Raw genomic sequence first — 144,179 nt, forward strand, 5'->3', positions numbered from 1 at the left:
GTAAGTTTTGTTCTCGTAATAGCGAGGAAAACGCTTTGTACGAAGAATTAATAACGCCCGATCGGAGAATAAACGCGGGATAATTGAGCCCATAATTCTGACAGGGTTAGCGAAGTTAACCGGAGAATAAGTTTTGACAGTGGCAGCAATAGCTACAGAATTGGTGCTGACAAGATTGTTTGTTAGAACGAGGAAGGAGAAGAAACTTCGACATTACACAGATTATATGTAAAAATATGACGATTCCAATTTTGTATAAAAATTTCGTACTACTACCACTTTTAGATCTCATGCTTGAGAAACTGGAGCATATGAATGAAATGTGAAATTATCTCCTAACATGAAACATTTTGCTTGTATAAGCCTAATAGGCATCTGATATTGGTACTTCGTGAATTATATTCTATTGTGTTATTTATGTAAAAGAGGTAGATAAAAATGATCATTTGTGCTAAAACAGTCTCGCATATTTGGCGTGTGATACAATTGCTGCAATATTAGAGAGGCCTATTTCGTCTTATCTAGCAAAAAATGGTTCAAATGGCCCTAAGCACTATGGGACTTAACATCTGAGGAAATCAGTCCCCTAGACTTAGAACTACTTAAATCTAACTAACCTAAGGACATCACACACATTCATGCCCGAGGCAGGATTCGAACCTGCGACCGTAGCAGGCGCACGGTCACAGCGGCCGCCTCTTATCTAGCAGACAGGGACAAAATAGACGTAATCAAATCGAGAAACCACATCAGTCATGGGTACTATTCATATTAACAGCTTTTTCAGTGTTAGACAAACACATTTCGAGTTTTAAATCAAACAGTGGAAAATCCGGGATGGAATGTAACAATATTATGAAAAGGAAAGTTTCCACTCACCATATAGGAGAGATGCTGAGTCGCAAATAGGCGCAACAAAAAGACTATCAGAAATAAAGCTTTCGGCCCGTAACGCCTTCATCAAAAATAGACCACACACATACGCAAACACAACTCATCGACACATGCGTTTCTGGAGATGTTCGTGCATCACGTCATGTGAGGAGTATAGGAATGAAGATGTAAGGAATGAAGCACTTGTTTAATTTTTTAACAAATCCATAATGGTTTATATGACATACAGTGGAAGATATACATTTTATGAACTGTATTCTGTGGGTCTTCTATATATCAGTTTTTAGGCTTTTAGCTTTCATTTCCCATACTCAGCAGAAATGAAATCTAAAAACCGAAATACAGACTGATTAGATCTTAGATTTAATTTTCGATACATATCGGAAGTAAAACCAAAATATCGACAGTGGACATTTATTCATGAAATATACTTTGTTGATTGTTATAAGAGTTAAAAAAGTCCAGCCTATATTCAAGCCTACTGCAGCGAAGAGTAAAGCGTGAGATTTATTTTACAATTGTTGAATGCTTCACTTCTTATACATCTGCTGTTGTACGAGGTGCATTCAAGTTCTAAGGCCTCCGATTTTTTTTCTAATCAACTACTCACCCGAAATCGATGACACTGGCGTTACTTCTCGACGTAATCGCCCTGCAGACGTACAAATTTTTCACAACGCTGACGCCATGATTCCATGGCAGCGGCGAAGGCTTCTTTAGGAGTCTGTTTTGACCACTGGAAAATCGCTGAGGCAATAGCAGCACGGCTGGTGAATGTGCGGCCACGGAGAGTGTCTTTCATTGTTGGAAAAAGCCAAAAGTCGCTAGGAGCCAGGTCAGGTGAGTAGGGAGCATGAGGAATCACTTCAAAGTTGTTATCACGAAGAAACTGTTGCGTAACGTTAGCTCGATGTGCGGGTGCGTTGTCTCGGTGAAACAGCACACGCGCAGCCCTTCCCGGACGTTTTTGTTGCAGTGCAGGAAGGAATTTGTTCTTCAAAACATTTTCGTAGGATGCACCTGTTACCGTAGTGCCCTTTGGAACGCAATGGGTAAGGTTTACGCCCTCGCTGTCCCAGAACATGGACACCATCATTTTTTCAGCACTGGCGGTTACCCGAAATTTTTTTGGTGGCGGTGAATCTGTGTGCTTCCATTGAGCTGACTGGCACTTTGTTTCTGGATTGAAAAATGGCATCCACGTCTCATCCATTGTCACAACCGACGAAAAGAAAGTCCCATTCATGCTGTCGTTGCGTGTCAACATTGCTTGGCAACATGCCACACGGGCAGCCATGTGGTCGTCCGTCAGCATTCGTGGCACCTACCTGGATGACACTTTTCGCATTTTCATGTCGTCATGCAGGATTGTGTGCACAGAACCCACAGAAATGCCAACTCTGGAGGCGATCTGTTCAACAGTCATTCGGCGATCCCCCCAAATAATTCTCTCCACTTTCTCGATCATGTCGTCAGACCTGCTTGTGTGAGCCCGAGGTTGTTTCGGTTCGTTGACACACGATGTTCTGCCTTCATTAAACTGTCGCACCCACGAACGCACTTTCTACACATCCATAACTCCATCACCACATGTCTCCTTCAACTGTCGATGAATTTCAATTGGTTTCACACCACGCAAATTCAGAAAACGAATGATTGCACGCTGTTCAAGTAAGGAAAACGTCGCCATTTTAAGTATTCAAAACAGTTCTCATTCTCGTCGCTGGTGGTAAAATTCCATCTGCCGTATGGTGCTGCCATCTCTGGGACGTATTGACAATGAACACGGCCTCATTTTAAAACAATGCACATGTTTCTATCTCTTTCCAGTCCGGAGAAAAAAAATCGGAGGCCTTAGAACTTGAACGCACCTCGTACTTATTAGATGACGTGCGCCACCGCCCTTTGTAGCCTGCCTTCTTCACACTTGAAATGAATTTCTTAAACTTACTGGGGCATCTTTTATGCTCCATACATAAATAAATTAATAAAGTATACATGAACATATTTTGTTTTATTTATTTTGATTTACCATGATGTATTTCTTGAGGTACGTATAAATTAAGCTGCAGGTGTCAGAAATGATTTATGTAATAATTGTGGGGATACAACAGCACGGAGTTTGAGGCCCTCTTAACTTCTGCCAGTGGCTAGAAACCGTATTGCAGTTAACTGGCTCGCCTCCCAGCTTACAGCCACCCTCGTGGTTGTAGTCTTCTTCCTTCAGAATGGATTCGTGACGATCAGCAGCTCCGAAATGCGTGTTTCATCCATTCATAGATAATTAAGTAAATCATCGCCTTCCCAGCTTGTTCAGTAACAGAACGTGGATGAATTTCTTACTTTCCTTTAGCCGTGTCTTTGCCCACAACGTTCTCTCGGCCTTTTTTGGTCTCGTTACCTCTAAAACAGCCAAGACAAACCCTAGATTTTCTTTCTGTGTAAAACCAAGTGGGATCCCGAAAAACTCAAAGAACTTAAGGTAAACAAACCACAACATCAGGGCTGCGCTGTGATCACTGAGTGCAATAGGTCGGGACGTGTGTAGGCTGCCAAAAAATTTGGTCGGTGCCTTAAATGTTCAGAGTGCGAACGAACGGGAAGCTGTAAATTCGAAATTGTGACTGTTAACAGCTAATAAAAGTTGTGACGTCAGTATGTGTACCGTGTTAATTGAATGAAGCGAATCTTACCTACATCGACGTTTGTAGATACACTAGCTGAAAGTATTTTACAAGCATCGAACTTTTCTGCTGTATCCACGAACCGAAGGCAATGATCAATTGGATCCACACGATGACGATAATTACTGGATGGTACGAGCTTGGATTATGGTTCAAGTATATGGACAACTCCCCGACAGCACCAGCTAAGAGAAGATTGACTTTATGACTGAGGCTCAACCCTCGGGAACTATTACTGTAAAGAGTTTTGCATTACACGGTGGGGGGCTACAGTTATAATTGTGTCAATGTTGTGTTAATTTTACATTTTCACTCTTTCAAATAATTAAAATAATTCCACTTAACGCTGAACAGCATTTCCAGTACCATCGAGAATTAAAGATTAAAATCAGTTTCGTTCTTTAAATAAATTGCTACTACAGATATCATTTTTTGCAAGCTTGTTATCTTCCTATTGTGTCCACATTACTACAGTTATTAGCAGAAATACCAAAGTTATGACTCTTCATTTCTCGTTCACTTTTATTACACATGTATTTGTGTATACTATAGATTGAGATTCTGGACGATAAAGACACCGCTGCTGTGATAAATACTCTACTTTGTTGCAAACAGGAAGAAAAGATGTATAAAAAATTAATTCAAGGGTCGTCAAAGCTCACTCATGAAAGCTTGTTGAGAGAATTGAGATAGAACGAAAAAAATATATTATCATAACTTTGTGTGTGTTGTGGCTCTATACTGTATACACTAGTAGTGGGGTAAAGAGAGTTCTGGGCCATTTTGTTTGTTTGGGTTGGTTACATTCAGGTGCAAGTATACATTCAGGGACAAATTATAAAACTCCCCTTCATCTACTATTGTGCTATTTGATTTATAACTCCTTGAGGGTTGATTTATGATCCCCTGGGGATAATTCATCATTCTGAGAAACCTCCTATTCCTCCCCCTCCCTCACCCCTCTGGGAAATCCCCAACACCATTCCCCTCGCCGATACAAGCACACTTTTCACATAAAATCGATTCACTAATTAATTAAATTGATCAATTAACTACCCCTCCCCACCTCTCCTCCCTCACTTCCCCATCCCTTCCTTTGTCTGGAAATCGGCAGAAAAAAGACTGAGTCACTGCTGGAAAGGAAGGATTTCATGACACAAAATTCTAATCAGTGTCAAACTTATATTATGTAATTCAGTTAGAATATTCTTTATTTAATCAGTTTTCAGGAGACTGGGCTCCACCATTTGGGTATAAATCACATCTGCACTCTCCACCCTCTCTTTCCATGATATAATAACTGTAAGTGTCGAGGAGTGCAATGATGTGCAGCATATAGCAGCCATTTTGGATCGCCCATGCCTTTGTCTGTTGTATGGGTACCACCAGACACCAGGTAGAGCGCCAACCGCGCATCTACATGCCATAGAGATCGAAAACCACCCATTGTCCTAATTACAATTCCCAATACTTAATACCACCGACCACTCAGCACCCAGGAAACTATCTCCACTCCCTCTCAAGTGTTAATTCATGAAGTAACACCTGTGCCTCAAACCCGTAGACAAAGGTAACTGCCTACCCACCCAAGGGTCCTTCATTTGTTCTTGTGGCCCCTGAACAGAGCATCAGGTGCCAATATACTTTTGATGGGAAACTGCAGACTCGCTTTCTGTCTCTGTCTCTCCCAAGTGGTTACTTCCTATTTGTCCGAACACAGTTGTGAACCAGCATGTCCAAGCATCCAGAGGTTTCCATTCCTCAACAGAATATTGTGTTCCTATTGGCTAAATCTGAGGAAAAGGGAGAGCTGGTGCATTTGCGATGTCAAATATGGTTGGAAATAGTCCATTTGCACTACCCTATCAACTTAATTGCTTGACAGTTTACGGGTTTTAAATAGATTGCTTAACAGTAGGAGGACCACATGCAGGCTACTACCTATAAGGACCAGCAGAGCCAAATTGGCCTCATTCTTGTTTATTGCTTATAAGGTCAGCTTAGTTTTGTTGCATGGTCATACTGTGACTGATAATGGAACGTAACACAAGTATATAGGTTTTTATTTTGTTAATGAAATAAATACATTGTGTGCGTGTGTGTGTGTGTGTGTGTGTGTGTGTGTGTGTGTGTGAGTATGGATGATGGATGTCACACACCCACACTCTTCACAGAGTTCATTACTGTTCACTGCTGCAATGATTGCACTGCACTCCTCTACTTTTCTCACATTTGTTACATACTGCTTTCTCACAATGTGAACAAACAAAAGCAGTGGGACCTTTGCTTGAGGTACAAATGTTACACTTATCTCTATTTGTTGCCCTTGTGGTCCATCTTTAGTGTCTGAACAATTGTGTTCCAGCTCTTTATTTCTTACTGATACATACTGCACAAATCAAAAGTATACTTCCGCCTGCTAAGTCGCTTATAAGTAACTCCCTTATGCAACACCCAGGAATTGATGGCAGCCAAAACAAGCATGTTGTAAAATACATGCACTGGCCAACGTCTTGTATTGGTTGTTGTGGAGTACATTCTCGCCATTTCCGCCACAATGTCGACCCCAAATTTTATTTCATTGTAAAATTGCATTGTTTCAGCAGTCTTCTTCTAACTTTCAGGCAGAGATACATGACAGTTAAGTGAACTCAATAACAAAACATTCTTTTTTTTCCCTTGATAAACTGTTAGGGCTGTTCCAGCATCATTTTTATTCCCAACAGTCAAGTGGAGCTGTTGTTTTCTCATCTTTGCAGTAGGGGCCACATCCCTTCTATTACAGTTCAAAGTACTTACTAAATTTGTGGATGCTGTCCTGATGGTTTACAAGGTTTAGCGAAGTAAAGTAACTTTCAGTAGCGAAATTCCAACTTTTGCCTAAGTATGATTCTATAAGCCCATAACAACAATTTCCCCTACAGTTTTGTCAGCTGTTAGAAGGGGATCAGCGCCAGCGTCTGGGAATCCAGTAAGTATGTATTTACTAGAAACACACACAAGTAAGTAGAATTTTATACCAAACTTGTCTGGCTTGCTTGCATATACTGTTTGAATGGGCACCTTGCTTCAGATGGCAAAAGTTGTTTATCAGCTGTAATATAAGGTTCTGCTTTATAGCACGGCGCACTGTTTTGTAGGAAAGCATTCCAGATATCTGAGACATGAGCAAATTTGTCAGCTTTGAGGCGTTCAGATCTAGTGGACTCGGTGTCAAACTCATTTCAATAACTTTGTTTCGCCCCACAGTTTGTCTGAAAAGCGGAGGACCCCATACTCTTGATCCTAGGCTTTTGAGAGGAAAACCATTTGCCCCATACACTTCTCTTGCATACATTATGGCGACAAAAACATCCAATTCTGCACGTTCACTGTCCAGGAATCGTCTTATGTTCGAGGAGGACAAGTCTCAGCTGCAGTGTAGAGCTTGATGTGGCGCATCATGGGAGCACTGAAAACTATACGCCAAGCACTAAGAAGTTTCCCGCTTTGAATTTTCCTTTTAGTGTATGATGTTGGCCCTACGCTGTCCTCCAAAATATTATGACTTTGCAGACGACATGAAAACACATCAAAAAATGACTACTTTTATAACGTGTCATGTGTTGATGTTATATATCTGTTCTTGTACTGTACATTATAAGTTACTGTTTATTATACAAGCTATTGTTAGTCTTTACTGCAATTTTACAAGCTAAGCCTCTGCACAAAGATCAGAAATATTACTGACCTGCATTAGAATCCACTAGAAGAATTTTCCACCCAGTCCCATCTGTCGCTGCTTTTTTTTTTCTCTGTAGCTTTTTGTTGCCCAGTATCAGTTTTTGACCAACTTCTAGAGGAAGCAACTCTTGTCCTAGTTATTCATCTTATAGAGCTAGAATTTAGAACATTAGAAGGCAACTGCATGTAGAAGCTTCATTTTTCCCTAAATTTTGCGGAAAACTCTCCTGGACTGTGGTTATGCCAACACTTTCGTTGTACAAATCACTTTCTTCAATTTGCAGACACTGGCAGTACTACACTTTCTTCATTGCCTGATCACTGTCAGAAAACTCAGTTTTTTTACCTAAGCTTTCATCCTGTATGTTTCTCAGTTCTTCTAGTATTTCAGCGTCTGACAGGCGCTTCGTGCATTCATAGCTGGTGATTGTCATAGGACGACTATCAGGTGCCCAGTCATAACAGACAGTAACTGAAATCCTTGCCTCACCTAACCAACGACTAGCGCTGGACTGAAAGGCAATGTTGTCATGTATGTGAACAACAAAGAGACAACAGTTTAACTAATTTCCCACACAGTATTGCAAAGAAGTAGCCTAAAAATACAGAGAAATGTTGTGAGTTGCGAATTGGTCCCACCGTTCTTCTATGTAGTAAGCTTCATATTTCACAACCTAATAATAATAGGGCACTCCAAAAAGTGCTGGTTAATTTCTCACATAACTGATGAAAAGTCACAAAATATCAAGTCAGTACAGTTTACAGTTTGCTCAGAAAACAAGCGAAAATTTCTAGAGGGGCCAATTTGGCCCCTTAGTCCTTGTAGTGCTTAAACACTCACAACCACCTTACGATGATTCTTCTTCGTAATAAAACATATTTTCAGTATTTGAGAATGACACGCAAACAATTTGCAAATCGAGTAAATAAATTTCTGTTAGAAATACACTCCTGGAAATGGAAAAAAGAACACATTGACACCGGTGTGTCAGACCCACCATACTTGCTCCGGACACTGCGAGAGGGCTGTACAAGCAATGATCACATGCACGGCACAGCGGACACACCAGGAACAGCGGTGTTGGCCGTCGAATGGCGCTAGCTGCGCAGCATTTGTGCACCGCTGCCGTCAGTGTCAGCCAGTTTGCCGTGGCATACGGAGCTCCATCGCAGTCTTTAACACTGGTAGCATGCCGCAACAGCGTGGACGTGAACCGTATGTGCAGTTGACGGACTTTGAGCGAGGGCATATAGTGGGCATGCGGGAGGCCGGGTGGACGTACCGCCGAATTGCTCAACACGTGGGGCGTGAGGTCTCCACAGTACATCGATGTTGTCGCCAGTGGTCGGCGGAAGGTGCACGTGCTCGTCGACCTGGGACCGGACCGCAGCGACGCACGGATGCACGCCAAGACCGTAGGATCCTACGCAGTGCCGTAGGGGACCGCACCGCCACTTCCCAGCAAATTAGGGACACTGTTGCTCCTGGGGTATCGGCGAGGACCATTCGCAACCGTCTCCATGAAGCTGGGCTACGGTCCCGCACACCGTTAGGCCGTCTTCCGCTCACGCCCCAACATCGTGCAGCCCGCCTCCAGTGGTGTCGCGACAGGCGTGAATGGAGGGAAGAATGGAGACGTGTCGTCTTCAGCGATGAGAGTCGCTTCTGCCTTGGTGCCAATGATGGTGGTATGCGTGTTTGGCGCCGTGCAGGTGAGCGCCACAATCAGGACTGCATATGACCGAGGCACACAGGGCCAACACCCGGCATCATGGTGTGGGGAGCGATCTCCTACACTGGCCGTACACCACTGGTGATCATCGAGGGGACACTGAATAGTGCACGGTACATCCAAACCGTCATCGAACCCATCGTTCTACCATTCCTAGACCGGCAAGGGAACTTGCTGTTCCAACAGGACAATGCACGTCCGCATGTATCCCGTGCCACCCAACATGCTCTAGAAGGTGTAAGTCAACTACCCTGGCCAGCAAGATCTCCGGATCTGTCCCCCATTGAGCATGTTTGGGACAGGATGAAGCGTCGTCTCATGCGGTCTGCACGTCCAGCATGATCGCTGGTCCAACTGAGGCGCCAGGTGGAAATGGCATGGCAAGCCGTTCCACAGGACTACATCCAGCATCTCTACGATCGTCTCCATGGGAGAATAGCAGCCTGTATTGCTGCGAAAGGTGGATATACACTGTACTAGTGCCGACATTTTGCATGCTCTGTTGCCTGTGTCTATGTGCCTGTGGTTCTGTCAGTGTGATCATGTGATGTATCTGACCCCAGGAATGTGTCAATAAAGTTTCCCCTTCCTGGGACAATGAATTCACGGTGTTCTTATTTAAATTTCCAGGAGTGTAGATCGTAGTGCTAAATGTACCCAAGGTTTTGTATACGTTTGAGAACACAAGCACCGTCCTCCATCACAACTGTTCCAGCTTACACTAAACATATCTCGAGAGCGCAAAGTGCGCGCCGTCCGCCGACTTCTGGCAGTTTGTAGATGCGAATATGGACAACCATCAGCTGTATGATGGAATGACGACAATGAAAATTTGTGCCATACCCGGACTCGAACTCGGATTTCCAGCTTATCACAAGCGGTAGCCCTACTATTTGGCTATCAGAGCACGACTCATAGCCAGACCCAAACTTCCACATGTCGGCAACCCTGTGTCTACAACTTGTACCCGTACATCCACTATACCTGTACGCATGTCCAAAGGAACTTTCATTCAGTTTCTGAATCACAGAGGCACTGCAATATCGTATCTATGCATTCTACTTCAGCTACTCCAGACGCTTGCTGCTAACAAGGGAACCTCCCCATCGTACCCCCCTCAGATTTAGTTGTAAGTTGGCACAGTGGATAGGTCTTGAAAAACTGAACACAGATCAATAGAGAAAACAGGAAGAAATTGTGTGGAACTATGAAAAAAATAAGTAAAACATACAAACTGAGTAGTCCATGCGCAAGATAGGCAACATCAAGGAGACATGAAGGAGATTGTGAGCTCAGGAGCGCCGTGGTCCCGTGGTTTTAGGGCAAGGAAGCGAAGGACATTGAGTTTACGGAGACATCCTACCTTCGGATGTCTGATATGGGGCAGCCAAGTGAGCTTGTTGTGAAAAAGAAGACCCAGGAAACGAAACTGTGGGACCACAGGCAATCGTTGTGCATCGAGATAGAGCTCTCGATCAAGGTTGATCGTAGTACGGCGACAGAAGTGGACCACCCGCGATTTTAGAGGAGAGAATTGGAACCCATGTGAGAGGGTCCATGCAGAGGCACGCCATATAGCTCCCTGGAGCTGCCGCTCTGCAGATGCCATCGAAAAGGAACTAAGCCAAATGCAGAAATCATTCACATACAGGGCAGGGGCGACCAAAGGACCGACAGAGGCCACAAGTCCATCGATAGCAATGAGGAAAAGAAGGACACTCAAGACAGAACCCTGTGGGATGCCCGTCTCCTGGGTCTGTGGAGACCTCAATGAACGAACGGACAGATCATAACTTTTCGAAAATAAAGAAAGTAAAATATTCAATCGAGGGAAGACTTGAACTAAGGACCTCTCGCTCCGCAGTTACTCATGCTAACCACGGGACCACGGCGCTCTTGGGCTCAGATTATCCTTGTGTTGCCTATCTTGCGCATGGACTACTCAGTTTGTATATTTTACTAATTTTTTTCATAGTTCCACACAACTTCTTCCTGTTTTCTCGATTGACCTGTGTTCAGTTTTTCAAGGCCTATCCATTGTGCCAACTTATAACTAAATCTGAGGGGGGTGCGATGGGGAGGTTCCCTTGTAAGCATTTTACATAATTAACGTTTTCAATGACAGTTTAAGGGAGTTCTAGTTCCATTAATGTTCAATAGATTTAGTTGCATTAAGGTGAACTACCAACTCCACTGGTCTTCCACCTGCTTACAGACAACCCCATCACCTATGAACATCTCACATCTAGAATAAATACACTGAAAGCAGGTAGTACAATGCAAGGTACATCACACCAGTATTAACGGTTACCCATCAACGCCAATCACACACGTTGATCAAGCAAAAAAGTTTTCTTTATACATCCATACATACATTAATCCACCCTATGTTTCTGGGTGAAATACGTCATCTTTCCCAAACATTTTTTTCTGTCACATATTCGAATGGAGATACCATCCTCTAAAATCTTAGCAACATTCACATGATGTTTTTGCTGCTCAGATCAGTAACATAACGTGAACTGATGTGGACTCACAATATTGGCAGACAATGACTATGCAGATGAAGATGGTATCTGTTGTTTCAGACACATCCGAAAGAACAGATACTACTGGTGATCTTGCAGCTCTCGAAGAATGAAATTAGATTGGAATTCATATCTTTAGCTGCTTAAAGCGTTGATAAATATCAACGGGGACAGTTGAAAATGTCGGGACTCGAACCCGGGATCTCCTGTTTACATGGCAATCACTGTATCCAACTGAGCCACCGAGGACACGGAGGGCAGTGTGACTGCAGGGACTTATCTCTGGCACACTCCCAGTCACACCCACACTTCCAACTTTCTGTCCACACACTACATTTGTAGTGCCACTGCCCACTATACTCATCACTCGTGGCAGTCAATCTACCGATTCCTGTAAGAGTTCGGGCAATATGAGTGCATCCGCACTGAAGAAGATCACTGGCCGGTAAGTCTTATCTTTATCAAGATGGTATCTGTTGTTTCGGACGTGTCCTAGTTAGAAGTGAGGGTCTCACGGAGAGCGTGCCAGATACAAGTCCCAGCAGTCAGACAGCCCTCTGTGTCCTCGGTGGCCCAGTCGGATATAGCGTCAGCCATGTAAGCAGGAGATCCTGGGTTCAAGTCCTGGTCGGGGCACACATTTTCAACTGTCCCGTTTGATATTTATCAATCCCTGTAAGCAACTAAAGTTCTGGATTTCACTGAAATGACTATGTAGTGTCGAGCTGTCAAATCAATGGTACTCTTCACCAGTACATGTTGTAGGGAAGCAGCCTACTCACGCCGTATAAAATTCTCATCATTCTTTCCACTGTGTGCCAGCCTAGTCTGCTGTAACTAGCTCTGACGTCATAAATGTTGCGCAATACTTTAAAAATCAAGTCAATAACCTGAAACGTTTCTAGCATGTCAGGAGTAATACTAAATCAATATGTGTTGAATGTCAGTTCTATAACTTTAACCATTTTCGAAATTTGGACGTTTTTCTGTAAAAATCATTGGCGCAACAGAAAAGAGCTAGAGACTTAAAATTTTATATTTAGATTCCTTTTTCATAATAATGTAGTAGAAACAGTCTTCTGGATCTCACAAATTAAGATTTTAGTAGAAATTCATGATTTTCGGGTTTTTGTCTTAAAAATTAAGGAAGCAAGATAAGTTAAGTAGGCTAATAAATATTTAAGTAGAAGGGAGATCCGCTGTAATCATAAAGATGTGAGAAGTTTCAATTGAATAACTATAAAACTATAGCGATAGCGTATCTCCAAAGGGCAAGTTCAGAGCTCGTCTACTGTGTGTAGTGTAATTAAATTAATTCTCTCGCCCAAAATATTTTACTTAGCCACGTCAGACTGTTATTATGATCACTTACCTGTGTGCTGAATGCACATTTAGATTGAGAGCTTCATCGGCCATCAGCAAAGGAAGCGATGATTTATTCAATAACTGAAAGTGGTGCATTACTAGCCCAGCGGCTAGTTGGGAGAGCCGATTTGATCAGGCGTTCCCTTAGCAGTCCGCACCGCGGCTTTATATATAAGAACGTTGCGCGAGAAAAAAAGGCCCCATTTCTCTCCAGACGCTGAATAGCACACCACCTGTGTCGGGAGCCGCGTCGCGTCGGTAGCATTGCTATAAACAGCTTCGGATGCCGTAATAAGTTACTCGGGATACGCGTAGCCATGAAATAATTTTCGAGTGAAGTGTTAATTCTGGGATGACTTTAATGATCTATTTTCAGCTTGCGTATGTCGTATTTTCACGTGCCGCCGCGGGACAAACATTCTACCATTATTTAGCGTGGCGTTTGATGAACATTATCATCAAATTATGGCGAGCATTCACTTAAACATTTAATTTGGACAGTTATAGTTGCATCAGCGCATTAGACTCTGAACTGCTCTGGTAGTTGGATTGTGTGGAATTCTTTTCTTTTGATCTGTGACTTTCAGAATATAGCGAACGTTTTTACAGGATCGTTTTTGATTATGAATCCCAGACAATCTCCTAATTCCTCAGAGCTACAAGCTGTAGCTATAAAGTGTATTTCTCAGATGAAGTGGGCACTAGGAATTCTAATTACAGGCTTCACGTTTTGCTAATCACTTTCTGGTTGTCAATATTGTAGTTAGAGAGCCAGTGTTGAGAACGGCAAAAGACAGTATAAATAATAGGAACATTTATATAACAATTAATTCCACCCGCCGCCCCACATATGGTTAAACGGCAGGGAAATGCATCTTTTCTGCAGTTACATTACATTCTATTATTAACAACAATAAACTCAACCAGCCGCCCCACAATGTCATTTAACTACAAACGAGTCTATGCACGTTGATGCCAGGAGAGCAGCTGATAATGACCTCAAAATCATAGTGGAAATTGGAAATGTATAGTGGGGAACAAAGGTGGGGCTCGTTCAAATAAACTGGGGGAAGCTATGCAGCAAACTGACATACATATCACGGGACAGCTGATGGCTAAGCACAAGATATTTTGTCTCGGCACTCACATCTTCAACAGCAACAGTATTAGTGCACCAATAACTTCTCGAGAGTCATCAGAGGTCTTATTTCTAAAACAACTAAATGCCTTGAAGAAGCATGGTCTGCAGGAAGTGGTATGTATTGTAGTGGAACAGAAGTAGATTTGTCGTATTGTTTTGCTTAAGGTATTGGGAGCATTGAGATGGAGATCTGCTGTTGGTGATTTCGGTCACTCAAGCATTCTAAAATCAACGAAAGGTCATTGCAAGATGCTATATCTACTCCATCAGGTTTTGCTTGCAATAAATGTGGAATTCAAAACGTACAAAAACAATTATTTGTTAAATACTATCACATTGTTTCCAAATGTCGGTCAGTGTTATTTAGGCATAATGACGCTGTGTGTGTGGTATTCCATCTCAACATTAACAAATGTTCCATTAAAACTAGAGTATTCCGTGCCTTATACCTGCATATAGACTCCATCTCAATTTTGAAATGTAACCGGCTCACAACGAAAATACAGCCTATCCAATGCAGTCATGGAATCAGCTACCAAACGTTTGTCTGGGCTATTTGAGTAGTGACGCAGTGTATGGTGCTCCCTCGCACCATTAACAAATGTGCTATTAAAACTACATCTTCCATGCCATATATGTGCGTATAAAGCCCCTTCTGATTTCGCATTGTAATTTGCTTAGGAAGAAAAAAAGAACAAGTAATCCAGCAGTGCAATGAAATGGAATACAGGATACGTGTTACTTGATCTCCAAACGTCTGTCAGTGCTTTTTAAGTACAGTGATGCTATCTGTGCTATTCCCTCCCACCATTAAGAAATATTCCATTAAAACTGGAGACTTCCAAGTCATAAACATGCATATAAACTCCATTTTAATTTCGAAATGTAATTTCAACAAAAAGACAAAAATACCGACTAATCCTACAGTGCATTGGTTCAAAAACTGGCTCTGAGCACTATGGGACTTAACATGTATGGTCATCAGTCCCCTAGTACTTCGAACTACTTAAACCTAACTAACCTAAGGACAGCAGAGAACACCCAGTCATCGCGAGGCAGAGAAAATCCCTGACCCCGCCGGGAATCGAACCCGGGAACCGGGGCGTGGGAAGCGAGAGCGCTACTGCACGACCACGAGCTGCGGACATGGCAGTGCATTGGAATCAGATGTGTTTAACATAGGTCGCAAACGACTGTCTGGGCTATTTAAGCACAGAGATGCTGTGTAGGGTACTCTCTTCCATAATTAATAAATGTTCCATTAAAATTATAGTCTTCCCCACCGTATACATCCGATTTTTGAAATGCACTTCCGTATCGCTAACATTGAGACAGGTTGAAACTCAAAAAGTTCCTTTCTATAGTTATAAATCAGAGTTTAAAAACCAAGTGCTTTTTAGTGGAGGGTTGCTCCTATCACATTCCTATAGAAGCAGAAGCGTCTGCGACATAGTCACTGCTGGAGAGACATGATGAATCACACACATTTCCAATGCGGTGGCGACAAGGTGTTTGAAATTCTGAGAAAATAAGCATAAACTATAGGAAACAGAAATGGAAGGATTGGTAGCTACTGTGATATTCCAGACAGCGGCTCCATCAGAAAAGCAATTTTTGACGTTAGCCATTTTCTGTCTATATGGTTTTATCGTAGATCACGTAACTAATGAGGACGTATTGAATAGGATTGTGGAGAAGAGAAGTTTGTGGCACAACTTGACCATAAGAAGGGATCGGTTGGTAGGACATGTTCTGAGGCATCAAGGGATCACCAATTTAGTATTGGAGGGCAGCGTGGAGGGTAAAAATCGTAGAGGGAGACCAAGAGATGAACACACTAAACAGATACAGAAGGATGTAGGTTGCAGTAGGTACTGGGAGATGAAGAAGCTTGCACAGGATAGAGTAGCATGGAGAGCTGCATCAAACCAGTCTCAGGACTGAAGACCACAACAACAACATGGTTTTATCGTGGGTCTTCAGATGCTTTCAAGCTACAATATTTTATATGTGGTGGAATTTAACAGTTCAGCTGTTACAACGGCAGATAGAGTTATAACTTTTTCTAGCGAGAAGCTCTTAGATTAAGCATGATATTTCTGATATACGTCCAACCTCGATACCGCTACCCCTGAAATGTCTAAGAAATATACTTTCTGGTACGGCTTGTCACTGTTTCTTCAAAAGTATGACCATTATCGAGGACCTTCCTATCGCATTCCCACAGAAATGGGAAGATTCTGTGATACAGTCACTGCCAGGAAGGCGGATTTCCAGACGAAGTCGTAAATAAATGTTTGAAATTCTGAGAAAATAAGCATAAATAATAGGAAAAAGAATTGTAAGAACTGGCAGCTACTGCTATATTACAGACATCTGCTCCACCAGAACAGCAATTTCTAACGTCAACTATTTCCAGCTTATATGGTTTGGTTGTGGGTCTTTATGCTTTCTTGCTGTTATTACCTAGTATTCCAATAGATATCACATTGTCACCCCCTGTAGGAAACATGGTTTCCTAGCCCTGACAGAGATGAACTTGAGAAATTACCATGTTGATAGCTGCCAAAGCCACCATACACATCTGAAAGTGTACACCATTTGGACTCCTCCTTCTACCAAGAAATTGAAGGCTGCTGGACACTTTAGAGCAGAACAAGCAGAGATGATGAATCAAAGATGTTGGATGTTCGTAGGTTATGAAGTTGTTTGTAAGCAGGTGGGAAGATCTGTGTTAGTTGACCTGAATGAAAATAAATCTGTTGCATATTAATAGGATGATGGTCGAAGTAGAGAGGATGTAAAGTGTAGACTGGTAATGGCAAGGAAAGCGTTTCTGAAGAAGGGAAATTAGTTAACATCAAGTATTGATTTAAGTGTCAGGAAGTCGTTTCCGAAAGTATTTGTGTGGAGTGTAGCCATGTATGGAAGTGAAACATGGACGATAAATAGTTTAGACAAGAAGAGAATAGAAGCTTTCGAAATGTGGTGCTACAGAAGAACGCTGAAGATTAGATGGGTAGATCACATAACTAATGAAGAGGTATTGAATAGAATTGGGGAGAAGAGGAGTTTGTGGCACAACTTGACTAGAAGAAGGGATCGGTTGGTAGAACATGTTTTGAGGCATCAAGGAATCACCAATTAAGTACTGGAGGGCAGTGTGGAGGGTAAAAATCGTAGAGGGAGACCAAGAGATGAATACACTAAGCAGATTGAGAAGGACGTAGGCTGCAGTATGTACTGGGAGATGAAGAAGCTTGTACAGGATAGAGAAGCGTGGAGAGCTGCATCAAACCAGTCTCAGGACTGAAGACCACAACAACAACAATTAATAGGACTATAAATCGCATACACTGTCATCGGAAGCGTTAACTGCCGTAAAATGTCTAGCACTAAGCGTCTGGACTGAGCTGAAGTAGAATCATATGTCTGGCTCAGATTCATTTGTTGGAATCTTAAGGGACTCAATCCAAACACTATGAATAAAAGTCGGTGACCTAAAGCAGAAGAATGTATCAGGCTCATATTCATCTGCATGGATTCATCTGCTCACTAAGATGTGATGGTGTAGGTGGTGGGTGACTGCAAATCCTGTCAGTATGTCACCTAGAAACTATTGCATTATAATTCGAATCGAGGTGTAAGTGGTGCTAAGATGACTGCTGTTGCTGGGGAAAACATTCACATTGATTTGGTTTGGGTGGTATTTATTGGTTTATTTATTTATTTTTATTTATTTATTTATTGTTCCGTGGGACCAAATTAAGGAGAAGTCTCCATGGTCATGGAACGAGTCAATACATGAAATAATAACATGACATTAGAAACAGATAAAATGAAATATAAAAAAGCATATTCAGGTGACAAGCCGTAAGTTTAAATAAAGAAAATCAACAATGTAACACTGGAATTTGCTTAATTTTTTAGCTCTTCCGGGAGCTCCTCGACAGAATAGAAGGAGTGAGCCATGAGGAAACTCTTCAGTCTAGACTTAAAAGAGTTTGGGCTACTGCTAAGATTCTTGTGGTAGCTTATTGAAAATGGATGCAGCAGAATACTGCACTCCTTTCTGCGCAAGAGTCAAGGAAGTGAATTCCACATGCAGTTTGGATTTCTGCCTAGTATTAACTGAGTGAAAGCTGCTAACTCTTGGGAATACGCTAATATTGCTAATAACAAACGACATTAAAGAAAATATATACTGTGAGGGCAATGTCAGAATTCCCAGACTATTGAATAGGGGTCGACAAGAGGTTCTCGAACTTACACCACATATAGCTCGAACAGCTCGTTTTTGAGCCAAAAATACCCTTTTTGAATCAGAAGAATTACCCCAAAAAATAATACCATACGACATAAGCGTATGAAAATATGTGAAGTAGACTACTTTTCGTGTTGAAGTGTCACTTATTTCAGATACTGTTCTAATGGTAAATAAAGCAGCATTTGTTTCTGAACAAGATCCTGGACATGGGCTTTCCACAACAGCTTACTATCTATCCGAACGCCTAGGAACTTGAACTGTTCCGTCTCGCTTATAATATGCCCATTCTGTCTGATCAAAATATCGGTTCTTGTTGAATTGTGAGTTATAAACTGTAAAAACTGAGTCTTACTGTGATTTAGCATCAAATTATTTTCCATAAGCCACGAACTTATTTCATGAACTACATTATTTGACACTGTTTCAACATTACACACAAGATCCTTCACTACCAAGCTGGTGTCATCAGCAAACAGAAATATTTTTGAATCACCTGTAATACTAGAAGGCATATCATTTATATAAATAAGAAACAGCAGTGGCCCTAGCACCGACCTTGGGGAACGCCCCACTTAACAGTGCGCCATTGGGACTGAACATCACTACCACTCTCAATATTGCGGAGAATTACCTTCTGCTTTCTGTTCTTAAAGTAAGAGGCGAACCAATTGTAAGCTACTCCCCTTACTCCATAATGGTCCAACTTCTGCAGTAATATTTTGTGGTCAACACAGTCAAAAGCCTTCGTTAAATCAAAGAAAACACCTAGCGTTCGCAACCTTTTATTTAATCCGTCCAAAACCTCACAGAGAAAAGAGAATATAGCATTTTCAGTTGTTAAACCATTTCTAAAACCAAACTGAACATTTGACAGCAAATTATGAGAATTTAAATGCTCCAGTAACCATGTATATACAACCTTCTCAATAACTTTAGCAAACTCCGATGGCATAGAAATAGGTCTATAATTGACAATACTATCCCTGTCTCCCTTTTTATGAAGTGGCTTCACTACCGAGTACTTTAATCGGTCAGGAAGCTGACCACTCCTAAAGGAAAAGTTACAGATATGGCTAAGTACTGGGCTAACATACATAGAACAATACTTCAGTATTCTGCTAGATACCCCGTCATATCCATGAGAGTTCTTGGTCTTTAGTGATTTAATTATTAACTCAATCTCCCTCTTGTCAGTATCATGGAGGAGCATTTCAGGTAACAGTCTTGGAACACTTTTTTCTAAGAGCGCTATATGATTCCCTGTTGGGACTAGGTTTCTATTTAGTTCACCTGCTATATTCAGAAAGTGATTATTAAATACTGTACATATATGCGACTTATCAGTAACACGGACATTCCCACTACGCACTAATTCTATATCCCCGACCTGTCTCTGCAGACCAGCCACTTCCTTTACGACTGACCATATGGTTTTAATTTTATCCTGAGACTTAGCTATTCTATCTGCACACCACATACTTTTTGCCTTCCTAATAACATTTTTAAGCACCTTACAATACTGTTTGTAATGGGCTGCTGCATTTAGATTCTGACTGTTTCTAACGTTTTGATATAATTGCCACTTTGTTCTACAAGTTATTCTTATCCCTCTAGTCAGCCACCCAGGCTGCCTGTTTGTGCTAGTACCCTGATTTGAACGTTCTAACGGAAAGCAACTTTCAAAGAGCACGAGAAAAGTCTTGAGAAAAGCATTATATTTATCGTCTACTGTATCAGTGCTATAAACATCTTGCCACTCTTGTTCCTTGATAAGGTTTACAAAGGCCTCTACAGCAACTGGATCAGCTTTCCTATACAGCTGATGACTATATTTAACACGTGTTGCAGCACAAAAATCTTTTAGAGTTAAAATTTGTGCATCATGATCTGGAAGGCCATTCACCTTTTTGCTAACAGAATGTCCTTCTAGTAATGAGGAATGAACAAAAATGTTGTCTATGGTTGTTCTACTGTTCCCTTGCACTCTCGTTGGAAATAATACGGTTTGCATAAGATTATATGAATTAAGGACGTCTACCAGCATCCTCTTCCTTGCACAATCACTTATAAAATTAATATTGAAGTCACCACATATAACTAACTTTTTGTATTTCCTATAAAGTGAACCAAGAACCTCCTCTAGCTTTAGCAAAAATGTTGTGAAATCGGAGTCTGGGGATCTATAAATAACAACAGTTAGAAGTTTAGCTCCATTAAATTTAACCACACCTGCACAACATTCAAACACCTTTTCAGTGCAGTACTTTGAAACATCAATGGACTCAAATGGGATGCCGTTTTTCACATACATGGCTACTCCCCCACACCGCAAAGAGCTCCTTGAAAAGCTGCCAGCCAACCTGTATCCTGGTAAAGGAAGCCTCTGAATTATCTCCTTATTTAAGAAGTGTTCAGATATACCAATAATTTCAGAGTCAACATCTATAAGCAATTCACTAACTTTATCTCTATTACCTTGTATATTTTGATGAAATATACTAATTCCCTCATTACTCAGATACCTAACCTTTGTCAAAACTGGTTCCTTTGTTAGAGAGACTTCCCTTAAGCAGAAATACCTATCAGCTGACTTCAATCTAAAAAAGGTGCAGCTCTAACACCCACTATTGCAGGAATTTTCCCATGAGTGATCCCACCAACCCCACCTATGCTGTCACCTATAAGCTTTGCTAACCTTCCCTTCCCATACCTGTTGAGGTGCAGGCCATGTCTAGTGAAACCCGTCCTGCTGATAGACACCACCGACACCACTGAAATGTGACCCATGCTTTCTGTCATCAGCGCACCCTCAAGTCTCATGTTATTATGCCTGACAGCTGTATTAAGATGAGGCCGATCGTGATGCTGAAACAGTTCCACGAAATGCACATTCGTGTTGCCAGTCTGAGTGGCTATCTTTTCCAGGTCACCATCTGTGTCATACTCCCCATCCCTATCAATACTATTACCAGCCCCACCCACAATCACTACCTGATACACTTTAGTAAAATCCCTACATAACCCCCCCCCCCCCTATGTTAACAGTCACCTGAGCCAATCCTGCATTAGGCTTCACAATGCTAGTGATCTGGTACTCACTCCCCAGCACTTCCTGCAACTGCTGGCCTACACCTCTACCATGAGAACTATCTAACAGCAGAACCTTATTCTTCCTCTTCGACTTTGCAACTGTTCTAGCCACCGTAACTACTGAGGTCTGCTGCATACTTCCTACATCTACAGCTACTAGAGATTCCTCTCCACTAGACTCTGACAGTTGGTCATATCTATTGTAAACACCAATAGTAAAACTATCTGAAAATCTTCTTCTCCTACCAGATCTCTTGCCAACAGCCAGCTCCCATTCCCCAACCCCCTTCTCCCTCCTCATCCTATCTAGCTCCTCCTGTGAGTTTTTCAACTGCACCTGAAGGTTGCTCTTGGTGTACAATAGTTGGATAAGCATGTAAGTACTGGGTTTGCTTCTAAATAAATTACTAGGCACTGCACATATGCATACTACCTATGTGGATATACTCTGTGTGCTGGCATAAGCTGTCGCGAGCACACCAGTCGGTAAAGGCGTAGCGTGAAGATCGATAGTAGGTGCTGAATGAAGTGCGCCAATCATGAGAGAGGCCACAGGCACACCGACAAGCAACACGCCGCCAACGCCCTCTCAACAGCATTTGCGTAGGCCGCCGCCGTTGATTGGAGGACCTCACTGACTCACACTCCAGTTTGGCGTGTGTCAGTCCATTCGCAGAGAGGGTCACAGGCTACTATATTACACAGCGACCAGAATTGTGACTATAGCAGGATTACTGATATTGTCTGTAAGAGGTCTATTACTGAGGAGCTTGTACCACAAACCACGGATTCTAATCAAGTTAAGTATCCAGTACAAATAAATAAACAACCATGTCAATCCACATGTCCATTTTTGTTGTAGACAGAGGATAGCTGCCACTTTGCTTCCTTGGTACAAGACTCTAGACTCTTCTCTAGACAAAAGTACAGTATCATGGTCGGTCCACTAACGAACAACATGTGGGGGTAAAAAAATGAGCACTGCTGTGATTAAGTTCGGATTCTCCCCCAACACTTTCAATAGGTCTCAATTATGAGTGCGCATGTGTGGCTGTTGCAACAATGCAAATTATTCAATGGATAGTTTATTGGAAACTCTGTGATATTGTTGGACTCGTATTTTGCAGGTATTCTCCACCTTAAAAAAGGTGATGTATTTCTCACGAAACGCTATGCTATTGCTGAAGGCTGTAGATACCATTACAATGTCGTATTTCTAGCGCAGTAGGCATGGGAAACCGATAAAGGAGATTAGGACACATACAGGGGCACATTTATAGACAGTCAGTCGATATCGATGATTTGTAGATTTATGATTCTGCATTTCTTTGTGCAGTCCACGTATACTCTGCATGGTTGTGACTTTCCTCTTGTACCTTAGTGTGCTATTTTTCTCGTTGTGATAGCTAAAGGAACAGTGCTGTCGGCATGTGAAGGGACTTCGACAGAATTGGCATAAGTCCATGACACGACGGGGAACAACCTCTTTCTTACTCGCCGAAATCAAACAGATTCAAATGCCATATATCGGAGGCTGGAAGATTCGTGGGAATATATCAGGTAAGCGATACTGTGACGAAAGAGGAGTTGAGAGGTGAGCTCTATATCGATTTTTCCAAGTGTTGTGGGCAAACATATTACAACCTTTAACATACGTCTCGTAAAGTGACTGCAATGAGAAAATTAGGGGCTGTGCCTATAAATAGATAGAGTGACATCTTAATAGATAGACTAAATTTCTATCTACATCTATATGCTTACTTCGCAAGGCATTACACGGTATGTGGGGAGGGGGGGGTACGCTATATCACTATTAGTCATTTCCATTCCTATTCTATCTACATCTACCTCCACTCGCAGACAGACCAAGGGAAAATGGTCATATACACATGTATGAACGCTAATTTCTTGTATGTTATCTTCCTGGTCCTTACGTTGAAATGTATATTGGTGGCAGTAGAATCGTTCATCAGTGCTTCAAGTGCTGGTTCTCTAGATTTTCTCAGTAGTATTCATTACAAAAACGTCACCTTTCCTTCAGGGTTTCTCATTTGAGTTCGTGAAGAATCCAGACACTAATTTGGCAGGAACCAATAGGAATACTTCTACAGAGTTGTATTCTGAGGGAAACCCAGATCTGTAGGCTCATACACGTTTGACGGTGGCGGTGGTGGCTATTTTTGGCATGCAATCCGGTGATGGCAGTGGGGATGGGTGCAAAGATATCACAGAGATAGGGAAGAGACTGAATCATCCTGCAGCCTCTGTAGACCAGCGTCTCATTGTGAATAGTTCGGGAGCAGTATAGCAAAATTCTAGGTGACTTACTGCCACCAGCTTGACAAGGCAATCGATAGACAGAATATTATTGTCGTTTGCGAGGATACATGGGGGACTTACCTGTAGATTAATGTAGCCTCTCAGTAGCTGCCCCACTGCCCCTATAGCTGAAAATGTTCGTTATAGGATTGTATCTCCTAATAAAGAAAAGGAGAAGCCTAGTAGTACTTTTCAAATGTCCACACGAAATCATTTCGCATATTCATTTACAGAATTTGATTCCAATCGTTAAAGACGAGGCCTCATTACAGATCAAAAATGTTTATGCAGGTTCCTCTTACTCACATTTGACGTATAATTTTTAATTACATTCCTCCAAAAGGATGAGAATCATGAATTAATTAGCATACAAAGTAATTTTTCCTATGGCATACCAACAAATTGTCCACAACAACAACAGAATGAGGATAATAGTTCGTTAAGTTACATTGACACGTTTACGAATGTTACTTGTTAAGCCTATTACTTATTCTAATAGTCACTGCTCATGTCCTCGAATAATCCCAAGGCTAGTTCAAAACAACAACCTTAGAGCACACAGTGTAGAGAATAATAAAATCCTGAAGCAAGTTATATAGTGCCTAAGTCTGAACTCCAAAACAAACGAGAATCGTAATTACGGAATTGTGCGCGTTTCATCCTTAGGGGTATAGACGCACGCTAGAACATTATATGATTTTGGTTATTTGATTGTTATTTGAATTTCCCTATGTCAAATTATTCCTTCTTAAATAGATGTAACAATGACTGTCAGGCTTCGTTTACCAAATTACTGACGTGAGCAGTACCTATTAAAATATACAGAACCAATTTATGCTTACACTATGGGAATCCCTGACCTTTACGTGTGGCGTCCAAATTCATTATTAAAATTTTGATATTAAACATTACACAATTCTTAGCTATGGCAGTTACATATTTGTTATTTTCAGAAAGTTTCTCCCATCAATAGTATGTTAACAAATTCTAGAAACTTATAGTGGTTTGCTCACAGTATAAGCTAAAGGTCTGAGCTGGTTGCAACCCTTAATTAATTATACCTCCTGAATTAATTAGGTTTGAGCTGAAATAAACATGTATTTCAAATGAGAAAAAAATTGTCTACTGTTTAGAGATAACGTACTTTCCTGAATCGATGTATTAGCTCACTAGATTTTTATGTATGACTTCTAGATCGAAAACATTGAAATACAACAACCTTTGAAATATATCATTTCCAGTAAGACTAATTAATACAAAAGTTCAGAACAGTGAACTGCATAATTTAAATAAATAAGTTCCACAGGGGAAATTAATTTACATTAGTTTGTAAATTCGTGTAACGTGTGCTCAGATAAAGGATTGTGTGATCAAGATTTTTGGGAAGAATAAGAGCAGGAAATGAAGCAAAACCGAGTATAGATCCTAGCTATTGTAACTATAAATCTGAAATACAAGGTAGGATGAATGAAATAGACATTTACAAAACTTATCTTAGTGGTATATTTCTTTCCAAAAGGTGGATCAATACAAATGGTATTAGTTAAACTTCTCAGGTGTGAGTATATAAAAATTAACAGTCTTACTCAATAATCTTTTATTTCTGAACTTGTATTTGTAACTCTTTTTCAGTCTATGGTTTCGTTTCTTCTTCTTTATCCTGATGATCTTCAGTTTCTTGGTCTAATGTGAGACGTTGCTGAGCTTCCACATCCTTTTCAGAGACACCTTCTTTCATTTCTTTGGCCATAGACTTTGGGAAATTCCACTCTTGTACTTTGGATGATGATGTGAGAATGTGTATCAAACCAGGAACTAAAAGGATGCCTGCTGATATAAGGAAAACTTTCTTCCACTGGTCAGATGATTGCTGCAACAAATTGTTGTTCATGTTAGCAAAATATTTATTCCTGATAAATGTCTTAATGCACCTTCTTGCAGGAGACTAAATATCACGAATATTCGAATGGTACTGATACGAGAGAGATAGAGGGAGAGAGAGAGAGAGAGAGAGAGAGAGAGAGAGAGAGAGAGAGAGAGATGTGAGAGGTGTTCAATAAATAATGCAACATACTTTTTCTGAAAACAGTTTGTTTTTATTTGGGATCCAATACACCATACTATTCCTCGCTCTTTCGGCTACGAAACCCTATTTTTGAACATGATCTCTGTTCAATGTGAAGGCCTTATGCCACCTTACTAGGAGGGCCTTGTGTGGCCAAACGTTATCACTTTACTGGTCGACGTCAGAGCCAACGTCTTGCCGCATCAATAACATCCCCATCATCCACATACTGCTTCCCACAGAGTGCATCCTTCATTGGGCCAAACTGATGGAAGTGGGAAGCTGCAAGATCCAGGCCGCTGGAGGAATGAGGAAGAACAGTCTAATGAAGTTTCGTGAGCTCCTCTCAGGTGAGCAGACTTGCATGAGGCCGTGCATTATCATGTAAGAGGAGAAGCTCATTTGCATTTTTTAGGTGACGAACCTGCTAAAGTTGTTTCTTCAATTTCCTGAGGGTAGCACAGTGCACTTTGGAGTTGATCATTGTACCATGAGGGAGGACGTGAAACAGACGAACCCCTTCAGTCCCAGAAGACCGTCGCTGTGACTTCACCAGCTGGCGCTGCAGCTTTGAACGTTTTCTTCAGAGGAGAGGTGGTGTGGCGCATTCCATGAAATGGCGTTTTGTTTCTGGTTCAAAGTGATGAACCCCTGTTTCATCGCCTGCGCCGATTTTCGACAAAAATTGTCACAACGAGCCTCGTAAGTCACAGGCAACACTTTACACATCGTCCTTCATTGCTCTCTATGGTCTTCTGTTAGGCAGTGAAGAACACAATGTGCACACGCCTTTAAGTACCCAAACTGGTGGACGAGTGTGTCAGTACTACCAACAGAGACGTCCAATTGTGCAGCAAGGTTTGACTGTGATGTGTCGATCACCTCGAATAAGATTATCCACACATTCCTACACTGGAGCAGTAACAGCTCTGTACAGCCGGCCAGCACACACTACTGACTTGTTGCGATGATTACATGCACCTCGTCCAACAATTCACCATTCTTTAGTTCACTCCCGGGTCTCTGTAGACATTCTGCAAGAGCCTATGAATACCTCCTATGCTCTGGTTTCCCGCTAAAAGAAACTCAACGAGAGCTCTCTGCTTGGAACGCATCTCCGTTACAGACGCCGTTTTGAAGGCTACATACAGCGCCACCATCTATCTGAATTATGTGAGGCTATAGGGGCTGGAGCGGGAATATTTCACGGTATCCCACTACGCATTCCGCGTTCTTTCACCCGAGATTGGCCGAGGAAAACAAAATGTGTTGCATTACTCACTGAAGGCCCATCGTGTAATGGTTATGATACATTGTTAAAAATTGAATTTAAACCGAACTAAGCCGGTATTGCATGCCGCACTTACCGAAAAAACTGTCAGTTCCAGACTTGTTTGTTTGGGCTGTGATGTAGATTTGTGTATGATATGCGTGTCATGTAATAGTGGCTTTTAGTTTAGCATCTAGCATATTTAGTGCAACCCATGTGCAGTCTAACCCTTTCGATCATGGCGTCCTCACATAAGGACATGCTAAATAAATGCTTAGTGTATTAAAATTCGTAAAATTTTAGCATTTGTAGTTGTTGTGCTCATATTTTCACAAGCACGGAATTTATTTGAGACAAGTGTCGACATCTCCTGTCCATCTGTGGCACCACAAAACGAAACTGAATGTGCACAGTCACATAGACGCTTCCCAGTAATCTTTGTGCCTCCCACAGCTGGTTAATATCTTATGAATTTAGGTTTAAAAAATTATTTGTTCATAGGAAGGTAGATTCTTGAAGGTGAAACCTAAAGGTGCCTTTCACAACGAAAGGTAAGTGACATATGTATAACTTTATACATGTCTCCAAATGAGAATATTGTGACTGAAAGGTTGTAATAGCATAGAAATTTAGGACATCATTACGCTGTCTTTTTTTAGTCATCTTACGGTGATTTCACAATGCCCTGTGTCCAAGACAGACGAAGGCCACTTACAGAAGAAGAAGCTATAGAGATCCTTAATTCACCTGAAATTGACAATTTCTTCGATGAGCCTGGCTATAATTTTGAACAAGAGGACAATGATGGAGGCAATGTTAGACGTTTTATATCATACGGTATGTTGTAAGCTGAGTAGCCTAGACGCAAAGCCCGCTAACTGCATGATAAGTGACACTGAGATAATCACGAAAAACTCTTCCCATTCGAACGACAATGCACTGGCAGCAAGAATGTTATTATTGCGTACAAATTTGTTACAACGCTGCCAACCTAAAGCTGAATAAGAAAAATATCCATTCTAATCGTAGCAGACAGAAAGGTAGCTTTGAATGTCCAGATGTCTGATGTCTGCTCACATGCTTTGTATCCGGACGTGGCAGAGCGCCACGCCTATTGGGCATTTAGCAGCCTTCTCTCCTGAGAACAACATGCAGTTAGCTGCTTTTGAAACCAAACATGATTTTCGAATGCCATTTTCGATGGTTTGTAGCCGGTTTTGCAACCTGAAAGTGGACGCATGTTTGCTCGTGGAGTTGATATTGCATGTGCAAATGCATGGATTGAGTACAAGCAAAATGCATCAGAAACAGGTGTTTCTAAAAAAAAAAGACCCTTGATTTGCTTCACTTTAAAGCAAGTGTGGCCAAAGTATTGACAAAAATAAATAAACTAGCTGCCAGGAAAAGGGGGGTGTCTCTCTAGTGACAATCCAAGTTCTTCAAAACGAGCCAACGTGGGAGTTCGTCCAGATGCTGAAGTTCGTTTGGACAGCTGGCATCTTCCAGTGGTCAGTAACAAAAAATCATTTGACAGGTGCTAGAAACCAGGTTGCAAAGGCAAAACACAAATTTTATTGTGTAAAATGTAACATTCACTTATGTTTGGATAGAAAAAAATGTTTGACTATCATTCTTCACTAGTGTAAAATCATGGTTTAAGTATATAATCATTAAGTAAGCTTTATGTAATTTGTGTATTTTAGTGAAATAAAATCAAACAAAATATTTTAACTTTTCGCCTTATACTGCACCCAATTGAACACAATGTTCTCATTTGGATACTAGTTGTATCTCCCCTTGGGGGGCACTTCAGAATATTTTATACATCTGAAAAATCATAATTTAATTCGACGAACTGGATAGCAAAGCCACGATTTTTTATCAGGAAATACATAATTTGTGACCAAAAGGGCTAATATAAATTATTTAGTCTATCCCTTTAATTTAGAATGTGCTTGATTGCATTTTTCCCTTAAGCAATATTCTTTGCACAGCTTACAGATCCTATTTACTTCTGTTTCATACAGAATTCAAATATTTTGTAGAACAAAGTGAATGTTTTAATTCTAATTTGTGATACATGTATATGTAAAAGTTGACAATGCCGAAAAACAACATAAAGCATGCTGTAAGGAGTACGCTTTATACCAGAGAACTGTCACTCAGATTAGCAACAGCTACTTTCTCTAATGTGTTCATCTAGTGTGCATTGTCGATAACATGAGAATTACTAACCAGAATATAATTGACTACTATGCTTCACTAATGTTCACTAAGAAACAATAATTTAATGACATTGCCAAATCATACTTTTAGAAATGATAGAAGATTCAAAGGAGAGAAACACATAATTCAATATAAGGTATTCATATAATAAGAAAAGCTTCAAAAGAGGTTGTCAGCTGCTGCAAAAAAGTCCTTCTATAGTATGAAACATTGAACAGTTTTTTCTAAAAGGAATTGCATAATGCACTACAATACTACCAACCCTGTATATCCATAGAGTATAATAATTAAGAAAGCAAAATCAGATTAATTTTAGCTCAAATGGATGCAAGCACGTCCCTTGTACCAAGTGAAATAAGTGCAAGTGACTATTTAACATACGATTAGTGCAGATGGAGACAATGTTATAAGAGCTGTGTAAAACATCAACCTGCAAAAAACAATGATAGAACTCCAGTCTGATCATAGTTTTATGGTGGCCATTCACATGAGTGGTCAATTGGTTAGTGTTCATGACAGTATAAGAGATGCTCAGTGATGGTAGTGAAAATGGTGAATGACATGTCTCCCTTCATTATTGCCTCTTGGAATAGACTGTGATCATAAATATGATGGATTTACAGATAGTAGCATATATATGGAACAGGTTTCCATATTGTCTTCGACTTGTATATATGCCTTGTGGCAAGGATTTGGAAAATACAGTGATATAATGAAAAGAACACAGTATTTAGGTTATGTGGTCAGCAGAATCCTGGTCTGGGAGTTATGAAAATGAATCTCACCATCATATATCTGATCTCAGATTACAACTGAAGGTAGCTGAAGTGATGGTTGTGAGTGTGGTTTAGTTGTTCAATTTGAGTTCAGGGTAAGGTAATAGGTGAAATACTGGTTAATAACAGATGTAACACACACAGATCTCAAGCTGCAGGGAAGGATTATGCATGTACATGTGTATGCACATTGTGGCTTTAAGGGTGGAGGGGGAGTATGATTTCTCATCACTTTCATTTTCCTCTTGTTGCTTAACACTTGATGTACACAGGCAAAAACTGCCTATAAACACACAATTCTACATGTCTGTGCAGAATTTTACATAATCACAACAACTTTAAAAAGAAGAGCTAACAAAAAATGACTTCAACCTCAAATTAAATACTTAGATATCATTGCTTACTGGCCACAGTATATGGAGAAAACTGTGGATCATCTGTCGCTAACTTCTACAGTTTGTGTTTAGTTCACTATTTACTGCAAAACATTGAAAAGATATGGAAATATGACAGAGAAATGTTTCAAATGAAGTAGTCATGCAAAACTAAACCTGTGTATATTTTTGATCTCTTAGACAGACCTTACTCTATCATCTTGGATAGCACTATAAATATGTTTCTTTTCTGGTTTTCTTTATTAGTTACTAAATAAGAAATAACAGAACTCATAAACTTTTTCGTTATTCTATCCTAGATTTACCTTTGTTTAGTACACACACACTCACACACTCACACACACACACACACACACACACACACATACACACACACGAACTTGCATGCAGTATATTGTCACTGTTCGACAGCAACTATGAGGTGTGTGGTTCTTTTAACTCCTTTCATTATTTGTACTCAAACTAAGCCTTTCCAGTACTGTCCTTACTATCAACATTGACTCAATACAATTTTTTTATAGAGTCTCATGGATTTCAAAACATTAATGTGCCAAGATGCAGAGAAACAATACACATATATCTGTACATAAACTAAACTATTGCCGCAAGTTTTTAGCAAATTACACAGGTGTTCAGTGTGGCTGCCCTATTTGGTGCTACAAACCATTCAAGTATTTTTACACCTGCTGTAAGACATCACCTAGGATCACTGTGAATATCATTTATGTGTTTGATAATCCCTCCCCACAGCTGTTCAAAATCAAGTAGCATTAAAGCAATGAACCCATAGCCTTTCATGTAACTCTATGGGAAAAGTCATAGTGATTAAGGTTAACTGGCTATGCAGAACTGAAGAGGACAAGTGAGGCGAAACTGTAAGTGTGTCTAATCCTATATTGCTAAAATTTGCCATTCAGGTGATCATGTAGAACACATCAAGTTAGAAGCTCATGATCCATGCATTTCATTGATTCGTTAGGCTCCTTTTCAATGACTTGTTCATGTTGAACTGCTCGGACAACCTAACTTTTCCACTGTAAACAAGTAACCAATTAAACGATTTGTTTTAGACCTGTCCTGAAATTTTCACTGAACTTCTCATTACGATTATATCACATTTAGTGAATTCAAGATGCAAAATGCACATATGGCTTCTCTTGTAATCCCACTGAATGCCTTAATAGATTTGTTGATTTAAGTATGCAGACATCCCGTGAGATCGCTAGGTGCAGTGCAGAAGGGTACATTCGCTGGTGCCATATCACATTGAAAAACAGCTTCATCAGTTTTAAGCGCTGCTGTGGACCACCATAATCTCACTTGTCACAACCAGCCATTGTTTACAACAAGCCCCCTGATGTATCCACTTGTGCTGACTCTGCATGCCTGGACTGTTATTTCATGCTTCATTGTTATCCCCCCACTGGCATTTGGCTAGCACATGGACTTCCACCTCTGCCTAATGTGGTACTGTCCTCATTCACTGTTCGCCCAATAACTGTGTTTTCAGTGAACAAAATGACAACACATGGGTGCACTGAGAGTGTGGCTCATATTACAGTTCTTCTTTGTTGAACCTATATGCCGAGCTCTCCTGTTGTCATATGTGAATTATTCAACACACATTCAGAGTACTGTGTTGGCCACGAGGTAGCCAGCTTCAGAAGTTTCTTGTTAAGTGTATTTACAGAAGTGTCAGGAACTATTACTTTCTGTGATTTATTTGTAAATAATTTGTGCTTAATAAAATCTGTGTTGTTGAAGACTTATAATAGTTACCATGAATGGCAAGCTCTGATACTACTGCCCTCTAATGATGTGCACTGCAACTAACTCAGGTAAATATTATGAAACTTCATATCAATTCCAAAGAAAGCAGGTGCTGACAGGTTTGAAAATTATCTAACTATCAATTTAATAAGTCATGGTTGCAAAATACTAACACGACTATTTTTCATATGAATGGAATAACTGGTAGAAGCTAACCTCAGGGAAGATCAGTTTGGACTCTGTAGAATTGTATGAACATGCGAGGCAAGTCTGACCCTATGACTTACCTTAGAAAATAGGTTAAGGAAAGGCAAACCTACTTTTATAGCAATTCTAGACGAAGAGAAAGCTTTTGACAATGTGGACTGGAATATTCTCGTTCAAACTTCGAAGGTGGCAGGGGTAAAATACAGGGAGTGAAAGGTTATTTACAGTTTGTACAGAAACCATATGGCAGTTATAAGAGCCATGGGGCATGAAAGGGATACAGTGGGTGAGAAGGGCGTGAGAAATGGTTGTAGCCTAACTCTGATATCATTCAATCTATATATTGAGCAAGCAGTAAAGGAAACAAAAGAAAAATTTGGAGCAGGAATTACATAAAATCCAGGGAGAAGAAATATTTGCCAATGACATTGTAATTCGGTCAGAGGCAGCAAAGGACTTTTAAGAGCAGTAGAATGAAATGGACAGTGTCTTGAAAGGAGGATATAAGATGAACATCAACAAAAGCAAAACGAGGATAATGGAATATAATCGAATTAAGTCAAGTGATGCTGAGGGAATTAGATTAGGAGATGAGATACTTAAAGTAGTGGATAAAATTTGCTATTTGGGCAGCAAAAAATTAGAGAAGATATAAAATGTAGACTGGAGATGGCAAGGAAAGCGTTTCTGAAGAAGAAAAATTTGTTAATATCGAGTATAGATTTAAGTATGAGGAAGTCTTTCTTGAAAGTATTTGTATGGAGTGTAGCCATGTATGGAAGTGAAACATTGACGACAAATAGGTTACACTAGAAGAAAATAAAATCTTTTGAAATCTGATGTCACAGATGAATGCTGAAGATTAGGTGGTTAGATCATGTAACTAATGAGGAGGTATTGATTAGACTTAGGGAGAAGAGGAACTTCTACCACAACATGACTAGAAGAAGGCATCAGTTGGTAGGACACGTTATGATGCATCAAGGGATCACGAATTGAGTATTGGAGGGAAGTGTGCAGGGTAAAAATTGTACAGGGAGACCAAGTGATGAATACACTAAGCAGATTCAGAAGAATGTAGGTTGCAGTAGTTACATGGAGATGGAGAGGCTTGTACAGGATAGAGTAGCATGGAGAGCTGATCAGAGCAGTCTTTGGACTGAAGATCAACAACAATATCTTGCAGTAGTTTGTCAGTAATTTTCCAGAACCCCTGATGAAGTTTACAACTTTAATATTAGTAGCTTAACATCAGTGAATATATTCACTACAAGGCACCATTATCAATTTTATCTGTTGCCCATTGACTTTCACATATGCCAGTATTAAATTCCTGTCACAGCAAGGCCACTCAGAGGTTTAAAATTAATGTCACCTCATGTAAAAGCTCTTTTCATTAAACAAAGTCTTCAGAAAAATATGTGTGTTGTGCTCAAAATAAATGAAGCTTACTTTGTCTCATCAATATTACATTTCATTCCTGTGGCTCACAAATTACATTTTCCATTGTCAGCATGTTTACCTTGAGCAGAAAGTTGTGTCAGATATTTCTGGGCACTGATTCCTCTATTGACACATGGTTACTACACCACAAAATTTAAGTTTCAATAGTATCATTAAATATCAGCTAACTGAAGTTATCAAACATTAGCAAGAACGGTATAACTTACATTTTTGTATGTCAAAACACCAACAAGAGCAGCAGATAAAAATCCTGGAGTCACACAAACCATATTACCAATGCCCATGAGTACACCTGATGGAAGAAGAACAAAGTAAAATTTCAGTAGTAGACACTTCAATTACAAGAAGGAAACTTACACAAGATTTGAGACAAATTATCAAAATTCGGAATAAATTATTCAACAAAAATTGCTGTTTTACCCTTTTTTCAAACAATTATGAAATTGTAGTACAAAACATGTATGTAAGAGTATTAATATCGTTTGTGAAGCTCTCTGATACAATAAAATAGTTTAGACCATCAAATAATATGAATATATTTACTTTCTCTGAGTTTTCTATTAGTTTAATCCTAAATATAGCAAACAATTTAAAATCACCAGACAATGTGATACATGGTATTTTTTGCAACATAATAAAGTAACTGATAGTATCATTTACTACTTAAAATATTGCACAAGAGTGTATATCTCACAGATATTTTCCTGAAATACTTAAACTGTCTAGCACAGTTCTGATGTATAAAGAGGAGATAAAGAGTCTTCTTCAAGCTTCAGACCAAATTCAACATTTCCTAATATAATGTAATATTTCATTTATGATGATCTGTGGTTAAAGTCTGAGAATAATTAATAAAGCATAATAGGATTTTAAGAAATGAATGTCAACTGTTGGTGCTATAAACTCTGTAATTAATTATGTCCTTAAAATGATCATGGACAGTGGCTTTTCACATTATGTGATCTAAGCAAGGCTTTAAATTATGTAGAACATTATACTTACACAAACTAGTGTTTCATTTCATTAGAGACTAAATTCTACAGCTTTCAAAACTCTATCTTTTAAATGATAAACAAATTGTCTGTATAAATAATTAAGGATCTAGTGCAGAATAAACTGGTGTAAAATTCTGGATGGAAGAACAACAGTTTGGAACAGATAAATTGCTATTAAACACCTAGTGAAGGCGTTGAGTCAGAGACAGGGACAGTGAAACAGAATGTTGAAATATTTGAGCTTTCGCACAAAGTCCACTTTAGCAGTAATAATATACATTCACAAAAGATTAATTCTCACTGTCTCCAAGCACTGAGGCCTGCATTGACTATAGCAAATACTCTGAAACTGTACAATGTTTCTCTTGCACGTATCTTTCATTGTTGTTGTCAAATATTCTCAGTATGGTATCACTATTAAGATATTGTCTGCCTGTGTGCTGTGCAGTTGTGTTCAGACAGTTAGTGTTTATGTAGCAGATTGCACTTTTCACCTCGGAAATGCCACAGTCGGGTAATTTTCTCTACTCAGGGAGTCTGTTTGCACATTTTCAGTTACTCCTCACTGCTTTGTTTGTATTTTTGCGATTTTATTCAGATTCTTTGCACAGTACAATATGGATAAAGACAGGGCTTGATATGAGCAAACACAAGGAGAACTGGCTGTTCTCCAGAAATGGTTGGTGGCTATGTTGACCACTGTCAACAGGCTTCTGGATGCTGCTCGAAGCTACAGTGACATCAGGGCATTGATGTCGAGACCTGCGACACCCTTCGTAACATTGGAATCCCTTGGTGACCTTGTTGTCACTGCCTCTTCCGACAGGCAACATCTGACCAATTTGTCTTCACTCGAGAGTTAGTGGTGGACAGTGGTGGGTTTGGGTGTCACTTAATGGAAGGCAAAAGACGGAATGGACTGCAGTGATAGCTTCTTACACATTAGCAACAGATACAAGGTGCTACCTGGTGTTGATAATACTTCTGAGAGCACAAAATTCCTTTCTTATTGGGTCAGAGGCCGATTTTCCTACCCAGTCCGGACAAGTGCAGAGGCTGAATATGTCAGTCACTGGGAGCTCCAATTTTAGGTGGGTAATGGAGCTGCCCAGGCACACAGCATGCAGGGCAGGACAGAATGCCAGTGCGCGCTCGGTATGTTTGCAGGAGGGCCTCGACTGTGAGGTGAAAAAGGCTGTGCCTGTGACTATCGAGTGCACTGGGTGCAACCAGCTGCAAATAATTGAACATGTGGGCACTAATGTTGCTTGATGTGTGGTTTATGAGGTCATCCTCGCTTCCTTGCAGCAGATGGGTGATTTGGTGAAGACAGGTAGCATTGCAAATGAGGTGCAGGCTAAGCTGTTAGTTGCCTAGTACCAAGGGTCAAAGGGAAAATGAGCATAAGGAGAGCAATGAGAGAGGCGTTCAACGAGTTTGAAAACAAAATTTTGCCAAGCGATCTGAGTAAGAGGTTCTGGTCTTATATAAAATCAGTAAGCATTTGGAAATCCTATATTCATTCACTCAGTGACTACACTGGTACGGAAACTGAAGACAACAGAGAGCATGCAGAACTAATGAATTCGGTCATCCAGAATTGTTTCAGCATGGTCCCTCCTTTTAATTACCGTACGAACTTCGAAATGGCAGACTCTGAGATAACCGACCACGGAACACGAAAGCAACTGCAATCGCTCAGTTGCGGAAAGGCATCAGGACCAAATGTGAGACATGTAAGATTCTATAAAGATTATTCAGAAGAACATCCTCTCTTTCTAGCGGCAGTTTATTGGAGAGCGCTGAGTCAATGAAGGGTATCTAGCGATTGGAAAAACGTGCAGGTCATTCCCCTTTTCAGGAAGGGTCGTAGGACAGATGCACATAGTTATTGGCCTATATTGTTGACATCAATCTGTTGTAGAATTATGGAACATGTTTTATGTTATGAAATTACGATGTTTTCGGAGAACGAAAGTCTCCTCCATAAAAATCAACATGCATGCCACAAACAGAAATCTTGCGAAACTCAACTCTCTCTCTCTTCCTCCATGAGACCTATAGCAATGTAGAGAACAGAGCTCTAAATTCAAATGGAGAAAAATCATTCTCGGGCTGGAAAAAGATTTGTGCGAGGTTCTTGCAGGGCTAAATTTTAGGGCCTTATCTTTTTCTGCTGTTCATAAATGATTTACCTTTAAGCATTGATGTTCATTCCGTTTTATTCGCAGATGACACCTCGCTTTTAATTGAAAATGACAATTTAGAACAAATTCATGATACTATGGAAAATATAATGGGACACCTAGAATTATGGTTTCAGTAAAATGGACTGAAACGCAATGTCACAAAAACATAATTAGTGTAGTTCAGTGCTAAAACGTAATCATCATCTCCCATAAAATAGTGCATGGCGAGCAGGAAGTGACTGAAGCAAGTTATGTAAAATTTCTGCGTCTAAATCTTGACAAAAATTTAAATTGGAAGGCTTATGTAGACTTCTTAGCAAACAAACTAAACAGCCTATCTTAAGCGAGGAATGTCTTATCTGGTTCTACACTTATGGGCGCCAGGAAGATAGTCTACCACAGCTACTGTGAATTGGATACGGAATAACTTTCTGGGGAAATTCTATGAACAGCCCAAGATTACTTACACTTTAAAAGAGAATCACAAGAAACTGTGTTTAGTCCAAAAAAAGAACGTCATGTCGCCCATTATTAAAAAATTAAAAATACAAACCACCTCATCTCTGGAGATCTACGAAATTTTTATTTTCATATATAAAAGTCAAAAGTCACTTGACAATTTTCATTTCAACCACAATTAAAGTACTCATCACAGACGCAGTTTCAAACTTGCCTATCATAATTTAAAACTTTACACTCAAACACCATTGTACATGGGATTAAAAATGTACAATAAATTAAATAACACAAACCTGTTAAATATGGAGTTGTTATTAAAAACACTAGTGGAAAAACATTAACACTGGATTGAAGAATTCACATAGGACAGTTTCGCAATTTGAAAAGAAAAGAAACAATAAAGATTATGTACTATATAATAAATTGTTAATGTATTGAATAAATTGTATTGCAAGCTGCAGTAAATTGTATTGCAAGCTTGTTCAGCGAGTGGATCAAGCGATTTCAGAAAATAGTCAACAAAGGGCAATTTAGAACAAGCGAAGAGGAATATTGTCTTCAGGCATTGTTGTCCTTCATGACAATGTTATATTTGTTCTTGTTAAATTGTTCATGTGCAAAAATTCAGAAATGCCTGCTTCATCTACATGTACATCTACGTGATTATTCTGCTATTCACAATAAAGTGCTTGGCAGAGGGTTGAATGAACCACCTTCAGGCTGTCTCTCTACCATTCCACTCTCGAACGGCACACGGGAAAAACGAGCACTTAAATTTTTCTGTGCGAGCCCTGTTTTCTCTTATTTTATCGTGATGATCATTTCTCCCTATGTGGGTGAGTGCCAACAGAATGTTTTCGCAATCGGAGGAGAAAACTGATGATTGAAATTTCATGAGGAGATCCCGTCGCAACGAAAAGCGCCTTTGTTTTTAATGATTGCCACTCCAATTCACGTATCATGTCTGTGACACTATCTCCCCTATTTCGCGATAATACAAAACAACCTGCCCTTCTTTGTACTTTTACGATTGCATCCGTCATTCCCACTCGAAGCGGATCCCACACCGCACAACAATACTCCAGAATAGGGCGGACAAGCGTGGTGTAAGCAGTCTCTTCAGTAGACCTGTTGCACCTTCTAAGTGTCCTGCCAATGAATCGCAGTCTTTGGTTTGCTCTACACACAATATTATCTCTGTGATCGTTCCAATTTATGTTATTTGTAATTGTAATCCCTAGGTATTTAGCTTAAATATGTTAATTATTATAACCTAACTTTTTTCAACTAATTTGATGTGTCTCCAGCACAAAAATCTTTGATTCGTAACTCTGCGCTATGAGACAAATAAACAACATTCTGCATTAGGGTTGATGCCGTGTTCCTTGACTTCAGGAAGATATTTGACACTGACCCACACTGCTGTTTAGTCAATAAAATTCGTGCTTACCGAGTATGGGGCAGATTTGTGTCTGGGTTATAGGACCGTTTTTGTTTTCAACGTATGTAAATGATCTGGTACAAACGTCAGAAGCTCCTGAAGACTGTTTGCTGATGATAAAGTGTCTATAAGAATGTAGCAATGGCAGAAGACAGTATCTATTTGCAGGACGACCTCCAGGGGATTGATGAATGATGCAGGCGCTGGCAGTTGACAATGAACGTAAATAAATATAGCATAGTACCACTATAATAGTGCAGACAAATTGGTAAAAAGCAATATTTACCGTAAAATACTAAGGAGTAGCTGTCCAGAGCAATCTTAAGTGGAATGACCATACCAAACAAATTGTAGGAAAAGTGGGTGACAGACTGACAGTCATAGGAAGAATCTTAAGCAAGTGTGCCTCATTCACGAAGGAAGTGGCTTAGAAGGCCCATGTTCGCCCGGTTCTTGAGTATTATTCATCCATATGTGACCCTTACCAGGTAGGACTGATAGAAGAGATAGAGAAGATCCAACAAAGAGCGGTGGATTTCGTCACGAACCTTTAGTCGGTGCGAAAGAGTTACAGACATGCTCAACAAACTCCTGTGGCAGACGCTACAAGAGAGGCGTTGTGCATCATGGAGAGGTTTACTATTGAAATTTCGAGACCACACTTTCTGGGAAGACGCACACAACATAGTACTTCGTCCCACATACATCCTACGAAATTATCATGACGAGAAAATTCGAGAAATTAGAGCTAATGCAAAGGGTTACCTACAATTATTCTTCCCATGCGTCATTCGTGAGTGGAACATGGCGAGCGGGATCAGTTAGTGGTACCAGAAGTACCCTCCACCACACACCGTTAGGTGGCTGGCGGACTATGATATAGGTGTAGAAATCTGTACCCTTTGACATGCTTCACTACATTCAGTGATGCTTCATCATCAAATGGTTGTTTCCTGAAAGTTATTCAGATAACTGAATACTTAAAGCAAAGAAAACTTGAAAGTAAATACTACCTGTAACTTTGGCTATGAATGTACTCTGGGAACTGGTAATGAAACTGCATCTGCAACTACTTCTTTGAGTAGAACAGGCATCGCACATAAGCAGACAAAAAGTGTAGATAATTTTACATAAATTTACTCTCTATTATCTGATGACATATTCTTCTGGGTAATTCATTTGTAGACAATAAATTGTAAGCGAAAAGTAAGGAAAATGTGTGTAGAAAATAACTGACATCTCGACGTCTCCCCAACTTATGGCAGCTAGGAACTCTGCACTTGCAATTCATGACTTTAGTCTTCCTCCTGTTTTCCCTTCTTTTACAAAAGTGTGTTAAGATAAGTCAGTAGTTCACTTCACATTTGACTGATAGGAGGGAAGAGTTTATGTTAGCTCATGCAGCTCTCATAATGAAGTTTCTTCTAACTGGGTGCACATTCCACAGGGTCCAATTGTGTGACCTCTCTTGTTCTTGCCATTATGAAAGATCTTCCATCCTACACTGACAAAGCAGAAATAGTGCTCATCACTGATTATGCAAGATTCATAAGCAACCTAAATAGAACCACAGCAAAGGAGCGAGTAATAAAAAAAATGTAAAGTTTTATTGTCTGTCTGCTGAGAATATAGAAAACTGATTGTTCAGAATTCCTGCATACTGATTACATCTTGGAAATCACATATTGTAGTTCTTGTCAACAGCCTGAATTCAGCAACATCTGAGCTGTGTGTACTTGTTGACTTTGGTTATGAAAGCTTTAGAAAAATAGCTTACTTTGTGTTCCTCCTGTTCATCGAAGTCTTATGGAGTAATTTTATGTGGCAAATCCACACAAGCGCGAAGTATTCATTGCACAATAATGTGGTGTAAGGATAATGTCTGGTGGAGGCAAATACACTACTGGCCATTAAAATTGCTACACCACGAAGATGACGTGCTACAGGCGCGAAATTTAACCGACAGGAAGAAGATACTGTGATATGCAAATGATTAGCTTTTCAGAGCATTCACACAAGGTTGGCGCCGGTGGCGACACCTACAACGTGCTGACATGAGGAAAGTTTCCAACCAGGCGTTGCCTGGTGAAACGTTGTTGTGATGCCTCGTGTAAGGAGGACAAATGTATATCATCACGTTTCCGACTTTGATAAAGGTCGGATTGTACTCTATCGCGATTACGGTTTATCGTATCGCGACATTGCCGCTCGTGTTGGTCGAGATCCAATGACTGTTAGCAGAATATGGAATCGGTGGGTTCAGGAGGGTAATACGGAACGCCGTGCTGGATCCCAACGGCCTCGTATCACTAGCAGTCGAGATGACAGCCATCTTATCCGCATGGCTCTAACGAATGGTGCAGCCACGTCTCGATCCGATCGATCTGAGTCAACAGATGGGGACGTTTGCAAGACAACAACCATCTGCACGAACAGTTCGACGACGTTTGCAGCAGCATGGACTATCAGCTCGGAGACCATGGCTGCGGTTTCCCTTGACACTGCATCACAGGCAGGAGTGCCTGCTATGGTGTACTCAACGACGAACCTGGGTGCATGAATGGCAAAACGTCATTTTTTCGGATGAATCCAGGTTCTGTTTACAGCATCATGATGGTCGCATCCGTGTTTGGCGACATCGCAGTGAACGCACATTGGAAGTGTGTATTCGTCATCGCCATACTGGCGTATCACCCGGCGTGATGGTATGGAATGCCATTGGTTACACGTCTCGGTCACCTCTTGTTCGCATTGACGGTACTTTGAACAGTGGACGTTAGATTTCAGATGTATTACGACCCGTGGCTCTACCCTTCATTCGATCCCTACGAAACCCTACATTTCAGCAGGATAATGCACGACCGCATGTGCAGGTCCTGTACAGGCCTTTCTGGATACAAAAAATGTTCGACTGCTGCCCTGTCCAGCACATTCTCCAGGTCTCTCACCCATTGAAAACGTCTGGTCAATGGTGGCCGAGCAACTGGCTTGTCACAATACGCCAGTCACTACTCTTCATGAATTGTGGTATCGTGTTGAAGCTGCATGGGCAGCTGTACGTGTACACGCCATCCAAGCTCTGTTTGACTCAATGCCTAGGCGTATCAAGGCCGTTATTACGGCCAGAGGTGGTTGTTCAGGGTACTGATTTCTCAGGATCTATGCACCCAAACTGCATGAAAATGTAATCATATATCAGTTCTAGTATAATTTATTCGTCCAATGAATACCCGTTTATCATCTGCATTTCTTCTTGGTGTAACGATTTTAATGGCCAGTAGTGTATGTACAAAAACTAGGTGCTAGCAGAGCTTCACAAAACTTTTATTCTTTCATGAAACTTGTTGTGAAAGATAAGGCACAATTTGATATAAAGTATAATTTGATATTAAGAGTAGCATCCATAAAATAATAATAATAATAACAAATGTAAGTTCACTACCCACATCTTATCTTACTCTTGCACAAAAAGATGCAAACTATACAGCCATTAAAATATGAACACCTCCCTTGTGAGTTAACAAAGCTGGTAAATAATGAAGTTTTTAAAGTAAACTGATTTCATTTCTTCCCACTTCTGAGTAGATAGTATCTATGTGACTACTCGATTTATGAAATTTTTAGATTAAAATTTTTAAAATCTAGTTATATAAAGCATTCAGATGTTACTTTTTTTTACAGAAAGAAGGCTGTTAATATGTACCACAAAAAGATGAGTTGCTACAGGTACAAACCACAGAATATGAAAAAAAGAAACTAATGTCCAGCCAATGGATAACTGTTGTACTTCATCAATAACCATTATAGTCATTTAAAATATCAGACAAACAGTGGTCGATACTGTTCATCCTCTATTTGGGTAGAAAATAGAAAGAGGCCGTTTCATACAACAGCTATGAAATCCAGATCAATGCCATACTTACAAACACTATAAAATTTTAAGGTAGTATTATCACATTATGTGACCATATTCCAGAACTTCATGACCTCATTCATGAGACCGATGCTGCAGGAAGAGATTTCAGTGTTTTTATCTATACCAATAAGGTTAAATTCTTAGCATTTAACTAGAAACCTGTATCTTCATAAGGGCAAGAATAATGTTGTGTAATAATAAGTTAAATGGTAAGCTAAGACAATGAATGGTCAGATACTTTATGTAGCCCTTTTGTCTGCACAATGTGGAGGTGAGGACCTTCACAATACATTTTCTGTATCACTTAAGCAGTGCTGTGTATTCCTTGTAATGACTGCCTCTATAATGAAGAAAGCCTTTGATAATATAGAGCAGAAAATTATTTTCATTACAGAATGTCATAAAATCATGTGTTTGGTCCATATTCTAGATGGAAAGGAGTTGTAAGAAAGGTTTAATTCAACAAGACTGCCATGACTTAAAATGCATCAGTATGTCTACAGAAATTTCAACAGCAAGTCAACCAATGACGATGTCTGAAGATAGAAATCTGGTCTAATAAGGGAATGCTAACTTTGCAAAACTGAGCTGAATGTGCATGAAGAGAAGAAGTAGATGAACGGTTGTTGTACGTGAGAATGCAGCATTCTATACTAAGTAACAGTCTTCTTACTATTTTTTCGTCATTAACTGTTAGAGCAGGCAGAATCAAGAATATACCAGATTAAATATTGGTAATGAACATTGTGCATTATGATAGGACCTACAGAATATGATGTACAAATGAATAACATTTGTAGCAGTTAAATATATTATCATGTATACTTACTGGAGAAATTTGGACTGAGGTCAATGTATGTAGCTAAAGCACCATTTGGTTCAGCTCCACTCATGGCAAGAGCTGCTGTTAGACAAATAGTGGCCATAATTGAGTTACAACCAGAGAAGGCCAACCCCAGCATGAAGATGCCTTGCAGAGTATTCACTGGCAACAGAGAAATATAAGAAAGGTAAATACAAACGAATAGCTCACTGTTTAATAAAAAAACTCAGTAAGGTATAATATAAATTACTCACTATTTAACTTCAAGTTCAGACAATGATAGTATACATCTATTGCAAACTTTTACAGATTTAAAATGAACAAAGTGTGTTTGATTCAGTTTGAAGTTAACTAGGTACGAAGAAACATTTATTCATTCAGAGATATACAGTGTACAAGTCTTTATTTATGCTTTTCATGCGTGAACAGAAATTGCACTATCAAGAAATGAGAGGAGATCAGTAATTTTTGAGAACATTTCTTATGGAGAACATCGATTTTTCTTTGTACTTTAAAATGAACTTAAACAGTCTCGACCGCAAGAAACCTTTGTTTTTGTGGTTACCAGTTTCGGTCAGTTTCTGACAATCTTTCGAGCTCATATTATGATAGTAGGCGATGGCAGTGAACGTAGCATGCGTTACGAACTCTACGAAAGTCAACTGCGGTTATGCCCATCTATTTAAACGACATGACTGTGTCAAACAGCACACAATTAATGCTGTATCCGAACACTACATATTTGTTTTTCTTACTTATCCGCGTTAACTTACATTTTTCTACGTTTTGATCTAGCTGCCATTCATCACACCAACTAGAAATTTTGTCTAAGTCATCTTGTACCCTCCTACAGTCACTCGACTTCGACACGTTACTGTACAGCACAGCTTCATCAGCAAAAAATCGCCAGTTGCTGCCCACCTGGTCCGTTAAATTATTTGTGTATGTAGATCAGGGCTTAAGAACTGGCCGGTTTTGAGCGCGAGTACTCGCGTCTGCTCAGGCACGTGCTCGCGAGCAGGTGCAAGGTCGCTGAGCAGGGCCGGAGGGGGGGGAGGGAGGGGAAATGCGCGCGCACGTTTGAATAGGGCCGCAGCGTGCCTATTGAATTCGCGCCAACTGTGTAACGTTTAAAGTACTGCGATCAGCTCTAACAGTCGCTTCGCTGGTTAAGAATCATGTCAAGTCGCCGTTGTGTAACCCCAACCATGCTTTCGCAGTTCAACCCCCATTGCGAGGAATTGTATCTGTTTACAGAAAAAGAGGGTGTTGCAAAATGTTTAGTATGTCACAAAACACTGAATTCTTTTAGGAAATTTAATTTGCAGCGACATTATATGTCGTACCACGCGAAAGACTACGGAAGTGGAAAATGTGATGGACCAGATCGTGCACAAGAAGTTATTAAACTTAAAAGGAAGCTATCCGAAGAAGATCTGGACGACGAAGAAAAATCAACTGAGGCAGAGTTAGTTACAAAATTGCTTTGCTTTTTGCAAAATCCCTGCGCCCCTTCATTGATGGCGATTTAATAAAAGAATGAATGGTAGTTGCAGCGGAACATTTTTGTCCATCTCAAGTTGAACAGTTTCGGATTGTGCCATTATCTAACATGACCATTATGCGTCGCATACAGGACATGGCAGACGACGTCCAGAGCCAGCTTGCAATTATCTGTAAAGATTTTATGGCGTATTCCCTAGCTCTGGACGAAAGTGTTGATATCACTGGAACAGCGCAGCTTGCCATATTTATTATTAAGATCTTCAGGTGAGGGAGGAGCTCCTCGATGTAGTAGCCATGAAGAACACTACAACTGGAGGTCATATTTTAAGTAATGTTGAAGAAAGTGTTGAAAATATAGGATTGTCGTGGAATTCTTTAGTTTCAGTGTCTACAGACGGTGCACCAGCGATGACAGGGAAAAAATCAGGTTTCGTTGCACTGTTGAAGGAGAAAATGCAAAAACTGACCGTGCCGAATGAAATGAGGGGCGTTCACTGTGTGATCCACCAGGAAAACTTATATGCAGAGAGTATCACTCTAAAAAATGTGATGAGTGTTGTTGTTCGTACAACCTTTTTTTTTTAAAAAAAAAAAAAAAAGAAGAGATGGGGCCCCTCCACGCCCGCACCAACGTGGTGGTGACCAAACCAAAAGTTCTACTGTCACATCCGTAAACATGTTAGTTATCTAGTAAGTGGATCACAGGATGCTGGGCTGTGATGTTGTCCGTGCGTCTGGGTAAGACTACGCATTAACACGGTCCATCAGGTGATAGATAGTGGACGAAACGTGAGTGAGGGTAGCGATTTGAAGATCAGAGGGAAAAAAGTGCCATGGCTCGTGCCGTGGAAAAAAAAACCTCTGCGACAGTGGGATGGGTAGTAAGAGCAGTAGTGGCTTACTAGCTGCGATAGCTCATGCAAGGTTGGATTTGTTAGTATAGGTATCATGCATCATTACCGTGACAAGCGATGGCGATGTGTCCCAGTTGCTGTAGCTGCTACATTCCTGGAACAATCAAGACCGTTATACAGTAGTGGGAGATCGGCCATAGATCATCTCACTGTGTGGGGGATGTGTGGTGCTTGTTTGCATGCAGTGTACGGTACGGCTTCCCTGTGTGGTGCCACTTATTCGACAGTGTATTTCAGCTGGATATCCAGTAATGGCGTCTGATTAACAGGGGCTCGCCTGTGCCGTTATGTTTGCGTATGCTTGGCCATAGATGTTATGTCCTTACAAGTATGTCTTTTGGTCTTTTATGTTTCCATCTATGGTTGTGGTCGTAGTTCCCCAGATTCAGAATAAACGGGTTCTGCGGAAGTCTGGAGTTTCTGTATAGTCTTGTGGTGAGTTTGTGGATTACCTCCGTGAGAGTCTCAAGTCGGTATTCCCGGTGAAGGTCCGCTATGCGTGTGTATCGTGGAGCATTGCTTATGATTTTGAGTACTTTGTTTTGTATGAGCTGCAGACGGCGCAGGCGTGTAGGCGCAGCATATCCCCAGACAGGAGCTGCGTACGTCATCAGGGGTCGGATAAGTGTCATGTACATGGACCTCGACACCCTTCTGTTCAGTGTGCTACGCCTGTTGAGCATAGGATAGAGCTGTTTGAGCCTCGCGCTAGCTCGGTTGGTCATGTGTTGTATGTGGTCCCCCCAGAGTAATTTCCGGTCCAGCCAGACACCGAGGTATTTGACTTCCTCGCGGAAACGTATTGGACGTTCATGTAGAGTTATTGGTCTGCAGTAGCAGTGTTTGCGCAGTTGCTTCGGTCTTCTAGTGAACAGAACGGCTTCGCACTTGTCGACGTTTACTCTAACACGCCATTTCTCCAACCAAGGCTCGGCCACTCTAAGTGCAGTCTATAGGCGTGACGTAATGTTTGATGGTTTCCAGTCTTGCGCAAGGATGGCTGTGTCATCCGCGTAGATTGCCATCATTGTGTTGTGTGTGGTTGGGAGATCGTTTATGTAGAGGTTAAACAGTAGGGGCCCTAGGATGCTTCCCTGGGGTACTCCCGTGTGTATACCGTGTCGTGTTGATTGTTTTCCCTGCACGTCAGTGTTGAAACTCCTATCTGTGAGGTATGAGTGTATTACACGCAGCAGCCCGTCGGGGAATCCCGCGTCGCTGAGTTTGCGGATGAGGCCGTTGTGCCATAGACGGTCGAAAGCCTATTCGATGTCCAGGAACACCGCCCCTGTAGCTTTGTTTATGTTGAAGCCATATGTTATATGTTCAACGACCCGCAGGAGTTGTTGTGTTGTGGAGTGGTGATTCCTGAAGCCGAATTGCTCCGGTCTCAGGATGTCATTTGTTATGCAGTGCCTAGTGATGCGTTTGAGAATCACCTTCTCAACAATCTTATTGAGCGAGCTCAGAAGGCTGATGGGTCGGTAATTTTGTGGGAGGCTGTGGTCTTTCCCCGGCATCCTGAACATCAGGACCTTGGCCGTCTTCCAAAAGGCGGGGAAGTGTTGGTGTTTTAGTATGGCATTCGTTATGTGTGTTAGGTACTCAGTTGCTTTATCCGTGAACTCCTGGAGGACACGGTTTTGAATGCCATCATGACCAGGGACTTTCCTAGCAGCGGAATGCATTATAGCCCAGGAGACTTCGGCTTTGCTAGCATGTCGAATGTCGTTGTGCGATGGTTGGCCTAGAATGCGTGTAACCTCTTGGTCAGTAGCAAGTGTGAATACTGGATCTGATGGTACCAGGTTCGGTGTGAATGACGCTGCGAGTGTTCGGGCCATTATTTCTGCTTTCTCTTCCGCTGAGTATGCAGGTCCGTCAGGCCCTTGAAGCGTTGGGGTGTATATTTTCTCCCTGGTGAAGTGTCGGGCTAGTTGCCACACGCCAGATCGTGCGGTGTCCAGCCCTTCGAGTTTTTGGTTCCACTGTTGTGTTCTATGTGTTTGTATTCTATCGTGTATGATGCCCTGTAGTCTGTTAATGTGCCGTTTGAAGTACGGACGCCTGGTGCGCTGCCATTGTCTCCTGAGGCGATTCCTCATTGAGATTAGGCCCAGGATTTCCTGGGCCAGGGCCGCACTGCGTTGTTGTGAGGTGCGATTAGGTATGGTGCCTGCCATTGCGTCCTGGACGGCGTTAGTGAGGGTTTCTATTGCCTCGTCAATTTGTACTGTTTCGTTAATTTCGTGTATAGGTGGGATGTGGGTATCGAGCGTTTGCTTGAACAATGTCCAATTCGCTCGCCCGTAGTCCAACATCTTGCGTTGTTCCATGTGCTGCAGTGTTTCCTCATTGTATAGTATTACAGGTTGGTGGTTTGAGGGCAGATCGTTTTCAACGGCAACGTTGAGTGTCGCTGTAATGCCCTTGATGAGGGCCATGTCTATCACGTCTGGTCTGTGTCCCCTCTGATAGGGAATGTGCGTCGGTTCAGTCGGCGCTAGTATAATGTAGTTTCTGCCTAGTGAATGTTCGTACAGTTTTTTGCCGTTGGATTTCGTATGCGTGAATTCCATTCTGGGTGTTTTGCGTTCAGATCTCCAGCGACTATTACTCGCGGTGAAATTTTGAGTAGTGTGCTGCTATCGCGTGTTGAAATGCTTACAGGGCTGTTGTGTACCGATATCAGTGTGGTGTAGGCTCCGTTGAACTTGACTCTGACGGCCGTAGCCTCGATTTTTTCCAGTTCAGAGAGCTCTATGTTTGTGTGCTCAATGTCTTTGTGTATGACGATTGCAGTTCCACCTGCCACGGCGTCGCCCGGTCGGTCGGTACGATAGACACAATAGCCAGGAAAGTTTAATTGTTTGTGCGGTTTAAGTTTAGTCTCGCTCAGTAGCGCGACAAGGATTCCCTTGCGCTCCATGAACGCGCCAAATTCTGCCCTTTTGTTGTGGATCGAGTCTGCATTCCAGAACAGGATCTGTGATAGTGTGTGCGGGTCTGCGTTATGGGCCGGGTGTGGCATATTATTCATGTAAGAGCGTGAAAGAGTGTTGTGATGGCAGTGTGTATGACAGCCCAGTATTGCCCGGGTTCGGCGCTCATGAGCTGGGTGATGAGTGTAGTGACGGCCGTCAGCACCTTGGTAAGGATTTTAACGGTCATGGGTCGGGGGAATAGTGTTTCCAGTATTCCCCCAGGTGGTGTGTTGGTGTTGGGTGTGGCAGCCTGAGGTGCTGTTGTGGAGTTAGCGGCCGCTTGTGCGGGTATTGGTGTGTTGTTAGGAGCGGCATTTGTGCTTTGTTACAGAGGTTATGGCGCCTGTGTTACTTCTGTGGTGAGGGGGATGGTAGTGTGAGTTACAGTCTCGGTGTCTTGTTGACTGTTTTCCTGTGTGTTGCTGTTCTGTTGTTGCTGCGTGGCCTGTTGTGGTGATTTCGTGTTCCCCGCCCTGTGTTTGCGTGTACGTCTATTCCTCCCCTGGGCTTGGGGTTCGGGGAGTTCTTGTGTGGATGTGTTTTCCTGTATATGGTGCGTTTCTTCGCAGCACGTGATTTCCGGGAGTGGGGTCGTGTTGTGTGGGGACATAGGTGTTGGTACCGATGCTTGTTGGGTTCCAGGTGTGTCCTGTGGTTGTTGTGTGGCTGTTGCAGCGGTTGTTTCACGTGTGTGTGTAGGGCGCTGAGGTTCCGCAGCCTGTGCCGTTCCGCCAGGGCGTGCAACCGTGGCAAACGTCACGCCGTTCCTTACTGGGTTCGGCGCTGGCCTTGGGCGTGGTTGTTCGTACAACCAATTTTATAAGGAAGCATGGGCTACAACACAGGCAATTTAAAAGATTTCTTGAGCATGTAGAAAGCCAGCACGGTAGCCTGCCTTATTACAGCGAGGTCCGCTGGCTTAGTCGTGGCGAATTACGAGGGCAGTTCAATAAGTAATGCAACACTTTTTTTTCTGAAACAGGGGTTGTTTTATTCAGCATTGAAATACACCAGGTTATTCCCCAATCTTTTAGCTACACAACACTATTTTTCAACGTAATCTCCATTCAATGCTACGGCCTTACGCCACCTTGAAATGAGGGCCTGTATGCCTGCACGGTACCATTCCACTGGTCGATGTCGGAGCCAACGTCGTTCTGCATCAATAACTTCTTCATCATCCGCGTAGTGCCTCCCACGGATTGCGTCCTTCATTGGGCCAAACATATGGAAATCCGACGGTGCGAGATCGGGGCTGTAGGGTGCATGAGGAAGAACAGTCCACTGAAGTTTTGTGAGCTCGTCTCGGGTGCGAAGACTTGTGTGAGGTCTTGCGTTGTCATGAAGAAGGAGAAGTTCGTTCAGATTTTTGTGCCTACGAACACGCTGAAGTCGTTTCTTCAATTTCTGAAGAGTAGCACAATACACTTCAGAGTTGATCGTTTGACCATGGGGAAGGACATCGAACAGAATTACCCCTTCAGCGTCCCAGAAGACTGTAACCATGACATTACCGGCTGAGGGTATGGCTTTAAACTTTTTCTTGGTAGGGGAGTGGGTGTGGCGCCACTCCATTGATTGCCGTTTTGTTTCAGGTTCGAAGTGATGAACCCATGTTTCATCGCCTGTAACAATCTTTGACAAGAAATTGTCACCCTCAGCCACATGACGAGCAAGCAATTCCACACGGATGGTTCTCCTTTGCTCTTTATGGTGTTCGGTTAGACAACGAGGGACCCAGCGGGAACAAACCTTTGAATATCCCAACTGGTGAACAATTGTGACAGCACTACCAACAGAGATGTCAAGTTGAGCACTGAGTTGTTTGATGGTGATCCGTCGATCATCTCGAACGAGTGTGTTCGCACGTTCCGTCATTGCAGGAGTCACAGCTGTGCACGGTCGGCCCGCACGCGGGAGATCAGACAGTCTTGCTTGACCTTGCGGCGATTATGACACAAGCTTTGCTCAACGACTCACCGTGCTTTTGTCCACTGCCAGATCACCGTAGACATTCTGCAAGCGCCTATGAATATCTGAGATGCCCTGGTTTTCCGCCAAAAGAAACTCGATCACTGCCCGTTGTTTGCAACGCACATCCGTTACAGACGCCATTTTAACAGCTCCGTACAGCGCTGCCACCTGTCGGAAGCCAATGAAACTATACGAGACGAAGCGGGAATGTTTGAAAATATTCCACAAGAAATTTCCAGTTTTTTCAACCAAAATTGGCCGAGAAAAAAAATGTGTTGCATTACTTATTGAACTGTCCTCGTATTAAATCGATTTTTTTGCCTATTAGATGAGATAAATATGTTCATGGAAATAAATAACATGTGTGTTCCTGAATTGAAAGAGCCTTCGTGGAAATGTGATCTCGCGTTCTTAGCAGATTTAACTAGCCGTCTGAATGCTTTGAACATTTCACTACAAGGTAAAGATCTGCTAATTACTCGTTTGATAGATCGAATACGAGCTTTTAAAATGAAATTGACACTTTGGGTGAGTCAGCTGGAAACCGGAAATCTAGCTCATTTTCCTAAATTATCATCCATGCAAGATGTTCACAAAGACTGTGAACGTTATTCACATAGTTTAGTTGCCCTTAAGGAAGAATTTGATCAACGCTTTCAAGATCTGACAGCACTAGAGAGTCATTTTTATCTGTTCTTCTCTCCATATTCAGCGAATATTGAAGAGATTCGTCCTAAGCTGCAACTAGAAATTATTGACCTGCAGTGTGACAGAGAATACAGAGACAACTTTCAGAACAACAAAAACATTTTGGAATTCTACAGACACTTCCCTCAGAATAGATTTCCTCGCTTGCACAAACTGGCGGCTACAATAATATCAAAGATCGGTTCCACGTATGTTTGTCAACAACTGTTCTCTGCAATGAAATGTAACAAGACGCGCCTGAGAAACGCATTGTCTGATTGAAATTTAAACTGCACGCTGCGCTTACAATGCACAAGAACAATTACTCCAAACATAGACGCAATTGTAAAGGGCAAAAAGTACAAGATAACAGAGAATCCCACACTTCAGTGACTCCTTTTATTGTATAACAGTTCACAAATTAATACGAATGTAGAGGCATACAACACTAAGCTAATAAAATTATGTGGCACGTGTACATTCTCCTTTATTTGTTTCATTTGTCGCAGTAATAATTCGTGAGTGACATGCCTGCAGGTGGCCGCGGATTTACATTGACTGGCGGCAGCTGTTGTGTGCCTCACGTGACTCTCCCCACTCTCATACTTCCCTGGGGCACTCCTATCGATAATCTCGTCTCTGGTGAACACTCGCCGTCTAGCAAATCATACTGTGTTCTATAACTTTAGAGGTCTTCGAACCGTTTACATATCTTGGGACCTATTCCAGATGCTCGTTCTTTCCTTAACAGCCTGCAATGGGGCACCGTTTCCAACGCTTTCCAGAAATCTTGAAATGTAGATTCTGCCAATTGTGTTTCATCCGTAGTTCGCAGTACATCATGTGAGAAAACGACAAGCTGAATTTCGCAAGAGCGAAGCTTTCTAAAACTATGCCATTTCGTGGACATAAGATTCTCGGTCTCAAAAAAGTTTATTGTATTCCAACGAACAATGTGCTCAAGGATTCTGCAGCAAATCGATGTGAGGGATACTGGTCTGTAATGTTGCAGATCCTTTCTTTTTCCTTTCTCATATACAGGAGTCACCGACGCTTTTTTCCAGTCCCTTGGGACTTTGCGCTGGGCGAGAGATTCACGATAAATGCAAACTAGGTAAGGGCCCAATGTGTAGAGTACTCTTTGAAAAATCGAATTGAGATTCCATCCGGTCCTGGTGGCTTACTTATTTTCAACTCATTTAGTTGTTTCTCTTTTGCAGTGATGTTTATCGCTATGTCGTCCATACGGAAGTGAGATCGATGGTGAAACGATGATATCTTTGTACGATTTTCCTGCGTGAACGATTTCTTAAACCTGAAATTTCAAACTTCGGTTTTCGTTTTGCTATCTTCATCTGCCACACCAGACTGGCCAACAAGTGACTGGATACAAGTTTTAGACCCCCTTGGCGATTTTACATACGATCAGGATTTTCTCGGGATCTTTGCCAGATCTTTTGCTAAGTGTGACGGTGGTAGTTGTATGTTTGGCACATAGATCTTTTCACATATGCACGAATCTCTACTAACCTTTGCTTGTCATCTTTTGCGCGTTCTCCTTTGAACTGAGAGTGCAACAGCTTCTGCTTCCTCAGCGTCTTACGAATTTCTTTATTAAACCGTGGTGGGTCTTTTCTGTCCTTAATTCACTACTAGGCACATAACTCTTCAGACGTTGATTTATAGTTTGCTTAAACTTCCCTCTACGTCTATCTTACTGGAACTAAGTGCCGTCGATTTAGTGTCACGTGAGATGCTAAAAACTGCTTATCTGCTCTTTCTAGCATAAACACACCTCCCAGCCTTTTTATCTGATTTATTAACACTCGTAACTAGTTGCTATAGTGACCTTATGATCACTAATACCCGTAACTACACTGACATTGTCGATAAGGTCCGGCCTATTTGTAGCTACAAGGTCTGAGATACTTCCATTGCATGTGGGCTGCAGAACTAGCTGCTCAAGACAATTTTCAGAAAACGTGTTCAAAAGTACACATAGATCTTTTCACATATGCACGAATCTCTACTAACCTTTGCTTGTCATCTTTTGCGCGTTGACTGTTTTCCTGTGTGTTGCTGTTCTGTTGTTGCTGCGTGGCCTGTTGTGCTGATTTCGTGTTCCCCGCCCTGTGTTTGCGTATACGTCTATTCCTCCCTGCACTCCCTGCAATGAATCCATAGACATTCAAGTCTATACTCGGTAGGTTAAAGCCGCCCCCCTCTAGTATTGCATTATCTGGGTATTTGCGTGCTACTGAAGGCTGATTTTCGTAGAATGCCTTTAGCATTATCACAGCAGAATCATGTGGTCGGTAAAAACATCAAACAATTAACTTGGTATCACCTAGATCTGTTATACGCGACCAGATAACTGTCACAGTCAACTTCGACCTCAATAGACACAATATTTTTGTCAACTGCAATGAACTTTCCGTCTTCTATGGGCTCTAATCTGTCTTTCCGATATACTTTGCAAGACTCGCTAAATATCTCAGAGCTTTTCACCTAGGGTTTCAGCCTACTCGTGGTCCCGAGAATAATTTAAGTGCGAGAACTTCCCTTGGAGGCGGTAAATTCGCGAACTTTGTTGCGAATACTTCGGCTATTTACTGATAAAATTTTGGCTCTCGAAGTGTCTTTTTACTCTGAACGCAGTCTGACTTCTCTTGTTGCATATCGACTGGCGAGTGTTCATCAGAGTACCTCAAACTACCGCCTAGCTAGAAAGCCCTCATGTGCACTAGACAATTTTCTGATACCTGAGTAGCTGCTTCCTTTGGGTAATGCACCCCTAATCTACACTCCTGGAAATGGAAAAAAGAACACATTGACACCGGTGTGTCAGACCCACCATACTTGCTCCGGACACTGCGAGAGGGCTGTACAAGCAATGATCACACGCACGGCACAGCGGACACACCAGGAACCGCGGTGTTGGCCGTCGAATGGCGCTAGCTGCGCAGCATTTGTGCACCGCCGCCGTCAGTGTCAGCCAGTTTGCCGTGGCATACAGAGCTCCAGCGCAGTCTTTAACACTGGTAGCATGCCGCGACAGCGTGGACGTGAACCGTATGTGCAGTTGACGGACTTTGAGCGAGGGCGTATAGTGAGCATGCGGGAGGCCGGGTGGACGTACCGCCGAATTGCTCAACACGTGGGGCGTGAGGTCTCCACAGTACATCGATGTTGTCGCCAGTGGTCGGCGGAAGGTGCACGTGCCCGTCGACCTGGGACCGGACCGCAGCGACGCACGGATGCACGCCAAGACCGTAGGATCCTACGCAGTGCCGTAGGGGACCGCACCGCCACTTCCCAGCAAATTAGGGACACTGTTGCTCCTGGGGTATCGGCGAGGACCATTCGCAACCGTCTCCATGAAGCTGGGCTACGGTCCCGCACACCGTTAGGCCGTCTTCCGCTCACGCCCCAACATCGTGCAGCCCGCCTCCAGTGGTGTCGCGACAGGCGTGTATGGAGGGACGAATGGAGACGTGTCGTCGTCAGCGATGAGAGTCGCTTCTGCCTTGGTGCCAATGATGGTCGTATGCGTGTTTGGCGCCGTGCAGGTGAGCGCCACAATCAGGATTGCATACGACCGAGGCACACAGGGCCAACACCCGGCATCATGGTGTGGGGAGCGATCTCCTACACTGGCCGTACACCACTGGTGATCGTCGAGGGGACACTGAATAGTGCACGGTACATCCAAACCGTCATCGAACCCATCGTTCTACCATTCCTAGACCTGCAAGGGAACTTGCTGTTCCAACAGGACAATGCACGTCCGCATGTATCCCGTGCCACCCAACGTGCTCTAGAAGGTGTAAGTCAACTACCCTGGCCAGCAAGATCTCCGGATCTGTCCCCCATTGAGCATGTTTGGGACTGGATGAATCGTCGTCTCACGCGGTCTGCACGTCCAGCACGAACGCTGGTCCAACTGAGGCGCCAGGTGGAAATGGCATGGCAAGCCGTTCCACAGGACTACATCCAGCATCTCTACGATCGTCTCCATGGGAGAATAGCAGCCTGCATTGCTGCGAAGGTGGATATACACTGTACTAGTGCCGACATTGTGCATGCTCTGTTGCCTGTGTCTATGTGCCTGTGGTTCTGTCAGTGTGATCATGTGATGTATCTGACCCCAGGAATGTGTCAATAAAGTTTCCCCTTCCTGGGACAATGAATTCACGGTGTTCTTATTTCAATTTCCAGGAGTGTATTAAGGGCAGTTCTACAAATCCCCAACCGATAACGCAAGTCTAAATACCTCCAGCCAGGACTGTCACAGAGTCGACGAACCCTTTGGTTCAGACCACCCACTCGGCTGTAAACCAAAGGACCCCGGCCAATTTTGGGAACGATGTTGCAAATTGCGAGCTCTCCTTGACCCCGCCAGCAGACTTCACCATTCCGCCAGCCAGCTCTCCTTGACCCCGCCAGCAAACTTCACCATTCCTCCAGCCAACTGTATGAACTGAGGATGGCCTCAGGACTTATGTGACAGGCGTCGTCGGTGCCGGCGTGAGTCACAACTTGCAGACGACTGCACGAGCACGCTCGATAGCAGCAGGCAAGGCCACCTCAACATCTCGGACGAGGCCGCCCAACAGACATACCGAATGCACGTTGGCTTTCATTCCAGTTGTGAACGCTATCTACCTTAGTTACTCCATAAAGTGCATAACGTTGCAGCGCCCGATAACTAGTGAACCCCTCCCCCCGTGCGCTTCTCGGACCCCGCTGAAGGAGCGGCCACTTGTCCACTCACAGGATGAATTGGTGAGTCCAGGCGCCTCGAACGAAGCAAAGGTTTTATCATCCACCATCTGACCCTGCTGTGCGGAAGATGCGTCGGCAGCAGAGACAGTGGGTGAAACAAGGGGAGTCCAGATTCTCCGCCACTGGTACACCCGGGGCAGCTGGCTAAAGGTGACTGACCATAGCCAAAAGCGCATTCAGCTGTTCGCGAACTGTGGCCATCTCCTCCTGTGTCCACACACAGGATACACGCATCCTGTCCATCCTAGCAAGACTAACTGAAGAAGTAAACTATAAAAGCAAACAGATTCCTCGACATACAACTTTCTGTCCTCCTTGTATGTCACAAATGAACGTTGATGCCTCAACGAGCTGGCTGTTCAGAAGAAATGAAACCTGTGCTACAGGTTGTCTGAATTTACACTTACAAAATGCGATCTTACACCTCTTAAACAGAAGAACAACCACGAAATTTAAGAAGTATAATACGAGGAAAACACAGGAAAAGATAAACGCTTAACTTGCCGCTCCGTAGATGTATACTATCAAAGAGTTGGAGCCTCACTGACTGGTCTGCTAAACGAACGGACGCTTGTCTTCAAAACAAAACAAATGAGCAACTACCATGGTACAGACTTAATGAATTTACAATTACAAAAATGCAAGACAGAAACACTTAAACAAAAAACTTGCACGAAATTTAAGAAATATACTCGAGGAAAACGCAGGAATAAATAAACACTTAACTAGCCGCTCTGTAGATGAGTATCATACGAGAGCTGAGACCTGAGTGACTGGCTTACTAAACGAACGGACGCTTGTCTTCAAAACAAAACAAATGATCAATTACTGCGCTACAGACTGAATGAATTTGCGCTTTCAAAAACGCGAGATTAAACCCCTTAAACAAAAAAACACGCGCGAAATTTTAGAAATGTACTAGGAGTCAGAAAGGAAAAGACTACTCAAGTTCTGCAATAAATTTCAGCTAGCAATAGCGAATACTGTGTTCAAGAACCGCAGAAGGAGGAGGTATACTTGGAAAAGCCCGGGATATACGGGAAGGTTTCAGTTAGATTACATCATGGTTAAGCAGAGGTTCCGAAATCAGATACTGGACAGGAGCAGATAAAAGCTCATATCACAATTTAGTAGTGATGAAAGGAGGCTGAAGATTAAGAGACTAGTCAGAAAGCATCAGTGCACAAAGAAGTGGGATACAGACGTATTAGGGAATGAAGAAGGTAACCGCAAAGAAACCATGGGTAGCAGAAGGAATACTTCAGTTGATCGACAAGAGATGGAAGTACAAGAAAAGAAAATGTTCGGTGAAATCCAGGAATACAGAAAAACGAGTTACTTAGGAATGAAATAAATAGGAAGTCCAGGGAAGCAAAGGCGAAATGGCTGCAAGACAAATGTGAAGAAAACGAAAAAGAAGGACTGACTAAGCATACAGAAAAGTTAAAACAGCTTTTAGTAGAATTAAAAGCAAGAGCTGCAACATTAAGAGTGTAATGAGGATTCTTTTGTCAAATGCAGACGAGAGAGCGGATGAGTAGAAAGAGTATAATGAAGGCGTCTATGAAGGGGAGGTCTTGTCTAATCACGTGATGGAAAAAGAAACAGGAGTCAACAGGGAAGAGATAGGGGATCCAGTATTCGAATCAGAATTTAAATGAGCTCTGGAAGACATAAAATCAAATTAGACAGAAGGGATAGATCACATTCTACCATGATTTCTAAAATAGTTGGAGGAAGTGGCAAAAAAACGACTATTCACGCTGGTGTCTAGAATGCACGAGTCTGGTGATATAACATCTGACTTTCGGAAAAACATCATCCACAAAATTCCGAAAACTGCATGAGCTGATAAGTGCAAGAATTATCGTACAATTACCTTAACAGCTGATGCATCTAGCTGCTGACAAGAATAATATACAGAAGAATGGAAAAAATTGAGGATGTGTTAGATGACAATCAATTTTACTTTATGAAAGTGAAAGGCACCAGAGAGGCAATTCTAACGTTCCGGTTGACAATGGAAGCAAGACTGAAGAAAAATCGAAACACATTCACAGGATTTGTCGATCTGGAAAAGGCATTCGACAATGTAAAATAGGGTAGGCTATAGCGAAAGACGGGTAATAAACAATACATACAAGAACCAGGAGGGTACTATAAGAGTGGAAGACCAAGTACGAAGTGGTCGGATTAAAAGGGGTACTGTTCAATCTGTACATCAAAGAAGCAATGAGGGAAATAAGAGAAATATTCAAGAGTGGAATTAAAATTGAAGGTGAAAGGATACCAGTGATAAGTTGGCTGATGACACTGCTATCCTCAGTGAAACTGAAGATGAATTACAGGATTTGCTGAATAGTACGAATAATTAAGAGTAGAGAAAATGGACTGAGAGTAAATCGAAGAAAGACGATACTAACGAGAAGTAGCAGAAATGAGAACAGCGAGAAATTTAACTTTTTTCCGTCAATATATTTAGAGTAGCATGGAATGTTTGTCGAAAGTAAATACTGGACGCCACTGGAGGGGAAATGTTCATTGCTGTCAACAAAACTACTGTGTCAGTCGAGGTCGAAACTGAACCATTGTAGTTTTCTGGACACTAGTAGCAGGTCTAGGTGAACTAAATATAATTATACGATACGTTTACCAGCCATCTGATTCGGCCGTAACAGTTATAGAATCGTTTAAAGAAAGTCTACGCTCACGAGCGAGGAAATACCCAAACCATTCAATATTTGTTAGAGGCGATTTTAATCTACCGAATACAGGCTGGAACGTCTATGCATTCATTGCAGGTGATACGAATAGACAGTTTTGCGAAGTGCTTTTGAACACGTTTTCCGAAAACTGTCTTGAGCAGCTAGTTTGATGTCCCCCAAGCAATGGGGCTATTTTAGACGTTGTAGCTACAGACAGGCCTGACTTCATCGACGGCGTCAATATAAAACAGGGGTTACCGATCATGGTGACATCATAGCAACCATTGTTACTGAAGTTAATAAATCATTCAAGAAGGCTAGTTTCAGTATGATGGACATAGAGGAATTATGGGCAACGTTTATATGGATTGCCCTGGAGAAGTACTGTATGTGCCGAATAAGTGGATTAAGGATGTAAAATACCTACCATGGTTTAACAACGAAATTCGGAAAGTGCAGAGGAAGCGAAGGGTATTGTAGACTCGGTTCAAAAGAGAAAGTGCAGATGTCGACAAGCAAAAGTTAGTAAAGATTCGTGGTTCTGTAAAAAGGTCCTTACTTGAAGCATACAACAACTACCATCGTCATATATTAGCAAAAGGTCTTCCCGAAAACCGAAGGTAATTCTAGTCCTACGTAAAATCACTAAGCAAATCTAAGGCTTCTATCCAGTCACTCATTGACCAGGCTGGGTAGACGGTAGACGAAAGCAAAAGGAAAGCTGAAGTTTTAAATTTCGCGTTTAAGAAATCGTTCATGCACGAGAATCGTTGACAGCTACCGTTGTTTGACCTTCGCAGTAACTTCTGTAGAGATGATATAACAACTGGCATCCATATCATAGAGTTGAAAGAAAATAAGTCACCAGATCCGGATGGAATCCCAATTCGGTTTTTCAAATGTTGCTCCACAGTATTGGCCCCTTACCTAGCTTGCACTTATTGCAAATCCCAAGTGTCTGGAAATGCGCCGTTTACTCCTGTATAAAAGAAGGAGAAAAGAATGGACGCGCAAAATTACAGACCAATGTCCTTAACATCGTTCTGCTGCAGAATCCTGGAATACATTGTCAGTACGAATATTATAAATCTTCTTGAGACCGAGAATATTATGTCAAAGTATCAGCATAGTTTTAGAAAGCATCGCTCGTGCGAAGCTCAGCTTGCCCTTTTCTCACATGATATACTGAGAACTGTGGATGAAGGGCAACAGACAGATTCAATATTTCTAGATTTCTGGAAAGCTTTTGACACGCTATCCCATTGCAGGCTGTTGAAGAAGGTGCGAACACAGGGAATAGGTTCACAGACATGTGAGTGGCTCTATGACTTCTTAAGTTTTATAACCCAACATGTTGTCTTTGACGGCGAGTGTTCATCAGAGACAAAGGTATTGTCAGGAGTGCCCCAGGGACATGTGATGGACTGCTATTATCTTCTATATACATAACTGGTCTGACGGACAGGTGAGCAGCAATCCGCAGCTGTTTGCTGATGATGCTGTGGTGTATGGGCAGGTATCATAGTTCAGTGACGGTCGTAGGATACAAAATGACTTGGTCAAAATTTCTAGTTGGTACGATGAATGGCAGATAGCTCTTAATGTAAACAAGAGGAAGTATGTTAATGCAGATGAGTTGGAAAAACAAACAAATGATGTTCGAATACAGCGTTAATAGTGTGCTGCTTGACACAGTCATGTCAGTTACATATCTAAGAGTAACGTTGCGAAGCAGTGTGAAATGGAATGAGCATATGGGGATCGAAGTTGGGAAGGCGCATGGTCGACTTCAGTTTATTGAGAGAATTTCAGGAAAGTTCATCTCTAAAGGAGACTGCATATAGAACATTAGTGTACCCATTCTTGAATATTGCTCAAGTCGTTTGGGATCCGCACTAGGTCAGATTAAAGGAGGACATCAAAGCAATTCAGAGGTGGCTGCTAGATTTGTTGCCCGTGGGTTCGAACAACATGGAAGTGCTAAGGACATGCTTGAGGAGCTCAGATGGGAATCTTTGAAGGGAAGGCGACTTTCTTTTCGAGGAACACTGTTGAGGAAATTTAGAGAATTGGCATTTGAAACTGACTGCAGGACGTTTCTCCTACTGACAGTGTACATTTTGTGTGAGGGCCACGAAGATACGAAAAGTTTGGGTTCCTACGGAGGCATAGAGACAGTCTGTTTGTGAGTGACTAGTAGTGGTACAGTGTACTCTGCACCACGCACTGTATGGTGGCTTGTGGATTATGTTTGAATATATAGACGCAGATTGCACAATTCAGGAGCTCAAGATATTACCTACGCTACCTCACAGCGCTCCAGTTTTCATCCATAAGGCACCTGCAGACTGCAACCATGTTGTGCTTCACTATGCTATGATTTGTCCCGTCCTACAACCGCCTTGTAAAGGGCCGCGCAAGGTTTAAAAAGTGGTACACTTAAGTTCGAAATACTGCTGATCAGAAGACACAGCACAGTATCTATCATCTGACTAAAACCCACGTTGACATTTGAAAACGACCATTCCAATGGCGACACATCAACCGCCACCACCCAAGACAGCTACTCAATTGGACACACCATAGCCTCGATGACTTCACAGTACAATTAGACGTCAAAGACTTACGACCCAACAACCTTGACATCAAACCGCTCAACAAGTTGCTGGTCGTCGAAAGTCAACATCTCGAACATGACGTTGGGAACGATTTTATTAGCTGGTATTCCACGCGTTCATGTGAACTGCCCAGTGATGTGTACATGGCAGCCATTATATTGCTACTGTACCCCTACGGTTTCCTCGCAAGCACTGCCTCCAGAGCATCACACTCCTCCGCCTCTGCAATTGAGGATCACGAGAATAACTCCCCTAAAGCTGATCCCATGGGAACGCCCTCGACAATCGACATTTCACAACATTCCCGCTATGGTTATACTCGACGCCCACCAGAATACTGCGAGATTGATGCTATGAGCCAGACCACCACAACTCCGACACGTCTAGCTTGTACGCTGACCTCCTCAGTGTCCACTACATATTGCCCACTGCCACGTTGCATGGATACCACCTTATCACACCATCATCGGTCCACAACGATCACCTTTCCACCTTTGGGGAGAGGGGGCTCTGTGGGGACACTATGTCATGTAACCCTGCTGACAATCGAACTTGTTCCACAACAGTCTGTCTTTGGTGTTGATTGCGTGTACTTAGTAAGTTTTATGACTTTGACTTGCACAGATGTGCCTTGTTATTATGTACCACTTGAGCAATAAAGTAATATTATTCCATACTGTATCGCGTTGTCTGTTGTTGCACCAAACCTCACCTTATGGATTTACAGATATTTCTATGATTTTCTCAAACCATTTTACACACATCAAAAAAAGTTTTGCATCGCCTCGGTTCCGAGAGTTCCGGAACCTGTACATAAAATTGGAATACACATCAACATAAACATCATTTCCGCCCTTTTTATTGCTCATGAAAACCACACATTGCATGTTGTACCACCATACAGCGAGACCTTCAGAGGTGGTGGGCCAGGTTTCTGCACACACTGGTACGTCTAATACCCAGTAGCAGGTCCTCTTGCATTGATGCATGCCTCTATTCGTCGTGGCATACTATCCACAAGTTCATCAAGGCACTGTTGGTCCAGATTGTCCCACTCGTAGACGGCGAGTCGGGGTAGATCCCTCAGAGTGGTTGGTGTGTCTCATCGTCCATAAACAGCCCTGTTCAATCTATCCAAGGCATGTTCCATAAGGTTCACGTGTGGAGAAAATGCTGGCCGCTCTAGTCGAGCGATGTCGTTATCCTGAAGGAAGTCATTCACAAGATGTGCACGATGGGGGCGCGAATTGTCGTCCATGAAGACGAATGCCTCGCCGATATACTGCCGATGTGGTTGCTCTATCGGTCGGAGGATGACATTCACGTATCGTACAGCCGTTACGGCGCCTTCCATGACCGCCAGCGGCGTACATCAGCCCCACATAAATCCACCCCAAAACAGCAGGGAACCTCCACATTGCTGCACTCGCTGGACAGTGTGCCTAAGGTATTCAGCCTGACCATGTTGCCTCCAAACACGTCTCCGAGGATTGTCTGGTTGAAGGCATATGCGACACTCATCGGTGAAGAGAACGTGATGCCAATCCTGAGCGGTCCATTCGGCATGTTGTTGGGTCCATCTATACCGCGCTGCATGGTGTCGTGATTGCAAAGATGGACATCGCCATGGACGTTGGGAGTGAAGTTGCGCATCATGCAGCCTATTGTGCACAGTTTGAGTCGTAACACGACGTCCTGTGCCTACACGAAAAGCATTATTCAACATGGTGGCATTGGCTGTCAGGGTTCCTCCGAACCATAATCCGCAGGTAGCGGTCATCCACTATAGTAGAAGCCCTTAAGCGGCCTGAGCGAGGCATGTTATCGACAGTTCCTGTCTCTCTGCATCTCCTCCATATGCGAACAAAATCGCTTCGTTTCACTCCGAGAAGCCTGGACACTTACCTTGTTGAGAGCCCTTCCTGGCACAAAGTAACAATGCGGACGCGATCTAACCGCGGTATTGACCGTCTAGGCATGGTTGAACTACAGACAACAAGAGCTGTGTACCGTCTTTCTGGTGGAATGACTGGACCTGATCGGCTATCGGACCCCCCTGGAGGGGTCATGCATTGTTGTTTACATCTTTGGGCAGGTTTAGTGACATCTCTGAACAGTCAAAAGGACTATGTCTGTGATAAAATATCCACAGTCAACGCTTGTCTTCAGGAGTTCTGGCAACCGGGGTGATCCAAAACTTTTTTTGATGTGTGTTTATGAATTTTATGATAGTTCTTTCTAATAAGACTACTCTTTATTAAGATTTGTAAAATGAAGTGTCAGCAGAATAAAGACACTCCACATTCTTGAAAGTTCTACTTTGTGATGGTAAAACAGGACATGATTAATTAATTAATTAGCATACAATAAATGTTTAAGCGTTTTCCTCACCTGCACCATTATTTTTCTATATCAGCAACAATAGTAGTCTAAAATAATGCAATACTTGATATTTCATGGAAACAACATAAAGGAGTAGATTTACTTACTTATAAAACCTGCCACCCTTCGAACTCCAGTAACTGTTAGTTTTCCACTTGATAGCAAGTAGTCACACAAATGACCAACCGAGATGGCTAAAATCATTCGACAAACATGAGGAAGACCAGAGAAAAAGCCAACCTAAAGAAGCAACAAACATGCACTTACATAACACCAGTAAATATGTTAAGTTTGTAAAAAAATTATGATGTAAGCAAAGTAACCAATTTCCTAAAATGAGTGGCTTAATTTACAACACAAACCAAAGAATCACATGAATATGGGATAAATGAAAGAGCTGCTAATGTCTTCTATGTATGCTGAAAATAAAACATTCAACACTAAATGGACAAATACTGAGTATAATAAATTTTAGAAATATCTTCAGTGCTTAAAAGTATTGCAGTGGCAAGTAATCAAATGCATAACACTGAGGGAACCTTTGAAATATTAGAATGAGGACAGTCAAATAATTTCCGAAGTTTCTAAATCACAAATGATGTTTCAGTGTAAAGTTCAGGTTCTTGCACAAGTTATTTTGAAGACATCTTAGCATTTTGTATCAACACTGTAATGTTCATAATGTTGCAAAATCATCTCTTTTACTTAGATCTGTTCTCTTGACTCACATTTTACTGAAGCACTCCTTCATCATCAGCACTCAAAGTATACCATATAACTATGAGACAGAATGGTTGTTGGCATATTTTTGTATTCATTTCCTTATAAGGTGGCCTCATCATGAGTCCAAAATAAACTGAACTTATTTCCAAACGTTGATCAGTATGAAAGGAAAAGAGCTTACTTTTAGCTCCATACAGAATGTGTAAAGCATTTGTGATATGTTACTATAATCCACTAGAAAAATATGTGAACTCAAACACTTAAATTTCATTGGCATCTTCCAGCTGAGTCATTTGACCACATGCAGTAAAAAACTGGACAGGAAGCAAAGTGTCAGAAGTAAAGTCTGGAACACAGTATTAAATTATCAAAAATGTATTACAAAATGCATTTCAGATCAACGAAATAACAATCTTCATTCCACTAACAACCTGGTAGTGAGGTAAACTCACCATATCTGCCCCAACCTATCCCCACCGTAGTGTTAAGGCCGCAACGGTTTAGGGGAGCCTCTGTGAGGTTTGGAATGATAAGAATAAGTTTTCCAGAAACGTTGCTGCTCGGTCTCTTTGCAAATTTTACATTAAATTATGCACCACATCAAAACTTCGATATTCTGCAGAAACATAATTTTCACTTCTTTCTTCTAAGTTGAAAACCGTTACTATTTTACTCAGTCTACACATCCTGATATCAATAATTATGTAACACTTTTCTTGAGTATCAATTAAATTCTTATTAAGCTACTTCTTCAAGGACTTTCTTTCTTGAAAATACTTCAGCAGAAATCAACCACTCATGCTCATTAATGCCGGAGTCTGTTCGAGAACATTTTTTCACATACACTCCAACTTTTCCCTCATACATTTTTACCCATGTCAGCTTTCGCTAGCAATTGTGATATACACTGCATACAAATCTTGCACTTGGTCACCTCTGTCTCCCCTCTTCGCTTTGCGCTCAAAGTGGCCGCTGCTGATAATTACTGTGATACGTCCTGTGCAGAAATCTTATACCAGTGGTACCTCTGCTGCCCCTCTCAGCTTGGTGCCAACCCTGATTGTTGCTACTGAAGCGACGAAAAAAGAAAACACTCGCAGTCGAGCATTCACCGTTTCAGAAGTTTTAAGTACGTTGCATCACTGAAGATATTAGTGTGCAGAAGCAATATGGCAATCAAAATAACAATTAAAGGCTCTGTCACACACATTACAATATGCCAGGAAATTAATATTTCGTAAGTTTTAACTTCCATTACATTGTGGCTACTATCGACGACGGAAGTGAAGATCTTTGACATTAGTTTGCTTGGGATCGTTTCAGTATATGGGCATACATGCTTGTAGTGTGTGTGACAAAAAAATTAATAATTGAGTTACATCAACTAGATGGGTTCCCGTGTCTATCTCCGCCTAGTTTAGTAGCTGAAACCCACACTGATGACCTCACGTCACTTCCGTTCTTCAGTTTCGTGTGTTATTCAGTGTTCATTAATGGAAACAATGGATCACCTCCCATGGGGAGCATCAGACTCTGTGTTTCCTGCGTACACACTTGACTACGACTGTGAAACACAGGTGCCAACGATAATGCAACATAGACATCTGTATTCTACCGGGCCACATGTGACTAACCTAACCCTTACCGAATCATAATGGCGGGAAACCCGCACGCCGGCGCTGTCACACACACGAGGGCGCAACGGTCTCCAAGCTTCGCCAGCTGCACCAGACTCCTTCTGAAGGCAGTTATCACCTCGCAGTTCCTCATCACTGCGCCACCCGCATCTCCAGCGGTTATTCACCCTCAGCAGATGGCAGACGTTAGTATCTGAAAGTGTCACAGAGCTTTCCAAGTTGTCGACGACCGCGGTCGTCTCATTCATGTTGATTGGCCTCGAGTCCATGTCTTTCGTATCAAGCATCACCTAAGGCAACTCCTTTGCCTCGCCCCCCCCCCTCCCTCCCCATATCGACCTCAGGCGACAACACAATCTATCACCTGCTCCATACAGTGCTCTCAATCCAGATCTTTATCCTGCCATCATGGATATGTCACTGCATCCTCCGACATCACTGCCCACGTCTCACCATACGTTGGCTCAACCTACACCTATGCAGCATGTTCCAGCAGGCAGGAAACAAAACTATCTCAGTTACAAAAGGACAACCTCAATAGGTGGTTCATGCAGCTGCACAATCTATTTGACATATACAGTGTTCTCGCGACAACGCCCGATGCATCTTCCTTGTCAGTCATCTCAACAATTCCACTGACCTCAAAGTGACTCACTTCTGTGCTCTCCATCACACCATAAATGTGCCACAGCAAAGTCTGTTATCATCGATCGCCCATCATGTATGTCAACTGAATCAACCTACCATATTATTTACGAGGATAATTACAGATCACCCTCACAGTATTGGCACCATTTATGTGCACAAATGGGTCCAGAGGTCATGCCCGACATTGCTTCATGGACACTGTAGTTACTGAAACTTCCATATGGATACCAACTCCAGCTTCCCTCTCATTTACCAAACCAGCTGGAAACACTGCTTGCATACCAGACCCACAGAATTATTTGCCATTGACAGTTATTCTCGACTGTATGTACAATGGCAGACACATAGTTAGCACCAGTGTATGCCCACCCCTCACCCGTCTCCTCTGATGTGCTTGGGAGGCAGGGGCAGTGTGAGAGCAGGCGTGACACATCAGAGCAACCTGCAGCCACGTGGTGGCCGACACCAGGCACTAACTTCTCCTGATCTCTGACCATCAATGACTTCTGCCAATGCTCCACCCAAACACACAGCTGACCTCCAGTGGAGTGCAATAGATAATGTGGGTAACACCCACATCACACCCCACCCCACATACCCACTCTTCTGGTGTTACATTACGTACAGCAATACAGCAAGAGACTGTTGGCCCCCCTGTGCCCAACCAAACTTGGCACACAGGCCAGGCTAAGAACAGTGCAGCAGGATTGATAAACATAGCCTCCACATCTGGTGGAAGACTTTATATCTTGAATATCATCAATAATCTTCACTTTCTCGTCGACACATGGGCAGATGCCAGTTTCATCCCCACCACTCATGCTCTCTCTTACACCCTTCCAGTAAATCCCTCTTTATGTGCCGCCAAAATATCCCACATTTCTGTTCTTAGTGCAGCCAAACTTTGGGTCCAACTTACTCTTGGGATGGAGTTTACATTCCACAAAGCTGACGTCGACAAATCAGTACTCGGCATCGATTTCCTCTGGCATTTTGGCCTATCCCCAAATCTACAGAGAGCATCCTTACTGCACCATGCTGGCGCTCGTATCCCAGCACTTCTGCTCCCCATTCCACAAAATAGTGACCTGCTTCTGCTCGCCCTCTCCAAGTGCTCTACCATGGCTGACAGCCTCACTTCCTGACTGGTCAAGCTTAAGATCGACAGCTCCAAAATCAACGCTCTGTGTGCTCACAGCATTGTGGAGAAACAGCTGATTGATGCAATGCCAGAGAAACTCTTGCATGCTCATCGTACTCTCCACCGCCTCACCAGCTCGCTGCACACACTTTACCAACACTCGGCACGCCTCTGCTGGGGCCTCAGCATTTACCCCACTAAGGTTAGTGACATTCAGTTTTCCAATGTATCGTCAGTATCTCCACCCCATGCAACAATAACTGCATTCCTTCTTCAAGTGCACAAGATGTACAATTATGTATGATCACTAACAACACCTGCCATAGGCTAATTTTGATGGAAGTCCCTCCTATGTGCTACAAGGCTCACTGCCACCCACCAAAAAAACTATGCCATACGAAAGCCGCTGTTAACGACCTTTTAAATGTGGATATTATATTCCCCTGAGACAGTAACTCGTCCAATTGTGTAGTGACTATTGGAAACTACATACTTGCACCATTATCGACAGCTCTTCTATTCCCCACTTCCAGGATTTCGCCCAACTTCTTAATGGGCACAAGTGTTTAGTGCTCTTGACTGCTAAAAAGTGTACTTCAGATCCCTGTGTTCAAAGAAGACATTGCTAAAACGGCAGTCATTACACCATTCGGCCTAGTCGAGTTGTTCTTTATGGATTATAGCCTATTAAACGTCCATTGACAACATCTTGTTCAATCTTCCATATTGCTACACATACTTCCACGATATCCTGATCTTCTCCCGCCTCTGTTGAGGAACACAGGGACCACCTGGCCCAGGTTCAGTCTGCCCTATGTGACAAAGATGTATAAATTAACCACAACAAATCGCAATAGGTCCCCCTGAGTATAATCTTTCTTGGTCACACTGTCACTGCTGAAGGCACCTGTCCTCTAGGCGCTACAGTCTGGAACCACGCGACCGCTACGGTCGCAGGTTCGAATCCTGCCATTTTGAAGTCACCTGTCCAATGCCCAAAAACCTCGATTTCACCCATGAGCTTCCCATATCCACGACTTACCGCAATTTACGCCGTTTTCTCTGTATGGTAAATTTCTAATACAGACATTTGCCCCATGCCACCTCTATCCACGCCCCATCCACAAACACTTTGGATGGCAAAAGCAGCTCTGGGAAACGAGAGGTACAATGGTCAGACAGAATGAATCAAGCATTCAACACACTCAAGGCTGCACTTTCTAATGCTGTCACACTTGCCGCACCCGCTTCCTGATGCACGCATCTCTGTTGCAGCTGATGGGACTGAGGCGGTAGGCACTGTTCTCCAGCAATGCATAGGCGATACAACCCAACCACTCCAGATCTTCTCAAGGAAACTCACAGCCTCCGAATACAAGTGGTCAGTATTCGACTACGAGTTACTCATCTTCTGTGAAGCCATGAGATACTTCCGTGGTCACACTGAAGGGCGGGCGATTAACGATTTTTACTGGCTGTAAGTCATTTGTTGATACTATTCACAAACCAGCAAAGGACTTTCCTCCAAGAGATTCCACCACATGGACTTGATTAGCCAATACACTATCAACACGTGGTACATCCAGAGGACAGACTACATGATTGCGGATTATCTTCTCAGAGCAAACATCACTTCTCCTTTGGACTTGGATGGAATAGCAAGCCTACAGACAGATGCCTTAAAACTCAAAATCTGTAACAGGACCACAACCTGGGGGAGACCTTGGTGTCCTCCTACCTTCCTGGTTCTTCATTTACTGTATTATGCAGTATGTCTGTAGGCAGACTCTGCCCCCTTGCCCCAACCCCTCTCCAATGGACAGTTTTCTCAGTTATGCATGACCTCATCCACCCAGGCGTCAAGGCTACAACATTTCTCGTCATGGAGAATTTAGTTTGGCCTGACTGGAAAACGACTGCTGCACTTGGACTTGTGCTTGCAACCTGTGTCAATGAAGCAAGATCAGACATCACACAAAACCACTGCTGAACAAGTATGACACACCGAAGAGGAGCCTTAGGTGTGCATCTCAACATAGTGGGCACCGTTCCCCTGTCTTTCAGCCATAGATTGGGTAACTAGATGGGTTGAGGCTGTACCTCCTTCAGACGTCATGACCGACTCTGTCACATACATACACTTTCGTCTCTGCATGGATACACACTTTGAATGGCCATCGTCTATTAACGCCAACCAGAGATGACAGTTCAGATCCTTATTCTTCGTTCAATTATCTGTTTTGTGCAGTGTCGGCAAGTTCCATACATCTGTGTGCCACACACAAGGCAGTGGGCAGGACATTGGCACTGCACACGCAATGTTGCTCTATTGTGCCATGATGTTTCCTTATCAAGGACTCTCCTGTGGGTCTTACTCAGCATTCGCTCTGCCCACAGAGATGCCTTGAATGCTTCTGTTACAGATATCCTTTATGGTGAGCCCCTTGTGCTATCGGTTGACTTCGTGGAAGACTCCGAGCTCCCATCCCATTATGAGTCCATCCCTACCGTAGTCAAGCATGTGTGCTCACATACTGCAAACACATGCATCCCAGCCCCACGGCCACACACCATGTCGTCGTTGCTTACACATAATGTACTGACTCTTTGCAAAATCGTGATGTTACTTGACAACAACACTTCGGGCAGCACTTCAGCCACCATATTCAGGCCCGCACAGGACACCCAGCTGCACGAGTAACACCACTGACATCTTTCCTTTTCTTTTTTCTTTTTTGTCCAGTTATCAGTCTTCTGATTGGTTTGATGTGGCCCACCATGAATTCCTCTCCTGTGCTCTTGTAGTATTTGCAACCTATGTCCTCAATTATTTGCTAGAAGCATACCTGTCTCTGTCTTCCACTACAGTTTTTACCCTCCGCAGCTTAATCTAGTACAATGGAAGTTATTCCCCGACGTCTTAACTGCTGTCCTTCTATCACATCGCTTCTTCTTGTCAGTGTTTCGGATAAATTCCTTTCCTCACCGATTCTGCAGAGAACCTCCTCATTCCTTACCTTATCAGTCCACCTCATTTTCAACATTCTTCTGTAGCACCACATCTCAAATTCTTTGAATCTCTTCTTTTCCGGTTTTCCCACAGTCCTTGTTCCACTACCATGCAATGGTCTACTCCAAACGTACATTCGCAAAAATTTCTTCCTCAGATTAAGGTCTATGTTTGATAACAGTAGACGTCTCTTGATCAGGAATGCGGTTTTTGCCAGTGCTAGAGTCCTCCTTGCCCTGCCCGTCATGGATCGTTTTGCTGCCCATGTAAAATTCCTTAACTTCATCTACTTTGTTAGCACCAACCCTGACGTTTAGTTTATCACAGTTCTGGTTTCTGCTACTTCTCATTACTTTAGTCTTTCTGCGATTTACTTTTAATCGATATTTTGTACTCATTAAACTGTTCATTCCATTCAGCAGATCATGTAATTCTTCTTCCCTTTCGCTGAGGCTAGCAATATCATCAGCGAATCTTATCATTGATGTCCCTTCACAATGAATTTTAATTCCGCTCTTGACTCTTTCCTTTATTTCCGTCAGTGCTTTTTTATATATAGATGGAGCAGTAAGGGTGAAAGACTACATCCCTGCCTTACACCCTTTTTAACCCGAGTACTTTGTTGTTGGTTTTCCGCTCTTATTATTCCCTTTTGGTTCTTGTACATACTGTATATTAATTACCTATCTTTCCATATAGTTTACCCGATTTTTTTCAGATTTCGAACATCTTGCACCATTTTACATTGTCGAACGCTTTTTCCAGATCGACACATTCTATGAACGTGCTTTGATTTTTCTTTCCATTGTCAACCGCAACGTCAGAAATGCCTCTCTGGTGGCTTTCCCGTTCCCAAAGCCAAATTGATCGTCATCTGACACATCCTCAATTTTCCATTCTTCGGTATATTTTTCTCGTTAGCAACTAGGAATCATGAGCTTTTAAGTTAATTGTACCATAGCTCTCACCCTTGTCGGCTCTTTAAATCTTCTGAATTATGTGGATGATGTTTTTCCGAAAGTCAGGTGTTACATCACTAGACTCATACATTCTATACACCAACGTGTATTGACGTTTTGTTACCACTTCCCCCAATGATTTTAGAAATTCCAATGGAATGGAATCTATTTCTTGTGCCTTACTTCATCTTCAGTTGTCCAAAGCTCTTTTAAATTCTGATTCTAATACTGGATCCCTCTCTCTTCCCTATCTACTCCTGTTTCTTCTTCCATCACATAATCAGACAAGTCCTCTCTATCATAGAGGCCTACATTGTACTCTTTCCACATATCCGCTCTCTCGTGTGTACTTAACAAAGGAATTATTATTATACTCTTAATTTTACCGTTCTTGCTTTTAATTTCAGTAAAGGTTGTTTTGACTTTTCTGTACGCTGAGTCAGTCCTGAAAATCATTTCTTTTTTCCATTTCTTCACATTTTGCTTGCAGCCGTTTCGCCTTAGCTTCCCTGCACTTCCTATTTATTTCATTCCTAAGTGACTTGTTTGTCTGTATTACTTAATTTCCCTGAACATTTTTTTTTTGTTGAACTTCCGTCTTCCGAAGTATTCCTGCTGTTACCCATGGTTCGGCTACTTTCTTTGTCCTTTCCAAATTCTGTGACTGCACTGTTTAGAGTTGTCCATTCCTCTTCATCTCGACTGCCTAGTTAGCTACACATTATCGCAGTATCTATAGCCTCAGAGAACTTCAAGCAAACGTCTTCATTCTTTAGTGCTTTTGTATCCCACTTATTTGCACACTCTCTCAAACTTCTTTGCACACTTCTCTCAAACTTCAGGCTACTCTTCATCACTACTAAATTGTGGTCTGAATCTATATCTGCTCCTGGGTACACGTTAGAATCCAACATCTGATTTCGAAATCTCTGCCTGACCATGACGTAGTCTAACTGAAATCTTCCCGTATGTTCCGGCCTTTTCCAAGTATACCTCCTCCTCTTGTGATTTTTGAACATAGTATTAGCTATTACTAGCTGAAACATACTGCAGAAGTCAATTAATCTTTCTCCTCTCTCATTCCTAGTGCCAAGCCCATATTCTCCAGTAACCCTTTCTTCTACTCCTTCCCCTAAAACCGCATTCCAATCTCCCATGACTATTACATTTTCATCTCTCTTTGTGTACTGAATTACACGTTCAGTATTCTCATATACTCTATGTCTTCATCTTCGGCTTGCGACATCGACATATATACTTGAACTATCGTTTCAGTGATGGTTTGCTGTCGAGTCTGATAAGAAAAACCCTGAAACTGAACTGTTCTCATTAAACCATTCTTTGCCCTATCTTCCTATTCATTACGAAACCTGTTCCATTTATGCTATTTTCTGCCGCTGTTGATATTACCCTATACTCATCTGACCAAAAATCCTAGTATTCTTTCCATTTCGCTTCACCGAGCCCTACTATAACTAGATTAAGCCTTAACGCTTTCTTTTTCAGATTTTATAGCTTTCCTATCAAAATTTTGGCATCCCACTCCCCAACTCGTGGAATGTTATCCTTTCGTTGTTTATTCAATCTTTTTCTCGTGTTCACCTGCCCCTTGGCAGTCCCCTCCTGGAGACCTAAATGGTGGACTAGTCAGGAATTTTTTTCCAATGAAGAAATCATCATGACACTTTTTCAGTTACACGCCACATGTCCTGTGGATACACATTATGTGTCTTTAATGCAGTGGATTCCACTGCCTTCTGCATTCTCATGCCGTTGGTCATTGCTGATTATTCCGCCTTTAGAGGTATATTCTCACTCCAAGGGCAAGAGAGTGCCCTGAACTTCTGTTCGCTCCCCCCCTGTCTTTAACAAGATCGTTGGCTGAATGAGGGGTGACTTCTTATGCCAGATGTCTTCGGCCGCCACTGCTAATGATTTTTATTCGGAATTTAAACGTGGCGGTATTCGAACCCAGAACAGTGGACGTTTTGACTACTGATCAAAGACACTACCCTCAGACTACAAGTATTATCAGGGATACCTCAATCAAAAGGAAGTGCCAAGCAGTTTCCATCAACAGAGTAAAACCCCATTGGACCCTTAATGATGGACCTTCGTTGGCTACTGTCACTGATATGGGAGAAACATGAGACGACACTACAGCCTCGTATGACGATGACTCCACCCAGTATGTCGTGCAGCTGGGATATGCGAGTACTTTTCATTTTCTCTCCTCCCACCCTCCCCCATTCCCCACCCAGTACTGCTGTTTTCACAGTAAACGTCTTCGACTTTCGCATCGACGACTTCTCCATCCAACTCCATGACGCCATGATCTTAATGTTTGCTACTCCGATGCCCAAAAACGATGACTCATCCACCACTCATATCTATTTACTTTGCTATTTTGGGATACTAGTCAATGCTGACGAGGTCAACATTGTGTTCAGAATTGTCAGAGACGGCTGCCGCTCAATTACTGTTCTGCTGTCAGTGCCTTCGCAATATCTTGAGAACTTGATGGAGACACACTTTTCCCGCAAGGGCCAACGCCTGCAACCGCCAGTTTGGGTCCGAAACTACGTTTTTCCAGGCATTTGTGCCTTGAACCTCCATCCTTCAGGACCAGCTACGACATAGCTGGTCATAAAAGCTTCCTGTGTGATCCTCCCGACGCTGGCCGACCACCGCATCACCCTACATGGCTCTTCACCAGTCTCGTTAGTTCCTCCTCTTCTCTGTGCTCCGCCCAACCGGAGGTGGGGAGGGGGTTGCGTGGAGGGGTGGCACAACCGGTGCTGTGGAGGGGGGTGGCGGAGGGGGGGGGGGTGCCTCAGCGGTGGCTAGCAACAGTGAACTGAACAACTTTGATGAAGGAAGTGACAGTCCTCGATTTCAGTTTCCTTTGGATCATTTCTGTATATGCGCATGCTTGCTTGTAGTGTGTTTGAGATACAAATAAATAACTGAGTTATATCAACTAGTTGGGTTTCAGTGTCTATCTCCGCCGAATTTAGTAGCTGAAACCCACAACATTTTCATCCACACAGTTTTCAGATCAGATGGAAATTCATTGACTCTTTGCTTCAGTTAATATTTAAGATAGCCAATATTCACTGCAATGAGAAATTTGTTGAAAACTGATAAAAAGTCCTTCTAGATGATCAGTCTTCATTCACAGTCTGATCTGAATTTTTGAGAACCTGAATCATAGTCTTTCTCTCCCATTTTCATTAGATCTGTTCACTCTATATTATCTGCAATGTTTAATGTATTACAGCAACTGGTGTGCATTTGTTTACAGAAGTAGGTAGGTAAGCATTTCTTTGAAATATGGGTGCATAAAATGATTGAGAACAAGTATAACATAAACAGGAGAACAGATAGAGATCATATAATTACCTTCTGCACACTCCATCCATGAACATTGCGGAAATATGTAGGTGCTTGAGTTAAAAGAGTGAACATTCCCCATATACATCCCCATGCAAGCATTATGTTTGCTAGGAGCGGCCAGCTTGTAAGAATTTTACACCATGGAATAGGAAGCTGCAACATAAATTTGTCCAGTTACATTTCAGACATGAGGCAAAATTATTAATTTACACATTAGTCACTGTTTATAATACAACACAGTCATTCTTTGCTGAAAACTGTTACTGTTTGTACCATATGATTATGTTACAGCACAATACCGACTTGATATGTCTTAGAGAAGTTCTGAAAATTTACAAATCTATGTAATTTGGTTTTCTGACTGCAGATTTGAACTTTGGCACCTCATAAGTATGAAGAAAGGTAGTAAAAGCATAAATAATCAGGCTTCCAAACTTTTGCCCATAACTTCAAAGTTGTGCATTTTTTGCATAACAGTTTTCTATATTAAATTAAACAAGACTTAGTTGTCTTCAGTCCCAGTCCTCTCTTATTTACATATTAAAAGACAGTTCTTAATTCATTACTGAACCACTTCTTTCACTGGTTAATTGGCTTCTTTTATTAACGTTACTGAAAGGAAAGGAGAAGGTATAAGGAGCTGTGAGATAAAACATGCAGTGTAATATATGTATATAACACGGAAGTAATATTATTTGTAATATACAGAAATGGGTAATATTACATATTGGTTTCTGTCTTTTCATCCTGGAAGGCCTGAGAAGCGAGAAGTCCTCTACCCCATTGCTATCTGCTGACTTGGAGTAACCTTAAGGAGAACATAGTTCATGTCAGAGGTGGTGCTGTGATGTTTGGGGCATATTTTGTACTGTGACTTACGACACTCGTTCACGTTAGCATGAACATGAACCAGGATGTTTATTTCAACATTCTCAGTGATCAAGTACTCTACTTTCTATTACATTTTCATGATGATTGTGTTGAGAACACCCCTTTATTCCAAGATGAGAACTGCCATGTCTGCAGGGTTGTCCTCATATGTTCCTGGTTTGATGAACACTCAGGCACCTCATCACTCCTTGACTAGCCTCCAAAATCACCAAATACTGATCCCATAGCAAATGTCTGGGACTATCAGGAACACTGGATGACATGTAACAATCAGTGCTACCACAACATTAACTCTACGGGATCTAATCATCACTGAATGGCTTCACATGGATCTGCCATACTTGAACAAACTCAGACAACATTCCACATCAAACTGAAGTCATTATCATTCACAGAGGTCACAACCTTAGACATTAGTGTGATTTCTCTTAGGGGTTGTTATTTCTATTCTTGGTGTACTTAGGTTGTTCCAGACATTTTACATAAACAATTATTCGTATTTTCCAATTATGATAAATGCCCTTATCATCCTCCCTATTCAATCTTTCTTTAATAATGTAAGCATGTTTGTGTCATTTGGTTACTTTATTTCCACCCTACCCCCATGAACCATGCACCTTGCCGTTGGTGGGGAGGCTTGCGTGCCTCAGCAATACAGATAGCCGTACTGTAGGTGCAACCACAACGGAGGGGTATCTGTTGAGAGGCCAGGCAAACGTGTGGTTATTGAAGAGGGGCAGCAGCCGTTTCAGTAGTTGCAGGGGCAACAGTCTGGATGAGTGACTGATCTGGCCTTGTAACACAAACCAAAACGGCCTTGCTGTGCTGGTACTGCAAACAGCTGAAAGCAAGGGGAAATTACAGCCGTAATTTTTCCCGAGAGCATGCAGCTTCACTGTATGGTTAAATGATGATGGCGTCCTCTTGGGTAAAACATTCCGGAGGTAAAATAGTCCCCCATTCGGATCTCCGGGCGGGGACTACTCGAGAGGACGTCGTTATAAGGAGAAAGAAAACTGGCGTTCTACGGATCGGAGCGTGGAATGTCAGATCCCTTAATCGGGCAGGTAGGTTAGAAAATTTAAAAAGGGAAATGGATACGTTAAAGTTAGATATAGTGAGAATTAGTGAAGTTTGGTGGCAGGAGGAACAAGACTTCTGGTCAAGTGACTACAGGGTTATAAACACAAAATCAAATAAGGTTAATGCAGGAGTAGGTTTAATAATGAATAGGAAAATAGGAATGCGGGTAAGCTACTACAAACAGCATAGTGAACGCATTATTGTGGTCAAGATAGCAGCCCACACCTACTACAGTAGTACAAGTTTATATGCCAACTAGCTCTGCAGGTGATGAAGAAATTGAAGAAATGTATGATGAAATAAAAGAAATTATTCAGATAGTGAAGGGAGATGAAAATTTAATAGTCATGGGTGACTGGAATTCGGTAGTAGGAAAAGGGAGAGAAGGAAACGTATTAGGTGAATATGGATTGGGGGTAAGAAACGAAAGAGGAAGCCGCCTGGTAGAATTTTTCACAGAGCACAACCTAATCATAGCTAACACTTGGTTCAAGAATCATAAAAGAAGATAGTATACATGGAAGAAGCCTGGAGATACTGACAGGTTTCAGATAGATTATATAATGGTAAGACAGAGATTTAGGAACCAGGTTTTAAATTGTAAGACATTTCCAGGGGCAGATGCGGACTCTGACCACAATCTATTGGTTATGAACTGTAGATTAAAACTGAAGAAACTGCAAAAAGGCGGGAATTTAAGGAGATGGTGTAACAATAACAACTGTACCTATAATAATTTTTTCCTTTATGAATTTAGATAAATTTTTCTTTCTGAATTTATATAAAGTAATATAAGTAATGTTGTGAATTTCTTTTTCTTTTCGTGTCATGTTAAAGAAACTGTAAACAACTTTTGAAATGAATGTTATTATTTATGTTAGATTTCTCGCAATTTGATAACCAAAGGGAAGTGTATTTAATGTTAAAACTATTATACGATGTGAAAATTGTAATTTATACACTTGGTCCATACGTAGGTAATGCATTAGGATATGTGTAGTAGAAAACCTGTGGTGAATACCCTACCTGTAGGGGAGCGGGAAAAGGTGGATGCAGGCGAGTGCGGGAAAACGCACACTGGCGCGGTTCGGCACAACGGGCTCAGTATAACAGTCGGAGTTGGGTATCGGTCGGAGGAACATGTACCGTACTGAGGAGGCCATCCAGGAAAAGTGAATTCCATTAAGCCTCGGATGGGCCGATTCCGACGACTACTTGGCATGGCTATATCCTTGGGCACAAAATTGGAAAGATTACGACGTTAAGAAGAAGGAAAGTGCCGATACTGTGAGAGCCTTAGCCGTGCTTGTATGTGTGCTGTGCTGTCCGCTATCTCGCTGCCCGCCACCCGCCGCACCGACGTGCACAGGTCAAACATTTATTTCATCTTTAGAAGTGTATCTGTGTGGACCAGTGTCGAAACTGTTTCTAACTGTTCAATAATAACGTGACTTTTATGAGAATTGCCTTAGCCGTTACTTATCCTTATCACTGACCTAGACAGGGTCCTTACCACATATTGTGCAACCCGAGTATCCCGAATTGAAAGTTTACAGTTAGTATTAAATTATCTGCAGACCAATCTATGCTATAAAGACGTTTAAATTTAGGTGTGTTAATGCAAAGGTTCGTAAAGAACAACAGTGTGATTAAATTGAAAGATAAATTTTGAATTGAGCTAGCGATGGTATTTAATTAATGTGTGACAGAAATAATGACAATTAATTAATCCAGAAGCGAGACGAAAGAGTAGTTATCCACAGATTGATAATTTTGAGTGTTAATTTACCTTCATGACTTAATAGTTTCAGTATAACGACCATAACAGTTTCAGCCCCCCCCCCCTTCTCTTGCCCATTCTTTCACATCTTGAAGTGTACTGATCAGATTTGAACAGCAAAGTTAATTTCTATATTAAACCTAAGTGTATTAGTGTTTTTACCAATTTTAATAGTGACAGTGTATGTATGTTTTCAAAATTGCTAGTTCTAGGGTAATCTATGCCCGATTTCAGTCTGATCAATATACAAAATGCAGTGCGTAGCAATCATTGCTGTGTGGTGTTGTGTAATTTTAGCTCGTACAAATTAGTACAAAAGAAGAAAACCTTAGTTCAGTAGATTCTTTCTGGTTCCAAACTTTGCCATAAAACGCAACATTACTACGTGTTATTATGCTTGTACATGCACCCACTTGTACAGGGAAAAACTCATTCAATGCCTAATTAGGCTGGCGACCGAATTATTAATCATTGGTAATATCTACTGTGTGTACTTCTTGTCCATGCGAACGCGTAATTGTATTTTACATTTGCTTGACGCATCACTGTAGTTACTGAATGAGTATAGGTCCGATCTTGCTTCCATTAGGTACATGCGGTCAACTTATGTACTAAAATCATTGTTTACAAGGTGAAGCCCGTGAACTTATTACAGTACAGGCTTTATAGAGCTAACGCACGTCCGACAGGGCGATAGTGTTACAATGGGACCTGGATAAACTGAAAGAACCAGAGGTTGTACAGAGTTTCAGGGAGAGCATAAGGGAACAATTGTCAGGAATGGGGAAAAGAAATACAGTAGAAGAAGAATGCGTAGCTTTCAGAGATGAAGTGGTGATGGCAGCAGAGGAGCAAGTAGGTAAAAAGACGAGGGCTAATAGAAATCCTTGGGTAACAGAAGAGATACTGAATTTAATTGATGAAAGGAGTAAATACAAAAATGCAGTAAGTGAAGCAGGCAAAAAGGAATACAAACGTCTCAAAAATGAGATCGACAGGAAGTGCAAAATGGCTAAGCAGGGATGGCTAGAGGACAAATGTAAGGATGTAGAGGCTTATCTCACTAGGGGTAAGATAGATACTGCCTACAGGAAAATTAAAGAGACCTTTGGAGATAAGAGAACCACTTGTATGAACATCAAGAGCTCAGATGGAAACCCAGTTCTAAGCAAAGAAGGGAAAGCAGAAAGGTGGAAGGAGTATATAGAGGGTCTATACAAGGGCGATGCACTTGAGGACAATATTATGGAAATGGAAGAGGATGTAGATGAAGATGAAATGGGAGATACGATACTGAGTGAAGAGTTTGACAGAGCACTGAAAGACCTGAGTCGAAACAAGGCCCCCGGAGTAGACAACATTCCATTGGAACTATTGACGGCCTTGGGAGAGCCAGTCCTGACAAAACTCTACCATCTGGTGAGCAAGATGTATGAAACAGGCGAAATACCCTCAGACTTCAAGAAGAATATAATAATTCCAATCCCAAAGAAAGCAGGTGTTGACAGATGTGAAAATTACCGAACTATCAGTTTAATAAGCCACAGCTGCAAAATACTAACACGAATTCTTTACAGACGAATGGAAAAACTAGTAGAAGCCGACCTCGGGGAAGATCAGTTTGGATTCCGTAGAAATACTGGAACACGTGAGGCAATACTGACCTTACGACTTATCTTAGAAGAAAGATTAAGGAAAGGCAAACCTACGTTTCTAGCATTTGTAGACTTAGAGAAAGCTTTTGACAATGTTGATTGGAATACTCTCTTTCAAATTCTAAAGGTGGCAGGGGTAAAATACAGGGAGCGAAAGGCTATTTACAATTTGTACAGAAAGCAGATGGCAGTTACAAGAGCCGAGGGGCATCAAAGGGAAGCAGTGTTTGGGAAGGGAGTGAGACAGGGTTGTAGCCTCTCCACGATGTTGTTCAATCTGTATACTGAGCAAACAGTAAAGGAAACAAAAGAAAAATTCGGAATAGGTATTAAAATCCATGGAGAAGAAATAAAAACTTTGAGGTTCGCCGATGACATTGTAATTCTCTCAGAGACAGCAAAGGACTTGGAAGAGCAGTTGAATGGAATGGATAGTGTCTTGAAAGGAGGATATAAGATGAACATCAACAAAAGCAAACCAAGGATAATGGAATGTAGTCGAATTAAGTCGAGTGATGCTGAGGGTATTAGATTAGGAAATGAGAAGCTTAAAGTAGTCAAGGAGTTTTGCTACTTGGGGAGCAAAATAACTGATGATGGTCGAAGTAGAGAGGATATACAATGTAGACTGGCAGTGGCAAGGAAAGCGTTTCTGAAGAAGAGAAATTTGTTAACATTGAGTATTGATTTAAGTGTCAGGAAGTCGTTTCTGAGAGTATTTGTATGGAGTGTAGCCATGTATGGAAGTGAAACATGGACGATAAATAGTTTGGACAAGAAGAGAATAGAAGCTTTCGAAATGTGGTGCATCAGAAAAATGCTGAAGATTTAGATGAGTAGATCACATAACTAATGAGGAAGTATTGAATAGGATTGGGGAGAAGAGAAGGTTGTGGCACAACTTGACCAGAAGAAGGGATCGGTTGGTAGGACATGTTCTGAGGCATCAAGGGATCACCAATTTAGTATTGGAGGGCAGCGTGGAGGGTAAAAATCGTAGAGGGAGACCAAGAGATGAACACACTAAACAGATACAGAAGGATGTAGGTTGCAGTAGGTACTGGGAGATGAAGAAGCTTGCACAGGATAGAGTAGCATGGAGAGCTGCATCAAACCAGTCTCAGGACTGAAGACCACAACAACAACAACAACTTCCACCCTTCAGCATCCTACCGCAATCCAATTTTTAAAAGATAGAAATACAAAGTTAATGAGGGTTAATGAATGAATGAATGCAAAAATGAAAAACAAATAAGGCAGATACCAAGCAATGCTTTCCAGTCCATAATTTCAACGGACGATTTATCCAAAATGAAGCACTAGATGAAGAAAGTCCTCAAGATCAAAACTGTAGGGAATTTAGCCCTTCTTAATTTAGTGATGACAGATGTTACTCAAAACGCAGCTCTTTTAGGTTAAGAGGAAGATACTGGAAGGAAATGAACAAGCTTTTTATTTACAGATGCTTTCTATTTCTAAGGGAGTGGCAAAGTTGAAATACATAACGACACCCCAAAAAATAGAAGGGGACTTTACCCACTCATTGTGAGACTGAATTGTGAATTTTAGGACTATCTACATAATCATCTGAAGTAAAATGGAAGTGAGGTGCGACTAACAGTTATTTATACAATCATGTGGTTGTAATCTCTATGAATCCTTCAATTAGTTGTTATTTTTCTATAACAGAAGATACATTAATTTCCAGAAAATCCTTATGAGTGTCTATGTTTGTTGCTTAAAGGCCACAATAATATTGAAGCAGTAAATGACTTAAGTGAATGTATAATGAAGTACAACATAAAATATATGTTTAATATTCTTACCAATACTGTTCCAGCACTTGTTAAGTGAGAGTCTCTCATTTTCTTATACTGAGTTTAAAGTAAAGTACTTCAGAAGTAATTTCAATAATTATCAATACAATTAGATTATCTTTTGTTATTACTGGTTGTTAGTATACTGCTTTGCCAGTTAATATAAAACTTGACTGACTGCACATCCCTAAAAGCTCTCTTACACTACAGGATTTATGGAAATTAATGAATGATAATAAATATTCACAGCTAATTCATAATTTCACTTACACAAATTTTTCATAAGCAGAAATATCAAATCAATATAAGTATCAGTCTCAGATCAAACCAATATTTGTGGTAGCCTTTCTTGATACTAATATTTATGCTAGAGCAATAGTCACCTTCTTTTCAGAAACACTGTCCCCAATGCCATTCTGGATGTGTTTGAGCTCTGACTCACTAATTCTGGGATGATCTGCCGGATTGTCATACACAAGCAGCCACCAACCGATGAACCATATTATTCCAATTGTACCAGTTACATAAAACACTGCCTGCCAGTTGAAAAAGTGAATGATCATCCCACAGAGAGGGAAGGTCAATGCGGCACCCACAGAACTACCTGTAATATTTTTGAAAGAACTAGTAACAAAACTACCTTAAATTACATGACACTGGCATGCAACATTAAAATGTACATAAAAATATCCACATTAAAACATTTTTCACTAAGAATAAAACAGACAGGGTCATTTCATATTGACTTACATAACTCTAAATCTGAATGCTAGATAATGCAACAGGCAATCACTGAAAAACATTTATTTGCATTTGCAGATATGTAGACCATGAAGATGGCAACACTTGGAGAAGAATGAGGCGATGACGGTGTAGAGGTCACACAGGGAAAGGGCACATTGTCCAGCAGGGGGTTGTAATATCTCTTTATATTCTACTAATTATCCCTGCACAATTCTATAAGTGAATTACGTTTCCCACTTGACCATATATATACTCGCATAATCGATGCGCAAAGTAGTACAGTACTATTACTGTTCCATGAGCGCATAATTACCCTTTGTAATATTCTCTCTGGTGTGTTGAGAGGACTTCTGGGATCTTCTCCGTGTCGAACAGCCGCAATGAATAATTGTAATTTTGCTATCGAGATTACTGGAAGAAAGAGATTGAAAATATATTGTATGCTACTCAAGAAAATATATACTGAGCATTTACATCAAAGGTGTGTAAGGAATTTCATTATATATTTATTCTCTAATTGGAAATTTGAAAGGAGATGTCGTTTCTTTGATAATCAGATGGGAACTTCCGATGAATTGGAAACGAACCTGCAATTATTAAATCCAAGAGGTCCATTATTTCATCGGATAATTAAACTCTCAAAGCAAACTTTCCGCTTGATATGAGGTTTCCCGACTGACTACGCAACACAAGAAAACCAAGACATTTTATTCACACGGGGTTGCAGATCGCTTCGAATCATCGAGACTGCGGACAAGGAGAGTCATCGTCCGATTCTGATTAAACAAGTAAAGTTTAATTATAATTTTCTTGAGCGACTGTGATGACTGGGATATGGTTGCTTATGAATGAGATAATTAAAAAAAAAACACTAATAACTAACTTTCCTCCTCACCAGCAACCAGTATAATCACAATATTAATTAAAATTATAGGGTCATCACATGGAGCACTGGTTTCGGCAGGTACCCACGCAGAGCTGAACTCATGGTTCGTGCACATGGGAGATGGCATGTCTCTGGATGACATCTCAAAATCGGATACTGACAGAGGGTCCGCGTCAATGGTCCAGGAAGGTTTAACTCAGTTAAGCGACACAATCTGTTGTTTCCCATTGAGGCATATATCTAAAGTGATATTCGTGCACTAGAGCATCCTCTGCAGGCTGGAGACAGGAGGTTGTAGTGCTGAATAGACCATGGTCATCTTGGAGCATAGTGAAGCGTGCGAGCACACAGAGATGGAGTTCGGATGTTGGCAATGTGTAAGAGGACGCACTTGACTAAGCGGGGGGGGGGGGGGGGGGGAGCTGAGAAGGGAGGGGAGCTCAGAGTCTTCAACAGACTTGGCAGGGAGTATCAAAGGTCCATTATATAAGATTGTGGCTAAGGAAGAGTTTAGTTCGTCTTAAAAGGCTGTGTGGATGCCGAGTAACAGCCACAGAAGGGCCTCTAAGCAAGAGCCTAAGTAACACATGAGAGCTGCTTTAAGTGTGTGGTGCCAAAACTCGGCCAGTCCATTGCTCTGGGGGTGGTACACAGTCGGTCGGAATTTGTTGACGCTACTTGGAGCATATAACCTAGTAAAGAGGTGTGACTCGAATTGTCTCCCTTGGTTGGTCATGATACAAGAGACAATTGAAGTAGGAGGGCTCTGTAGTGACAAAGGCTGAAGCGACTGAATCGTTAGATATGTCTGACAGGGGAACAGCTTCTACCAATCTTCTGGCATGAACGATGACTGATAGTATGTACCTAAAAGCTTCCAAAGGGGAAATAGAACCCACGAGGTCGAGGTTTACATGACGGAACCGTCGTTTCGGTATTCTGAATTGTCCTAGAGGGAGCTGAGCATGACGACCGAAGTTGCTCCCCCCTCAAGGTAGGGATGTATGTGTCCAAGAGCGACACTCGTTTTTTACTACAGGCCAGTCGAAACGTTCTTTCACGAAGTCTGTGGTAGCCTTAATTCGCAGGTGAGCCATGTCATGACTAGCCGAAAAACTTTATGTTGGAGGGAATTATTCTAATGTCAGTGCAGAAGTAGAGTCTCGTTGCAGAGATTGAATGTCTGGGTCTTCTGTCTGCATGTACTCTAGTTCTTCCAAGTCCAGGCGAGAAGAAATGGCTTGCACACGCAGCATGTAATTGGTGACAACTTATCGGCCCTCCTAACGTAGCGACGACTGTGGTGTACTAACTAATGAGGTCCATAGGACAGAAACGTGTCGGGCAAAGATCGTTGGCAGTGAGCGGTTTGTAATCGGTGAAGATCGTTATTTCACCTCCTTCAGTGTCCTCAAGAAAGTTTCGCACGGCCTCATGCACAACGATTTCTCGTTCGAATGCTAATCACTTGCACTGACAAGGGGAGAGTTTCTTTGAGAACAAATGGAGAGGTTTTCGGCCGTATCATCGATGTGTTGCTGAGTAACGGTGCCGTTTTGCAAGTAAGTGGATGAGCGCCTGTAACCGGCGTACGTGAGAACAGAAAGTGTGGATCATGACGTCGGACCATTGCACTTTCCGTGCCACAGAAGTGTTCTTGCCCACCAAGGCGTCCATGAATAGGACCTGGAGAGAAGCAGCGTGAGGTACATGGCGCCAGAAAAAATTTACCACGACGAGGAATTTACTACATATCGTTGTAAGTCTCTGGTAATGCTTCAAATGGCTCTGAGCACTATGGGACTTAACATCTGAGGTCATCAGTCCCCTACACTTAAAACTTCTTAAACCTAACTAACCTAAGGACATCACACACATCCATGCCCGAAGCAGGATTCGAACTTGAGACCGTAGCAGCAGCGCGGTTCCGGACTGAAGCGCCTAGCACCGCTCGGCCACAGCGGCCGGCCATCGTGTCCTCCATCCCCAATATAAGTTTTGTTGCTCGTCTTTTAATTCAGACTGACCATTCCCTACTATCGCCTTGACATCGTTAGTGCAAGCATTCATATCCACTTTTACATTATGCTAGTGTTCATGTTATTCGTTTCCGTTTTTACGTTTGAAAGACCAATGTTTAAATCCATGAATGTTTTTAGTGATTAAAATTCTTCTGGGTATTATGCCGTATCACTGCTAAAAACTAACAACAATAATAAACTAAATCCGACGTTTCGGCCGAATTGCAACGGTCTTCCTCAAGGCACGACTGGTTTTGCATGGGGATGGGTGCTTCTGTTTATTACAGACTATCGAAAAAAAAATTAATATTGAGTGTCATGTAATATTTTGTCTAATGTAATATCTTGTATAGACACCTTTTATTAACCAGACACGTTCCACATCATTACAAAGTGTCGTATTCATGATCTATGGAACAAGTACTAATCTAATCTAATCTGATCTCTAATCTAATCTGACGTCACTGTTGTAAAACTTTTAATTGGCCCTCTAATATGATTGGCTAGTCATGACGTAAGGGAAGATGGAAGGAAAGAGGCTATTCGTGGATGTCCATGTCGTCAACGATTGGTAGCTGTCCGCCAAACAGCGTTCGGCTTCTGGTCGGCAGGATTTCCTCCTGGTGTGCGCGGAAGTGGACTGGCAGTTGCTCTACAGCTGTTTGTGCAGATACGTCCGTGTCCCGCGTAGCTTCTGCCCCGCGACCGCTCGCGGACATTCGCGCGCCGGAGATCATCGCCATCAGTGTCTCGTGTGTGTGCCTTCGTTTTGTGTTTAGTGTTCTTTCGCCGTCATGCCACCACTGGTCACCTGTGCCGTCGCAGTCGTCCGTGTTTTGTGCGCCGTGTCAACGGGTTTTAGCGTTTTTTTCTCGTCCAGCGTGAACGGCTTCATGTTTATTGTTTTCGTGTCTACAGTTTTTGCCCGCCATTTTTACTGTATTATTTGTGCCAGCTATATGTCATATTTATTGTACCACTAGTGGCTGAAGAGCAGCGTAATATGCTGCTGACAGACCACCTTTGCATAAGGTGATTAAAATAACAATAAAGAAAAAAAACAAAAAAAAGAGGAAGGCCGTTGCAATTCGGCCGAAACGTCGGTTTTAGTTTATTATTGTTGTTAGTTTTTAGCAATGACGCCGTATAATACCCAGAAGAATTTTAATCACTATGACACTGGCCGCGGTAGCCTCTATGTTCTTATATCATGAATGCTTGCTTCAACCATTACAGAGTGTCTTCCCCAATTACAATTCCCATAACAGATTTTGGACTTCCTTGAGCACTTTCAGAGCCCCGATGATCGTTAAAATATCTAGTATGACTACATGCTGCTGAAGTTAAACCATAATGTAGTTCTTATGACAGCTCGAAAGTAACCACTTCCTTATTCGTGTAACATGAAGTCCCCTTTCCACACCATACGTTGCCTGCCAGTTCGCCTCTAGACACCCCATCAGCACTGATCAGTGCCAGTAAGATGCATATCATCATATAGGTCCATGTCGTAAGTTACAGTCTGTCTTCCTTCCAACTTACAGTCTTTCTTACGTCTAATATTTAATAAAATGGAACTATTAATAAAATGGACAGAAACACTTTGCCTTCTACTATTAGGACAGGAGTATTTACAGTATATAAAAGTACAGTTCTTTCTTTTTCAAACTGTCCCATAGAACATACGTTACATTCAGTAATTTCGTATAAATAATTAATAATGTACTTCCACACAGTGTGGTAGTAAGGAAATAATTTACAACTAGAATGCACGCTTAAATGATTATGAAAGTATCATGCTGCATTCACTGATTGTATTCATGAGGAGGGCCTGATGAACAGACCTGGTAGCAGCAAATCTATGGTAAATCTAACTATGGTTGTTTAGTTTTCATGACCGATAGCTAGAGCACAATCCTATGGTCTGATATACTGCCTGTCAAGACTGTGCATAGTGCTTACTCATGGTTAAACTTTGTATAATTCTCAATTGATTTCTTTGCATTCACAAGTTAACTTCTGTATTATTAGATATAACACAGGTATCAGTATTTCAAGAGATGCTCTCTCACTACTTGGTGATTTTGGTGTAGTTAGATTAGTTCTACAATGAGTGGTTGAATTACTATTGAGTTTTTAATATTTCGATATTCATTCACTTTTAAAATTAATAGAAGTCTCAGTTCTTAGGGCTGGAAAAGCATTCTGTCAGTCGCTGTCCCATTGACAAGCATAGACTTGCATGCCTTGTAACTACTCTGGCCAGTTCTTTGTATCATCTCGCTAACCACCACTGGATTAGGAATTCCCCAGTGCTGCTGAAGCTGGAGGCCAGACCGTCGTCGTTGTGGTTGAACACCACTTTCGCACCCTCAAAATTTTAAGATCATAGCTTAGCTGGTCGGGCCATCTCCAGCATACATTTCATGTTACTAACATGTAATATTGAGATACCGTGTATGAAGGAGCAGAATCCATACATACTATGAAATGGATGTATGTATGAATGTGTGTGTGTGTGTGTGTGTGTGTGTGTGTGTGTGTGTGTGTGTGTATTCCACATCTACTCCTATACCACTGGACCAGTTTCAACAAATCTTGTTACGCATATCCCTTCCTGTCAGTTAACAATTACTGTCGGGGTAAGAACCACCTGCCTATCATACTTCGGAAGATATGACGTCGTAAACAATTAGATGCGTGAAAAAATGCCGCATCATGCATGACGTTTAAATTTATTACTTCTTTGCTACGAACAATTCATTTTGCAGGCAGTAACCACTTTTACAGCTGAATGTACCTACAAAATTATATCGATGTATGACACACAGTTCAGGAAATATGATATTATAAACACTGAGATGCGTGAAAAACTGTCGCATCATGAACGACTTTTAAATTTAGTACTTCTTGGCTTCTAAATCTATTCGTAACAAATTTCGCAAACAGAATTCAAATAAGCCGCTAAATGTACCTTCAGAAATACGTCATTGTACGACGCATAGTTCAAGAGATATGACATCATAAATGCTGAGATGCGTGAAGAAATGCACTTATCCTTTACTACACAGACATTGCTAAAGTCAAGTCAAGGAAAACCCAGCCACCTGCCAGAGCTTTTGATAGCTTTCCGCTGCGAAGCTCAAACTGCTGTAGGAAAACAATAGCCGTGTAAAAGACCTACGAAGAGGCGTTGCCGCAGGGATGTCTAAAAAATCGTGGTGTAGACACGCGAAGCAGCTGTAGTTATACATTTGCGCTTTACATATATTTCTTTGTACGACTATTTCCTAATTTGAAAGATATTTTCATGAACACATGGAAATGAACTACTCTACAGTATAAGTTGTGAGAAGCATAATAATGCAATTAATGCGTCTACAGTAATAGCTAAATTTATCCTTACCCATGATTGCGCTCATAAATTTCCCCCTTTCGTTGGTTGGTATCCATCTCGAGATCATGTAGGTAAGGGATGGCCAGCAGAAACCCTGACAACACAAAAGTTATTATGCATTATTTCACATCAAAAATTTCCTTACGCAATAAAATGCTTCAATGAGCCAGTAACCAGCTACGCAAGTCATTTTTAAAGTAAATAACCTTCTCGCATGAGGAACGGCACAATTTCCTCCGCTGCCTTTTCTTACATATTCCTCTTAATTGTTGAACAGGAACGGTAGTTTACCGATTGTTTGTGCGATTTCAAAATTTGTGACAAAAATTAACGATCGCTCCACGTGTGAGGCTCGTAGTGTAACATAGATAGGCGATGTTTATGGAAATGTGATACATTAAGGCCTGCTTCGAAAATATTGTATCATGTTTAATGGCGACCGAACGAATATTCATGATGAAGAACAATCAGGCCGACTTTCAATTGTGACTGACGAACTCAACGACTGAGGGGAAAAAGTCAACAGGATACTCGTTTAAACTACTGAAGGACTATACTTTCCTGAAATTTCACGATCAGTTCTTTATCAAATGAAGACCTCTCTCAAAGAAGGCGGTATATCACAATTTCATATTTTTTGAGGAAGTAAAAATAATTCTTATTTCCTTTTGTACTATGGATTTATTTAAACGTTTCATTATGTATGATCGAGTGAAACACTGTATATTATAGAAGAGGACCGTGTATTTAGTATATTTTACAAGATTTAGAAAGTTATATTAATCTCTACGTAGCTTTCAGTGCAAGAACGTTGCATATCCTGTAAAATTTCATAATGAAATAACGTTGCAAGTCAAAAGAATATTAATTTTCTGTTATAATGGCAAAAATAATAGAAAGTATAAAAGAATATATTATCTGAGATACTGAAATAATACAAAGTATTTATTTCATTAATTTCCAAACTAAAAAAAACTAGTTCTATATAGGACAGGAAAGAAAAAATTAAACAGAGAAAAAAGAAGGTGAACTGTTCAGTCGAAAGGGAGTTCACATACAATTCCCTGTTTGTGCATGAAGGTATTTACACATACCCAACATCACCCTCATTATGCCGGCCGATATAGAAAGAAGCTCTTTATACAACAAAGGATGCACCCACCACACGAGCATCAACAATTTTGTCACGTTCGAATTCACTCACTGCGACACAAACAGTGTTCTCACCGCGACTGACACTTGTAACATATCGAGGAGATTGCACAGGCATTGCACAGGTATCGGAATGTTAACTTGACATTAATTGTCTCTTTTGTTTTTAACAGAGACCGACGTATCCAAGGCTAAATGACAGTATGACTAAGACGCAGATACGCTGCATCTGGACCATCTGCATTCATATTCAATCAGGTAACTAGTTATTTTCAAGTTTGGGTCACATTGCTTAATTACTTCAAGAACACTGGCAGCAAAAAAATCGTTCTGGCTCATTTCCTTTGTAATGAAAGGTGTATTTAAACAAGTTTCTGATATCATATACTCGCATTTCTCTTTATAAGTAATCATGACATCCATTACTCTTCATTTTGTTCTGGTCAATGTAAAAGTACGTACCAAGGCAAGGTTCTGTCCCCAAAACAATAAACTTATGTCTACTGTTCTGTAATATCCTGTCAAAACAATGTAGTTGTTAGTATCATTTGGCAGTTTTTTCCAGACTAACGGCCAGACCAAGCAAATTATCCTAGTGTACGATTTTTAGGTTATAATGATATCGATATTCTTATGTACCACTTCTGATGTAGTAGTTTTTTCACACACGTCTTAACCAGTTATAGAAATAGATTTTCCACTGTTCACTTTACTTTTTCTAATAATTTCCGGGTATGCAGCCGGATCCCGTCGACATTCTGCCACGATATTTCGGCCCAGAGACGTCCGGCCATCATCAGGTGAGTACACAACTACTGAAGAGCCCAGGTGCAGTCGCGGTATTTATGCGCGAGATTCGGCATAAATACCGCGACTGCACCTGGGCTCTTCAGTAGTTGTGTACTCACCTGATGATGGCCGGACGTCTCTGGGCCGAAATATCGTGGCAGAATGTCGACGGGATCCGGCTGCATACCCGGAAATTATTAGAAGAAGAAATACGCCGGGAAAATTTCAGAAGTCACACTTTACTTTTCTTTACATTCTTCTTACAGTCTGATGGATCTATTTTTCTCTGTATGTTTTTATGTAACGATGAACAAACGTTTTGAGTCAAACTTACATCAGCCACGTCCGCCATTTTCATTGGCCCAACTCTCCAGCTACAAACAGCTCAACTTGTTACAAAAAAAGACATCTATTGCTATGGTAGCATGTCTTATGTGATGTACTACTCTATTACAGTAACACCCCAACTTTGCCTAAAATGTGATATACAACCTTCTTTGAGAGAGTTCTTCAAACTGCAAATAGTGATTCTGACTATAGAAAAGTGCACCATGTGCAGTCCTAGACTCTTATCAGATGAACACGAAAGACAACGACTGTGGGTGCACAGACTTTCCCCACTCGGTGCGAAATGCATGCCGACGAGTTTCTGAACCGTATTGTTACTGGTGACAAATCGAAACATTTTCTGGATGAAAAGCACTATGGAAATGAGTACGAACCGAAGGAGGGCGTCAGTGACTGCTTCGACAACCTGGCGGCAAAAGTGGCGTAAATAAAGGCCCCGCAGACCCCGTAATGCATGGAGTTGACGGAGGCGACGAAGGTGGGCGGGAGGGAGTGTCAGGAGTGGGGTCGTGCTAAGAGAGCTCCGTATTTTGGGGGGCCCAAGCTGACTTTAGTGATTTGTTTAAAAATGTATTCTTATAAGCTAGCCATGGAAACTCAATTAACGAGAAGCGAGTAGCAGTGAGCCAGCAGACATTTCGTACTCTTTATCTTTTATTGTTAACAAGAATGCTACAGCGCACGGCGGCCAACACAGCGTACAGCGAAGCGAAAAGATTCCACCAGCTCTATTTTTCTACCCAAGCAGTGAGCGATACGCTGCAGTGTTCCCAAATCAGCTTTTTCAGAGTTAACTCTGGCTTCTTTTTAATGCCATTTAGCTGTCAAGCGACTGATTCAGCTGGTGTGCGGAAGTATAGCTTTTTTCACAATCATTTGGCGTTTTTTCTGGCTTTATTTGTCTTGACTATAGTCAAGCATTAAAAACTATGTTCATTAAAGGAGAATTATTCGCACTGATCTAAAATTTCAAAAGACACGATAATATTGCGTGAAAATGTGTTACTAGAATGAATTAAAAAGCACAACGGTACGCTAGCTTGCGATCTGGAATGCGTTACCTTCTTTACTCCGTATTTCCTTCAACTAGAACTGACCACAATAGGCTCCCCTTAAGTTTTTTGCAAGTTTGTAAGTGATGCAGTGTTACAGAGCAAGTAAACTCCTAATAGAAAGTGACTCATACACTACAATCGTGTACGTGAGTTATCTCTGTAACAAAGTTTATTTCCTCCTCATCTAAGCTGTGCTTGCATTAATGTGAAACGTGTGCTGTTTTTACATGTTTGAAGTAAGTAAGTAAGTTAAAATCACGATGTCTAGAAACAGTTCTTATTTAAGGAGTACACAAAAGAGAAAATTAAAAGCCTCTCAATACAAAGAAGTTAAAATGACAATAAAGATAGATAGACTCTGCCAACGATCAGCTACACGCCCAAAACAAATATCTACTAAATTAGTACAGAAAGTGTAATTGGAGAAATGTCTGACGATATAAAATTTAAGCTGGAAGTCAATACAACTGCAAGAACGAAAAGTGGAATGAAGTTTGACAGTTTGCAAGTTCTTAGAGGACACGGTACCAGCGCTGAAAACGAGTCCAGTGTAAATACTGGTGACGCACAATTTCAAAACTGACCACAAGCATTAGACGCCAATTTACCACCAACTGATTGTTCTTCTCAACTTCAAGATAATCAGAAAAATGCACATTTTAGCGCTGACAGACGTTTATTACAAGATAAACTGAATGAAGAGACTAAACTAAAAATTATAAATAGCTAGCCACGCAAGCTTCATGGCCTTTTCCCTAGATATACTAAGATCAAAAGATCGTTTAGCTGCGATTATTATTATAATTTGCTCAAACAGGCCAGGAAATCGAGCGATTTTGTCTACGCTATTCCCCTCCGTGAAATGCAGTATACTTGTAGCGCGTTGGTTTTCGTAATGAAGAAAATTCATGGTGTGAACTACGAATTAGTGATTGACAAGGTCGAAGTGAGAAAATGAAAGCACCTGAAAGTTGTGCTATACATTTAAATGCGTGTATTACTTACAGCATCTGGAAACATGGAAAAATCATTAATACGCTCTGCAATGAAGGGCATGACCAAATGAAAGTATCATTTCTAGAATGCTGGATGTAACAAGGACGTTATCTCTACCTCAAATTGCTTTCCACGGCCACCGTGAATCTGAAGTAGGAGAACAGAGGGAATTTCTTAAATATAATATACTTCCTAACAGCGTATGGCCCTCTTCTGAGAGCACATCTTTCAAGTAAAAAACTAAAACGAAGTATTTGAGAATGATATTCAAAACGAGATGATACAACTGTTAAATGATTGTGTTTTAGAAGTGATCATCAGTTAAATGAAGCAAAAGCCATAGCTTTCACTTACTGTAAACACAGCTCCCAGTGTATCAACGAAGGAAAACCTCAGTGTTTTTGTAATATATTTGCACTTGGATTTAAGCAAACCAAAGAGAAATGAGTTTGAAATAAAGAATTATTTTTTTAAATCCCATGATGTAAGAGGTCATGATGCTGATAGTTTTGAAAAAGAAATAATAATTGATTTATAAAATATGAACATCCAATTGGATAGATACAGATGTCAAGGATACGATGGTGCTTCATACTCTGGTTTGCAGTCAAGAATTAAAGCATGGTACCCCAATTCTTCAGTTTATACATTGTTCACCACATAATTTAAATTTGGTACTAAATGATTCTTTCATAACTGTAATGGAAATGTAACCATTTTTTGAGAAAATACAATGGTTTTTTATAGTGATTCTGTTTTTAGATGGTGACAAATAAATGTATCTATTGCAGCTGAGAGATGTGTTACAACGATTCAACTGGATGGTCTACCAGATTCGAAACATTCTTATCAATCAGAATTTAATAAAAATTCTGTAGTCCCTTTCGAACACCATTTTAAAGACTAAGAGGAAAGCAGAGAGGGAGGGAACTTCTAATTTGATAAAAAAACGTGCAAACTTTTGACATTCCAAAGTAAGATTTAGGAAAATGTTAACATAGGTTCCAAACTACGCAGTCCCATGCTGAGGTAGACAGTGCTTCTCAATTTGATCAAACTGTAAGAAACTATCTAGTCATCTTAAGAAACAATTTTGAAATTTTAGTGGAAGAAGCGAAAGTAGTAGCGAAAGTTTGGAGCACTGATCTTAATTTGAACTCAAAACGTACACAAAAGCGAAGAAATTTTTTTGAGCAGAATTCTGGATACATTAAAGTAAAAGTTTTCAGTTCTTTTGTAGATATTTTAATTCAACAGATAAATAAACGTTTTACCAGTTAACAGAATCATAATTATAATTTTTATTTCTTACATCCTGTTCATCTTTTTAGTTGATACTCAGAAAATATATTCAGGAAAGAGCAGAATTGTTTAGAAAGTTCAAATCAGATTTTACGACAGAAACTTATTGTCCTAAAAACACGTATGCTGAAAGAATATGGAAAGAAAGGGCATATGTGTTATTTCTGTTCCCCGATGTGTGCACAGCTCTTCAGCTGTACTTAACCCTGCCAGTTACTCCTATCACAAAACTAAAGGCGTTGCATCAATAGGTGAGTTTATTTCACTTTTAATTTGAATTGTGGTGTGTGAATGCCTGTTTTCACATTTGTTCTTTGAAGATTTATTAGTATGCATGGCCCTCAAAATTATTTGCCAGTTCCCCCGCGAAAAAACCAAAGTTATGCCACAGAGTGGCAAAGGAGTGTATAGAATGCATAGGAAAGCCTCTGAAGCACTATGACAAATGCTTAAATTTGAACAGTGACTTCGCAGGAAAATAGCCAAGATATCAAAAATTCTGTAAAATTAGTTTGCTTTCATTATTCTGAATAGAACTGTTCGCATAAACTGACTTCATTACTTTTAGAATGATACTCTTATATTCTACTTTTTGAAAAACTTAAAATAATACTTCTTCTAAAATTTATGTTCATCTGAGGTACAAATGTTGTTCACTTCCGTGTATATGTAATTAGCTGTTCATGTTTAATTAGATATCTCAAATAAGACTACTTTACTGCATATAGAGGATGTACTCACCCCACAAATTCCTTGGAAAATCCTGAGGGCTACCAGGACCCTGTAGTCAAGTGATGCAAAAAGTGGTATTAGCAGTGTTGTAACAGAAATCATAAGATTACTGATGCCGAACACTTTCTTTGTGCCATAATGCCGCCCCATCATTCCTCCAGGTAACTGCGCTGCCCAGTAGAACCAGAAAAATGCTCCCAGGACAACGTTTTGCTCATGTTCGTCCCAGTCAAATCTGAGCTGAAAAACATGAATGAAATTGGTTCAAGCAATCTTTTCAAAGTAACAACATAATAAACTGCTCCAAAGACGACTTGCAGCACCCTCGTAAATTGCATAGTGTGTGTGTGTGTGTGTGTGTGTGTGTGTGTTTATTGTTAATCACTTTTCAAATGCTCTTGAGCAGAGTACGACCGCGATAATTCGACACCGGATAATCCGGCAGACCCGATGTAGCAGTAAGCATTAGAAATTTTCCCGCATTTTTATGCTCGGCGTGGTTAGCAGATGATGTTCAGATGTGTGTGAAATCTTATGGGACTTAACTGCTAAGGTCATCATTCCCTAAGCTTACACACTACATAACCTAAAGTATCCCAAGGACAAACACACACACCCATGCCCGAAGGAGGACTCGAACCTCCGCCGGGACCAGCCGCACAGTCCATGACTGCAGCGCCTAGACCGCTCGGCCAATCCCACGCGGCCGCGGTTAGCAGTATAGTCGGAATGCGAATGCGATATTTCGACTTCTGAAATAAACAGCTGCAACAATTGAGAGTTTTATGCAATAATCGATTGTTAGCATTCTTCTGTCAGCATTTCAGTTTATTTCATCGGCGAAGTTAGACGTTTCTCTTTGCCGTCTGCAAAATTACATTCTCGATAGAAAAATAACTGAAATTGTGGAAACGTATGTGAGAACAGGTTCGATTAAGGAAACTCGCGAAATTTTCAGAGCCATGTATCCGGATGGAGGACTAGCAACAAAGAGATCATTACAGAGTCTGTATAAAAACTGGTGTACCTACGGATCTATGCACAATGTTAAACGACTAAGAATTCCTTCAGTTCGCACGCTAGAAGTTATTTCAGACATTCGCCGAAGAATTAATTAGAGCCCAAAAAAGTCTGGCCTAACAGGCGCATGTAAGTAGGAGGAGTGCCAGCGGATATTGAAAAGTCTTTATTCGAACTCACATCATGTGACGGTTGCGCAGCAGTTATGGGAGGATGACAGTCAGAAACGTGGAGCTCACTGCACGTGGCTTCTGAATAACACCAACCATGGTTTGTTAGACCCTCATGAGTGATGAATCAGTGTTTCATCTTTCATGTGAAATCACAGAAAAGAGGTACTGGGCAACGGAGAACCCTAACATTTTGTTTCAGCAACCACTCCACGATGAAGAAATCGGCGTTTGGCGCGGTGTAACAGCAACGCGCATCATTGGACCGAAATTTTTTGACACCGGCCTCAACACAGTTGTATATATGGAAATATTTGGTACATTTTGTGTTCAGTTTACTGAATATGAAAGACAATACTGCTTCTCCTGCTAGATGGAGCAACATGCCACACGTCTAAGGTATCCCTGTGTAAGTAGGCTGTTTATGTTTTCTTTATGTAAGTAGGCTGTTTATGTTTTCTTATTGGCAACGTTACGTAGCGCTCTATATGAAAATCACTGGCTGTGCTGTGTGCAGTCTGTGGCTAGTTTGCATTGTTGTCTGCCATTGTAGTGTTGGGCAGCGGCAGCTGGATGTGAACAGCGCGTAGCGTTGCGCAGTTGGAGGTGAGCCGCCAGCAGTGGTGTATGTTGGGAGAGAGATGGCGGAGTTTTGAAATTTGTCATGAACTGCTATATATATTATGACTATTAAGGTAAATACATTGTTTGTTCTCTATTAATATCTTTCATTTGCTAACTATCCCTATCAGTAGTTAGTGCCTTCCGAAGTTTGAATCTTTTATTTAGCTGGCAGTAGTGGTGCTCGCTGTATTGCAGTAGTTCGAGTAATGAAGATTTTTGTGAGGTAAGTGATTTTTGAAAGGTGTAGTTTAATGTTACTCAGGGCCATTCTTTTGCAGGGATCTTTGATAGTCAGATTGCGTTGCGCTAAAAATATTGTGTGTCACTTTAGTGAATGTTTGAGTACGTTCAGTTTTGCTCAGCTGTTTGAAAAGCAAATAGTGTAAGAGGTTTATCAGCACAGTCGTGTATAATTGTTCTAAGGGGACGTTTCATATGTCGACCCTTAGCCAAGGATATCTCACTGGAATCTTCTGATTTTTTCTTGTAGTTTGTGTATTTAGTGTAGCTTTTGTTTATTGCTAGCGCGTAATTATAGAGAGAATTTCCTTGGTAGTTGTGGTTTTTCATTGTTGCACAGTAAAACAGTTGTGGCATGCATGTAGATTTGCACCAAGTATTTCGCAGCTGCAATTAACTAGATATTATTTTCAGTGCTATGTTAATGTGTTCTCTTATTTTTGCTCTTCAAATTGTGTTTTTCTGTGTTATTGTGTGAAATATTGTCACAATAATGGCGTGTGAAAAACGTAACACTAGGCTCCAAAGTAAACTGAGAAGTAATAGTGACGACGAGCGTAGCTTATCAGCACCACTGTGTAGTGAATTAACAGACATTCCAAGTAGTAATTTGGTAATTGTGGAAATGGAGCGGGCGGCAAATAATGGTGTAGACAGTGAAACAGGTTGTGAACAGGGAAGCATTATCGATCGATCGGTCGGCAACAGCTCGCCTCAGGAATCCGAAATGACAGGACACAATTTTACAAATACTGTAGATTCAGGTTTTGCGTCCTCACCGTTTTCTCAAATAAGTCAAGACACATTTTCAGCTTGTCAAAATGTGAATGTTGCCGGTGCAAATGCACTGCCGAAAAGCGTAGAGGAACAGATTCCAGACACTAATGCATTGTTATTACAACTAATGCAACAAATGGAACAAAATCAGAGACAAACACAGCAAAAGCTTCAAAAGTTAGACACAATGGAACAAAATCAGAGACAAACACAGCAACAGTTAGACACAATGGAACAAAATCTTCAAAAGTTAGACACAATGGAACAAAATCTTCAAAAGTTAGACACCACGCTTGAACAAACACGTGAAGATTTAACTACTGAGTTACACAACATTGAATCGAAATGTCAAAAAGTCTGTAATGACGTAAAAACACAAATTTGTGAGCATTTCCAACCTATTTTTTCGCGTCATGAAAATGCATTACAGAATCACGAAGCAGCCATAAAAGAACTGCAAACTATTGTTCATGAAAATCATGAGACCTTGCAAGCTAAAATGGACTCAGTTGCATCTACCGATTCGGTTACGCAACTTGCAAAAACTCAGGAAAACTTAAAGGACACAGTAGATACTCTGAAAATTGGTTCAGAAAGACACATGGAGGAAATTAGTTCATTATCAGAGAAAGTAGCCGAACTTTCGGATCAGGTCACTAACTTATGTACGAAGGTAGATGATAATCTGAATGACACAAAACCGGTAGTCTTTAATGACACAGAAGAGTGCGAACAAATTAGGAAACTGAAACAAAATCTGAATCAAATTAATACCCAACACCAAAGAGAAATCCGGGAAGTACAAGATCAGCTGCCACAGGTAATACAAGAATTACGTATTTCAGAGGACACTCGCGCTCCAATACGGGAAGAGGGACACAGAAATACGGAACAGCCACAAAATAATAACACAGGGCATTTCGGAAGTTATGAAAGAAATTGGCAATGTGCACCGAATTTTGAGATGGAACCGCCGACACGACGTAACAATGACCGACATGCGACTCGCCGACATGATGATTTTGACTATAAGCTGTTCATTACTACACGTAAATTCAAAACGTTTAAGAATTCTGCCAACGACGTTCATCCACAAGCGTGGCTCCATCAATTCTCTCATTGTTTTCCTCACAACTGGTCATTGGAGCACAGGTTAGAATTTATGTGTGGCTACTTGGAGAATGAACCAGCTGTAAGAATGCGATCGGTCATTCACGATTGTCACAGTGAAGGAGAATTTTACCATGCGTTCCTCTCAGCATATTGGTCACAAGCTACACAAGACCGAGTAAAACATAGCATTATGATGATGAAACACTTTGAACAATCTGAATTTTCCAGTCTTGTCAAATATTTTGAAGACATGTTGCATAAGAATCAGTACCTGTCAAACCCATACAGCCCCTCAGAACTCATCCGCATTTGCTTAATCAAATGACCTGAACATTTACGGCATATTATTTTGGCAGGACGTTGCAAAGACGACATTGAAGCTTTTCAGGGACTGTTACAAGAACTAGAAATTGACACAGACAGTTGCGGGATGCGAAAACAGGAAAACAATCACTACAGGTCACATCCGTCACAATTCCGTGACGACAAAAACAATAAATGGCCACGACAAGCCTATTCTTACAACGTAAATCGTGACCAAAACAGACACCATCCGTATGACAACCACTGGCAGAGTAATAATAGTTACAGAGAAAGATCGCATTTCCGTAGTAATGAATATGACAGAGACAATCATAGAAACAGACAATTTGGCAACCAGAAAAATTATTATCACGGGAGACAGAATAACTTCAGACGCAACGGTCCAGCGCGCAGTTACGATTCAGGGAGAAATTCTCCACCACGTGACCGACAAGAAAGAAACTATGGAATCTACCGACATGACGACAGACGATATGATCGTAACGACAGACCTGAACTGCGTCATAAATGGCGGGATTTAAACAGAGCAGCGCCCCCTCGTCAAGGCGAATTTGTAGAAGTTAGGTCTCCTAATCCCAATAACGACGCGCGCCAACAAAGAAACAGACAATGACTCGCACCGCAGGCTACCGCGTGCGCCCGCTGGCTCCGAGAAAAATAACATAGACGCTAACCTTGAGAAAAATTCCAGTATTCTTTACCGACATATACCGCATGATAATTGCGTTCAAGTTGAAACTCTGCGTACTAGGAAGAGTAAAGGTTTACACCACATTTCACATGTAAAACCGTTCATTGAGAGATAATCTGCTTTTTAACTTAGTCTTTGCAATTTTCACTTCACGCAACTTGTACAATTTGTCACACTGAGAAACTGTTAACATGCAACAATGTTTTGAAGTTCAATATCCACTCAAGAACCAAGAGAACTTATTTAAACAGAAATTATGACTGCATTGTTATCGCGAACAGACGACACAGTGTTATTGTGTGTGTACATTCTTGCTTGTTAGTTGCACGATTACATAACGACTATAAGGCTCACATACTTAGAACATTTACCAGTACTGCTAATGGGATTCTATTGCAACATTTTGGTTTACTTGAAAATACATTCCAGATTTAAAATACTTTCTGAGAGATACCAGATGACACAGTGGTTAGTTTATGTGACAGCTACACGATTATATCACGACGTTACTAATGTGTGACACAATTTACATTGTTGCTTTCGTGGAGTATCTGTTTTATATCTGCACGGTTTTTCTGAATTCTTCTGGAAATCAAAACATGTTTTAGTAGTAACTTTTGTGGTATAGCTACAAGGAGACAGCCTTTTCTGTAGCACAACAATACGTTACAGCACAGTACTTTCTTCATCATGGCAATAAGCGTAATAAGTAAGATATCTACACGCAAAGCATTTCACTTTTGTTTATCATGAGGTAAGTATATTGACTTCTGCAGAACTTAGCTTTTGGAGGACGATAACTACGACACTTCCACAGAGATTTTCTTACAGCAAGACGAACATCTAGCGCTACAGGACACGTATTTGAGTGATTAATTTTGTACTTAAAACATTTATTTTTAAAGATTTTTGAATTACAAAGAAAGTTTTCCGTGATACATTTCATTCCATTACTGTAATCTGTAACACCTGAGGGTATAATTACAATAATCCTCAGGGGGGGTACACGCCTACTTTGTGTACCATGTGTTTGGCAAGCACAAGGAGCCCTAGCTAATATGGTATTTGCTTATACAACTTTACACATCGGTACCATATTTCTCTAACACAAATTACACAGCTATCTGATCATTTAACTGAGAGAGACAAACTTTTTTATTACGTCAGTGACAGATGTTTACGTGATTACACCGTTGGATAACTTCACACTTACGAAATTGTATTTGTCTGTACTTTGTAAACTGTTCATATTTTTTCGGACCCATTGTGATATTATGAGAGCTTTGAATGATATATTTGATATGGGATCACGATTTTTAAAGTACGTTTGAAGCAGATGACACTTTTGACATGAGCAGAGAATTTTTTTAGGTTTTGAAATTATTGGAGGAAGCTACGACGATTTATAGAATTGACTGAGATGTTATGATATTTTTACGACGACGATGTGTATTATGCTGTAAGATTTTGCTTCTACACATTTGCAATGCAAATTCTTGACCTGTGAAATATTTTTATATGAGACTGTCACTATCGCGGAAACTGCTGTCGTAAATATTTCCGTAAGAAAGTTGAGTGACCACCTGCACGTAATGCGTTTTGGGCGCCCAGCTGAGAGGTAGTCGTCTGACAAAAGAAAGCCATAAGGTGAAAAAAAAAAGGGAGGCCATTATCCTCGCCATTGACATTCCTTTAGAGAAAACATTGCAAATGCGACATCCTCATTACTTGGAAAGATACTTACATCTGCACACCTGATTATGACAAGCGTCTTTCTACGAGAGTTGAGAGAATTTCTACTAACTTATGAAATGTCACATGACTACTGAATGATATTTTTATGTTTTGGTTTGCGTAAATGCTTATTTCATTTAATATCTGGTTTCCAGCTGTGTTGCAGCGTTAGTTTTATAAAATAAACTTCGATGCATTTGCTAATGTGAACACTTTCTGTCAACAGATCTATTAAATAATTATTTTATGACCCACATTCTTCGATAAAGGAGCTCTTGGAATGGAAAGAAAAATAAGAAGGGACTAATAACAGTAACTGCATACATAATTTTCTTTTCAACTACTTGGTAATATTTTTCGTAGAATAAGTTGTGGTGCACCACTTTAATTACATAGACATTAAGATGTGAATATGCATTTCCCTTGTCTGCATTGTTGTCTTTAGTGTAATGTTTTTTTTTTTTTTTTGCTTGAGCTATGTCATGTTTAGATATAAGTTGCTGCTGCTGTTTGCCAGGCATAGTGTTACTGAATTTGACGTTGTATTACGCTGTTAAGCTAGTTTTACTACTAATTTATTTTTCTTGTTTCCTGCACAGTGCCTTATATTAGTAGTAGTACTGCAATTGCTTTGCCTATTTAAAATTTTGTCCTTGATGTTTGTGTTAATTGTTTTATGCTGCTGCATTGCCTCGTCCCTTAGTTTAGCATCTGAGCTCAGTAGATTTAAGTTAGCTTAAGAAGGGTAGACTATATAAGAAACTGACTATGGACAGTAGGGAAAGAATGCATTGAGAAGTTATATGAAAAAGATTTGGGCCAAAATGAGTATTGTACAATCAGAAATACTTATTTTGAAAGAGATATGAATAGAATACAGGAAGGAGGTATAGATAGGACTTTTTGGGAATAATGATGAATGAAGGGAGATCTCCAAGAAGCAAAGAAAGTTTTGTTTGCCAAATACTGCAGTAAAACAAACCCTGTCCTTTCCTTGTGTTATCCCACTATGTGTTTGTGTACCCTTGTGTATTTGTTTTCTTCCTGTCTCTGTGTAGTTTCATAGAATTTTTTCTTCTTTTAATATTAAGCTACATTCACTATGATGAGGAGTACTGTTATCCTCAAATATAATTGGCATTAATAATATGTTATTTACCTTGTAAATATGCTTAGACATTATTTATTCTGTTTTGTTTTAATGCTCATGTGTGAAGTTGATGTTTCAATAATTATTCTGATCTTTTATGTATGTACTCATGTCATAATTCCTGTAACACTGATGTATATGTCTATTTCTATTCTTTTGTAAAGCCTGTATTACTACAAATGTTATCTGTATTGTTATGTTCTTTAATGATGTATTTTGTACCTTTGTTATTGTATTTTTATGTTATAAAATTGTAATTGACACCAGTTCATCAAATTAAGTAACTTGTAAGTTACATTTCACTGCACACATTTCTGTTGGTCATAGTATATGGACAATATGTGAGAAGTTGGGGCTCTTAGTGTTTACATATGTGTTGATAATTCAGCAAGGGACTGGATAACAGCATTGCTGGTTCTAAGGACAATTCCAAAAACTTTGTGAGTGCACAAGTGGTGGTTACGGACTTGCTATATTAACTGCAAGACTCTTCAATGGTGATTGTGCACCGGCACAGTCACAACAGATGGCTGCTGGCCATCTCTACAAGGACTACAGTGGGTCTGCATCTCTGGTGGCCCACCAATACCATACTCTCTACCAGGACTACAGTGGGCCTGTCCACAATTTCTACAAGGACTGCAGTGGGTCTGCACCTCTGGTGGCCCACCAATACCACAATCTCTACTAGGACTACAGTGGGCCTGTCCACAATTTCTACAAGGACTGCAGTGGGTCTGCACCTCTGGTGGTCCACCAATACTCTCTACCAGGACTGCAGTGGGTCTGCTCTGTGATGACCTACCTACCAATATTCTTCAAAACTTCGACTGACTCTGCTGTGGGTTTGCTCTGTTGTGGCCCATTACCTGTCTGCATGTCAAGAGTCAGCACTGTCTTTCCGTTTGAAGGACAACACTACTTCTTCAAGACTGCATGGAAATCCACTACTTCTGTGTGCAATTTCTTTTACTAATGAGACTTTGTGAAAAACAAAAACTGTAATTACTATTATGATGAATGATCAGGACTATCTTTATGGACTGTGAGAAAATTTTAGCTTTTGACCAACATTGTATTAATAAGTGTGTGCATTTGATATCTTTCTTACTGTAATTATGAAAAAAATTTTCAAATCTGTATTGGCCACTGCCCAAAAAAAATTTGTAAAATTTTTTGTGGGGAGCGTGGGGGCTATGTAAGTAGGCTGTTTATGTTTTCTTTATTTAAGTAGGCTGTTTATGTTTTCTTATTGGCAACGTTACATAGCGCTCTATATGAAAATCACTGGCTGTGCTGTGTGCAGTCTGTGGCTAGTTTGCATTGTTGTCTGCCATTGTAGTGTTGGGCAGCGGCAGCTGGATGTGAACAGCGCGTAGCGTTGCGCAGTTGGAGGTGAGCCGCCAGCAGTGGTGGATGTTGGGAGAGAGATGGCGGAGTTTTGAAATTTGTCATGAACTGCTATATATATTATGACTATTAAGGTAAATACATTGTTTGTTCTCTATTAATATCTTTCATTTGCTAACTATCCCTATCAGTAGTTAGTGCCTTCCGAAGTTTGAATCTTTTATTTAGCTGGCAGTAGTGGTGCTCGCTGTATTGCAGTAGTTCGAGTAATGAAGATTTTTGTGAGGTAAGTGATTTTTGAAAGGTGTAGTTTAATGTTACTCAGGGCCATTCTTTTGCAGGGATCTTTGATAGTCAGATTGCGTTGCGCTAAAAATATTGTGTGTCACTTTAGTGAATGTTTGAGTACGTTCAGTTTTGCTCAGCTGTTTGAAAAGCAAATAGTGTAAGAGGTTTATCAGCACAGTCGTGTATAATTGTTCTAAGGGGACGTTTAACCTGGAACGAGTCCACGATGTCTTCACTAAAGAACGAACCGTCAGCAAACATTTATGGCCACCATGTTCGGCGTATCTAACAACAAGTGATTTTTTCCTGTGCGGACACTTGGAGAGCAAGGTATATGAAAGAAATCCACACACAGTGGTGGTGGTGGTTAGTGTTTAACGTCCCGTCGACAACGAGGTCATTGGAGACGGAGCGCAAGCTCGAGTTAGGGAAGGATATCGGCCGTGCCCTTTCAAAGGAACCATCCCGGCATTTGCCTGAAACGATTTAGGGAAATCACGGAAAACCTAAATCAGGATGGCTGGAGACGGGATTGAACCGTCGTCCTCCCGAATGCGAGTCCAGTGGGCTAACCACTGCGCCACCTCGCTCGGTCCCACACACAGTAGAGGAGCTGAAAGGCAACATGAACCGTGAAGTTGCCGCCATCGATATCCGAACTTTACGCCAGGTGTACCTGTATATGCTTAGACCTGCACATTCGGCTATTGATGTTGCAGAGCTTCACTTTCCGCATCTTCTATAAATGTATTTTTCACTGTATTTTCCATTGTAAATAAACGTAAGTTCATTTCAGCTCTTGGTTTCTGTATTTTCACGCATTTCATTTATACTTACAAGTCTATTTTTATCTGCGCCACCCTGTGTCATTCTCGTCAAAGTAAACCAGTTGCATTTGCTTAAACTGGTCAACGAAGGCGAGAGAGAAGCGATGAGCAATGGAAATCATGATAACCTTACAACTGATCGCTCTGGAAGTTCACGAGTGAGAAATTCTGAATACACTGATCAACTGAGTGTATTTTCAGCAGAAGAAGTTAACGAATGGATCGGCAGTAACAGAAATTCGGCTATCGAAGAAGAGCTGACTTACAACGTGATATTACGAAATGTTTTCAACCCACAGGAGGCACCAGAAACTGACACTGACGAGGAACTCCCATCTCTTGGACTGAGGCTTCAGAAGCCTCAAACACTTTTGTGAAATTCTCTGAGAGCAGCCAACAATAGAACATTTCTGAAGTTATGAATGTTTGTAAAAAAAAAAAAAAAAGAGCTCAGGCCACGAAACAAGATTATATTTCTTCAATGCCCCAGAAGGCTCAGAACAAAATTTCAATCAAACTATAAGTAGTATACAGCAGTCCGACATTTTCCACACCCTCGCCAGTGTCAGATGTCTGTGCTCTCCCTATAGACAGTGGTTCGAATTAAACTGCACAAAATTCTTGGTAATATATTTTATTTATTAGCTTGTTCTTGATCTTTTAAATCAGTTGTGTTTATTTTCTTTCATAACTTGTATACAAAAATTTATGTATGTGTATTGTAATTTTCTTGAAGTTTGAACGTTAAATTGATTTAATAGAGCGATACAGTATTTGACTTTAAGATGCGTTTTGCTTATACTGAAAAGCAATACAGCATACTATCAATTTTTAATACCGTAATCTCTTCTGTTGTGCTAACAATTATTTGTTCTGTATGTCAAAACTACTGGCTTCGCTTATATCCCTATTTTGTAAAACTGGTTTTTAAAAAACTTAATAATCTGGCAAATTTGATAAAGGCTTTGATAGATCCCTAAGCATGCTCGACTATCAAATTCCTTCTATAAACAGCACTCTCAATATTGTTCAGTACAGCACGTCACCAGTTGTGAGCGTGACTATGCGACTTGAGCAAACTGTTCAGTATGTCAATGTCCCTTGTGGGTTCATTTCAGGCTTACTACATGCGTACACTGAAGGAAGTTGTTAGACTGGCATAAACTGTAGCGCTGTCGTTCAAATGCCCACCCGGTGTCTTGGAACAAAAATCATCGTATGTCATCCTCATGGCAGTCATGAGTAATCAACAACACCAGCTGATGACCGGTATCTTAAAGTTGTGGCTCGTGGGTACTCCAAATACAGTATGATAGAGCAGCACCCTGTCTTTTTGGAGGCAACTCTGAGAGCGGTCCAGAAAATATGAAACCATCTTCATCCTGTCAGTTTAGCCTCTACGTCTGTTCCAGTTGGCGTGCCTACTGGCAAGCAGATGGGCTCCCACAGGCACAGGTGGACAGGGGTGAGCAAACAGCTGACACAGTATCAGTAAGGCTGCGTGTCTGTAGCATTTGCGACAGTATCAGACCAGCCGAATGCACATGTCCAGGTTTGGCCAAGTGGTTCTAGCATCACAGGGTGTATGTAATAAGGCCATTTGGTGAGTATACTGTTCCAGCTGTATCTGCCCGCGAGCGAGCTAAGGAGAGCCTGACAGTGCCCACAGTCTATCAGGGGACAGTTTTGGAACAGTTTAGATCTGGACGTTCATAACAAACAACACTATAACCTCCCTATCATCCCCCCCCCACCCGCGCCACAGGCCCACTGCGATTGAAGAAAGTGGGTAAGCGAACTTCGACCAGTGGAGTGGGTTCTCTTCATCGACGAGGGAAGGACTTCTCGTATCCTTGATAATCGAAAGAAGAACGCAAAGTCCGTCAGGTACCTATTCTCGTCTAAGACATTTAGTTTTAATAGTTCACCATGGAGGTGGATCAGCCATGTTTTGGACGGTACCTAGTACAGGTGTCACTGTAGAGTACGGGTGGACAACGGGCGGCCCGGAGACCTCATCTGGCCTGCGATTATTTCCAATCTGCCCCAAACAAGAAATTCCCGTTGAATGTAAAATGAATGTATTTTCAAAAGCACGTATTTTGAGGCATAATTCGTTGGCGTGGCATGTCAGGAAAGGAGTGCTATTCATACCGGTGCGTTACCCCATAAACATTAAGGTTATAGTCGCTATACTTTTGACACTATGCGCTAGGAGCGTTGCTGTCGCGTCGTGACGAGGCGGCCCATTAGCTGAAAATACGTGAATGAATCAGGCCTGCGGGTCACCAAAGGTTGCCCAAGCCTGCTGCAGAGGGTAATTTGAGGGTTTTGGTCGGTAAAAAGTCCTCCGATCTTTGTCGAGTCCTACAGTCCATATTTCAGCGGTGGGTTCGTCTTTCAAGACGATAACGCAAGCGCACACACGCTCACCTTGTGAACCCATTCCTCCCTGAGGTAGGAGTCAAAAGAAAGGCATGTCCTGCGGTATCTGTTGGCGTACACCCATTTTGTACTCTTGGGTGTAACTTTATTGAAATTTTCTGGGCTATTATGACATAGTTGGATGATTATCTTTTTGAAACCCAACGTTTCGTCACTGTCTGCTGAAGACAACTTCCAGGGTGATAGTAGCTCATTTGGAGGTGCGAATTGCGAAATGTTTTCGGAGGATAGCCGGTTTGTGCAGGGGCTGGCATTTGACGCTGAACCAATTCACATACAGGTTCGCTATTCACTGAAGTAAAAATCCTTTCCTGTGTGCTCCCGCAGAGAGCTGTGACGTCACATGATTTGAAACCTCGAATGCAATTGGCCTTTGTCGATTGCTCTTGTCCGCTATTGCTATCACTACATGGTGGGAGACTGGTGCAGATCTTCTTCAGCATCAGCATCCTTATATCACCTAATTTCACCCCTCCTTCTTCTGATTAAAATTATTGTAGTGTTTAGTAATCCATATGGTCTCCTTGCATAGCCTTTACATCTACATGACTATTCTATAATTTACACGTGTCTGACAGTGGACTGATCAATCCCCTTTCACACTATTTCTCTGCCGTCCCACTCTCGAACAGTGCACGGGATAAAACAATACTTAAATCTTTCCGCACGAGCTCTGATCTATTACGGTGATCATTTCTCCCTTTGCTCTGATTTATTGCGGTGATCATTTCTCCCTTTGTAGGTAAGCATCAACAAAATATTTCCGCATCTGGAGGAGAAAGTTGGAGATTTAAATGTCGTGAAAAAGTTTCGTCAAAAGGAAAAATGCCGATGTTTCAAAGATTGTCACCCTTACTCGCGTGTCATACCTGTGACACTCTCTCCCGTATTTCGCGTTAGTATAAAACAGCAGCGCAATACAAGGTCAGCACAGTACAAGGGCAGCGCATATATAGTCAAAGGTTTGTGGCGGAGGGGGTGGTGGCAAGGGGGGGGAGAGGTATCACAGAGATGCTGAAAAACCTGACCTGCCCGATACTTGAAGAAGACGCAAACTATTCCGCGAAAGACTGCGTACAAAATTCCAAGAACCCGTATCGAAGCATCTAGGAACACGCTGCAACTCCCTAGGAATTGTTCCTGTAAGGACCGAGAAAACAAGGTTAGTCTAATAACAGCACGCGCAGATGGCGTAAGTGAAAACTGCACCAGTAAAAACGAACTTAAAACTGCAAACAATTGCAAGATTTGTGACATGAAAGTATTACAGGATATCCAGCGTAGCAACTGTCACCGTTGGTTTCTGAGAAATTTTCCACAGTAAGCATAAAATTTGTAACTGACGACTATTCATGCTCTCGTCTTATGTACGTTAGTCATGCCTGTGAAAGCAAATTTAAAGACGTAATCAGAAAAAAGGACGAAATAATCAGAGCACTTCAAAGTGATATATTTGCTGTAAACAACAAGTATACTGCTCTGAAGAATAAGAGTGCATTTCTGGAAAAGAAAATACATTTCTCTCCATCGCTTGAAGATCACAATAAAGAATCCGATGTAAACAAAGCGGACATGTTGATTCACCGTACAAATTGTACTTCATGAAAAGAAGACAGCCATAAACACCAGTAAACTGAGGAAGACATCTCAGCGTCGTGTAATAACGGTTTTTCAAAGTAATATGCCAAATGTACGTCAAACAATGGCTCAGCAGTGGAAAAACGGCTACAAAAGAAGAAAGTGAAACTACTTGGCAATATTCACGCTTGAGACATACCGGAATTATTGACAAACAATATGAATGACAGTGTTCAGGTTTCTGGAATCGCAAAACCTCGAGCAAATATCGATAGCGTGACGGTGAGTGTTAACGAATAATGTTCTGATTTCACAAGGACTGATTGTGCTGTGCTCATAGGGGGTGTTAATAACTTCTATAGGAACGAAGCTAGTGCCTTTATTAAGAAGCTGTTTAAAATGCTCGGTTCCTGTATTTCACCAAAGTCATCGTAACAACATTGCCATTAAGGTATGACTTACCAGACTGGTCGTGCGTTAACAAAGAAATTAGACTTACTAATTTGAAGCCGAAAAACTTCTGGCCAAGTTTGTGAATGTTAAGATGACAGACATTAGTAACTCTGAAACAAACTGTTTCACATACCATGGAATGCATCTCAGCAAACACGGTAAAAGGATGCTAGCTTCTAACATAAGCAATGCTCTTAAAGAGATCTCTCTCGTCAACGAAAGTAGAAATAAGTCTGTTATTGTGCTGGCCGATCCTTCACGGGGAAACTAACAATTCCCATGGAAGAAAAAAAATTACGAAATGCAATTTACGATTAAAGACCCAGTCAGGTGCCACATTCGATGACCAATTAAATGATTCTCTGTTTCATTTAGTTCGTAATAATTTCATAATGCATCTTACCATAGGCGGTCTATCAGTAGCAATGATGAACAAATTGCATGAATTAGAAGTATTTCTGGAGAACACAAGTTCTGTAAAAGTTATATTCTTAAACGAACACTGGCTTAAAAGTGAAAATATAAACTTGATAAATTCACTTTCAGGTTGCAATTTAGCAGCGAGGTTTTTGTAGAAAAAACGGTTTTGGAGGATCGTGCATTATAGCAGAAGAATGACTAAGCTTAGAGTGAGGCAGACTTTCAATTGCTTGAACGATGAACTATTATTTGAAAGCTGCTGCATTGAACTTTCGGAATACGGCATATTAATTATTAGTATATATCATATCTCTGACTATTCAGCTACATATGCATTTTTAGACAAATCTGAAACGCCAGCCGGTGAGGCCGTGCGGTTCTAGACGCTTCAGTCTGGAACCGCGTTACCGCTACGGTCGCAGGTTCGAATCCTGCCTCGGGCATGGATGTGTGTGATGTCCTTAGGTTAGTTAGGTTTAATTAGTTCTAAGTTCTAGGCGACTGATGACCTCAGAAGAAGTTAAGTCGCATAGTGCTCAGAGCCACAAATCTAAAACCTTGCTGTGTAGGTTGCACGTAGAAAACTTATATAAGAAGGTCATAATTTGTGCTGACTTCAACATAAATGTAAGAGCTGATGACAGGTTTGCTGTTTCTCTGAAGGACATGTTATCTACAAATGGCTTAACATTAAACTTTAGCGAGCACGCTAGAATAACAGTATCTTATGCAACATGAATAGATAATATAGTGAGCAACACCAACTATGGTGCTACAGAAAAGTACATCTTAGGATTAGGTATATATAACCATACAGCCCTTTTTATCCCATTGCCAAATTTAGAAAAAACTGTAACAGTGAAACGAGTCAGGAACTTCGGCCAACACAATGTGAATACATTTGTCTCAAGACTAAATGAAACATCTTGGACATCCAGCCAGCCGTACTCAATAAACACAAACTACAATGCTTTTGTATCAGAATTCATTCGCGTTTTCAATGACTGCTTCCCCTCCACAACACCACGTGACAAAAACTGTAAAAAGAACTCATGGGTAACTGAAGGCATAGCGATCTCTAGTATTAGAGAGGGGAACCTGCTCATGGAAGCTAAAAACAACCATGTTGCAGAATTTGTCAGCTATGTAAACAAATATAAAAGAATATTTGGTAGAGTAGTTAAACAGGCAAAACAAATGGCAAACAATAAATACATATGAGATGCCACAAATAAATCAGAAACTGTATGGCAGATTGTCAGGACTGAAAAAGGTGCTGAAAAAAAAGCTTTAATCATAAATTGGAAATAGATGGGAAATGATTACAAAATTCCAGACATATTTGTGAAGAATTCAACAGGTATTTCATAAATTTTAACAAAATTTACTATCTCCCTCCTCCATACATAAGTCCCATTATAATGTGGCACAGATCAGTAGAATTCAAAGTCACTCATGTATCCTGCTATGAAGTGGGTAACATTATAAAATCCCTAAAAAATCTCAAATCTGTGAGCTGGGATGAAGTTACAAAAAAAATAATAAGGCAGTATGTAATAATATTGCACCCCAACTCTGTCACATAATAAATTGATCATTTCATGAGGGCTGCTTCCGGACAGTCTGAAGTACACGGAAGTTCGACCTAAACCATAAGAAGGGCAGAGAAGAGGAGATAGGAAATGTTCGCCCAGAATCAGTACTACCAGTTAATTCTAAAGTATTTGAGTGAGTAGTGTATAACCAACTAGAAAAATATAACAAAGACATAACATTATTCTTAATAATCAGTATGGATTTAGGAAGGACTGATGCCATGTGCATGGTACTGATGAACTAATAACTAAAATAAACAAATGCCTTGATAACAAGGAGAGGGTATCCAGTATCTTCTGTGACCTAAGTAAGGCATTTGATACGGTAAACCATAAGTAGCTGCTCCTCAAATTAGCTTCTTATGGCTGCTATGAAAAATCTTAAAGTTGGTTCACATTGTATCTCAAAAATAGGAAACAGAGTGTAGTTATACAACATAAGGGCGAGAAAACTTGCTCCACTTGGAAGGAAATAGAAGCAAGTGTACCCCAGGGGCCATAATAGACCCATTACTATTTCTATATTATATAAATGACGTGCCAGGTAAGGTAACTTCAGGCACGATTCAGCATTCAGATTACTCAACAGTGGTAGTCTGCTTTAAAAGCACTGAAGAATTAGCACAGAAAACGAAAGAGACTCTTCAAGAACTAGAAAATTGGATAAATAATAATGCTATGAAACTAAACCTAACAAAAACACAAACTGTACACCTCAGGACCAAACAAACTGTTCAATATATAACACAGTTAAGTTATAAAGGCAGAGAACAGACAATTGCACAATCTGTTAAATTTCTGGGAGTAATCATTAACAAAACCTTGTCATAGACTGATCATGTGGATTGCTTACTGAAGCAGTTAAATTGTTTTGTTTATGCAATGAGGATTCTAAATAAAGTAACTGACTTAGCTGTTAGGAAAATTGTGCATCATGCATATTTTATATCAGTTGTGAGATATGGCATAAATTTTTGGGGAGTTGAAAAAGGAAACCTCCTAAAAGTGTTCAAGATACAGGAAAAAAAATGATCAGAGCTACGACTGGAACAAACAATAGGCAATCATGAGAACATTTATTTGCAAGTCTTGACTTACTGACAATTCCTTCCATGTTTATATATGAAACACTTCTCTTTGAGTTAAAAAACCCACATCTTTTTGAGGAAAATTCATTTATACAAGCTTATGAAACAAGGCACAAACAAGATTACATGCTACCTTGCCACAGACTAACATTATTTGAAAATACTCCATATTACTTGGCTTTGAAGCTTAGCAATAAAATGCATCCAGAGTTAAAGGACTGCAAGACAAAACCCACAGGTGCAAATACTGAAGAATATTTACAAAGCAGATGCTACTACAATGTGGGTGATTTTATAAACCATGAAGACAAGTGGAGATATTACATTTATTTTGTTTTCATGTTTCTTTTTACATTACATTCTATGTGTATGCTTATGTTCCCTTTCAATGAAGGTATATGTTGTTTTTATATGTGACCATACTTATAAACAATGTATCGTGTAAACTATGTATCTAAATATCTAGATGTATACATATATACTACTTTTATGAAAGTATGTGCTCTTTGAAGTATGTCCATATTTATAAAGTAGAAAAATAAACATAAAAAATACTTAAAAAGGGTCATTTTAAACCACTGTGGAAATTTTAAGAAAGGGGAAGAAATCTAACATGTAATTATCTTTTTATGTTTAATGTGCTTCTGGGAGCATTCATATGCTTTATTTAATGTATCTTGTTTCAAGGTATACTTGGGCAGGCACAGAATTATTCATTGACGAGTCACCAATGTTTCACTCAAATAAATGTATATAACATGTCATGTGACAATAAAGATTCTATTCTGTTCTATTCTGTCTAAGCAACCATTCTTTCCACACTGAAAACGTGAATGGAACAGGAAGAAGCTATAATACCTGATGAAATCGGAAGTGCCATCTATCACGCATTTCACAGCGGATTAGAGAACGTGGATGTAAATCAAGGAAGCAAGATGCTCTGAATTGTCCGCGCTACCACCGTTGTTCGGACTTGACTTCTTCAAAACTACCAAAACCATAAATATTGATAATTCAATCAATTACCAAGAAATAACAATATCCTTAGAAAAATTATATAATAGACCAACGTTTATTATTACAATAATAATAATAATTTACAAAACAATGTAATCAATCAGCTGATTTGGTGCCTGTAAAGATTTTTGGGAATGGAATACACTGAAGTGACAAAAGTCATTGAATAGCGATATGCACATATGCAGATGGCGGTGGTGTAGCGTACACAATGTATAAAAGGACAGTGCGTTGGTGAAGCTGTCATTTTTAGTCAGGTGATTCATGTGAAAAGGTTTCCGGGGTTATCATGGCTGCACGACGGGTGTTAACAGACGTTGATCGCAGAGTGGTAGTTGGAGCGAAATGTATGGGACATTCCAGTTTGTAAATCGTTACGGAATCCAATATTTCGAGATCCACAATGTGAATAATGTGCCGAGAATACCAGATTTCAAACATTACCTCTCGGCAAGGACAACGCAGTGGCCGACAGCCTTCACCTAACAACCGAGAGCAGCGACGTTTGCGTAGAGTTGTCAGTGGGAACAAACAAGTAACACTGCGTGAAACAACATCAGAAATCAATGTGAGACGTACGACGAATGTATCCGTTGTGACAGTGCAGCGAAATTTGGCGTTAATGGACTGTGGCAGCAGACGACCGACACGAGTGCCTTTGCTAACAACACGAAACCGTCAGTATCGCCACTCCTGCCATCGTGACCATATCGGTTCGTCCCTATACGACTTGAAAACCGTGGCGTGGTCAGACGAGTCCCGATTTCAGTTGTTAAGAGCTGATTAATAATCAACATTGGCAGACGAAGACTTCTGGCATAAGAAGTCACTCACATCTGCGAACGGCCTTGTCAAAGATGGCAGGAGGAGCGGACGGAGGTTCAGGGCATCCTCTTACCTTGCGTTGGGAAACTGCTCCTAAAAGCGGCACAATCAGCAATGACCAACAGCATGAGGATACAGAAGGCAATAACTGCATTAAAGACACATAACGTATATCCACAGGACACGTGACCTGTAATTGAAAAAGCACCATGATGACCTCTCCATTGGTAAAAGATTCCGGAATAGTCTCCCATTCGAATCTCCGGGAGGGACAGCCAAGGGAGAGGAGAACATGAGAAAAAGATCGAATAATCAACGGAAAGATAACGTTCTACGAGTCGGGACGTGGAATGTCAGAAGCTTGAACGTGGTAGGAAGTTAGAAAATCCGGAAAGGGAAACGCAAGGGCTTAATCTAGATATAGTAGGGATCAGTGAACTGAAATGGAAAGCCGGCCGCGGTGGCCGAGCGGTTCTAGGCACTTCAGTCCGGAACCTGCTACGGTTGCAGGTTCGAACCCTGTCTCGGGCATGGATGTGTGTGATGTCCATAGGTTAGTTAGGTTTAAGTAGTTCTAAGTTCTAGGGGACTGATGACCCAGATACTAAGTCCAATAGTACTCAGAACCATTTTTTAAGTGGAAAGAAAACAAGGATTTCTGGTCAGATGAGTATAGGGTAATATCAACAGCAGCACAAAATGATATAACGGGTGTAAGATTCGTTATGAATAGGAAGGTAGGGCAAAAAGTGTGTTACTGTGAACAGTTGAGTGATAGGGTTGTTGTTATCAAAATCGACAGCAAACCAACATCGACAACGATAGTTCAAGTACACATGCCGACGTTGCAAGCTGAAGATAAAGTATATGAGGGTACTGAAAGGGTAATTCGGTACGAAAGGGACACGAAAGTCTAATAGAATGCAGTTGTAGGGGAAGGAGTAGAAGAAACGGTTGCAGGAGAATATGGGCTTGAGACAAAGAATGAGAGAGGAAAACACTCATTGAGTTCTGTAATAAATTTCAGCTAATAATAGAGAATACTCAGGTCAAGAATCACAAGAGGAGAAGGTATATTTGAATAAGATGGGTGATATGGGAAGATTTCAGTTAGATTACACCATGCTCAGACAGAGATTCCAAAATCAGATACTGAAATGGAAGGCGTACCCAGGAGCAGATATAGACTCAGATCACAGTGAAGTAATGATGAAGAGTAGACTGAAGTTTAAGAGACTGGTCAGAAAGAATCCATACGCAAAGAAGTGGGGTACGAAAGCACTAAGGAATGACGCGATAGGTTTGAAGTTCTCTAAGGCCATAGAGACTGCGATGCAGAATAGTTCGGTAACCAATACAGTTTAAGAGGAAAGGACATCTGAAAAGTGGAATCACAGAAGTTGGAAAGAAAAACATAGGCACAAAGAAGGTAACTGCGAAGAAACCATGGGTAACACAAGAAATATTTCTGTTGATCAATGAAATCAGGAAGTACAAAAATGTTAAGGGAAATTCAGGAATACAGAAATACAAGTAGCTGAGGTATGGAATAAATAGGAAGTGTAGGGAAGCTACATAAAAAATGTGAAGAAATCGAAAAAGAAATGATTGTTAGAAGAACTCACCATATAGGAAAGTTAAAACAATTTTCGGTGAAATTAAAAGCAAGGGTGGTAACATTAAGAGTGCAACGGGAATTCCGCTGTCAAATGCAGAGGAGAGAGCGGATAGGTGGAAAGGGAACATTGAAGACCTCTATGAGGGGGAAGACTTGTATGATGTGGTATAAGAAGAAACAGGAGTCGATTTCGAAGAGACAGTGGATCCAGTATTATAATTAGAATTTAAAAGAGCTTTCGAGGACGCAAGATCAAATAAGCCAGAAGGGATACATAACATTCCACCATAATTTCTGAAGCCGTTGGGGGAAGTGGTAACAAAACGGCTATTCACGTTGGTGTGTAGAATGTATGAGTCTGGCGACATAACATCTGACTTTCGGAAAAATATCATGCACACAATTCCAAAAACTGCAAGAGCTGATAACTGTGAAAATTATGGCGCAGTCGGTTTAACAGCTCATGCATCCAATTTGCTGACCAGAATAATGTGTAGAAGAATGGAAAAGAAAACTGAGGATGTGTTAAACGACCATCAGTTTGGCTTTAGGAAAGGCAAAGTTACCAGAGAGGCAATTATCAGGTTTCCATTGATAAAGGGAGCGAGACTAAAGAAAAATCGATTCATATGATTTGACGAGAAAGAAAAAGCGTTCGATACTGTAAAATAGTGCAAGATGTTAAAATTCTGCGAAAAATAGGAATAAGCTATAGGGAGAGACGGGTAATATAGAATATGTACAAGAGCCAAACAGGAAATAAAAAGAGTGGACGCCAAAAACGAAGTGCTCGGATTAAAAAGTGTGTAAGATAGAGATGTAGCCTTCGCCCTTACTGTCTAATCTGTACATCGAAGAAGCAGTGATGGAAATAAAAAGAAAGATTCAGGAGTGGGATTAAAATTCAGGGTGAAAGGATTTCAATGATACAGTGTCCTGATGAAACTGCTATCCTGAGTGAAAGTGAAGGAGAATTACATGATCTGTTGAGTGGAATGCACAGTCTACGGAGTACAGCATAAGGATTGAGAGTAAATCGAAGAAAGACGAAAGTAATGAGAAGTAGCCGAAATGAGAGTAGTGAGAAACTTAACGGGGCTGATGGTGACGAAGTAGAAGAAATTAAGGATTTCTGCTACCTAGGCAGCAAAATAACCAATGAAGGACAGAGCAAGGAGGGCATAAAAAGCGGACTAGCACTGACAAAAGGGGAATTCCTGCCTGAGAGAAGTCTACTAATATCAAACATAGACCTACATTTGAGCAAGAAATTTCTGAGAATGTACGTTTGGAGCACAGCATTGTAGGACAGTAAAATATGGACTGTGGAAAAACAGAAACAGAAGAGAATCGAAGCATTTGAGATGTGGTGCTACAGATGAATGTTGAAAATTAGATGGACTGCTAAGGTAAGGAATGAGAAGGTTCTGCGAAGTGTCGGAACGGAAAGGAATATGTGTAAAACACTGACCAGGAGAAGACATGGGACGATAGGACAACTGTGGACATATCAGGAAATGACTTCGATGGTATTAGAGGGAGCTGTAGAGGGAAAAAACTGTGGAGGAAGAGCGAGACTGGAGTAAATCCAGCAAATAACTGAGGACGTAGGTTACAAATGATACTCTGAGATGAAGAAGTTAGCACGGAGAGGAATTCGTGTGGGACCACATCAATCCAGCCAGAAGAGTGGTGATTCAGGGTTCGAGTGAGGGGTGCGGCACAGACTCCATGAACCCACGGATAGAAAAAAATGGTTCAAATGGCTCTGAGCACTATGGGACTTAACTTCTGAGGTCATCAGTCCCCTAGAACTTAGAGTTACTTAAACTTAACTAACCTAAGGACATCATACACATCCATGCCCGAAGCAGGATTCGAACCTGCGCCCATAGCGGTCACGGGTTCCAGACTGTAGCGCCTAGAACCGCTCGGCCACTCCGGCCGGCTGTCAACAGGTGACCCTACAAGATGGTAATGGTTCCATAATGGTGTGGGCTCTGTTAACATGGAACGGACTGGGTCTTCTCGTCCAACTGAACCGATCATTGACTGGAGATAGTTTTGTTTGGCTGTGCTGTGTCACCGGGCCACATAGTTCGCAATTGGTTTGAAGCACATCCTGGACAGTTAGAGCGAATGATCTGGCCCCTCAGATCGCCCGACATGAATCCCGTCGAACGTTTATAGGTGATAATCGACAGGTCAGCACTTGCGCAGTTACGGGCGACTATAGAGGCAGTATGGCTCAATATTTCTGCAGGAGACTTCCAACAACTTGTTGAGTTCACGCCATGTTGAATTGTTGCACTATGTTGGTCAAAAGGAGCTCCGACAAGATATTAGAAAGTATCCCATGACCCTTGTCACCTCAGAGTAGTGCATTATTATAGCCAGGATTTATGCATTGTGAGGAGGCGAACAATAGATGGAAGCAAATTTTGGAGTAACTGTTGTTTAAATTTCTCATGCTGAGTTTCGTTTACTTCTCTTAAAACAGTTACCTCGTTATCGTCATCAATCGGTTCCACTTGAGGAAGGCTCTCGTTGAGGGTGTAGTTTCTGGTTATGTTGATATCCGAATGGAAGCATTCGCTGACCACTGCACTCCCGTCTGACGTTCGTTTCTTCACCATGGAGACTATAGCGATGTTTATGTTGCTCCTGATCATGTAGTTGACTCCACACCCCAGGAAGGTGATACACCACAGTACACTGGTGCATGACAGGCATCCTGTAACAGAGCAATAGAAAAGTGTTTTTTCAATGGATCTGACAATGAATTTTGTTGTAATATCAGTACGTTCATCTCGAGATTGCTGGCATTAATATTAGTTTCTTTCGCTTTCTTCTTTCTCGTCAACTTACTTTTGATTTCAATTTAGCATAGGATAACGTATGCCATTGTACAAGATAGTGTGGCATTCCAGGTAAGTAAATTAAACATATTTATGTGTGTCTCTAGTGTGAAGAACATTGGATACATTTTTCAGTAAACATTATAATGCATACAGAGTGTTTCTGCAGTTTCACTACGCAAGATGAGGGCTTTTAATAAGAAACGAGTAAGTATCAGTCTGAAAATCAACTGTTTTTTTAATGCCTCATCTTTCATTTTGAAAATTCAATCAGGTTAAGAACAACTTTATTTTCTCCTTAATTAGAAAATAAGAAATTACGATGCATTTTTCCTCTATTGTCTGTAATACAGCATTACTTGTCTACTGTTAATAAACATTATTAAATTATTTCCAAGTTTGCGCCAAATGAAAATATATTAATCGGCTTGTAACTTTGCTTTCTTCCTCGTTCACGTCATCAATTGCTTATATGTGCTCATAACTGCATAGGCGTCCGCCCCCGGTAGGTGAGTGATCAGCGCGACAGAATGTCAATCCTAAGGGCCCAGGTTCGATTCCCGGCTGGGTCGGAGATTTTCTCCGCTCAGGGATTAAGTGTTGTGTTGTCCTAATCATCATCATTTCATCCCCATCGACGCACAAGTCTCCGAAGTGGCGTCAAATCGAAAGACTTGCACCCGGCGAACAGTCTACCGGATTGGAGGCCCTAGTCACACGACATTCACATTCACTGAGTAGGTCATTTCATGATGTAATTGTCCCGTATTACGACCACTTCGGTGATAGAGAATCTCCTCTGCAGGAACTGAAAGGAAAATTCCATGAAGGACGACACCTCTGTAATTTGGAGACGACTATTATTGGTATATTTATTAAAATATTGTTTATTTCGAGACACTGCCACTTATGTTTTCAAGTTATTGTTTCAACCTTCGAGATGAGATTCATTACAAGAATCCTAAGGGAAAGTAATTAAACCTCTAAGGAGATATCTTGTAAACACCTTGTTCCTCATATTTAGAGTGATCGTCATCAGCGACGGGGAAGACAGACAAGGAAGAACAGAGCGTTTCGTCAGTAATGACATCGACTTCCAAGGGATGTTAAGCCCTATGCTTCCTTTTTTTCTAAAATCTACCGCGAGAGTTAGAAAGGACAGACAACAAGGGACCAACAGCACCGGGTGAGACCAAAACGGAAGGAACCGCAAATTCGCTTCGCCAGCAGTGCGGCAGCTTGGTGGATTCTGGGCCTGAGCTAGCGGCAACTTCCTATCAACACGGAAGGAAGGAGAGGAAGATTAGGGCTTAACGTCCCACAGACATGGAGGGTGTTAGAAGCGGAGCACAAGTTCGAAATGTTTCAAGAACAGGGGAGGATATCGGCCATGCCCTTTGAAAGGAGCCATCCCAGCATTTTCCTGGAGTGATTTCGGGAAAACCTGAATCTGGATGGGCGGACGCGGATTTGAACCGTCGTCACCCTGCATACGAGTCCATTGTGCTAATACTGTCGAGCTCGCTTTGTATATCAACACGGAGACATCGGTACATGGTCTGGGTGGATGGATGCCACCTTCTGTCCACAGAGGGATGTGCTGGCGATATACAAGAAGATACTATCAGTGGTGTGTGCTCTAGAAGGGTGTTGCACAAGAAAAGTATCATGCAGGTGGCGTTTGGCGAAAACAAAGGTTGTACAGTCGCCTCTATTCTTGCTGTGGTTCACCATTTAGCTGTGCTACCATCTGAAGGATTCAGTGTTTCCAGTTTACTACTGTACTAACTATAGGGCCGGTACAACACCTAACTGTGTTTGCCTGAAATACGCTTCAGTAGTGGAAGATTCTGTATGAATTACACTCTAAGATCAAGAAATAAAAAAAAAACGACGCACCACGAAGGAATTATCCGAAGGGGACGGAAACCGGGAGACGTGATGTGCATGACCAAACAAATAAATGATTATAATTTCAGAAAAGAGAAAGAGCTACACAAATTGAGCAAGTCAATAATGCGTTGGCCCAACTCTGGTGCTTATGCAAGCAGTTACTCAGTTTGGCATTCCTCGACAGAGTTGTTGGATGTCCTCCTGAGTGACATCGTGCCGAATTCTGTCCAAGCTGGTGTGCTACATCGTCAAAATCCCGACCAGGTTGGAGGGCACTGCTAATAATGCTCCAAAAGTTCTCAGTTACGGAGAGATCCACGACTTTGCTGCCAAAGCAGGGCTTGGCAAGCACGAAGACAAGCATTAGAAACTCTCGTCGTGTGCGGACGGGTATTATTTTGCTGAAATGTAGGCCTCGGATGGCTTGCCACAAAGGGCAACAAAAAGGGTCGTAGAATAACGTCAATGTATCACTCTGATGTAAGGTTTCCGCGTATGACAACCAAAGGGGTTCTCCTATGAAAATAAACGGCACTCAGACCATCATTACTGGCTGTCGAGACGTATTCGTTGGTATCCGACCGCTGTCCAGGTCGTCTCTAGACGCTTCTTTGGCCTGGAATCTCACTGAATGGAGTAGAATTCTCTTCAGTGATGAATCTCGCTTGGAATTGAGCCCCCAAGTAGTATTTTCTTTCCAGAATGAGATTTTCACTCTGCAGTGGAATGTGCGCTGATATGAAACTTCCTGGCAGATTAAAACTGTGTGCCGGACCGAGACTCGAACTCGGGATCTTTGCCTTTCGCGGGCAAGTGCTTGTCCGCGAAAGTCAAAGGTCCCGAGTTCGAGTCTCGGTCCGGCTCACAGTTTAAATCTGCCAGGCAGTTTCAGGATTTTCTTTGTCTTAGATTGTGCATCTCTGGGGTGTACTCTTACATTACTTTTATCTTACGTTTAGCTGGTCAGCCTTCCTAATATGAAATCCATTGGCCTAGTGTTCTGAACATAGCGGTGCCATTGCCGTGGAGGAAATATTTTGGAGAACGCTACGACGTAGAAGAGTCCTACACTGGAACGCTTTGCTGACATGCCTGACGTGAAGTTCCTCTGCACTTTCGTTTTGAATGTAACTGACGATTACGCTACTGTCGTTGCTCATAGAGACTAGGCTAGATCTGTTGGGTTGCCTGTCATCTCACATGGAAGGCACCTGTCCTCAACTGGTAATGAAGTGCACTAATATGCCCAAGTAGACATTAATTTTGCTGTAGCTAAATTTATCCAACTGATAATCTCCCAGTATTTCACTAAACCAATGAGCGAACCGCAGATATTCCTAGTCTGAAATATTCTGAGTGTCTATGAAAAAGCCTTGAAGTTTGATTTTGCTAGAGTGTATCCAATATCGGAGCTAGAAGAATGCGGTTAACACATATTGGTTTCGTGTAACGGGGAGAAATGGAGGAAATGAAGCACTGTTGCTTACAAAGTAAAACCAAAAACTGTTGAAATAGTATGTTTATTAGTCACTAAAGAAACTAATGCTACTTACCTTATAACCAACTATGTACTTAACCTAGAAACTATAGTTTGTATTTTATTTCCTCATTGTTTTGGTGTCAGATAGGTGACGTCCAGGTACATGAAATAATTTTTACGTTGATATTTTAAGTAATTTTAGACGCTGAGATAACGCATCACAGATTAATGGTACCTAGAACCGTCTGCCATTCTCAGTTGCAAAGATAATAGCGGTGAATGGCGACGTTTTGATATTTCGTCGACAAATTACCCTTGGTACATTTGGTACTAGACAATATCCATTTAATATCGTGGATTTCTTCAAATTGCTACTGAACTGATGCGTCTGTCTGTGTGGTGGGCAGTAGGTGTACTGCTGCCTTTTCCTGCTCTTCATTTCGTACGCCCTTCAGCCCTTATGGCACAGGGTTTTGAATGTAAACGTTTCAAGAAGAGCCGTCGAACAGACGCAGAAAGCTATAGGCCTATTTCACTGACGTCAGTCTGTTGCGTAATTTTGCCACATGTTTAATGCTCGCGTATTGTGTCAATTCTGGATAACGGAACTGTAGGAATCAACACGGAATTCATAACACATGACGACCGTTTATTTCTGAAACGTGTCGTGCTAATTAAATATTAGTAAAAAGTGGCAGTAGAATTAGAAATTATTTCATAAATTTACAAGACACTTGCAGTCTTCAAAAGATTCCATGTAATTTGGGTAAATTTAAGATCGACATTGACTCCGTCAGCAAAGATTGTTTGAAACTTAGCTAGCGCTGTTTGTTCATAAGACTCAGAAAGCAGTGTACACCGGTTTCCAAGTTGGTGCGGTGATGTTGCAGTTCCAGAATTCGTTCGATATAGTTTCTCACTAGCACCTAATGAACAAAATACGAATGTACGAAATATCAGACCAGATGTGTGATTGGAATGGAGAGTTCCTAGCAAACAGAACACAGCACGTCATTTTCGACGGAGAGAACTTTTCTTCGGGCATTCCCCAGCGGAATGCTACAGGATCTTTACTTTTCATATCCATACATACCGTAAAAGTGTGTATATTTTTGTATGTTCCACATCGTCTCCTAAATCACTGGAACAATTTCAACCAAACTTGGTACATATATCACTTATCCTCTGGTAAGGACGACTGTGGGGGTATGAACCGCCTACCTCTCAAAAAGGCGGAGGTGGGGATGAAAAAGAAGAATAACTCATGAAGCTCCAATAGCCCGACTATATTAATCCAGTATTTGAGAACGACAGCACTTAGTGACTGCAAACTAACTTTGCACATAATTTCAAACCTTATAGAGAGTTTTTCTTGCTGACGTCTCTCACAAAATAATGGAAGGAAAATAGATTATCACTTATACATTTTCGTTGATCATGCAGTAAAATTGTCGCATCAGGCATGACCTAATTTATTGCCCGTTTACTATTAACTCTGTTTGTAACACATTTTGCATCCAGTATTTACATATAGCACAAGTGTACTTGCAAAAATTCATTATTGTAAGATGCATAGTACAGGAGATATGACGTCATAAACAATGAGATGCGTGAAACACTGTCGCATCATGTACGCGTTTAAATTTTTTACTCACTTACTACTCATTCTATTCGCAAACCACTACATAATTATATCATGGTACGACACATAGTTCAGGAGGTATGACGTCATAAATATGGAACTGATGAAAACGAAACTGCAGAGCGAAATTCGCTAGAGATACAAGTGAATTATGTGTACAGATATGTGAGATACATGTAAAATGTATGTGAAATGTGTGTAAACCTCGATTTGAACCAAGGTTTGTACACATACTATTTACTGTGCGGAAAGAAATGCTGTGCGGGTTCAACCAGCAACCTCCTACTGGTGTGTGTGTGGGGGGGAGGGGGAGGGAGGGGGGCGTGAAGAGGGGATATAGAAGGATGTGATGGACAGACAGGGAAGGGTAGGAAGGAGATGGACGCAGATAAAGGGGAAGGAGGAGCTGGTCAGAGACGGTGGAGGGGAAATTGGATAGAGTGGGTGGGAAGAGCAGATGGACAGAGAAGGGGTGGAAATGAGATGGACAGAGCGAGGAATGTGTAGGAGATGGATGGAGAGGGAGAAGAACGAGATGCGCAAAGAGATGGGAAGGAGGAGGCAGACTTAAAGAGGAGGAGGAGAAAATAGAACTAGAGGAGAGGTTGACACAGGGGGAAGGACATGAACACAGAGGGAAGGAGAAGATGGACAGAGGGGGAAGGAAAAGCTGGACAGATGGAGGAGGGAGAAAGATATGGGCAGAGAAAGAGTGGAGGAGGAGATGGGCAGAGAGAGATGGAGGATGAAATGGGCAGAGAAAGGGAAAAGGAGGAGTTGTACAGAGGTGGGGGAAAAGGAGATGTACATCTACATCTACACACATAGTCCACAACTCACCATTCGGTACATGGCAGAGGGTTCCCTGTACCACTACTACTCACTTTCTTTTCTGTTCCATTCGCAAATAGAAAGAAAAACGACTGTCCGTAACCCTCCGAACGAGCCCTAATTTCTTTCATCCTCGTAGTTCTTACGCGAAGTGTACATTAGCGAGAGTAGAATCGATGTGCAGTCGGCCTCAATAACAGTAGTTGTCGACGTACCCTCCACCATACGTCACATGGTGACTTGGAGAGTTTAGATGTAAATGTAAGGAAGCTGTCGATCCTGATATAGAATTTATGAGATATGGAGACAGTGAAACCACTCTGATAGTTTTCGTGTTTAGTGAGGTCTATGACTGGTGTGCCATCTTGAGCTTTGTGTTCAAGAATGAATACAAAGTGAGAAAGAACAGGCAGGTTACTTATAACTTCCAGAGACACGAAAAAAAAACAATAGATGATTGTGAGACTTCATCGGATTGAATGGTTGTGTTACCTTGCCTGTTTTATGGCTCAAGCGACGCAAGTGGTATCTTGGGGCGCCAGGTTGAGAGTGCAAACTTTGTACGTAAGGTGTGTCATAATTAGAAGCGAAAATAACACATTTCTGCGCTCATTAGATTGAGGCTTATTTTTAAAGGTATCACTAAGAGCAAACGAACGGCAACCAATCCATAATAAAGGGAGGCATAGAGGGAAGGGCACCAAATGATGCGTCACTTGCGTGGAAAATTGCTCTCGAAACGACACTGAGTGTTACAGCAAGAAAAGAAGCGACATACGTGAAATGGCAGTACGAAGTGCTCAGAGTACACGCAAAGGACAATGTAGTCTGAGCTCTTAGGTACAAAGGATATTGTGAGATTACTGTTGCTGTATCTCGATCGATATTAGAACACATATTCAACCTCTGTGAGGTGCGACAAGGCGCGTTTAAACATTCTGGGCTCAAGAATGAGATTTACGAGTGCTTGCTTTTGAGTACACTCCAGCGTGACAGTCGTTACATTGGATTCTACAGTTGTGGGCGGACGTAAACGCTCAATCAGAGGAAGTATACGAAAAAACACGAAGAGTGTATTGAATTTTACGGTCGCATATCGAAGAATTTTGACAGTACGGAAGTGTTCATTGACATGGAAGTTCGTGGTAAATTAAAACTGTGTACGTGACTGGGACTCGAATTCGGGGTCTTTCTCTCATGCGGCCAAATCCTCTACCAGTCGCCAGCACACTGTGACTAAGCAATGTCTCCGCAAGATTCGTTCTTCTAGGAATGCTAACCCTGAAACTTACGCAGGAGAGGAGCTGTAAAGTTTGGAGGTAGGAGACGAAGTGCTTTCGGAAGTACAGCTGTGAGGACGGGTCGTGAATTGCGCTCGGGTAGCTCATTTCAGACCGTTCTCGGCCGCCGTGGTGTGCAGTCGTAGCAGAGTCTACCAAACGCCAGTGAACCACATCAGTGATTTAAAGAACCGAATCGTTGCTGCCATTGCCACAGCTGACGCGGATAGGTTGCGCAGAGTGTGGGTAAAACTTCAATATAAACTGGATGTTGTGCGTACCAGCAAAGGCGAACATGATGAAAATAATTAAACGGCATAAGAATTTTGTGACTGAGTGTGTCACATTAGCCAAATATGGCGCGAATATATTCATAGTTTGGATTCTATAACAGATTTAAGTTGTGCTGTATCTTTTGAGACACCATGGCTATTAAATTTTATTGATCAACAAACAAACTTCAACACTTCGGAAGACACGGGGAAACCAACAGATGCATCATTACCGATTTACAACTACGTGACGAATATATCAGTAGGCAAGCTGGATATAACGTTATGTACCAGGGCAGTTAAAAACAGATGTAGTAAATTCTGAAACAGCACCTTCCACCTTCCCTGACCATTACTGTGACGTGACATATATCAAGATGCAACCACAGCAAATGAAACGTGCAAGTGAATGTCGGCATCCTATTGGACGGAGAATTAGAACGCAAATTTCATGGCGTATGGCGGACCTGTACAAAGCAAGTGCAGAAATATCCTAATGCATTGAACTCGAGATAGGACGTTCATATTCATAGGACATGCAGAAACGATTAGCATTTCAGTCACCTCGGCTCAGCATCCGTTCTGCTATCTAGTAGTCACAGGGCCCGTCATGGGCCCTGATAACTTGTTCCATTTGTGATGACATCGACGCATATAATGCGAGAACGGCGTCCTGCGGTAAGGTCATCCATGCTCCATTCACCTGGTTCAAAAGTTCACCCGTGGTGGATGGCATTGTCACAAGCTGCACCCGTCATTTCACCATATCCCACACATTTTCGATTGGCGACAAGTCTGGTGACTTGTCGGGCCAGGGCAAAAATCTGACATCCTTTGACATCAAGAAGGCACGTTTTCGTGCAGCAACATATGGTCATGCATTGTCTTTCTGGAAAATGGCGTCTGGGGTGTTGTGCACAATGGATATGGGTATGGGTCGCAAGATGTCATTCACATAGGTCAGACTGATCACAGTGCCCTGAACACGTACCAACTGTGATTTGTGGTTGTACCCAGCAGCACCCCACACCATGAAGCCTTGAGTTGGCGCTGTATGCCTTGTACGAATGCAGTCACTGTTATACTGCTCCCTCTGTTTGCGGTGAACCAAAATCTGCCCATCACACACAACCTGGATTCGGCCGGAAACACTATCTGATGCCATTCCTGTCCACAGTGACGCCGTTTCATACGACCATTGCCGTCTAGCATGTTTCTGCACATTCGCCAAAGGTAGGCGGTGAAGTGGACAACGTGCAATTAAACTATGCTGTAATTAACGGCGACGGACTGTCACCCCTGATAGTGTACGATGTATTACACCTTTCCGCAGTTGCTTCAGAGTCGAGGAGGACGCATATCTGTCCTGAAGTTCCATTCGGATGAGGTGCCGCTCTTCTCGGGGGTCGGTCTGCGTGCTGCGACCTGACCCATCTCTAGTGTTCTACGGCCGTCCGTGAAAAATTCTGCACACACCCATCGCACTACCGAAACACTTCGTCCCACACGAGCAGCAGTTTCCCGGATGGATGCATCACATTCTGTTATGTCAATAGTGCACCCTCTTCCAACCTCACTGATTTGACGTACAGTTGGCGTATACGTCTGCGAGGCACCCTGGACGTCTTCTCAAGTCACACAAATCCATTACCTTCGGTTTATAGCGAGAACGAAGGTTTCAGGCACATTTTACCAGCGGGTCGTGTTGTGCTACGATATCGATGTTGAACCTGAACCTGCGGACCGAATCGACCTATAGTGTTCTATTTTTCTCTGAACGTGAGGTTATATACAGGGACTGCACAGAAAAATGAAACATCGCGAGCAATACATGCTTAAACATAATACAGATGCAAGACAACCCTCAGGTGGTGCTTTTGTATTTGAGCACGAACGGTACTCGTGAATATTTCGTCAGTAGTGGTCAGATCGGTGTCTTGTCTAGTTGTGCGTCCATTGTGCCGTAGCTAAGTGAATTCGAACACTAGGAAGTTGTTGGCGCTCTTCTGGTGGGTGCTCCCTAACCAAGGCAGCCGAAGTGGCAAAAGCAGAAAAGCATCATCCGCTAAGCCACAACGCAGACGAGATTGTATCTTGACTAATCGTGACAGACGGTCATTGCAGACGGTTGTGACGAAAAATAAGAGGGTGACAGTTGCAGAAATCATTGCAGAACTGAATTTCGCTCCAAAACAACACCAAGATAACTCCCTAAGCTGGGAATTGCGGGTCGAGCTGGAAGCAGTACATCAGTGGTTCAAACGCCCCTATCGGAAAAACGTGGTGCCGAAGCCATAAGTTTTTTTCACCTTCTCGCCTACGATGCAGGCTGCTTACTGCCAAGAGTGAAGCAGAGTGGTGAACTCTTTAGAAGAAACCAAAAATACAATCAAGTGTATGGTCAGCATATTTTACGTAGGTAACATTTCTCAAAAAATAGCAAACCTACTTAAGTCACATAAAGTGAAAGTATCTTTCTCCACAAACAACAAACTACTACAGATATTTGTCCACTCTTTAAACAATAAAAAAGATAAATTCTCAAATTCAGGAATATAAAAAGAACATGTGAAACTTGCTCAAGCTACCACATAGGACAAACTGGCAGGAATTTTAAAATTACATACAATGAACAGATCAAATGTTACACACATAACAAATTTATAAAATCAGCAATAGTAACACATATAAAATAACTGGGTACTATTCTAAAACAGAGAAGAAGATATTCAACCACTTCCAAAAATCACATACAATGGATATAATGCAGGAGCTTGAACGTTTTGTACACCTCAAAAAGTAAGAACAAAATTTCTCAGCGACAAACTAGATACTGAATCGGTTAACTATTTCAAATGTTTTTCGATCATGTGATAACGGTATTAGTTTTCGTAAGTATGTACTTTTTCCCAATAAAAAACCGAGCGAGGTGGCGCAGTGGTTAGCACACTGGACTCGCATTCGGGAGGACGACGGTTCAATCCCGTCTCCAACCATCGTGATTTAGGTTTTCCGTGATTTCCCTAAATCGTTTCAGGCAAATGCCGGGATGGTTCCTTTGAAAGGGCACGGCCGATTTCCTTCCCAATCCTTCCCTAACCCGAGCTTGGGCTCCGTCTCTAATGACCTCGTTGTTGACGGGACGTTAAACACTAACCACCACCACCACCTCAATAAAAAATGTAATCGGTAATTCAGTAGCCAACAGTGGTAAAAATACATTTTATAACTGACAACTTTGTAGCATGTTTTGATTACTAAAACAAACAGAGTAAGTGATGACTTGCGTGTGTGATATTCTGTATAATGGATGACACACAATACCTTTAAATAGACAAAGAAAAATATCTTTTCTAACATTAGCATTTAAAAACACTTAAAGATTCATTTCGTCCGATTTTCCGACTGCAGTATAACCTCAAAAAGACGCAAGGGAGGTAGAAAATCACACATGCAAACATTACCAAAAATGTTCATGTAAACAAATGCACTTGAAAATGAGAATAAAATCTCGAAACTCGCTGTGAAAAGCATGAAAAAGTAAATAACTGGTGCAGTTTACATATATATTAAAAGTGTCTCTGTTTTAATATTGCGAGACGCATCTTTTTATAATCTTAAAAGATGTAGACGTAATTACTTTGTGTGGGCTTATTTGGCTGAAGTTTTTAATGGTTGCAGTGACAGCCGGTCACTTGACAATGACAGTAAGTCTTTGAAATAGATGGTTAACGAAAATTCGGCAGTTTAAAGTGAATCGATTACGCAGACAGCCGATTTCCTTCGCAGTTCATTTCATAAAAGGCAGGACACGTAAATTTTTATACTTCCCATCGCCAGAGGAAGATTCTTGAGGTTTAATATCCGGAGAAAACTACTTTCAGATAGGTTTATTCGTTAATGAGATATTGCCAGAAACGTACAAGATCCATTGTGTTTGACAAGATAACACATTGGCTTGTGATGCCACTACAATAGCTACCCACTATCCAGCCCACTTTGTACTTAAATGACCTTGAAAAGTGCAAGTGATAGTATGGGTTATCTGTATGACAGGGTCAAACACATGATGTTACAAGCCACGTCTCCTTATCTACGATATCATCATCATGTGACAAGCCCCGCTCCCCTTATATAATATGTCAATCACAATCTAAGAAGCAGCATATCATTTCTTGTAGGTAACCATACCCATGAAAATGAAAGAGTCAATCTAATCGCAGTATTTTAGTGGCTATTAAAACGAAACAATCACAGTTCAGCTACCATATTCAAAGGTATCTGAATTTTTATGCGTAATATCTAAAATACGTAAGTTTTGTCATCAGTGACACACACACACACACACACACGCACACGCGCGCGCGCGCGCGCGCGCGCGCGCGTACACACGCACACTCAGTGTTCAATGTTCAATGTTCAATGTTCAACTTACAGGTTAAGCAACACTTTCGAATGTCCGTGGTTCATTCTCTGTATCGCATTTGGTGTAAGACACAACAAACCTCAAATTAAATATTTCCACATGCAAACTGTTCTTTGAAACACATGATGCTTCTTGTCATAATGTTATTTCCACATCTAAAATGTCTGCAAAAGACATCAGCAACAAAAAATGCTATGCTTACAGCTAGTGTTATAAATACTCTCTCTCTCTCTCACACACACACACACACACACACACTCACACACACACACACAAATCTGTCAAAACTAAAGCCTAAAACATGACAGTGGACTCTCAAATCAAGTGCCCGATGCTATTTCCATTTATAAATTGTTGCAAAACACATTCTATGTTTAGGCCTAAATCGGGCAATATACCAAAACGAATCTGACTAATCCTATAACTGCACAGAACACATGTCGGAGAAAATACTACATTAAGCAGCAAGGAAATAAACAAATCTGTAGTCTGAATTAATTTTTTTATTTTTTTAATAAATACTTTTGACCATGAAAAAAATTTAGATACTTTTGAACATGGTAACTGTATTTTGATCGGCTGTTTCGACATTGAAATAGTAGGCTGTGATTGGCTGTCTCGTTTAGCTAGTGAAATACTCGGATGTGATTGGGTGTTTCGTTCTCATAGCTGTCACCGTTCCAAGAAATGAAGTTTGGCTTCTTGGATTTTGAATGATGTCATAGATAAGTCGGCATGGCTTGTTATGTGATGATGATGATGACTTCACAAGTAAGGGAGACGTAGCTAATGGTGTCACGTGTTTTCTCCTGGCATACAGATAATGTGAACTGGCACTTGTACTTTTCGAGGACGTTTAGTGCAAAGTGGTCTATACCACTGACGTCATAGCATGATACGGCCACTATTATTAACTGGAAATCCAAAAGTTACATAGACAATATGTTTTCTAAGAAAAATTACTCTATTCTTAGAAGAAATATTTTTGTTGTTGTAATAATTATTCTGCTACCAACTGAAAGTAACTTCAAAAATTTCTCAGTATCACTGTTACAGTATTATGAGGGCTGCACCGGTCACCACCAGCGGAAAACAACAATGTAACAGCAAGGCAAACCTGTCATTGTAATAAGACGATTGTCTCCGTGTAATCTACAGGTATTATTATACACTGCCATAAAATACAAAGTTATCGTCATTTAAAAAAGGAACTCAAAAATTGAAGTGTCATACGACATTTCTTTTCATCTTTAAACTCATCAACTCATTAAAACATAAAACGGGTATCAAAATTATATAAAATTAAGTATTAATCTTAAATACTTCGTTATAGGCTTTAAATTCGAAAATTACTTTAAAATGCTACTTTTGTTCGTTAAATATATGAAAATTTCTCCAAGTACGGCCCACACCATAGGTTCAATCTAGGGATCTATGGATCCTAAATGTGACCATGAACTTGTAACACCACAGCTCTTATGCTGTATGGATTTATTTTGCTTTTGATTTATTTAATGTCACATTGTTGATCTTCTGTAAATGTGTTTAAATCGATAACATAAAATTGTGTACTCTTTTCTTTGTTAAAAACTTTGATGTCGTGATTTGATTCTATGCAAAGTAGTGTATCTGCAATTTATATTCTTTGTCCCATTTGGAGGGAACAGAACTTATTGTATGTAATTGTAATTTTGTGTGAATAATTTTTTGTAGAAGTGTCAATAGGTGAAAATGTTCTGTTTTATTTAATGTATTTGTTTGCTGTTATGTAAACTGCTGATCTTCACTTAGGGCTTTTAGTTATTTTGTATGTAAATGGTGTAGTGGTTCCCCTCAGGAACGGAAATGTGTAGCGCGCGCAAATTGTGGTTGGCATAGGTGGGAAAGGTGGAACTGATAGTCAGTCGGGGAAGAGCAGTCAGTCGGAGACGAGCCACCAGTCGGAAGGGAGCTACGAGTCTGTGCACTGTCATTATAACGGTGCATATTGTGATGATTCAGAGAGAGGCTTTTCCTGCTTCTTTCCAAGGCCTCGGATGGGTGGATAAATAGATGGAACTATTCTGGAATTTGTATTTATCATCGCCACCAAGAAATGACAGAGTGCAGCAATTCTACCTGCAATATCACCTACCAACATGCAGTTGCCACCACATTGCGCAATCACTGTAACGTAATACTATATTGATGTACAGTGAAGGATCAGCCTAATGGATGTGTTAGTGTGCTGAAATATAAGGTAATTCATATCGGAATTTATGTTCATACCTTGATTTTACTCCTCATCATAACACCTCTCAGGGTCCTCTCCGTTTGAAGTAAAGTAATTACCGAGTGTCCCTACTGAAAGTACATTGAAACCCAGTTTTCTAATTGATGCCCCTATGAACATAGTAAAGAGAAAGTTCTAGTTAATGATGCTTGCTGAAATAATTTCCCTATTGAATCTGCTATTTAAAGTGCTGTTACCAACTTCAAACTTAAAAGATTGACTGAGGCTTATGAAGTAAATGAACACATTGTTGCCTGTAGTAAATTCTAAAAAGGAGAGTCAGTTTCTTGCAATTTTGTCAACAGTGTGTTCCGTTGTAGTAAAAGTGAGAAAGCTGCAGTTGTGAAACGTTACATTCTCGTGTTTGCCAAGTGTTTGTCTCTCTTGTGTATTAGAAGTGCACAGTAATAATAATGTTATAAAGACCATTCACTTTGTGTAAACCCTGAAAGTGATAGTGTTTTTCTGTACCTGTTATAATTTTGAAAATAGTTCCTGCTGCTCTAACTGCTAGCTTCGATCCTAAAACATAAGTGTGTCGGAGTTCATTGCACTCGGGTGTGGCTGCCTAGGTTGTGTTTGTCCGTTTCAGTTACTTATACCTGCTTTCTTAAACGAGAACGTTAATCCTTCTCTTGCCTAATTAGGCTGGCGACCGTTTCCCTTATTCTATAAACAGTATAGCTAAAAAAAATTTCGTTTGTCACTATTCCAATATTAACGTACTTCTGACTTTCATTTCCGATAAGCCACTTCCATTAGGAACAATACGGTCAACTTAACAAAATTCCTCTCAGAGGGTAACACTGCTCTGTTGCTTTGTGCCATAGTTGCTTTTACAAAATTGTTTTATGTTACAACCTGCTTCCAGCATTGAGGTTATGGTACAGTAGTAGCAGACAGGAGTGTTATAAACTAGGTGCTGGTTTTTCGTTTCTGGTAGACATTCAGATCCAGTCGTATCACAACAGAGCTGCTTTAACGTAGGGAAAGATGTAGCAGCCTGCAACTGACAACTCTCTCCCCGTGCTCTTATCTAAAGCCTGTGAATCAGTTATTACGTGCTCAGAGCGAAGGCGGCCTTGGGCTGACACAAAAGGAGTGACGCAGTCGGCAGCGTGGAAAATTCGGACTACATGATCTTCTGAATGACATAAACTGTCTAATGGATACAGAATATAGACTGAGGGTAAATCCCCGGCCGCGGTGGTCTAGCGGTTCTAGGCGCGCAGTCCGGAACCGCGCGACTGCTACGGTCGCAGGTTCGAATCCTGCCTCGGGCATGGATGTGTGTGATGTCCTTAGGTTAGTTAGGTTTAAGTAGTTCTAAGTTCTACGGGACTGATGACCACAGATGTTAAGTCCCATAGTGCTCAGAGCCATTTTTTTTGAGAGTAAATCGAAGAAAGACGAAAATAATGAGAAGTAGCAGACACGAGAACAGCGAGAAACTTAACATTAGGATTGATGGTCACAAAGAAGATGCCGATAAGGAATTCTACGACCAGGCAACAACATAACCAATGAAGGACAGAGCAAGGAGGACATAAAGAGCAGACTAGCACTGGCAAAAAGAGAATTCTTGGTCAAGAGAAGTCTACTAGTATCAAACATAGGCCTTAATGTGAGGAAGAAATTTCTGAGAACGTACTTCTGGAGCACAGCATTGTATGGTAGTGAAACATGGACTGCGGGAAAACCGGAACAGAAGAGAAGCGAAGCATTTGAGATGTGCTGCTACAGACAAATGTTGAAAATTAGGTGGACTGGTAAGGTGAGGAATGAGGAGGTTCTGAGCAGTACCGAAGAGGAAAGGAATATGTGATAAACACTGACAAGGAGAAGACACAGGATTATAGGACATCTTTTAAGACATCAGGAAATGACCTCGACAGTATTAGAGGGAGCTGTAGAGGGCAAAAACTGTAGAGGAAGAACGAGATTGGAATACATCCAGCAAATAGTTGAGCATGTAGTTTCCAAGTGATACTCTGAGATGAAGAGGTTGGGACAGGAGAGGAATTCGTGACGGGCCGCATGAAACCAGCCAGAAGACTGATGACTCAAAAAGAAATCAGCAGCCTCGATGTAGCTGTAGCAACAGTGATCACCAAAGTATAAAAAGCGATTAAAGGAAACAGAAAGATGTTCATTATTAGTAAACTATTTAAAGATGTAGTCGTGACATATTTCAAAGAGGAACTCCAAACATCTCCCCTTGGCAGAAGGATGTAGAGGAACTGTGACTCATATTTGAAAGGGTAGTTAACTATGCACTGGTTAAATATTACCTAGTAGCACAGTTAATAAAGGGAGGAGGGGGCATCCATGGTATACAATCAATGTAAAGGAACTTCTACAGAAACAGTTACATCTGCGTAATTGGTGTAAAACAAAGCATAGCCGTGTAGATAACAAGATACTGAATGAGCTGTGTTTGGCTATCAAACTGGCAATGTGTTAATCATTCAGCCACCACCGTAGCAGAATCTAATTGGAAGAGCTATCCAGAAAACCCAAAGAAATTCTTTTTATTTGTAAAAACTGTCAATGGCAACAAACTTACTGTCCAGACACTCATGGGTACCACAGAAACTGAAATTGAGAGTAGCCAAGGAAAGCAGAAACAGTCAATCGTGTTTTCAAATATTACTTCACTAAGGCAGATACCGATGTATGCCACAATTTACTTCCCGCAACACGGCAATGATGGGTGATGTAGACTGTCAGTGTGGCGTTGAGAGATAGCTAAGACCATTAAAATGAAGCAATGCTTTATGGCCCGGTGGAATCCTTGTCATATTCTACACATAACTCGCAGCTAAGTTGTCTCCAATTTTAAGTATAACGGAATACGGAAAACCCATCCACCACCCACCCACGGTACGGGACTACAAGCCCCACCGCCACACCTGCACCTGCCCATGTTAGGCAAAAATTCTGCCTGACTCATGTAGTACTATCACCGTAAGAGGGTGGTACGGGACTAGAAGCCCCACCGCCACACCTCCAAAGTGAATTGCAGTGACAAAGTCACTGCACAGTGGAAATTTACTGGCCCACCAACACAGTTAGACCGCAACAGACCGGTGATGCTGTATTGTAACCTATCACCTCGGACTACAAGTCCATTAAAAAAAAAAAAAAAAAAAAAAAAGAAAAAAAAACCCATCCACCGCCGCACCTTCACCTGTCCATGTTAGGCAATAAATTCTGCCTGACTCATGTAGTACTATCACCGTCAGAGGGTGGTACGGGACTACAAGTCCCACCGCCACACCTCCAAAGTGAATTGCAGTGACTCAGTCACTGCACAGTGGAAATTTACTGGCTCACCAACACAGTTAGACCGCAACAGACCGGTGATGCTGTATTGTAACCTATCACCTCGGACTACAAGTCCATTTTAAAAAAAAAAAAAAAAAAAAAACCCATCCAAACTCCCATCCTCACGGTACGGGACTACAAGTCCCATCGCCACACCTTCACCTGCCCAAGTTAGGCAAAATTTTCTGCCTGACTCATGTAGTACTATCACCGTCAGAGGGTGGTACGGGACTGCAAGTCCCACCGCCACACCTCCAAAGTGAATTGCAGTGACGCAGTCACTGCCCTGTGGAAATTTACTGGCTCACCATCACAGTTAGACCGCAATAGACCGGTGATGCTGTATTGTAACCTATCACCCCGGACTACAAGTCCATTTAAAAAAAAAAAAAAAAAAAAAACCATCCAAACGATCGAGTAATCACCAGAAGCAAAGACAATATCGGCAGCCAGCTAAAGAACCACTTGAAACTGCTTTGTAAGTTTCACCCGGTGGAAGAATCGCATGTACCACCATCACAGCCCGCACAGTGCGCTAAATGTCACACATTTAAACAAATCACCGAAAATTGTAAAAGCAAAATCCGATGCAATTGGTGCAGAGGCCCACATGTAATCGCAGCATGCCAACAAGAACCTAGCAAACCAATCTGCGTAAAGTGCTCAGGTGAACACCTATCAACAGACACCAAATGCCCCAAGCGCCCGAAGGCGCCGATATCAATCGAAGCGACCGCTAAAATCATGAGCACCGACGAACCTGTGCCCATAAAAACAACTGGCGACAAATGCGAAGAGCCACAAGCGGTAGCATGCGAAAGAGTTTCTTAGAGCAACAACACTCGCCCTAATGAACATACTTCCAGACAGGAAAAATCTGGTCCTGAGCGCTATGGGGGAGGTCTCCAAAACCTTCTTTAAATGTGAAATAAATGTCTCACAGGCATGGAACAAGGTCCACTTCAGCATCTCCCCAGTCAGCGGCGCCCAAAAAGCGCAGGAGGAGAGAATCAAACACGCAGATAACCAATCACCTTCGCAGCCATGAACCAGAACAGTGCGAAACTCGGTTTTGTTAATGCCAGTGGTTTTAACACGAAGAAACCGCTAATTGAGCGGCTCAAAAAGGGCCGAAAACGTGGAGATACTAGGTATCAGAGAAACCAGGGCAGGACAGGCACCCATCAGCATATCAAATTACACATGCTACCGCAAGGATTTCGTAACAGAAGCTAGACATAGCGGATGAGCCCACAGAGGAGTGGCGTTGTTACACCACAAGAAAATACTAGCAGTACAGGTACAGCTCCCACAATGCTACGATGACCAACAAATCATCGTAATTAAAGTAGCGACCAAACATATAAAGACAGAACACGTAGCTATACTCTATGTGCCGCCAACCGAGGAACTATCCAAAAACTTAATTAAACACTAACCACATTGGGGCCAAGTATCATATTTGGAGACTTCAACGCCACATCCGTTAACTTCGGAGATCATGGGACGAACAGAAACGGAACAATACTGGAGGAACTATTACAGGAAAACGAACACATCATATAGCTACCCAATGAGGAACCAACATTCATAAATCACATGAGAACCTCAATATCAGACCATGTAATTATTACAACCAACAGAGCGCGGCGCATAGGGGTTATAATAATAGGAGAAAGCATCGGCAGTGACCATCTACCATTACTCATGAAAACAACGCTACTTAACCCCGAAACAACAAAACCAGAGAAAAGACGTACAAACACAGGAAAAATATAGACGCAGGAAGATACGTTCAACACATAACGCAAAACCTACTAATAACCGACGCAGATATAACGACAGAGAATGACAAGGAAACACTTAACGAACGCAATCAATGAAGCCATAGAAATTAGTGCGCCAACAAGAACTATAATAGAGGGGAGACCAAAAATTCCGGCAAACATATTGACCCTAATCAAACAAAAAAGGCAGGTCTATGCCCAGTACAAAAGGACCGGGGACCCGACCGTCAAAAATCAATGGAACAGGTTAAACGGACACGTCTGACACCTACTCAGGGAGTACAGAGCCAAGATCCTGAATGAAAAAATACAAATACTTGACCCAAAATATCCAGCAGACTTTTGGCGTAAATTTAAAAGAATAGCGAAGCAAAAGCAAGGTGAAGAAGCGCCGCTCACCGTCAACGGCGAAATAACGACATCCGAAAAAGACAAAGCCGAAGCATTCATGGAAGCACTAAAAGAAGTTTATACCCACCCACAAGACGACAAGTTCGATGACAAACAACAAAGAACAATAGAGATGGAAACCAACAAATATCTAGAAGAAACGCATTACAACGTACACGACGAAGATCAAATGGCACTCCTTTCATACACCACGACAACAGAAATCAGGCAGGCAATAGCCAGCGGAAAAGTTACGGCACCAGGCGCGGACGGCATCACACGTGGACACCTGAGACTAATACCAGCAAACATTATAATACCAGCACTACAAAAACTCTTCAACGCAGCATTAAAACTACAAAAAACACCACAACAATGGAAAAATGCTGAGATTAGAATGTTACTGAAACCAAACAAACCAAAACACGACGCCAGATCATACAGACCCATTGCACTACTACCGGTCATCGCCAAAACATTTGAAACCATTCTGACAGAGAGACTACAAAAATTCGCGGACAAGAAAAATATACTACCAGAGGAACAGGCAGGCTTCCGCAAAACAGGAGTACAATTGACCCGATTTTAAGAATGATCAGTAGTAGCGTTGAGGCAATAAACACCGGAAACGCCGCAGCAACGCTCCTACTGGACATTGAAAGAGCCTTTGATAAAGTGTGGCATACAGGACTGACCAACAAGCTCATCAGATACAAAATCCCAATCGAAACAATAAAGCTCATCCAAAATATAATAACGGAGCGATACATCAGAATCAAAGTAGGGAACCAACTGTCCGAAAATTTCAAACCAAAGGCAGGCGTACCCCAAGGAGCCATAATATCGTCGCTGCTCTATAATTTATACACAGCTGATATCCAAAAATCAGTAGGACTAAAGGAGGAAATAGCCCTCTACGCCGATGATACGGCTTTCTGGTGCCAGGCGGCTACTACAGAACTAATAGCCTCAGAAACAAATAGATACATCCAGTCACTAGAAGAATGGATGTCAACCTGGAGAATCCGCCCTAAACCTACTAAATCACAACTACTAATAATAAGGCATAGATATCTAACACAAGACAAAAAGCAAGACCCAAAGAACGCCCAAGTAACACTATGGGGACAGAGGCTCGAACCGACAACGACAGCGAAGTACCTTGGACTAGAAATAGACAACCTACTCGACTGGGAGAGAAACACCACGCAAAAAATTGGAATAGCGAATGCAAAACTAACGAGGATTCGACTACTTCAACATTAAAATGGAGGAGCCTCTACACCCGTGGCACTACACATATATAAAATGTATGTACGACCGATCCTAGAATATGGCGCAATAGCATGGTGCGGAACCACAATTCAATGCAACAAGATCAGATCTGCAGACAGGAGAATGCTGAGGACGATAGGAAAAATCCCATACGAACGGACAGCCCAACTACATACCACACTCAGGACTGAATCTATGGAAAAATGACTCGTAAAACAAATAGCCACTTATGGAAACAATAGGCTACAAACAAATGAAAATATAAAACAACTCATACAGAGAACTCCATATCACCTAAATATACCAAGATATTAATACCCGTATCCGCCACTCATCACAGCAACAGCAACAGAAAAAAATCTATCCAGGGAAGCACACAGCCATCAGAATTATCACAGAAGACAAGGAATTACCGCAACACCTACAAACACCATAAACTACAAAAAAGAAGACACCAAAACAAGGAATCCAACCCAACTCCAGCTGAGGTTTTAGGGGGTTTCTCTCAGCCGTAAGGTAAATACCGGAGTTGTATATATCCCTCTGCACAAAAAGTGCAATAAGACAACAATATCAAAAAAGAAAAAGAACAAAAACTTCAGATAAAAACCAAAACAAAAAAGAACCTATCCCCTATGTAATAAAATAAACGGTACCACCACAGCAAAAATTAAGAATAAGCTAAGGCTCCAAAGCGGCAATAAGCTCTCCATGAGCCCGCCCCACCCTTCCAGTGGAGGAATGAAAGTTAAAAAAAAAGTGTGCCCAATTAATTGGGTGTTAACACGATAACACGCCCTTACAAGAAGGGCATCAGTTGTATACGCCCTTACAAGAAGGGCATCAGTTGTATCTCATAAAGTCATAAAACATCTATCTTCCATTCTCGCTGACATCCATCCCTTTTAGAATATGACATATTCTGATCTTGAACAGAGTGACCTCTTCAATACCAGTCAGCATGGTTTACGAAAGCCTCCATCGTGCGATACCGAACTTCTTATTTTTCATGACACCCTGAAAGTCACGGCTCAAAGCAATCAGGGAATTCAGTACTTTTTGCTTTCCGAAAAGCAGTAGAGTCGATACCACATAAACGTTCTTTAACAAAAGTGGATCATATGCGGTATCAAACAAAACTAATGATGACTGAGGATTTCTTGTTAAAGAGGATGCAGCATATTATCTTAGATAGAAAGTCAGCAGTTGTAGCCTCAGGTGTGTCCTAGAGAAACTTGTTGGAATCATTGCTGTTCATGCTGTATGTTTATTACCTGAAAGGCAATACTCAGACTTATTACGGATGAGGGTGGTATCTATAACAAAGTTTCATTTTAAAAAGTTGCATAAATATCCAGTCAGATCTTGATAAGGTTTTGAATGAAAACTTGGTTTAAACGTACATAAATGTAAAATTGTGCACTTCAAAAATGGTGCTACAATTTCTGGGGATACGAAATGGAATGGGCACATAGGCTCACTCGAAGTTAAAACTGGTGGCAGATGTCAGTTTATTGGTAGGATCCTGGGAAAATGTAATCAGTCTACATAAGACATTGCTTGCAAAATATTCGAGTGAACGAATATAGAACAATTCTCAATTGCGTGGGACCATATGAAATAGGCTAACAGGGTATATTAAATGTATGCAAAGAATGGCAGCATGAATGATCACGGTCTGTATGGCTCATGGGAGAGCGTCACAGCAATGTTGGGCAACCTGAGCGTGCAGATGCTCTTACGTCAACGCCAACCATTCTTACGCAAGCATACCGTATGAAGAAAGGTACTTAGGAACAGATGAGCCACTACCACAGGGATTTCAAAGACCAAATTAGATAAATTATAGCATTCGCGGAGGTGTACAAGCAGTCATTGTACCCACACTGTACGAATGAAGGTAACGGAAAGAAATTCAAATATGTGATACAGTGGAAAGTACTCTCTTCCATACACTTCACCGCGCTTTGCACAGTATTGATCTAGATGTAGACGTACACTCTTTGATATAAAACGTGGCCGCCGACCAGCCGCTGCAGAGACTAAGCTTGAGTCGTTCACGTAAGTGGCCAATAAAACTGGCCGCCCTTAGGAATTTAATTCCGGTCATCTGCACTATCTGGCAACACTGTAGGATGCAGAAGTTTCTTCTGCTCGGGATGTTACAATGCTGTACCAGCTCGTGGTCGTATGGTGCAGCTACACTTGAGACGTGCAAGTTCGTGGACATATTATGTACTTTGGCTTCTAGTGTTGTTTACAAGCATCATGACATCTACATTTTCGTTTCGTCTGTTTATGATGGTCTTGTTCTATACGCTGCGTTACAGAGTCTTCGTTAACTGGTAATCTGTTGGGTTGTTTTTTTGGAAACATGGCAGCAGTCCACATATGCAGAGGTGTGTTGGTGCATGTCAAAGTACAGTGCAGCGAGTAAGTGTGCAGACGTTTTCAGACGTGCTAATGGTGACTGTGTGTTGAAAATGGCTCAAAGAACACATATTGCTGACGTTATGAGGGGTAGATTACTAGGGTGACTGGAGGCTGGTCAAACAAAGCAGGTCGTACCATGGGCCCTCCATGTGCCACAAAGTGTGATCTCAAGATTATTGCAACCATTCCAGCAGACAGGAAACGTGTCC

General features: G+C 41.3%; 1 protein-coding gene across 1 annotated transcript; it reads right to left on the minus strand.

Annotated features, from left to right (window-relative positions):
- Positions 1-25,254: 25,254 nt before the first annotated feature.
- On the minus strand, positions 25,255-120,516 carry LOC126148612 (vesicular glutamate transporter 3-like). Its single transcript, XM_049915768.1, has 9 exons — positions 120,309-120,516; positions 96,467-96,697; positions 90,093-90,177; positions 83,419-83,639; positions 75,816-75,962; positions 64,403-64,535; positions 43,747-43,902; positions 34,124-34,209; positions 25,255-25,614 (listed from the first exon to the last, which is right to left on the minus strand). Exons 1-9 carry the CDS (start codon positions 120,474-120,476, stop codon positions 25,378-25,380), a joined length of 1,464 nt encoding a protein of 487 aa, XP_049771725.1. The 5' UTR covers positions 120,477-120,516; the 3' UTR covers positions 25,255-25,377.
- Between the last annotated feature and the right edge of the window lie 23,663 nt (positions 120,517-144,179).

The sequence above is a fragment of the Schistocerca cancellata genome, chromosome 2 (genome assembly GCF_023864275.1).
Source record: "Schistocerca cancellata isolate TAMUIC-IGC-003103 chromosome 2, iqSchCanc2.1, whole genome shotgun sequence".
Classification (NCBI taxonomy): Eukaryota; Metazoa; Arthropoda; class Insecta; order Orthoptera; family Acrididae; genus Schistocerca; species Schistocerca cancellata.

Coding starts and splice junctions, on each gene's coding strand:
- LOC126148612 (XM_049915768.1), bottom strand. CDS start 120,476: ATGATCAGGAGCAACATAAACATCGCTATAGTCTCCATGGTGAAGAAA. Junction 90,178..96,466: donor TTTTCCAAGGAATTTGTGGG/GTGAGTACATCC, acceptor TTGTGTTGTCAG/GGTTTCTGCTGGCCATCCCT. Junction 83,640..90,092: donor ATTTATGAGCGCAATCATGG/GTAAGGATAAAT, acceptor AAAATATTACAG/GTAGTTCTGTGGGTGCCGCA.